The 144,179-nt window shown below is 35.0% G+C and overlaps 1 protein-coding gene across 7 annotated transcripts; it reads left to right on the top strand.

Annotated features, from left to right (window-relative positions):
* Window positions 1-30,157: 30,157 nt before the first annotated feature.
* Window positions 30,158-139,906, top strand: SCN3A (sodium voltage-gated channel alpha subunit 3). 7 transcript variants are annotated; one of them, XM_035726805.1, is made up of 29 exons: window positions 30,158-30,373; window positions 34,790-34,845; window positions 48,098-48,292; window positions 58,028-58,341; window positions 63,597-63,715; window positions 67,597-67,686; window positions 72,126-72,254; window positions 72,923-73,014; window positions 73,858-74,130; window positions 74,333-74,396; window positions 80,075-80,216; window positions 81,335-81,541; window positions 88,803-89,093; window positions 94,563-94,910; window positions 95,968-96,100; window positions 97,667-97,905; window positions 105,193-105,366; window positions 106,320-106,676; window positions 108,152-108,622; window positions 119,265-119,385; window positions 121,038-121,192; window positions 121,945-122,118; window positions 128,243-128,365; window positions 130,855-131,127; window positions 131,994-132,047; window positions 132,861-132,998; window positions 134,034-134,138; window positions 135,756-136,026; window positions 136,543-139,906. In XM_035726805.1, the coding sequence occupies exons 4-29, from the start codon at window positions 58,078-58,080 to the stop codon at window positions 137,736-137,738; spliced, it is 6,003 nt and encodes a 2,000-aa protein (XP_035582698.1). In that variant the 5' UTR covers window positions 30,158-30,373; window positions 34,790-34,845; window positions 48,098-48,292; window positions 58,028-58,077; the 3' UTR covers window positions 137,739-139,906. The 7 variants fall into 7 exon arrangements, with proteins under 7 accessions (XP_035582698.1, XP_035582697.1, XP_035582702.1 ...); XM_035726804.1 differs by lacking the exon at window positions 34,790-34,845 and having other exon boundaries at window positions 48,098-48,274; XM_035726809.1 differs by lacking the exon at window positions 34,790-34,845 and having other exon boundaries at window positions 94,563-94,763.
* Window positions 139,907-144,179: the final 4,273 nt, after the last annotated feature.

The following is a 144,179-nucleotide window of genomic DNA, read 5'->3' as shown; positions in this document are numbered from 1 at the left end:
ATACATGAATGCTGGCTGGTGGCTCCCTGCTGAGGATAACAAAAGTACAATCATGTTATCCTGACATTACTACTCAGGAGGGGCACTTTTGTCCTGGTCTAAAGTTCAACCAATATGACGCACCACTTAGATACACTGACACTCTCTGAATCCTATGACAAAATATGGTCACTTGGTGTCTACAAAAATCCTCCTGATAGAAGACTGATCATAAACTCCAAATCCTTTTTTATGGTTCTTATGGCAGCCATTTCATAGAGCCTTATTTTTCTAAGCTTATCATTATTTTTACTAATAATGGTAATTCTCTAGGTAATTCTCTAAAATAATTCTCTATTCTCTCTAAATTCTCTCTAAAATTCTCTAAAAATAATAATAAAAATAAAATAATAAAATAATAAAATAATAATAAAAATAATAAAAAATAATAAATAAAAAATTTAATTAAAAACTGCATTTCATAAATTGCTAATTTTATTTCCTGACAAATTCACCTCTGTGGGATAAATAACAGAAGATAAAGAACTACAACCACATTTCTTTTTTTAAAGAGAGTGAGAGAGTGCACATGAGCAGTGGGGGAAGGGGCAGAGGGCAAGGGAGAGAGAGAATCTCAGGCAGGCTCCACGCCCAGCACTGAGCCCAATGTGGGGCTTGATCTCATGACCTAAGATCATGACCTGAACTGAAATCAAGAGTCCAATGCTTAACCAACTGAGCCACCCAGGTGCCCCGACAACCATACTCTTAATTCAGCACAACAAATTTTAGAGAAGCTCACCAGGATGGATTATGAGATGGGATGGAGAAGTCAGAGATGATTAGAATTCTGGAGGCTGCATGGGGCAGACAGACCTGCTCCCCACCTATATGAAGTATGAAGCCTGAACTAGGGAAGAGAGTCAGGAGAAGCCTTAGTCACTAGAAGCAGCCATTTCCCTTATTGGATTTATTGCACCATAGCAAGTTCTAGGACCTAAGTCACATAAGAACATTGCAGCATGGCAAATGAGAAAAATGAACTCAAAATAAAACCCTAGAGGGATGGGGCCTGAAAGATGTTAATTGTTTTGTAAATGGAGTGGAGAAAGGAAGATAAAGTCTAAAGAAATTTCTGAGTGTCTCCAGGTTCACCTTACAGTGAGGATAAGTACTCTCTGGTAAGTTTCTGGAGATAAGAGGTGGCACTGCCCATCTTTTCCCTTAACCCATGCTCCTATTGACCTGCCAGTTACTTAAAGTCACCTCTATCATATTGCATTTCACTGGGGAGGTGCTTTCGTGAGCCAGGCAAACTACTAACTCATGGAAGATAAGGGATGTCAGGAATGGAGGGAACACCTAGAAAGGAAATATCACAGAATTAATAATTTTGCCACCTGGGCACCAAATAATGTTCCTCCAGCATCCACCATCATTGGATGATGCAAATAAACCCAGTATAGAGCCAGCTTGTTTTTCCCTTGGATTTGGATCCAGTAGGTATTTCTTTGTTCTAAAAATTAATTGGAAACAGAGGCCTCTGGATGGACAAACATTGCTTTAGGAATATAGCCAGTCACTGTGATGTCAAAGTAGAGAGGAGGACTGAAATCAGAGTAGTAGTTTAAATGTTTCCTTTGAATAAGTGAAATACCATGAGCAGAATGGTATTATCCAAGATAAATAATATAAGGACAGTGGTAGGGGAAGGGGAATAGAGGCCCTTGAATAGGCCAGTAAGGTTCTCAACAGCTGTGTAGGTATAATGTCATAACTGCTTTTGTGATCAGCTAGGATCAGTTAGTGATAGAGTCCAAGTTCAAGAAAATAATCTCAAAAGAAAATGCTCAGGCTTCAAAGGAGATTTCATTGGTTAGTTGATCTTACTATTTGAACAGGACCAGTTACCTAGAAAAACATAAATGGTATACAAATGGTATAGAGTTTTGCTGGAGGAGTAATATTCTTCTGGCATGTTGGAGTCATAATTACTTCTAAGCCAGCTTGCAGAGCAGAAGTCAACAGGATCTTTGGGTGAGGAAGTCTTCAGTTCTCCCCGAAGACTCTAGATAGGAAAATCTTTGCCTTCTTGAGATCAGTAAGTATGACAAACACTGGGAATATTAGCAGTGACCCACCATTAGTAACTACAAAGCCCTAGAAATGACAAGATACATTGATCAAATCAGGATCTCCCAGAGTGACTGCCTCATTTAACCTTGTCCACACACTTTGTGGTCATGTACACAGAAACTCCTGCATACTGCCAGAGATGACTTGAAATTTCCATTTTGATCTTTACCCTTCCACCAGTTGAGGTCTTTAGAGGACCTGGGGGAAAATGTCTGCAGATCTGGGGACATTTAACCTATCCTTTTTTTGGATAAAAGAAGAACAGGGGCTGAGCAAGGAGAAGTTTCCATATGTGGCTCTGGAATAAGAAGGGGCAAAATTGTCAGATATAGCATAGTAAACTATGTTAATAACAGAAATTAAATTTACATTACCAGATGTGAGTAGAATAAAAGATGCTGGGATACAAAATGAATCCACAAATGAGGAGGATAAAGCTGTCAGAGGATATCCAGTATTTAGCAGTGCCTTTTTATGTTCTCCAGGATTGGTGGGCAGAGTTGTTGGAGGTATGGACCAAAAGAGGAACAAACACCTGCAGATGAAAGAACCAAATGATGATATAGAGTATTTGAACAATTATGATGACATACAGTATTCGAACATTTATGAAATATAGGTGGCATGACCCACTGAAATAGTGAAGAGTGCAAAGGAGCTGTCAATAGATTCACAAGTAACTCAGGTAAAGAGAAGGCACTAAAATCTTTAAGTTCCACCTGCTTTTATCATTTTATTTTGCTCAATATAAGAGAGAACTTAATGATAGCTATATGACAATGGAAAGAGCTACCCTGCAGAAAGGAATTTCTTTGAGCTCCACCAGAGTTTGAACACCTGTTAGAAATGTTGTCAAATGGATTTTGTACTGAAGACTTCTCACTAATGTAGGAAGAGCTGGCTCCTATGATCCACTTTGCCTCTTAAATAACAAGATGCTCTGACCAAAGCAAATATCTAAATACTCTTGTTTTACAAATCAGGAAACTGATTTCATATATCCTTGAATTTATACCTCAGAAAAGGTAGGTGGCTTATGAGATAGCAGGTGAAGAAAGAGAACTAGAAGCCCTACCACCTTATCTTCCAACCAGTTTTCTTTCCAGTAAACCAAACAGTCCCTCCTATGGAAAGGATATGTAGTTTTGCCATGGGAATTACAGTAAGAGTGGTTTCATTGCTTTGCCTTGCTTTGTGTGAAAGCATTTTATGTATTTCTAAAAGAGAATGCAATTAGAAAGAGTTGAATTAAGGAAGTCTCTAACATTTTTCAAACTCCAAGGTAGAAGAGACAATGCTCTGTGTTCACCAAACCATTACATCTTCCTCTTTAATATACAACTAAGTTACAAATTCTCAGTTCCCTGGCAGTTTATTGGACTATGTGACTTATAATCAAGACAATGCATGCAAGAGTGATTCTCATCTCTTTCAGGATGGCTCTTCAATCTTTCATGTGATTCTTGGTAATCTCTTTTATTCCTCATATCCTGGCCAGGTCCAGTGCAGGATTCTGAAGAGCCATTAGATAAGATGGAATTGAGTCTTGAATCATCAATTATAGGAGTGCCAACCCAGGAGATAAAGAATAGTAAGGGAAATCATGGAGCAAGTATGCCTCAAAGCATGTGGTGTTGATTAACAAATCAGAATTAAAGAATCCTTTGTCATGGCCCAGTATTGCCTAAAGTGTGTTCCCTAAAAGTTTAGTTTTTCAAAATGTTAATGGATTTTCTACACAAAGGGGGAAGGTAGTTTCTAGAGTCAAAAATGGTTTAAAGAATGTTGAGTATAATAATAGCATAAGCTGAGATATTATAACAAAGTTATACCCTGGCTCAAAAAGGACAGAAAATTCTCTCTCCCATAATAGTCTAGATTATAAAGGCAAGCTCCTGCATAGGGACCATTCTGCTGTTCTGTTCTCTCCTAGGGAACTATCCTCATCCTCATGGTGGAGACTGGTTGACTTTCATATCCACATTCTAGCCCATGGGTAGAAGAAAGAAGGTGGAGAACAAGCAATTTCCTTCTAAGCAAATAATGCAGAAGTTGTACATGTACTCAGTTACAATCAACTGGTGAGAACTCAATTGTATTGCCATGCCTAATTTCAAGGGAAGATGTTGGGTGGCCATGTTCCCAGGTTAATCTCAATTACTATGGGAAAAAGAGAGAACATACTTCGGGGGAAAACTAGCAGTCTACCACACTGGATTAAAAATATTAAACAAATTCTTTTTTTACTGAAGGATTTCTCAAGATATTTAAATCACTAATGTGTATTACGTGTTCTATATTGTAGTGTTCTATAGAACATACCATCAGAAACATTGGCTTATCAATTTCCTCTAGTTATAAAAGTGGGAACCTATCCACCTCACCTGCCACTGAAAGAACAAAAAAGTGGCCACTGGAGGAGACCACTACTCCAATGCCCCAGCTTCACTTCTAGAGTTCTGCTGGAATAAACTAATGACGTAGAACCTAATATAGCACTTTCTATCCATAGATTCCAAAAGGGAAACAACAAAAATAAAAACAGCAGTAGAGAACTTATCTTGCTGCTCCCAAATTTGTATATGTGCTTGGAAATAAACATAAAAGGCTTTCTTCAATTGAACTTTTTGAAGGAGAAAAACACTTTATCCACACATTAAAATATTATCCACAGACTACAGTCAGTATTTTTAACACTTGTTAGTTAGGAGTCATACAGCCTTATAAGTTTAGAACAGAGTACCAGCACAGAAGGCTTAAAATATAAGAGTGGGAGTTTTGCTGTTGGGACAAATTTAATGGCAGTTGTGGTTACAAGCAACAAAACTCAGGTTTTCTGCCATGTGCCAATAATTCTAGGTCTCTCTCCTGGCTCTCTATCTCACTCTGATTGCTCTTTTGTCTTCCTCTTCTACTACCATTTCTATCTGATCAGATGCAGTATTTTAAGTATAAAAAATCTTATATTTAATCTGTTAGTAATGATAATAGGCCCATGGATGCAAATGATTACTTTAATTTGAAGTATAGTTAATAACACAATGTCACATTAGTCTCAGGTGTACAACATAGTGATTTCACAAGTCTCTATGTTATGGCTCGCTTGCCACAAGTGGTACCTATCATCTGTCACTATACAAATGTTATTACACCACTGACTATATTCCTTATGCTGTACCTTTTAAAATTATTTTTTAATATAATTTAAAGTGTATCTGAGATTATCCCTATAGTACCGTGAGTCCCACTCACTGTCATTCAGAGATACTTTCTTTAGAGGAGATGAAGGTTAGATTTACAGTTGGCAGGTTGGTGATAGCACTTTACCTTGGGTACAAATATGAAATTGGATCTCTAGCATAAAGAGCAAAAATTTTGAAGCAGAAAAATATTACATGTCTCTGTTCCAATTATTAGCAATTGTGCTTTTTACATAATTTCTACTAAGCACAGAACTAATTATGATTACCTGCTAGAAATCATTCATGGCTCACTACTGTTGAGGGATGAAGTCCCAGCCCCTTAGGATGGCAAGCAAAATCTTTGTGATGTGATTTCTGCCTGTTTTCCCTTTTCAGGTTTATCTCCTCTCCTCTACCATGTGCCATTAGCTTTCATATTACTGGATATTCCCAATCACAGCATACATTTTCATGTCTCTGTCCCCTCCTTCATATTGTTATCTCCACTGTGAACCTTCTTTCTGTTCCATCATCTGTCTGGAAATCTACTAATCTTGTAAATCTCAGGACCTGTACAGACCCTGCCAACCATCTAAAGCAGATTCATCACTCCCTTCTCCCTTATCTTGGATATGGTATTATAGCTCCCTCTACCACCCAAATTCACAAGGTTGTTACAAGGCTCAATCAAAGTTGTGAAGTTATTTCTGAAAGAACAAACTGCTACAAAATCAATTTGAAATTATAAGTAGGCAGTGACAGATAACAATCCCAAGAGAACTTTTGAGCTTCTTTGTTTTTCTCCTTTGATATTGATGTAAGATGCTGTCATACTGCAATATCATATTTATTTAACTTTTTGTCATTGCGGCCCCTCCTTCTTTTAGCCTGTCTCTGGGAACACAAAGAGCAGACTGCTAATCAGAAGAGTCCCAGCTGGAATGAAATTGACAGTGTGGGTGCTGAACAAAGTGTTATTAACACTGTGGGCAGAAGCAAAGGATCAGAGAAATGCTTTCTTCCTAGAAATAGCTCCTGGGCTCTCCTCCACCTCATTTGCACCTCTAGGTGTTAGTCACTTGGATTTAAAAAGATAGGACAAAAAAATTCAAAACTGTCCTGTCTCTTTAAATAAAGGCAATCCCAAATGTCTGAGCACATGCAGACCATTGTGTAGATTCAGTTAATGGGATAAATGTCTAATAGCAGACCCTGTGTTAGGTGTTAGGGATCCAAAGATAAACAAAGCAAAATCTCTGTGTCAAGTAGTTTACCTTCTAATAGGTAAGAAGGAAAATGAAATCAGGATTAGCACAGAGTGAGATACATTTCATAATGCAGACAAGTATAGCAGATGACAGAGCTAACAAATTTGAGGTTGGAAGCAAAGAGAAAAATCAAGAAAGGTTTCTCAGGTGAAAAAAATAACAAAAGTATTATCTACTAGTGTACTGATACAACATTCCACCCTAAACTTATTTTGTTTTTTGGCCCAGCCCTTCAGAGCATATGTTCTGTGAAGTTATCACTTGGTCAAATTCTTCTAAATTTGGGATAATATTATAATCTACATTTGGAATTACCAGTTAAAGCACTTTCCTTTCTTGCCTTCTATCCAATCTGAATTTTAAACAAAACTTGATATTTATTTAAATATAACCTTAAGTTATATTTATTACTCTGCATATTTCTTTTCTTACAAAGGAATTTTTTTATAGTCAAATATTATAAATTTTGTGGCATTAAATGTTGCAGTTGATTATTTAAAGTTAAATTTTATTTTAAGCCAATTTCACTTTTAAGTATCTTTCTATGCCCTATTACTTTCATTTATGCATTTCTGAAATTATTAACACTTTCTAGTTTTTGAACAGATTGGAGACCCAGTTATAAACACAGAGGATCGTTTTAAGTCCCACTAACATATTCAGTAAGGCCATTCCAGACAAATATTACAAGGTCAAACCTAGAACTAAACCAGTATCGTTTGAGAAAAAGGCTAATGAGTAGAAAGCAATTTTGACTAGATTTTTAAGCTTCTTATATATTTCAAGGAATCCTGAAGTGTCCTTCTTCAGAACAGAGTCAATAAAAACAATTTATATCCACTGAAACTCCATAGTAAATGCAATGGAAATAAACCTCCTGCTTACAAAAATTTTTAGAAAAAAGTGTATAGAATCCAAGTGGAAACTAAACCTCCCTGGAAAAATCTTCAAAAAGGTATAAGATGATGCTTATATTGTCGATTCCATTTGGGCAGTTGCCTTGTTGTGCACATAAGCTTATCTGATGACAAATTTCATGATTAATTTCAATATAAAAACCCTGCTTTTGTTTGAGTCTGGTCATCAGTGAAACAAAGAAAATCTCTTCTCTGGCAATGCACTGGCCCAGCTTCAACTAGTAGGAAATACGAGAAAATGTAGTATAAGGCACTGCTTTTAAAGAAGAAAGCAATGAGGCTAAAAACAGAATGAGAGCCAACAATCACAGCATGTCTCCTAGGGTGAAGAGCTAATTTAATGATGCTCTTTCACAAGTAAATAGTTTTCATTCATGCTTTAATTAATCAGATTAATGTAAGCACTATTTGGATGGAATAAATGTTTGTCTTTTCCATTCTTGTGTGTTATGATTTGCTTATTGGTATCTCAGCTCCATTTCAGATAGCTTAGAGGAATAATTCTGCTTATTCAAGCATGCTGGCAGAGCTGGTTCCAACAAGAAATATCTCTACATTCAGAGTATGGCTCAAAGGTATCTGCAGAAAAAATACCATTTCTATTCAATCAAGCAAGAACATTTGTCCCAAAGTAATGAATCAAAAAAACTAATCTCTTATAAGGCCCAGACTGCATGTTCTAAATGATTGTTTTCTTATACCATGATATTCTTTATGGTAGAACACCTCCACCATCTCTCTGTATTTCCTCGTTAGGGTTGGCTTAAGAGTCACCTCTTTCTGACCCGTCCTGACTACCTTGGCCCACATTGGCTTCCTTCTTTAAACAATGCATTTTTTTTTTTGCATTGATTCTGACAACAATAGGATGAGTATAGGGTCAACACGTTGATGTGTGCTAAGGCTAAAAAAGAATGTGGGCTTTGGAGCAAGATAGTGCTTGGATGAAATCTCAGTTCAAATATTTACTAGGTCTGTGACTCTGGACACTTTACTTAACCTTTTTAGTATCAGTTAACTCCTCTGTGATACTCATCTATAAGGTTGTAAGTAAAAAAAAAAAAATGTAGCATACCTAGAACACAATAGATATTCCATAAATGTCATTGTAGTTTCTATACAAATGACGTCATAGACTATGGCTATATATTAAATATATATATTAAATATTCCCAAATGGCCCTTCTGAAATATTAACAGATTCATTTACTTGTTTCTTGTTTAAAAAACTAATATTTGAACGCTAAAACAAAATATAGGAAAAGCAAAGTTTGCCATACCCTCACTCTTCTTTGATCCATACAATTTCACTATCATGTCCCAGCCTCTCTCTTTGCCCTCAATAGGACCACTTTCCTCATTCAGGCACTCAATCCTTTCCTCATCGTTCACTTGCTTCCTAAAGAACCAATTAAAAAGGTGGTTTCTAAGAACTCAGACTCATAGTTTGTGATAACTGAAGAACTGCTCTTCAGGTGATTTTCTTTTTAAACAGTTAAATCTTTATAGAACAGTCTGTTTCATGAATAAGGAATTTAGACACCACACAAAAAACATGGTGATATATACAGATGAGATTAAACACATACACACACACACTATATCTAGATCTAAATGTATACCTTATTAGTTCTCATTGTCCCTTAATCCTAAGTAAGGCAGAGGCAACAGAAAGGAAAGAAGAATAGAAAAGAGAGATATTAAAAACATACTGCACAGCATTTAAAAACAAGTTAAGACAAGGGTATCAAGAAAATTCATTGATCTTTTCAACAAATGGTGCTGGGTCTATTGACTATCCATGTATAAATGAATGAAGTTGGATCACTTCCTTACACCATGAAGGAAAATTAACTCAAAATATATCATAAACCTAAATTTAAGAGCTAAAATTATAAAACCCTTAGAAGAAAACACAGAAGTAAATTTTCATTACCTTGGGTTAGGCAATGATTTCTTCACTACAACACAAAAGGCACATGTAACAAAAGGAAAATTTAGGGTGCCTGGGTGGCTCAGTTGGTTAAGCGACTGCCTTCGGCTCAGGTCATGATCCTGGAGTCCCGGAATCGAGTCCCACATCGGGCTCCCTGCTCAGCAGGGAGTCTGCTTCTCCCTCTGACCCTCTTCCCTCTCGTGCTCTCTATCTCTCATTCTCTCTCTCTCACATAAATAAATAGTCTTTAAAAAAATGTTAAAAAAATAAACTATTAAAAAAAGGAAAATTTAAAAATTCAACTTCATCAAAATTAAAAACCTTTGTCTTTCAAAGAACACCATCAAGAAAATGAAAAGAAAACCCACAGAATGGAAGAAAATATTTGAAAATCATATATCTGATAAGAAACTTGTATCCAGAATATATAAAGAACTTTAACAACTTGACAATTAAAACAAAAAACAAACCAAGCAACAATAAAAAAACCTCCACTTCCAAAATGGGCACTGGGCAAAGGATTTTCACAGATATTTCTCCAATGAAAATATATAAATGGTCAATAAGTACAGGAAAAGATGTTCAACATCATTGATTATTAGGGAAATGCAAATCAAAACCATAATGAAATACCACTTCACACTCACTAGGATAGCTACAATAACAATAAAAAAAAACCCAAATAGACAAATGTTGGTGAAGATATGGAGAAATTGAAAACTTCCATGTGCTAATGGTCAGGTCAGATGGTTTTAGAAAACAATTTGGCAGTTCCTCAAAAAGTTCAAAATAGATGTACCATGATCCAGCCATTCCATTCCTAAATATACTAGAGAAAACTTTGTATACCATACAAAATCTTGTACATGAATGCTAATCACAGAATTATTCATAAGAGCCAAAAAGTGGAAACAATTCAAAAGTCCATAAACTGATGAGTGGATAGTCAAAATGTGGTAAATCTCTATAATAGACTATTACATGACAATTAAAATGAATGAAATACTAATACATGCTATACGATAGATGAATCTTGAAATCATTATGCTAAGTGAAAGAAGCCAGTCACAAAAGACCATTTAATGTGTGATTCCATTTATATGAAACATCCAGAATAAGTAAATTGATAAAGACAGAAAGTAGGTTAGCAGTTGCATAGGGCTGGAGATGTAGGGGCAGAGGACTGGGGAAAATGGAAAGTGACTGCTACTGAATACAGGGTTTCTTGTTGGGGTGGTAAAGATGTTCTAAAATTGATTGTGATGATAGTTGCACAATTCTTTGAATATAATAAAAACCATTACAATGTACATTTTAAGTGAGTGAATTGTATGGCATGCAAATTATTTCTCAATAAAGCTGTTTAAAAATCAAATCCAGTGTGCTGGGGAAGGAATACATATGAGGAATAAGTTTAGGGTGCCTCTGTTTCTGGCTTAGATGGATAAAGACCTGACACCAAAAACTACCAAGGTAGGAGAAAAGTCACTGAGATAAATGTTTTCACCAAAGACAACAGGGAGTAAAATTCTACGGAAAAAGAAGTCAAGAGTGCAAAATAACAGAAATATCAAGTAACATAAGAACAGGAATATGTCCTTACATTTGGTAATTATAAGACAATGGTGACCACAAGGAAATTGGTTTCTGAGGAGTGGTAGGGGTGAAATCAAATTGCAATAGTCAAGAATTAAACAAGGACTTGACTGGCCATTTTGCTATCTCTCCTAGACTGAGAGATCACACGTCAAACATGACACCTAGATGACACTTAATCTTCTTTCCTTCTCACCCAAACTTAGTATCTTTGTTCCTCTTCCTCTGCCACATTGCACACAGATGTCAAGAATTTAGAGGCCTTTCTTTCTATACCCTTATCCCAATATGCATTCACAATCTTCAACTTAGAACCTGATCATAAATCCTGGCTCCAAGAATTTTAGGGTGCATGCCACCCACGTCTGGCATTGGGGATGTGTAGAAGCCCTGAGCAGAGAGGACTGTGGCATAAGATGAACAAATCACTGAAGCTTCATTTTAATCCAAGTCTTAAAAGATGAGATGTTAGAGGGACAGGGAGAGGAGAATGCAGAGATTATGAGTTTACTACATGACAAACTAGACCTCAAAATATCTCAATATGCTTGGAAAATAAGTTAAACCTTACAAAAACAAAAGAAAACAGAATGGTCAATAGAGTTAAATATACAGTTTTGGTCTTGGATATAATAAAGTCTAACTTTAGCTTTAGGATGAGGTGGATTGGTTTTAATAAAATTGCATCTGAAAAAGAAAAATTTAGCATCTGGCTGCTTAGAATAAATTTTCAAACTAAAACATTATAGTGATCATTCTCTTCGGCTCTCTATATATCACTTTGTTATTATGCAAAGCAAATTTAATTTAGCTAATAAAACGAAAACTCCCAGGGGAATATTTCAGATGAAATGACAAATGGGGAAACACCCTAAGAATTGCAATTTCTACATACGAATATGTTTTTATTGCTTTTAATCAGAGGTACAGCAAGACGTAGGAAGATATTGCTTAACTGTAATAGAATGTGGCTAAAAATTTACCTGAATTTGGGCTAGGGAGAGGGACTGTCCCTTATTTGGGTCTTCAACTGCCACAAACATATTCCCTGCAAGATATCATCTTTCATAGAACTATTTCCAGGGAATGTAATTTTAGTGGCTTTTAGATGTCACCACAAGACACCCTGTCTTCAGGATGTCTTCACCATCCTCTTCCTAGACTGACCAACAGTAGAAAACTCTATAAGGGATACTTGCTGTACCTGCCACTCTGCACATATCACCTCATCTTCTTATGTCTGCACCCCAATTTTTCTGTAGAGATCTTTCCTGCCCAAATTTTTGGTACTTAGACTTTGTAAAGATCCTGTATTCTTCTGGACACCAAGCCTGGCTCAAGATTGGACATGAATATCAATCAGAGCCAGTGGATTGAAATATCAAAGTTTTGGAACTGTTTGAAGAGAGGGACACTTCCTTATTAACCGGACTAGAGTTGTTTGGATGTAAATCTGGAGCTCCTGGAGGCCATCTTGGCATAAAAGAGGAGACTATAACCTAAAGCCAACAGTGGAAAAAGAAAAGGAGAGAACTGGAACAGAGATTGGGCCCAGGCAATTTCATTTGATCCCCTGGGTACAGGCTTGCCTCAAGTCATAGCACCTTCTGGACTTTCCAATTCTCTGAGCCATAAAGTCTTTTTGCTTAAGCCAATTATGCATGTTCTCTCACTTAGAGCCAAATAATCCTGACTGAGTTTTACATCACCGCTTCTAAAATGCCTGTTTCTTGGCAGGCAAAAGAAAACTGGACAGTCTTTTTTATAGCCAGCTAAGGACCCTACATAAAAATAAATCATAAATTCAGGCTGGCTTACCAAACATCTTTTCTTTCCAAATGATATTGATTATTAATGTGATTGACTTAAATCTGTGTAAAACATATAAATGGAATAGCACAATATTAGAGAAACCTTTTTATTTGCAAGTGCTCTGGGAAAACATTATCAGATATGTGATAGCTCTCAGAAAGTAGTTTCAGTTATAGCACTTGAAATTCTTGTACTCAATTACAAATTTGGTTTATTAAATGGAAATCTCATTTTATTTGCTTTTACCATGCACTGGGCTTTGCTTTTGCTAATGCTTAGGACACAGCCTGTGAATTAAGCTTTAAGGAAAATGTCATCTATGCTTCGTTCAATCGACCTCCATATTCAAAATGGAATGAAGACTGTCCAATAGACATTATCTACATGTAATGCCTTCAACTTGTGAAAAAGACATGCCAGACAACCTTGCTTTGTCACCTCATTTATTTCCCCCAAGTTTATGACTTATAAAATGAAGTCTTTCAATGCTTTCTTTATTAGCAGCTAGCTTGCTATTCTGTAGTAACACATAGAATTGTAGGACTCAGGTTTCTAGAAGGTATTTAATATTTCTCTCTACTTAAGATTGTGTGTGTGTGTTTGTATGTGTATAATTGGAGTTTGTCTACAACTTGAATCATTAGTCTCTCTCCATGTCACCAACCCATCATAATTGGAACAGACTTTTTTCTGGAAGATCTTTTCTGTCTAGCTTATTAGGGGTGATCAAGAACTTAATTGACTTAACTGACTGTATGCTTTTAGTTCTGTCAAACTCTGGGGTTTGGAGGTGGGACTTTTGGAGATGAGAACTCTGCTTTATGAGTATGGCTGTCTTTTCCTGGTGAGTTTATCTACTTTTTGTTTAATACTCTTTACCACTCAATTACTAAAAACTATCAAGTAGTTTAAGAAGTAAAATATACTTCCTTAATCTTTATTTGTTCTTAAAGTCATTGCTAGAAGTCCAGGAATTTGTAGGACAAATTTCTAATTAGTGAAAAAAAATTGCTCATGCTACTCCATCTTAAAAAAGTGAACTGCATTATTGGCAGTTATCCTTTATGTCATGCCGCTTGTCAGTGATGATATAAACAATGCTAGGACAATTAATTTACAAGAACACTCTGCAAACAGAAGAACACAACAAGGACAGAATTATTGGAGTGTCTAATCAATTTTGCTGGTGAAAAGTTTGGTGGATTATGAAGATATTGGAAAATAAGTGAAACGCTGAGGCTTTATACAGATACAACAGCTCAATACAAAGGATTTGGAGATGAAATGGATGTGGATTAAACAGAGTAGGTGAATCAAAATGTTTAAATTGGAAATTTCAACTGAAGAAATAAATGCAATGCTATATTCCAAAGAAGGTGCCAGACATCCATATCTGAATGAAGTTTCACGACTCTTACAACCTTATACCTCAAGGAAACAAAATTTGGTCTGTGGAAATTACAGGGGATTTTTGAAGAAAATTATCTTTGAAACTCCTACTGATTAGTTTCTAAAACACCCTCTAGCAAGAGAGAAAGATGGAGGCAACCCCAAATTCACCTCAAGCATAGTTACAGGCATTTCAACATAATCAACCAAGAAGCTTGATACAAGTCCCCAGCGTTTAATCAGGCATAGTGCACAGAAAAATCTAAAATGCTGCTTTGCAAATGTTGTTCTTGCAAAGCATGAAAAGTGGTTTCTGCACTGGAATTGGAGCCTATCTACAGAAATTGTTAGAAAAAAAAAGTAAGAGTTTCCACATGGTAGAGACAGTTAATGTAGAATCAGTTTTAAACCTTTTCAATTGCTCACCTGAAAAAGCAATGAGATATGGACAAATAATCTGCATGAAGTGAGTCACCAAATAAACAGGAGTCAAGGAAGCAGCATTTTCCAGGGGAAGAAACATGCTTTGTCCTTGTGAAGGGAAGGGTAGTCAAATATTCTCAAATATTTGAGATCAAGAATCACTCTTGAAAGAAGGAACCACCTCTAACCTTTTGGCAATTCCTGAGATGATGAGATGTTGAAGCTGTCTTACAGCCTTATCAGCCAAGTAAGAACTTTCCTTCCACTTTCCATCTCTCCCATCTTTAATCAAAGAGTGGCATGCTGAAATGTCCACAATAGCCAAATTGTGGAAAAAGCCAAGATGTCCATCGACAGATGAATGGATAAAGAAGATGTGGTATATATACACAATGGAATATTATGCAGCCATCAAAAGGAATGAGATCTTGCCATTTGCAACAACGTGGATGGAACTGGAGGGTGTTATGGTGAGTGAAATAAGTCAATCAGAGAAAGACATGTATCATATGACCTCACTGATATGAGGAATTCTTAATATCAGGAAACAAACTGAGGGTTGCTGGAGTGGTGGGGGGTGGGAGGGATGGGGTGGCTGGGTGATAGACATTGGGGAGGGTATGTGCTATGGTGAGCACTGTGAATTGTACAAGACTGATGAATCACGGATCTGTACTTCTGAAACAAATAATGCAACATATGTTAAGAAAAAAAAAAGAAGAAGAAGATAGCAGGAGGGGAAGAATGAAGGGGAGTAAGTCAGAGGGGGAGACAAACCATGAGAGACGATGGACTCTGAAAAACAAACTGAGGGTTCTAGAGGGGAGGGGGGTGGGGGGATGGGTTAGCCTGGTGATGGGTATTAAAGAGGGCACGTTCTGCATGGAGCACTGGGTGTTATGCACAAACAATGAATCATGGAACACTACATCAAAAACTAATGATGTAATGTATGGTGATTAACATAACACTAAAAAATTATTTTAAAAAAATATGGCATGCTGAAGAGGAGGGGAAAAAGGACTGCATTCCTGTTTCCACCAGAGAAGGGGAAAGTTTTAAGTTTAAATCAAGTTCAAAGTGGATCTAGATACACATAGTGAATTGAGAATATGTTCATTACAAAATGACACTACAAGATTTTAAATTACTTAAAAGTGACCAAAAAAATTATTGAGCATGTCCAAGATTTGAACCATGAACAGAGGAAGAAATTCTTCCACTCTATATCTTTTTTAAAAACATTGAAGATGGGGCACCTGGGTGGCTAAGTAAGTCAGTTAAGCATCTGCCTTCAGCTCAGGTCATGATTGCAGGGTCCTGAGATAAAGCTTCACATCAGGCTCCCTGCTCAGTGGGGAGTCTGCTTCTCCCTCTCCCTCTGCTGTTCCCCATGCTTGTGCTCTCTTAATTGCATGCTCTCTCTCTCAAAATAAATAAATAAAATCTTTAAATAAATTGAAGATAAAAATGCAGCTGTCTTTGATATTATATGTTGTGAACCTTGGCTGTTCAATGTATATTTTGGCTATGAGTATTCTGTAAACATATTGACGGTCTAGTATTTACAGTGTCATTATGTATATAAACATACTTATTTCTAAAACTCCTGAATGGAAGTTGTTGCATATAATTTGTTCAGGTCTTTTAGTAGCCACCTAGCTACCAATAGAATATTCATCTCATTTCAAAGGCTTCCAAACAATGGAATAAGTAGGACTAACTTTTGGGGAATTAACAAAGAAGCAATAAAAAGCCATTGGAAGAGTCTAGAGGAATTTAGAGGGGTATGAAAAATCCAAATCTTAGTTTTCTTGATAGTATAGGAAGCTGAATTATCACATTAGATGTTGATTTTTCTAATGTTTTCTATGTGCATATAAGAGGAAGAAATAATACAGTGGAAAGAAATCTTTACATAAAGTTGAGTAAAAACAGGTGTTTGAAAAATAAAGTTTGTGAAGAAATATAGTAGTTGACAGTTTAAAAACCATACTGTCCTTCTATTTATCTTGCCAACAATCCTGTGAAAGAGGTAAGACCAGAAAAATTACTACACTTACAGATGATCTCAGGGCTGATCCTGAGATTTTCGCTGGTGCTCCTGGTAATTCATTCTCACTATTCATGAATCTGGTTGGTTATAAGGTAGGACCTGCAGGAGTACACCATGTGCAGACAGCCTGTCTAAGAAGAAAGGCAGCATAGAAGAAACTGAGTCAAAGATGGAGGGAAAGATTCCAGATACCATCATTTCAGGACATGGACCTAGATGTGCCCACAGCACCTCTAACTCCTACAATTTTTAGTTCATGACCTTGTTATTGTCCCTTTTGTCTTGAGTTCTTTTAAACAGGGGTTCTGTCACTTACAATCCACAGACCTCTAAAATGCACATGGTGGCAATATAGTCCATGATTTCCTTTGACAGAGTTTTCTAGAAGCACCCGTTAATACACTTCACAGAGATCATTCTGTGTAAGGTGACTGACTTCAGGACATTTACACATTTTAAAGCCTGCTATCCCATTTTTGAAGCCATTCCTATTTAACATAAAAAAAAGGAATGATTTTTCTCTGAACAGCAATTCCAGTCAGATGTCCCTAGCACTTGTGGATACCTCCATCTTCAGATGTGTGTGATGTTAAAACTGCTGTGCTGTCAGTCTCCCTCCCTTGTCTGCAAGCTCCTTGAGGTCAAGGCCAGGTTTTATTCTTACTCGTGTTCCACCATCAAGGAGAATGAGTGGCATATTCGGTATTCCTAAAACATCAAAATTACTGTTGCAAATAATTCCTTAAGCTTCGAAGGTGAGGTTCCCTCTCTCAAGGTACTCTTTAACAGTGATATTACATATTATATTCTTTACATAAAACACCCTGAACATGTCTTTGATCTATTATAATAATCAAATAGCACAGATGAATGACATGATTCTTATCTTGATGTTTCCATTCCTAAGAGATAGAGATAATCTGGCTCTACATTCATTATTATTTATGTTTACAAACCTACCCAGATCAAGTGACCCACAGTCTTGCTTTAACATGCTGCTACTTCCTCTGCTGTGTTCTTAAACCTGCATAAATAAATAAATAAATAAATAAATAAATAGGCTAGATGGCGTAAATTAGTAGTATCTACCTGAAGGCTGGGAAACTGACACTCTTAAAACAGTGAGAATAAATCAACAACTAATATTTATCCAAGTGCTTACAATTGTCCAGCCTAGGCAGAGCACCTGCCTTGGTGTTAACCAGCATTTAACTACTGTGTTAAGTGGCTTCCAAGCCCTACTTACTGCCAGGAATTATTTTAGAATCTAAAGTCTGTGTTTGCATTATCAGTCCTCCTATTTGGCTCCCTCCTGAGCCTCCCAGAGCCGTGCCCACCCACCCACTCAGCAAGGCTGCCTGGCACAGGAGCAAAGCACTGTGCTAAGTCCATTTATGTCCCGCAGGACAGCCCACCCTCATCCCACCTGCTCTTCTTGAGACTGAACAATCGGATCCAGGTGTGCAGTGACCCATAGCAACAGGGAGCAAAGCCAGCGCCACCTGTCTTGCTGATTAACAGAAGGAAAGATTTTTCTAGAAGACTACATATTGCCAATTTGGGTAAAATTAATGTCTCTACCTGGAGGAACACTTTGCAAGGGAAGTAAAGTTACTATTATTTTCCAGATAGAGATTTAAAAAAAACAACAACAGCTAGTGTTGCTAGACATAACCTATTGCAAGAAAAATAGGTATGCAGTTGTCCTCCAAAAAATTTTAAAACATACTTAGTGTTAGCTATCAAAGGGGAGATTAAGAATTGTTGGGATCTATCCATACAATTGAGTAGATCTATGGTAAATTACAGTTTCTCTCCACAGAACCAAACTTTGTATGCTTAAAGTTACTTCTTTGTCTTTCTGTTCTCCAGGCTTAAACACTATTAGCATAATTAACATTTCCCTACAGGATTTGTACTCTGTTAACAATTGTGTGTGCTACCCTTTTCATTTGGGTCAACCTTGAGAATCATTATACGTAAACTCTGTATCCTCCATTTTTAAATCTGTCTCCATACTTAGCAATTAAAAATTTCTGATATGAGCACTCCTGTTGTCTGTGGTTTTTAATTTTACAACTTTTTTTCCAAGGTCCTTAATTAGGTCTCAGATGAGAAATGCTGCAGCATGACAAAATGCATTACCTATTTTGTTGTCAAAGAAATAATCATTTCTTCAGAGATATCTGATTGTAATTTATGATTTTGTCCCACTCATTTCCATAATTTAAAACATAAACTGTTGTGTACAGGAGACAACATTAGAAAATTTAGAGATTACAAAGATAAGTGAGATATTTATGCTTCCATGAAACTTAAAATTTACTAGGTGATTTAGATATTTAACAATTATAATACATGCTTATACATAATAAATGCAAAAAGAGAGCAAACCAGTTCTTCTTCCAAATCCTTTACTATAAGAGTCAAAGCTCAGGGGCACCTGGGGTGGCTCAGTTGGTTAAGCATCTGACTCTTGATTTTGCCTAAGGTCATGATCTCAGGATGATGAGATGGAGCCCTGCTTCAGGCTTTTTGCTGGTGTGGAGCCTGTTTAGGATTCTCTCCCTCTCCCTCTGCCCCTCCCTTCCCTGCACACGCACACTCTCTCTCTGTCTCTCTCTCTGTCTCTCTCTCTCTCCAAAAAAAAAAAAAAAAAAGTCAACGCTGTAACTTTGACATTCTATTCCAAATTTACTAGCTGTGTAATCTTGGTCAAGTTACTTGACCTCTTGGAGCCTCAATTTCTACATCTTTAAAATTAAAATGAAGGCAACACCTACACTTACCACATAGAGTTATGAGGATTAAATGAAAATAATACATGTGAAGCACTTAACACAATACCAGTCACCGTGCCCACTAAAAATGAGCAATTTAATATTTATGGTCATGTATTTTGTACCAAAGTATCAGAGAAGTTAAAGTTCAGATAGACAAATCAATGAAAACCTAAGAAGCAAACTGATTAAATAGAAGATGAATGGCATTGGGTAAGACCTTGAAGACTTCATTTCTGTGTGATGGGGGAGGGAGACAACAAATCCTAAAAATAACAGTTTGAATTTCTTATCACTACAGTGGGATGGAGCACCAAAGTCAAAATAAAATATGTTCATAGAAGGCATGGAAATGTGGTATTTCTTGCATGCCCAGGTTGTGGACACTCAACTCAATTGGACTTACCACTTTTGGTCAAGGCTGATGCCATGGAAAGCTAACTACCTGCATTTCTGGGTTGCATCATCTATTCACTCAGCAGCCACTCAGTAAAGTAGATTCCCCTAACTTGAATATTATAGTGTTTGTTTCAAGTCCAAAGGAGGGAAACATGGTCTAGTTAGATATCAAGTAAGAGAAAGGAGAGTTGCAAGGGACTCTGAGAAAGCACACAAGGTTTACAGCAAATGCACCCCAAACTTGTCACAACTACTGAAGCTGGAAAACTTAATAGAAAATAGCAGGTTATAAAAGCACAGTGTGAAGGAACCAGGAGGCTAGTGTTTGAAAGAATGAAGACAGATTTAGAGAAGCAACTGAAAATGAGAGGTTTCAACAGAGATCCCTTGAAATGATGTGTAGATTGAGAGCAGTAGGTAATTGAGAAAGAGGAATTTGGGCCCTCTTCTCTAGTATCAGCCTGGAGAGGGATAAGACTTTAAAGTGGAATGGCTGACTTTTATTTCCAAAAGATGTAACCCAGGCACCTAGATTTCCAGCTTCATAAAATATTTTGACAAAATTTGCCAAAGACACAAGCCATTGCTTAAATGTTATCATCTTAATAAACCCTTCTGTATGATCATCCAACTTAAAATTACAACCTCCTACCCCATCGAGTATTCTAATCCCTTTCACTACATTTTAATTATTTCTTTACTCAGTACTAATCATCTCCTAACATATTATATAATTAATTTATTATGATTATCATTTATTGTCTCTATCTTCTCCACCCCTAAAAACAAGCTTCATAAAGGCAGGGATCTTTGTTTTGTTCACTGACATGTTCCAAGCACCAAAAGCAGTTCCTTACAAACAGCAGACACTCAATAATAGTTACTGAATAACTGAATTATTGCAACCTATGCAAATATATGACCAAAGATTGAACCCCTCACTTCCACCTTCATGCCCCAGTCCCATGCAAGACTCTGGAACTTTGATATGATGGGTAGAGGTGCCCTGGTAATCACTGAAGTTGAAATGATCAACATTATTATTTTTCACACACCTGAACATGGATTGAAATTCATGTATACAACATAAACTCTGTAATATCTTTCAAATCCAAATTCTTTTGTCTATCTCCACTTTCTTTTTTTAAACGATTTTATTTATTTATTTGACAGAGAGAGACACAACAAGAGAGGGAACACAAGCAGGGGGAGTGGGAGAGGGAGAAGAAGGCTCCCCGCCGAGCAGGGAGCCCGATGTGGGGCTCAATCCCAGGACCCCGGGATCATGACCTGAGCTGAAGGCAGTCGCCCAACAACTGAGTCACCCAGGCGCCCCTTGTCTATCTCCATTTTCATCAGCTCATGCATACCATTACCTTTCTCAGGTCTACAACAGTAACATTCTATGTTTCTATCTGCCTTTCCTGCTGGCCGTCTATTAGTTGGAATGTCTTGCTTCTTTTCTAGATTTTTCTTCATTAGCATCTCCCAATCTCTCCCACCCATCTCCCATCTTCATACTTTTCTTAACAACTACTCTTCCTGTCCACAGCACATTGGAAAGTTGCATTAGCCTATTTACCTTTGTAAACAACTTAAATTTTCTGAAATATGAATATATTATTTAATTCTGATTAAACTGATTAAAAAATAATTCCTTTGATTTCTTTCCTCCACTAATAAAATGAACATACAAACTGTGAGGGATTTTTTGGGCTAAATTCCTCTTTTAAAATTGATAATCTAAATAAAAGATTTCATAAAATAACGTTTTTATAGGCTTCCATAAAACAAAGCTTTTCAGAAAGTTACACTCTCTAGACTTAAAAGATACATTGTCTAAGCACAGTTTCCTATTTTTAGTTTTCTATTTTATTGAGGTAACAATAAAAAATGTTAAACAGTAAAAATTTAATGTATGGTCAAGTAAATATTTTCAAAAATGAAAGAGAGCCTACCAAATTAAAATTTTAATTCTTCCCATATTGACTTAATCATGTATAGATTTGGACATAGTTACTTGCATGCGCCAAATTTTAGAAGACAGAATGAGAGATTGTATAAATGAATTTTCTAAGTGCTTGCTTGTAATTAGTACTAGATGCTAAGAGCTCATGGAAAAAACAACACTGCATTTTTCCCTTTAGCGTAGCTGATCTGATAGTCTGACAGTGTCACACTAACAAAGTTTGTGTAGAAAAAAAAAGCCTGTTGCTTAGTCACAAAGCCCTAGAGTGGAGAGTGTGTGTGCATATGGGTAATTATCCAGTGATCTTTCCTGAGAGAAGCAGAAAAGTCTATCTCCAGTATCTGGCCTTATCTGCTTCACATCTGTCTTTTCCTAACGAAACCCCATGGTAAACAATGGGCATTTGCAAGCATCTAAGAGTATTTAGTCATTTGAATGGATGACACATTCTCACTTCCAATAATTTGATCAATAGTATGAAAGATAATACCGAAAAGTTATAATCAAGTTGATACCTTGCACTTAGGTATAGATTACCACAGTTTTACACTATTAGTGAGGTGGAATAAATTTGCTTACCTTTTAAAAGCAAAGTAAAATAAGTAAAATCTTATTCTAATTCTGGTATTAAATGACAAGGCTTTCCTCATTACTGGCTTTCTGAATAGAAGAGGTAATTAGTACACGAAGGTATGCATAGTAACACAATACCATCCTATGCATAGCAGATATTTATTGAGCACGTGCTATGTGCCAGGCATTATATTAATAAAGAAATGGATGTAAAAAGGTAAATGCTTGCTCTCAAGGACCTCATAGTCTTTTATAAGAGTGTTGAAGAGGATGACTGGAAACAGATAAGCCAACATTTACAATGCAGTATGAAAAATACTACTATACAATATGACAAAATATAACCAAATAACATAATGCTACCCATATATTCTGAAGAATGCAGATGAGGGTTTGTAAATCATTTATGGAGCAAGGAGGACAAGATATCAAGTTCATTATCTTAGCTGAGTCTTTAAGAATAAATAGCAGTTGGCCACATGCTGGAATGAAATGTGGATGGGAAGGGCAATGACAGACATTCCAAACTGAGGGAATAGCAACTTTTGGCATAGTGGCCAACATACCTTCTGAAAATTGCAATTACATAGTTGTATAGCAACAACATGGAGGGGAATCTACATTGGAAACCACTTGAAAATGGAATATTTTTTACTCTTTTATAATAAGAGTAAAATATTTTAATATTACTAAATCAAAGGATACCTTATGCGTAATATTTAGACAGTTACTGTATCTGAGATATTTGAGTCCTTGATATAAAATCACTTTGTCTACTGAGTAGACTTTAAATTGACAATTATCTTGTTTTTTAGACTGATTTTTACCACCATGTAATTTTGCTTTTCTGTACCAATTTTTACCACCTTAAAAATGTGAAAAGTGGGGTGCCTTGGTGGCTCAGTTGGTTAAGCGACTGCCTTCGGCTCAGGTCATGATCCCGGAGTTCTGGGATCGAGTCCTGCATGGGGCTCCCAGCTCAGCGGGAAGCCTGCTTCTCCCTCTCCCTTCTCATGCTGTTTCTCTCTCTCTCAAATAAATAAATTAATTAAAAATCTTTAAAAAAATGTGAAAAATATCTATACTTCTCAACTTTTAGAGATGTTATAAAGTAAAAAAAAAAGACATTATGAATGTAAAAGTATTGCATTATCTTGTATCAGAAGAAGACCATATTCCTTTTAATAATTTACAACACCTTATATATGACACACTGGCAAACATGAGTTAGTGTCAGTATTTATCAGCAGAAGATTAAGATCTAAAATGGACTATAGAAATATAAAGGTACAGAGAACATAATGTGAATTATGTTTACTTAATAATAACAAAAATAAATGCAAGCACAGTAGTAGGTAGCTTTGCTACGAAGGTGACTAAAGATAAAAGCACCGGAAGTTGAACATAAGCATGAATGAGGCCTTCTAGAAGAAGGCAGGTTCCAGAATCCCTTCAAACAGCAGAAAGGATCCATTCTAGACTCAAAAGGGAACTGAGGGATAAATGTAAATGGCATGAAGGTGTACATTTAGTGTCTTTTTAATATCTTAAATGTTTTTAAAATTACACTAATAATGCACACACATATAATTGCCCAAGGTTCAAACAGAACAGAAATATATACAGAGCAAACTCTGAAATTTCCATAGATTTCATCCTTCATTCCCTTCCTCCCATGAGAAGTGAGAACTGTTAAACCCTTAATGTGCCTTTTAAAAAAAAAACAGTATAACCCACATACAAAACAAATGTCCTAAACATAAATGTTGGACTCAATTAATGATCATGAAATGAATCCTTGTGTTACCTCCACCCAGGTGAAGAAATAAAATTATACGAGCTCCCAGATCAGCCCCATTCTCAACCTATTCTTGCCAAAGACTACCTTATCTCAAGATGATCCACTAATCTAACTTCTAGTATTAAAATTCATTTTACCAGTTTTTAAATTTAATAAGAATAATCACAGTGTCTTATTTACATGTGTCTGCCTTCTTTCTGCTCAGTGTTATATTTGTGAAATTCATCATGTTTCAGGGAGTAGTTTTAGTTCCTTCATTTTCATCTGTGTACAATATTATGGATTAAGAATATATCATAATTCTTTTATCCATTCTCCTATTGATGGAGGTTGTGATTCTATTCCTTTGAACAGTTTTCAATGATGTTGGGTACTCTAGTATTATACATTCTTATACATATGCACACATCTCTATCATGTATATACTTAAGAGTAGAACTCATTGGCTCACAGGCTACATTTAGGTTCAGCTTTAGTTGATAATACCAAACTGTTTTTCAAAGTGATTGTACTAATCTACATTCCTATGAGCAGTATGTGAGAGTTTCTGTAGCTCCAGATCCTCACCAATACTTAGTAGTATTAGCCTTTATAATTTTAGCCATTCTGGTAGGTATACAATGGTACCTCACTGATCCAACAGGATAATAGTGTTCCTTTAAACACTGTTTTGGAAATAATAGTCTAGGAAACAGGAAAGTATGGCCTGGGTCTGGGAATTTTATCGTAAAGTTTATAGATGTTATGAAAAAGCATCATTTGGCTATGAAAGCTTATGAAATTAAAACAGAGCCACTAGAGTTAGAGTTCTACCTACAAAATTTTCGAAGATCCTGAGGAACCAGAGACTGAAGGAAGAAAGAGACCAACTCAAAAGTCCTAACTGAAGGTTATTAGCTCTATTCTATTATGAATTTCTATGATTTATGCAGTATATGTTTACAAAGTGTTGTCAAATACCACTAAGGTTCCAGAAGTCCTATACTTGTAACCAATAACTATTTTACCTAAACCTCAGGACCCACTTACTGAAGACCTGAAAATCACCTGTCCTTCCATCTGCAGAAGGAAAGCATACAAGCCACAATGAAGCTAGAATCATAGCAAATTATATCACTCTTCTTTTCTCCTTTGTATTTAAAATGATAAAACCTGCTCACATAAAATGAACTTCTTTAGCAAAAAAAGATTAAAGATCTCTTTACTGACATTTATTTTTCTTTTTGCTATAAGGTATATTGGCACAATAATTATCATTTGTTTTTCTTGTCTTATTCAAACTAGTTATTAAAATGTGGCCTAGATCAGTTCAACATTCAAAAATGAATTAATGCGGGGTGCCTGGGTGGCACAGTTGGTTAAGCATCCGACTCTTGGTTTCTGCTCAGGTCATGATTTCAGGGTCATGAGATCAAGCCCCACATCGGGCTCTATGCTCAGAGCGGAGTCTGCTTGAGATTCTCTCTCCCTCTCCCGCTCGTGCGCTCTTTCCACCCCTCCAAAATAAATAAACAAATATTTAAAAAAACAAAAAAACAAAAATGAATTAATGCAATCTATCACATCAATAGATGACAAAAAGGAATTAATCATCCCATTTGTGTTTGATACAACAGATTTCCTTTGTGGATATCCTTTGTTTTCACCTTATAATGTGGAATGATTGTATTTTCAGCCTCCACAAAAATTTGATTCTGGGATAGGATGCTACTCCTCTCTAGGCAGATTCACAGATGAATTTGAATGTTTTCTGGATATCATGTCTTTGTCTTCCTTGGTTTTCTTTTCCTTCCCTTCCTTTTTTTTTTTTTTTGGTGGGGGGAGCTGGAATATATGCTCAAATGACTTTTCATAAAAGGACATAGAGAATCTAAAATTTTGTTGGTTAGATTATCTGAAATACCTTTATTTGGTTCTCATACAAGATGTGATTTTCCAGGTTGGCTGGGAACAAAACTATAAAACAATGTTCTCTACACCTTTTGATATCCTTCCTTCCTTGTTTCCTACTAATACTTATTGTTAGTAAGTCTGATGGTGATCTGATTCTTTTTTGTTTTCTTATCTTTTATCTTTTGAAATTTTATAATACATCTCAGTGTGTGTGCCTTTATATCATAAAGTGAATTCTTAGTGAGTTTTTTAATTTCTGGAAATTTTTCTTGTAATACATTTACTTTTTTTTTTTTTTTACTTTGGGGATTGATGCTCTTCTTTTTTTCTTATCATATTTTCATATCCTTGTATTTAGTTCAACTTTCTAAGAGATGTCTTTAATTTTTCCTTTCAGACTACTTATTTTTCCTCTGCTTTATGTATGGTGTATATAATTTATGAGCACTCTTTATTATACTTTATTATTCCCCCAAGATTTCCCATTTCCTCATAGATGCAATATATTTTTATTTCTCCAGGATATTGATTATAGTATTTATATATTTACCTTAGCTCCATACATTGTCTTGATTCTTCATATTTACATTTATACTATTTTTGCATTTGGACTAGACCTAGGGGACAACTGTTCCAAATTGTAAGGTAGAGATGGAAAAGAGCAGGAGATATCTAGAAAAACTTTAAAGGGAATTCCAAATTAGGTGTGGACATTGGAATAATAATTGTTACTCATTGGCAGATCTAGTGAAGCAATTAAAAATATTAGCAATGAATATATAAATCAGATGAGACTAATATTACCTGCAAATTCTATTAAATTTGGCATTATTTATGTTTTTAATTTATATTGATGTTTATTATAGTTATATAATTCTATTAAATTTCTAATAATTCTATTAAATTTGTATAATCCTACTTGTTATAGAACTGCATTGTTTTTCTTTTTCTTCCTCAAAATTTCATCCTATGATAATTCTATCTTATTGTCCTTAGAAGAGTTTAAAACACATATACACATACATACCCATACAAAAATCAGTTCCTTAGAAAACACTATCAGAGAAATCTTTTGAGTATATGCATACGTTTTTTTGAGTATATGCCCCAAATTGGTCATCAGAATGAATATACTTCTAAGCATTATTACTGGTGGAGAAATTATCATGGGGTGCTAAGGACTGGCAGAGTTAATGAACATTTAGAAAAGTAGTGGTGAGCAAGGATAATTTGGCTGTGACTAGAGAAAAAACATAAAAGTTCCTAGAAAATAGAAATATTTCATGACAGAAAACTTACATAATGAAAGATTAAAATGTCATGAATTTTCATTAAATGTGTTAGTAGCAGCGGTCTAAATTAATAAAAGCTCATTTCCTTTATGCTTCTCCAGGACTCAGTGCATATTGGTGTCATATGCGTGGTGATATATGAAGTACTAGTTAATGTCTTTTTACCTCACTCCATATTTGTTTCATCTGTAAAATATGTATAATTCTTTCTATAGGTGAGGGTTAAGTGAATATACTCAAAGTGCTTAGAAGAGTATCTGACACATAATACTGAATAAATGTTGGGTTTTGTTATTTTTGTTATTATTAATGAATTCCTTCACTACTACCTGAGGATCTTCCCTCCACCCACTCCCCCCAAATTCTGGCCAGATACCAAAGCTATTATTTCCTAAATGGAAAGAATCATCAGATTCTTGCATTTTAAATTTAAAAGGTTTTGGTCTTAAGTGTTGTAAGTTGAATTGTGTCTACCCTCCTGAAAAAAAAAAAAAAAGTATATTGGAGTCCTAATCCCCAGTGCCTCAGAAAACACCTTATTTGGAAATAGGGTTTTACAGAGATAATCAAGTTAACATAAAAATCATTAAGGTGGACTCTAATCCAAAATGACTGGTGTCCTTATAAAAAGGGAAAATTTGGACACAGAGACAGGCATACAGAGGAAAGACTATGCCAAGAGATGTAGGGAAAACAGCATGGAAAGATGGAAACAGAGACTGCAGTTATGCTGCCACAGCCCAGGAATGTCTGGGCTACCAGAAGCTGGAAGAGATAAGGACAGCCTTCCCCTACAGGTTTCAGAAGGAGCGGGGCCCTGCTGACACCTTGATTTAGGACTTCTAACCTCCAGAACTGTGAGACAATAAAATTCTGTTGGTGGGAGCCACTCTGTGTGGTATTTTGTTACAGCAGCCCTAGAAAACTAATACATTAGGTATAAGACAAAAGGATTTGAGAGGAAAACTTGTGGATCCAGTTTACTACTGGCACAGAAGGAAGAGAGATACAAACAAAATTTTGGGGGGGCTGGAAAGGAAGTTTGGGAAGAAGCAAGGGAACCCAATGGAAGAGGGTCTCTGATGGGGCCCCCTACATAGCTTGCTCACCCAGTTTTAGCTAAAAAGGTAGAGAGATGAGAAGTTGGAATATTCCAGTGTAGCAGAGATTGTGCCTCACTTGTCTGAAGTCCACAGAACACCCATGCTCCAGGAGATGGAAACAATACAGAGATGGTGGTATGGAGTACCTCAGATGTGGGACTTACATCAGTCACTTACAGCCCAGAGTGACCCTGGAAGCCTGCTAGCTGTGTTCCTTCCTTCCCCAAGGACAGGAACAAAAGTTACCTAAGAGGAAGAGCTGACAAACCTGAGGTAGCTAATGCTTATGAAGAGGGGATGCTGCCATGCTAAATTGGATGGATGGTGTTTCTGGAACCAAAGAGGAATGTGGGCACGTTGGTAGATGTCCATGTGGAGGGATTTTGGTGCCCAAAAATCATACAGGATTCTACACCTCATTGGATGCCCACATAGAAAAGCAGGAGGCTGGGAACCATACTCTGCTTTCTCCCCATATGTAAGCATTCCTGGACTTAAATCAATCCCTGTGTAAGAAAATGGAAGAGGAAAACTGTACATTGGTTTAGTATAAACTTGAAATCATGGGGAACAGCGTCAAGTGACTCAGTCTACCTCTAACTGACTAGATTTATTTTCTGCCATTAGGCAAATGTGGCTGGAATTAAAAACTAAGTAAATAACACACCTTGAGCACATAGCTTGAAAATATGGTACCTGCTATATTTGTCTCTCCATTATACATAAGCTCTTTGATGTCAGGCACCATATATTTTTATCTTTGTCTTTTCAAAGCTAATATAGCACTTAACATATATTAAGGTGCTCCATCAATATGAATATATTTTAATTAATGATTAATAAAATTATAGTTGTTTGCTCTAAAGTAAATATAAAAAGTCAAATAAAATGAATAGCGGTTTCATGACAAATCTCTTTTAATAAACTGATAAAAATCATTTTCATTTTGCTTACGTATTGCATGCTTCAATGTTCTTATAAACAATGTTTTCTCAAGTATTTTAAAGACATAGATATAATTGATTTGAATTATCTCATGTAAGGTGAATTTAACTGTTCCTCATGTCATATACACACACCAAAATAATCCACAGATCTAACTTAGCTAGACCTTGCTAAAGTTTAGAATACCTTTCTACATTCAGATATTGTTTCTTGTAAATGTTTTACCAAAAGCAACACAAAAGACTATCAGTAATTGTGTATTACACTGTTCTTTAAGGAGTCAGATTACTCACTTGGAAAATAATCCATCCCGTGAGAAGAAAAAGTTTTCAGAAGACCAGCACAGACCACAAGAGAGATTCTTGCAAAACTCTACCTGCAGGGTGTAAGGTAATCTAAAAATGTAATTTTCAAACAGATATTTGTAGTTTTTATGTTTATTGTGGTAGTTTATGAGTGAATAAACTTTGTAAACTTATAAAATATTGGTGAGGTACAAATAAGTGAGTACGGGAAAGAGTCTCTTTGTACATACTCATATGCAGGGAGATGTTACATTTTACCTTAAAAAGAGTAATGAGGATGTTTTTCCTTTTGTTCAATTTTGTGTATCTGCCAGTAGATGGCGGTACCATGTTGAGAGCTGTCAGCCTTCCCCCCCCCCCAAAGCTGTTTTCTGATATATGTTGGGTACCATAGAGTGAATCTCAGAACAGGAAGCGGAGGCATAAGCAGAGAGGATTCTGGAAAGGTCTCTTTGTTTTCTTGTCCACAGAGAAAGCAAAGAAAAAAACACTGTAATTAATCTGTAAATCTCTGTGGCCAAAAATCTGAACAACTGCAGAGAAAGGCACCTTATACTCTATAACCATCTTGGATACCGGGCTTTGTTATGCTGTGATCTGTCAAGCTCTGTTTTATCAGGTAAGCTGGCAAAACATTTAATTATCTGCACCACAGAATCTAGCCACCAGATCATTTTTCTTATTTTAAAATCATCTTCATGCTGCTATTTTTAACCTAATGCTGTTTTAATGTAAATTCCGGGAACCAAAGTCATCATTTGATGTGTAAACTGCTTACTATTCCTTTATCTCTCAAAGGAAATAGAGCCTCTGTCTAGAAATGGTGACTTATGGTAGAGACTAGGCATCACTGATCTCATGTTTTTGAGACATGCAGATTGTTATGATTCATTGTATTCAAGGAAAATATTTTTTATTGCACAAAGCTGACCTAATGGATTTCGTGGCTGTACATCACCTATTTGAATGTCCAGTGTGCCCAGTATTTTTTAAACATAAATGTATAGTGAAATTGGAACTATCATTCTTGTGCTTTAGTCTTTTACTTAACAGCTTTGGAGGGGCCATGTGTCTAGGGAGTGATAACAATATAGAGGTGTAATAATCTATTTTCATGGAGGGAAGAAGATAACCAATACTAACCATTAAAAAGAGATTTAGCCTTTTAATAATAAAATGATCCCTATATGTTCCACAATGTATTATTTAGTTTATATGTTAATATGTTCATTTTTATATTAAATATTTATCTTTAAATTTATTGACTTAAAGGGTATTATATTTTCTTGATGAATTATCTCAGAAGCTTGATATATTTCTGTTTATTTTTTTCTGTGAGATTTAACAACTAGTTATTATTATTAATTACCAGGGAGAGCCACTTGCGCCAAAAATAATTACTTACTTTATCTATAATATATATTTTCTGTAGTTTTCTTTAAAATATTTTATAGCATAACCACAAATGTTGCATTCAATTAGCAATCACATACTTGGAATAAGAAATTATTGGCAGAAAATCTGTAGGTATTAATTGAAAGAAGGGTTTTAAATATCATAAAGTTGTTATTTTTTAATACAACAGGTGGTGTAATGTAGCATATGAGGACAAAGATAAAAGCATAAGTGCTTGTAGGAATTTGCATGGAAAAATTTCAACACAAGCACTTCACGTACTGTGTGTCCTATGTGAAATAAAGACCTCTGATTTTAACCTGGGTTTCCAGTCAGTACTGGTCAAAATGGCCTAAGGATAGAATTTGAGTATTTAAAAGCAATTGTAATTTCTAATGATATGGCAAAATACTGATTTCTCAGTATTTTACACTGAGTATCAATAATACTCCCCCTAAAAACATAAAGTAGTGATTGCCTCAGAGAAAAGCCCTGAATCTTGTGTATTTCAGAAGAACTCCTACTATAGGATATGAAGAAAATTGTTTCTTTGAAAAGGGTTCCCAGAAATGGATGTTAATTGGCTTCAGTGTATTGTATACTTCATGCTTCTCTACAGGGGACTGAATTTGAGTAACTTTGTTCTATGTAAACACAAGAGCTGGTCTTGACTGAACTTGTTTTACATTTATGAATGGATGCTTATATTTCAGCCCTCGATATCAGCAATTTTTTCAGTATAGTTGCAATAATCTCTTATTTGTCTATATACGTAGTCATGATGTGAAGAGCATATGTACACAGAGTTCTTCACAAAACTGGCTTTTTGAAAAATTTTGGAAATCAAACCTGTTTTGATTAAGTTTGGGTATCTTACTCTTTAAAAGAATTAACAGTGACTTCATTCATAAGAAAAATACTGTAATTTTTTAAAAGATTTATTTATTTATTTTAGAGAGAGCACAAACAGGAGGGGCAGAGGGAAAAGGAGAAAGAAGCTCAAGCCGACTCTGTGCTGGAGGCCAACGGGGGGCTCGATCTCACTACCCTGAGATCACGACCTGAGCCAAAACCCAAGAGTTGGATGCTTAACTGACTGAGCCACTCAGGCGCCCCAAATAATACTGTAATTTAATGGTGTACTACAGATAAATAGGTTGAGCACTGAGCTGGAAGTCTCAGTTTCTGATTCAAGTTTTACTAATGAGCTTTATCACCTCAGAAAAGACACCATGTATCACTGAAGTACATTTTCTTTGCTGTATGGTTATTAGAATAAAAAATATATAAGGACACTTCTCATTTTAAAATTTTATGATTCTAATTTACCTGGATTTTCACCAATTGATCTCTCAGCTTAACTGTGATATGATACATCTTTAACTCTTGTATATTGTATATTTATATTACCACTTATTGTTGTATATTACCACTAATGGTGCACTAAACGTGATGATAGAAAAATAGAGGACTAGAGATGTTTTAAAAGTCCTTGGCCAGTTCCTTCTGTGGTGGAAATGACTGGGAAGCAATATGGAGAAGTGAAGAAGAGCAGGGCTGACAGACTGAATCCTAGCTTCACTATTAAATGACAAAGTATTTAAATTTTCTAAGCCTCTATTACCTCATCTATAAAATAGGAATGATAGCACCTAATGCTGCAGGATTGTGTAAATAAATAATGTCTGTTCAGTGTTTATTACATATCCTGGGACATGACTGGATGGCCACCCTCCCCTCTTCCCTTGCCCCCCAATATTAGTGATGGTGATATAATATCTTCCACCACAACAGGAAGGACAGAATGAAACTGCCAAGAAATTCTGTAGCTGAAAAATGATAATTCTCATCCTGGAAGAATGCCCTCGCTGAAACAACAACAACAACAACAAATGTGCTCCCTATAATAATACCGATTAGTGCTAACATCCTAGGCATTTCCTGAGAGTTTAAAGAACTCTCATAATACCTTCTAAAAAACCATTCTTTGGCCCAACGATACATTATCATGGACTCCACTTCAAAGCCTTTCTTCTTTTTAACAAATTAGGGGCAAGGAGCTTTATTTCACTTGTGCCTTAACAGATATACTTATCAGACAAAAGTCTTTGAAGATTCACAAAGAAAATTTAGGTCTCACCAAGAACATTTAAGTACCCCAAAATTTCTACTATGGCCATCAAATTACAGAGCCTAAATCCCAGAAATGACCACATGTGTTGGCTATGTGATCAACTCTCAAACTCTCCTGCTTAAGTCCTATTAATGATACAATAAAAGGTGGAAAGGCAAATTGTGCCTGATGAAATTGTGGATATACTGCAAAATCCCTACTTCCCTCCAAATGTTTTCTCTACGTGCAGTTTTGTGCTCTTGACAGTTCTGTGCTCCTGGGATCTTTGGGAGCTACAGCTGGGATGGCCATTCAGCACCCCAGGCCTCCTAATCCTGCCCTTCAACCACCCTGGGCCTCTTTACACAGACTCAAGTAACTACACTGGCATTTTCATCTTCATGGTAGCCAAGATGACTTAATGGGCTCACGACTACACAGATGTGAGAAGGCTGAGACTTTGGGAGGCTTAAAGACATGAGGGGAAGATTTCTCAATTACACTGTGCTCTGCCTGGAATTTGTTGGTTAGTCCGTCTTCCTTGATTCTAGGTAACTCCAGCTTTTGTGGTTCCTTATTTTTAGGGTTGAAATTAACTGAATGCACTCATAAATATAAGGATATGAAGACAAAGGTGCTTTTTTTCCCACTAAAGAATGAACATGTGACTAGATAGTGAAATTTCTTTGCATGAGTGGCTGTACAGATTACTTTTTCTTATTATCATTCATGTATAGGAACATTGTGAACACACTGAAGGTTGGGAATTAGTGTTTTGTTTGGCATCTAAAAATATATTATTCACTCTACTTTAATACTGATGGTTGTTTTACAAATTTTCCAAATTATGAAGATGAATTACCTACCTGCCCCTGAAATGTAATTTAAGATATTAACAGTACACTTCTGCACTTTCAGGATCTTTTTTAGAATTTTGATTAATTTCAATTCTAAATTATCTTTGCTTCCACTTGAATTTTACCCCACAAACAACTTTAATGGCAATTCAACATAGAACCTGGTATCTGAACTATTACTTTTTGAGGTAGATTGTTGTTTGAGGTAGCTATAAAATTTGGGAAAGAGAAAAGCCAATTGGATTATTGCTTGTGTTGCAAGATCATATATTTATCTTTGATTAGGAAGCTACTTTTTAGTTCAGTTTTCCCTGATGATATTTTTCACCCAGAGGCAACGTTAACACATTCTTCAGATACATTTTAATGGAATATTAACAAGCGTAGATACCTATTTCAGAGCAGAATAATGTTAATTTTCTTTTACTTGATAATACGGTAATAAAGAAAATCTGGCTCTCCTATTATGCAAAGACACGCTTTGTTCTATGAACTGCCTGACAAGTATCAACTCTTTGGGTACCTAAAATTTGAATCTACACCCAGATATATAATTAGCCACAGTAGAAGAATTCTTTAAAATCTACATGAATGCCTACTGGATACCACAAGTTTTAATGTGCCCTATTTATTGATTGATTGTTTTTTATACTTTGCCTCTTTTCTTCAGGATTTGAAGTGCTAAAGGACCTTATAGAAAGAATTCTAAAGACGTTTCATCCCAAGGTATATGAATAGAGAACAACTGCAAAGTAACTTATAAGCAGGTTTACAATGTTAAATATATACATTCTGTACGAATACAGTGCATATAAACATATGCCAGGTGGTGGTTTGGGTAAGGGAATTCTCAGGGGTTGTTTCAGTTCAGAGGAACCTTTTAAAAGTCTGGAGTTATTTCTGTAATAATTCAATTAGGTTTTCATCCTTTTGGAGACTGCATATAGGGAGCCCTTCATGTGATTAAGCTCTGTGCTGGAGCAAAGTGAAAGAAATGATGGTCCTTAAATTATTAAACAGTGCTTGAATATTGTTTTATTCAAAGGGTGAATTCAAAGATGGGAAGTCACTCTTTAAATAACTTTGGCCATTTTCTGCCAAGAAGCTCACTTTGGGGAATTGTAATCTCCTAATATTTAGAATATTCTTACTCAGGTTGTACAGAACATCGTGTCCTTCTCCTTTCCCAAGAGCTCTGACTGGAATAATTCACTAAATCCCAGCTATTACTGCTAAGTGACCCTGTGCTTCTGATCTAGAACCCAAAATATTCTTGCATAGGGCTTAACAGCACACAGTTTAAGGGCTTACGCCTCTAGTTAAGAACCAGTCATCTGTTAGTTTGTCTCCCCAGAGTTTTTGTTTTTTTTTTAAAGATTTTATTTATTTATTATGTCAGAGAGAGAGAAAGAGCACAAGCAGGGGAAACGGCAAGCAGAGGGAGAAGCAGGTTCCCTGCTGAGCAGGGAGCCCGATGTGGGACTCGATCCCAGGACCCTGGGATCATTACCTGAGCCGAAGGCAGACGCTTAACGACTGAGCCACCCAGGTGTCCCTCCCCGGTGTTTTTGCTTGTGACATTTATTTTTCTCTTTGTAAATTATTTTTGTTTTACCTAATGAAATGTTGAGCACTTTCTTTTCGTGGAACTTATATCATGGTTGGAAATTACCTTGTAAATAAATTCTTAGGGAAACAACTCCAAATTCCAAATGGGCAGAGTGGGTAAGAAAAAGAGTGAAGCCAGCAAGGCTGAGACTATAGAACTGGACATCCATAAACAACCATATCCTTTCCAAGGAGGGAAAGCTCCATCTTAGGGCTAGGAGACTGAGAAATCAATTTTTCCAAAGAAGCTAAAAATCCAGATTTTTATTAGAAACCTCCCTCTTGTGAAATGCTGTCATCTATTTCAAATTATTCACAATACTGGATAAATCCAACAAAACATACCTACAGGCAGGATACAGCCATGGGAGTTTGGCCAGGTGTTTTTTTTTTTTTTTCCTTTTGCCAATCCAACCAGTATTTTCACCAGTGAGGAAAAATAAATCTGATGGAAAGGAAATGGCTTGACTGCATTTCGAGGCACAGCCACAATAACATTCATATTTCTTATCTACTACTCCAGGCCTCAACCAACTGCCTGTGATTTTCCTATTACATTCATTTCAAACCCTTGAATATTTTATGCATTACCTCCCATATTTCTGTTTTTCCTGCTGATATTTAAGTCACCAAATTTTAATTATCATCATAGATCCTTTTTACCCCAGTTTTGTTGCTATTAGTGCTTCCCTTGCTGTCATTATCATGTTACTGATATGATAGTTGATATAATATGTAATATTCCCACTTCTGCCCTGTTCTGAAACTACTGAAATCTGTCTTTAAATTAAAATTCAAAAATCGATCCTTTAATGATATTTACCTGTTCTTGAGTCCCATATAGCCTCAAAGTTCTCAAATATCATATTAAATGATCTTTAATCATAGCCAACAATGATTACAGTTCAAGTAAATCCATTCTTATTGTTAGCTTTCAACCACTGTGTTGGGCTCCACTATCAATCTTATGAAAATTAAAGTATATTATTATATCAGCATTGGAAGGACAGACAAAAGTATAATTCACAATCATATTGCATTCTCTTTCATTGACATAAAAATTTGGTAGTATTAGATAAGAATACAAAATAGATCCATGTGCCTGGAATGAGAACTTCTTGGCCAGTAAATGGAAAATCAGAAAAAAAAAAGAAAAGAGAAATGACGAAAATTAGATTTTTAAAACCTCACTAATAAAAATAACAGAAGAAAAGAACAGTTGAAGGGAAATAGATATGCAAACATTCTGAGAGAAAAGAGAAGAAGGTACAACATGATAAGCTTTGGCAGCACGCTGTATTCACCTGGGAAGCTTAAAAAAGAGCATTGCTGGCTCCACGTTAGACCAATTCAATTATACTCTCTGGGGCTGAGTCTGGGGATCAGTGTTTGTTTAAGGGCTCTGCTAGTATAGTTCAAATATGGGGCCAGGATCGAAAACGAGCTGACTGAAGGAAGGCAGCGAAAAATGAGAGAAGCTAATGAAAGGTTGGCTAGTGAAGTAAAAGAGCTGAGAAATGACTTTCAAAATAATTTTTAAAATTCTAGTAAGTGGGTGTGTGTTAGGTAAAGAGACTATGCAAATACTTAGGAAAATAGCAAAAAATACATTCGTGTCCTATGTCTTCCTTGGTTAGAAAGGCTGGTATTTATACTATATGTTTAAGCAGTTTTATATTTCAAATCACCAATTTCCTACCCTTACCTCTATCTGAAAGTTGACCCAGCTGCTGGCTATGGTATATTTTGCAGACTAACAATACAAACAGTTGTGCATGCTCAGAAATAAGCATCGTGAACTGCAATTTGTACAACCAGAGATTCACTCTCTTTTTATTCTGTACCTCATAAATTGCTTCTTTGAAAATTAAGTCTTAAATAATCAATTAAGAGTTTCTATTGAAAGATACTCTTTGAATGTCCAGGTCATCCTACTGGAAACAAAACACTGATTTCTAATTTCTGAAACTGCAACTGTGGCAGATTGAGAGGAAAGGCAGATCTGTAAACCAACAAATTTCTTCAAGTCAAAATGCATTTAAAAGTGTATTTTCAGAAAGTGATATTTATAAGAAAGAAATGAGTTAACCTAATAGCTAAGTGGAATTAATAATTAATTGCATTTCTTAAAAGGAATTCCATTACTAAGGTGAGTCAGCTTTTTCAACTCTTTAAGAAGACATTTGCAGGGTTAACACCCCAGTTGCTTTTTTATGTTGGCTTCTTGCGGCGCAGTCCTTTCCACAGCTGGGAGGAGACTGCAAGTAGCCTTTAATAAAACAATCTTCTATGTCCTCCAGGGCAAATTATATCCTAAGTCTTTCCTCTAGATAAACATCATTTAATATCTACTACTTAACTCTGCTTTCTTCACAACCTCTACCATTCTGTCAACCTGGTCAGTAAAATTACCCCATGGAGAAAAGATCTGTTAAATCTCAAGATGAGAATATCCATATTTTAAGTCGGGAGGCTGGTGTTTCTACAGTAAACAGAAGAAATACAATATTATGTTTGAGGCTAGATTTATGATGGATGTCTGTGAAACAGTGCCTGGGTTCGTAAACTGGGATCGGATCATTTACTTAAAAATAATTGACATCTTATCTTTATATACAAAGTGCTTGGGTACAAAACAATGAAAATATAAAAAACAAACCAGTGAAATGTTAATAAGAATTAAAGCAGAGAAGAAATGTTTTTCAAAGAAGGCTCACCTTAAATTATTCAGTGAGTATAGAAAGTAAAAAATTTATTGTTGATACAAACATTCCTTCCACCAACATGGTGATTCTTTGGGGAAAAGCATCTCAACTTGTCATTCAAAATCATTTAGTACAATTGAAAAGGGAAAGCGTAATGCTTAGGAGTAAATAAAAACTGGCAGAACACATCCAAATCATGGTGCAGATCTTTATGCAAATTAACACAAAGGAGTTAAACCACACCACCAAAGCCACAAAAGTGAGCTTTCTCTTAGACCTTTGTTAGACACATTGTTTACTAGGTGTCTTAAAATTATTCGGAGTCACTGTAAGGCACGTTTCTTTTAAACATCCATTAAAGGCACAATAGTAATGATACGTCTCAGACAACAATCTATGAGATCAATTTAATCATAAAATAATACACGTTTTTTCAACTATCCATATCTCTCAGGAAAGCTAAATTTAGAGAATCTTATGCCTGAGAAAATACTTTCATTTATTCTCTTAAATTCTTCCCGAAAAAAATGTTTCAGGGCTAAATATTTAAAGCATAAAAAGGCACACTTAGTGTGGGGACTCTGTACCTTCACAACCAGTTTTTTTGTAAACCTAGAATGGCTCTAAAAAAAGAGATTCTATTAATTTTTTTAAAAATGGGGGGTCACTTGAAGAATTAGTGAATTCAATGCCCAATATTGCAGAAGCAATTTTATCAGAATCCTGAATGACCCATGTCTTTGAGGAGATAATTCAGGGGACACACCTGGAACACTGCAGGAACATCACAGATTCCGGTTCTGTCCTTTCTAGCATCTTCTCCCTTTAGCTTTTACATTTCTCCTCATGATTGTCGCCCTTTCTAGCCAGGGTCTTACTTGCTAGATCTTCCAACCTGGGTAGAACCAGGATGGACAGGCTACACCCATCTTGGCTCTCATGAGCAGTTTGGTTGCTGCAAATCCTTGCCTGAAATACAAGTTTGCATCACATGTAATTTTTTCTTACCTGTGGCATTCTGGTTATCTTTAGCCTCAACAGGATTGATCATTGAACAGCATCCTTCCTGCCTTCACATGCAGAGACCTTCCACTGTGTGTTCCTGCTGCAGTAAAGTGGCATCATTGACACCTAAATCAGGGCAGTGCACACAGGCCCTTGCTCTAATTTTGGTGCCAATGATGTGCTCAGTGGCTGGGGGGGAAAAAAAACACACTGACTTTTTGGGACCTGAGTTCAGATCCTATAAAAATATTTTCAGCTTCTCTTTACTTCAAAAGCCCCTATTTTGGCGGGGTTGGAAGGGAATTTAACCAAGTGACTTGTCATATTCACTGAAAATTAGACAAAGCTTTGTGAGTTTTTTTTTAAAAACTTCTATTTGTATAAATTTCTCATCTAGGAAGAAATTACACGTATAAGAATTACATGAAGAAATCATGTATACAGAATTGGATATCTATAGAGTTGAAAGGATGTGAGGGATATTTCTTTTCAGCAACCAACCGCCCAGCTATGCTGTACTCAAGGCATTCATAATATTTGTTCATCAAAAACATGGTTTTAATCTGAGCAAGCTCATAGTTCATCAGAGTATTCTGAAATGAAGATAGCCTCTAATATGTATAGCGCAGCCTAGCTCAGTTACATGATTAGTCCAGTATTCAATAGTCCTTGTTCAGAGTACAGGACTATTGTTGTACCTATCATTCTCTCCCAGAGGGATGGATGTTGGAGTGTATCTGGTACAGAGCCCCAGAGTCTGAACACTGGAACTAGAGTTTTAGAAACAAAAGAGGCACTACCGCAGCCTAGCTCAGTTACATGATTAGTCCAGTATTCAATAGTCCTTGTTCAGAGTACAGGACTATTGTTGTACCTATCATTCTCTCCCAGAGGGATGGATGTTGGAGTGTATCTGGTACAGAGTCCCAGAGTCTGAACACTGGAACTAGAGTTTTAGAAACAAAAGAGGCACTACAAATGAGCTAGTCAATTTTCCTCCTCTCCCTCTCTTTTGTAGATGTGGACAATGAACACCTAAGCTATTGAGTGTTCAATATGTCACAGCAAATGATGGCAAACACAAGTCTAGAATACAGGTTACCTGAATGGCAGCTTCCATTCCCCTCCTGTTTTCCTCCCTCTCTTCCTTACCTTTTCATTAAATCTTGTTTCTAAAATGATTGAGCACATCAAACTTTTCCATTCCGCTGCACTGTCTTCTGTGGCACCATCTGAGAGTGATCAGAGTGTATGGCATTATAATTATCTATTCGTGGGGCATGGGTAATAGAGAAGGTCCCTCAAATGGTTGGGTTCTGACAGATGAAGAATCACATGACAGCCGAAACTCAGCCCCACCTAAATCAACCTGTGCTCCAGTGGAGTTTACCAGTAGAAGTGATCTGAAGGCAGTGATTACAACCCTTCTGCTCCAGGCTAGATAAATCTCAATCCTCTGTATTTTAAACCTCAAAGGAATGCAGGTAACATGTAGAAAAGTGAGCACCACCATCTTGAATGAACGCAAGTTGTACCTCAAGATACTCGTTCTAAAGTTCCCTCAGGTTGCCAAGTGAAAAAGGCAATCAACTCTTAACACTCAGTTGTGAAAACAGTGTGCTGTCGTTTTGATTACAGTCAGTAAACAGTCTGTGGTTGCCTGGAAAGAAGCTGCCTAAAGCACACGGCACCGGCAAGCAGTAGGAGAAACGTGGCTGAGGGCAACTCAGAGGCCTCTCTGTTACGGCTGAAGAGGCACTGATGTTACCCTGATGTTATAGATCAAGGATTTATTACTGGTCTGAGAATGCTGTTTGCTTTCTGTTTGCCATGATGCCAGTTTATTTCAAAATAGAAAGCTTTCTATAATTTTGCTAGATTCATATTGAAATGTGGTTTCCTCTCCAGAAACACATGTGCTTCAGGCACACATCCACACAAAATGTTTGCTTATGGACAAAGTAACTTTTTCACTATAGTGTTTCTTGGTCCCAAATCCTATGACTTAAGGACAAAAACAACAAGCTGACCAAGTAAAATAGAAAAATTATCCATCCAGAGACAGCCTGCCACCCTTTTTGAGCATCAGAATAGGGGATTGCCTCCCTTTTTAACTTATGTGTTTGTTGATGGGTTTCATCACTTGGAGGAGGATTGGGGGGTGGGTAGGAGAAAGGGATGTATCAGATCAGCACTATTCAATAGAAATATAATGAGACCCAGAACGTACTTGGAAATTTTCTAGGTGCTGAAAAACAAGACGAAATAAACAAGTGAAATTAAGGTTATTGATGCTATGTTTTATGTAAGCCAACATGCCCAAATACTATCATTTCAAGATTTGGCACTAGCCACATTTCAAGTGCTCAACTCCTGCATCTGGCCAGTGGCTACCACAGTGGACAGGGCATTTCTAAAATTTGTAACTTCTTGCTTACTGTAGTAGCTAGTCAATAAAATCCTTATTGACTCAAGGAATTTAACAGTAATGTAGAAATATAGTAATCCTTATTCCTCAAGGAATTTAACAGTAGATGTAGAAGCAATAAGGTACATCCTTAAGAACAACAGAAGATAGAATATTGTAATTATAATATGAATTTTAAAGACAATATATGTGTGCTCTGGGAGTTTAGAGGAATGCAGAATCACTTCTGACTTTGGAGTGAAGGTAGGATTTTAACAGGCAATGACTGGTGGTGAATGGTATTTCAGTCAGAAGGAATGTTTTTGAAAGGCCAAGGCCAAAGACTGGGAATTTTCAGGGAATGGCAAATAGATGAGTTTGACTAGAGAAGAGCATATATATAGGAAAGTATGTAAGATGAAACTGCAGAGACAGATGGTAAAGTATTTTTAGAGAGAGAGAGAGACTTTGATTACTTTTTCTAAAGAAAAACAACACTGGATTTGGTAGTACCATTTATTAGCCATGTAATCTTGGACAAGTTACTAATCCTCTCTGGACCTTATAGCTCCTTTATCTGTAAAATGAGGGCAATAGTCACATTTAGCTCATAGGGTTACTGTGAAGATTAAATGAGCTAACCAGTGCCTATAGTACAGTAAGTGTTTAATGTCCTTTATTATCATTATTGTTACTTCTCGAAGATATTTTGGAGTGGGGAATTCTTTGAGTGAAGCATTCAGTCTTCATTTTGCTTTGTTTTAAAGACAGTCTAGTAAGCTTAGCCTATTTATACAATTATCTTTGAGGTAAACAAGATTTCAATGCATGTATTTTGATCTAGATTAAATAGGACTACATAATTAAGAAATATAGTATCCATAGAGAATTTGGCTTTCATTGCTGTTTTTATTTTTTTGTTTTATCGTGTTAACGGTTGTGTGATACAAAACTAAGTTACTTTATTTACTTGACCAATCCCCTATTAGCAGTCATTTCAGTTTTTTCTAGGCTTTGTTATTATAAAAATAATACTGCCATAAGTAGAATACTAGTCTTTCTAAAGAGTACTTGTAGGTTGAAATAAAAATTACTAAATATTGGGGGTAAACCAAAATTAAAAATCTGTTTATTCAAAAAATGTCTGCTGAGCACCTACTATGTGTCATACACTGTTCTAAGCACTTGGGATTCATTGGTGAACAAAATAGACCAAAAAGGGCAAATATTCCAGCCCCTGCAAGGCTTATTATGTTCTACCCAGGGGAGACAGAACATGAATAATAAACATTACAAATACATAAATTATGTAGCACATAATAAGGTGAGAGTGCTTTAGAAACCAATAGAATGGGGTAAGAAGCTGGAGGGGAAGCATAGTAGGTCTCTTTGAGAAGGTAAACATTTGGCCAAAACCTGAGAGAGATGAGCGAGTTAGGCATTCATCTACCTAAAGAAAGAACATTCCTGAGAGAGGGAACAGTGTATCTGTGCCTGGCAGGTGCAGAGGACAGACAGAAGCCAAGCAGGCTAAGCGGCAGTGAGGGAGGGGGAGAGCAGGAGGAGATGAGTTCAGCTAGGTAACTGTAAGCCCATATCATAAGGTCTGATAGGCAACTGTAAGGAGTTTGGCCTTTTCTCTGGGTAACTCCTGAAGGCTTCTGGTCAGAGGAATGACATGATTTGATTTCCATTTTGCCCAAATTGCTCTGCCTGCTGGTGAGAATAGGCCAGGAGAAGGGAGACAGGAAGCTATTGCAGGCTTTTGTGAAATACTGCCATAAATCATTCCAAGGTTCTGGGTTCAGAGGAATTATACCACAAGACATTAAATGAATGAACAAATGAAACTGCAGAAACTATGACTGTCATCTCTGAGAGATCCTAAAAATGAGAGCAATATTAATGGCACATATATTTCTAACTTAAAAAAACGTAAAATAAAATTATGGTTTCTGTAAGCCAGTCATTGTCAATGTGTGATTCCTGGGGCAGAAGCACCAGCATCATCTGTGTACTTGTTAGAAATGCAAAATTAGGGGCCTCACTCCCATCTATAGAATCAGCTGCTCTGGGGTGAGGCCTAGCAAGCTGTGTTTAAACAAAAAGCATTCTAGGTAACTCTGATGCTAACTATGAAGAACCACTACTATAATCTTAACTGGTGAAAATAGATGGACTGACAGATCCTTTTCAATTTTAGCATAGTGGGTTTCCCAGTTCAATTTTTAACAATTATTTTCATAATAAAATTAAGTATATTCCTTGAGAAAAATAATTCATTTGTAAGAAGCACAGACTCATGCTTACGAACAAATAAATCTTTTAAATCATGGAGAAAATTTTGACATTTATTATATCCCATCTCTTTATAAAAGTATGATGGGAAGTGGTATATTATTTTTTAAATCCATGTGCAATAGGAAGTTGAAGACAAGGCAAACGGAAAAATGGAGGTGATAAACCTGTCAAGACTGTGGATCAATGAAGTTACTCTTTTGGAATGTACATTTAGCTCTGGGCCTCCTGGACTCAACATTTTTAGCGTGAAGGCAAGAATGAATTTTATAGAGCTCAGAGAAACAATTACCAGATTGTAGGTTAATGTGAATCACCATGAAGCCTTCTGACGGTCAAATCTGATCTGGGAGAATCTCTGGAGCACCCAGAGGACTGTATGGTTTACTTTCTAGACAAACTTCCTATGTTTCATTTCATAATATCTTGGTGATTTGGCCATTTGGAATTGTCCCCTTGATAACGGCCTCAAGTCTTAAAACCAAATGATCAGCTGGAAGGGTAGGATGATTACAGACACTGGAGAGCAAACCAGCATTCCCACCCAGATGGAAGGCTGCCCCTTCCCTGTGGGGAAATGCTGCCAGAGACCAGCTGGCAAAGTGTGTGAGTTCCTCAATAAGAGGCTTTGGATCTGCTTCAGCCTTTGCACAAAGAGCTAACTACATCCCCAGAGTTTTACAGCTAATGCATGACAGAAATGGTTTTAGTCTGGAAAATTCTAAAGCAGGTACATCATATTATGAGTATAAAATAAGATGGATGTATTGAAAGAAAACAGCATAAACGGCCAAAAACAGTGAAAAGATAAAGAGGAAAGATGATGGTTAAAAACAATGCACAGGGAGTAAGACAAACATTTTTAAAAAACACTGGGACTCAGTCTTAAAGAATAAATAGTCAGGATAAACTAAAATACCACAAAAAGGAATATAAACAATTAAACTCATCTCTATAAAATTCAATTGTTGACGTAAACATTACAATTAATAACATTAATATAAATGGATTAAGAAAATTAAAAGCACAGCAACTTTGTCCAAGGTTCCTCAGCTGGTGACACCTCCCTTTTCAGGGTAAAGCCTTATCATGTTCTTTGAGCTATCATTTCTTCATTTGTGGCATGAAGAACTTTCCCTTAATTTCCAAAATGCTGAAATTCTATGAAGATAATTTCAAAATTTGGGAGGGATCTCCTGGTCCAATACTTGTATTAGATAATCTGAAAGTAAAGTTTTGAACCATCCTATTTCATCATCTTCTTAATGGAATTCACCGAGTTCAACTAATTTTAGCCATTAGTAGAAGACTTAGTTGATTTAACCTTGTTTGGATCTTTTGCGCAATTACATTCAGGACATCTGATAAGCATATTACCTAGTGTCCCTTATGTTACGTCCTAAGCAAAATTTTTTTTCCCTGTTTAGTTCTTGGAGAAAGTTTGTCTTTTTATACACAGCTTTTAGGAATTGTTTTTGTTTTTTCCTAAATCCAGTGTGCTTCCACTTTTTCTTACTTACTGGCAACATTAGAGCTGAATCTAGCCTTGACTGTGTAAAGTACCCATCTCAAATTTCTAGTAACCTCTATTCATTTCCTTCAGAGCAGCCTTCTCAAATTGTAATCCACGTGCCACCTGCACCAAATTCATTTAGGGAGCTTGCTTAAAATGCAGATCTCTGGGCCATGCCCCAAACCAACTTTTTCAGAATTTCCAGAGACTGAACCCAGAAAGCTGCATCTTTGACAAGTAGCCCAAATGATTCCTATGTTAACTGAAGTTCAGAACTACTTTAAAGAATCCTCATTCTCTAAATAACTCAATGAAGCCAATTTTATATTAGTTAACCTGTAAGCCATGGTCTGCTTGACTGAGACAGAGATCTTAATAAGACACAATGCAACTTGAAGTATGAGGCCTAAATTGAAGCATGAGGCCATATACAGAAATCACTACTATTTCCCACATATATTTGGGGTTGGCAAATCTCCATTTGGATCCCAAGCCATAGGTTATATCTTTTCTGATCCATGAATCAGTGATTTTCACAATAGGGAGAGGAGAGAGAACTCAAGAAAATCAGAACTTTTGGGGATGCTTTCTCAAACTACTTTCCTGCTCCTCCTTAACTTCTTAGTTTCCTTGGATATTCACCCCACCCCCCACCTTATACCTCTCCCTGTTCCCAGACTAAAGATGACAAAATATTTTGGAAATACATCTAAATGGACATTTTGGTTTTTCAACATCATGTTCATTATATGTCAGGCTGGAGATTAAGGCATTCAAACCTTACTTCTTACTTGTGTTCTGGGGAGGAGAAGCAGCATTTATTAAGCTTGTGGCTGTAAAGTAGCGGGAACATTTACTGAAGGGCTATACATTTATTTAACAAATCGGTATTTCAAGGTCTGAGGTATGGGTCTGTCTGATGGGTATAATTAGTAGTGTAGTAATAACTAAGACTATTATTACTATTCTTCCTACTTCTAATACTACTAAAACCTCCAGCTTTTATGGAAAACCTACTTTATGCCACCTCTTGTATGAGTGACTTATAAGTGTGTGTGTGTGTGCACGTGTGTGCATGTGTGCGTGTGTGTGTAATACATATATCACTTAGTTCAAACAACAGCCCTGTTTCACTAGGTATTGTAATCTCCATTAAATGATGGGAAACTAAAAATTGGATTGGCTAGGTAGCATGTTCAATGTGACGTAGCTAGTGATGACAGAGCTAGATCTGTGCTATTACCAAATGAAAGGTAAGAGAGGAGAGGCAGAGGGAAGGTCATAAAGGTGCCTGCATACTTTGCTAAAGTGACTATGAGTCACTGAAGGCCACTGACAATTTTTAATAAGGGTAGGATATGTGTTTTAGAAAGATCACTTTGATGACAGTAAAGACAAGATTAGTGGCCTAGGAGTGAGTTTTCATTGGGAGACAAAGATTTTAAAAGACGATGTATAAAAGAAAAAGGTGAGATTTAATGGTTTTGTTTGTTTGTTTGTCTCAGTAAATTGTAAAGGGAGATTTATTGGTGAGAATCCATGACCAGTTTGGCTTATGAGCTCTGAATAAGTGAACTGAGGTAAACATTGTTTTAAATATCAATTGCTGGGGGTGCCTGGGTGGCTCAGTCGTTAAGCATCTGACTTTGGCTCAGGTCATGATCCCAGGGTCCTGGGATCAAGCCCCGCATCCGGCTCCCTGCTCCGCGGGAAGCCTGCTTCTCCCTCTCCCACTCCCCCTGCTTGTGTTCCCTCTCTCACTGTGCCTCTCTCTGTCAAATAAATAAAATCTTAAAAAAAATAAATATCAATTGCTGATTTAAAAATTACATATATTGTCTGTCCTTTGAAATAATGACTGGTTTAACTGGGCTAAGTTATTGCTAATGGTTATAGCTGAAAGGAATATGACATTGGATTGTTATACTTAGGTTAATATTATGCCTTGGTTTAGCATGCTAGTTTTTCATCTCTGCTTGTCTAAATTTACTCTTAGAAGCCATTGAATAAGGCTTATTGGTCTTGTCTTAGTCAGCCAATCAGATGGGGTTTTAGGTGGAGAAGAAAAAGAGATGAAAACAAACTAGAATAATGACCCACAATACCAATGTGGACCACACGTTCCATTGGTCTACTTCTTTGGTGTTTTGAAGAGAAGAAAGAAAGGGGGAGAAAAGAGGGGAGAGGGAGGAAAAGAAGTAGGAAGTAAAGAACAGGAAGATGCTCTGGAGCTCTGGCATGTCTTCAGAAAGAGTAATTAAATCAAGGCTGCCAAAGAAAAAAGAGCCCCACCCCCACCCCAGGATCCTGGCAGTGGTTCCTGGCCCCATCCTTCCTTGAGCACATCAGGGCACACAGACCCAGACCCAGACCCAGAGCACCCATTTCAATCCAAATGCCAAAGATGCTGGACTAACTTCACCTGTTTCCCTTTCTACACAGATTATGGAGCAAGAAAGCTGACACCAAGCCACATCAGAGTTCATCAGGGATGAGATATCTGTCAAGGATTTGTGGCAGAGTGGCTTACGGGAATAAAAATACAGAATCTCTTCTAGGGATAGTATAAGAACAAATGAAATAATTCCCAGAAGTGGCCTGAAGCTTTTCCAGAAAAAGGTGCTGTAACTATCTAAGGTATCTAAACTACCAGTAGGTATAAATTTGTGTTTGTGGAAGGTAAACTAAAATCTCTACTAGCTAACAAAGTCAGCTGTATCGGGAGAAAAAAAAAAAAAAGAAGGCAAAAGAGTGATTACTTCCTTGATAGTTTGTTCCTCCAAAGAGGCAAACACTTAGAAACACGGCAGAGATGACCTGCAGGAGTGGAATGATGCCAAAGGCCATTGATGTAAGAAAGATAAACCAACCCAGCTTTTTATTTCTTTTTCTTTTAAAAGAGACATTCATTCCGTGTGTTTAGTGAACTAACCAGGATTGTAATTACTTGAATTTTATTATATTTATTCAGTAACTGGATAATATATAGCTCACCTGTTTGAATTGGGGTAAAGGACATACAAATATGTGGTTAGTATTTGGTTGTAAGCTGGCTTCTGAACTGGCCAAGTTTTTGAACTGACCAAGGAGTATTTACTTGTCTGGTGTCTCATCTGCAACTAACTAGAAAAACTGTCTAAAACTGTCTTAGTCAAGAAAGATGTTTATTGAATATAACAAGTAGTGCAGAGGCTGTTTGGGTCCAAGAGCTGAGCGATCTGTCAAGAGCCCAAGGGTAGATTTCTGTGATCTGCAACTCTCAGTGTGTCAGCTTTGCCCTCAGAATGGCATCCCTTCTGGTTGTAAGCTGACTGAAGTAGTGCCATGTATCATACCTCAATGCAATAAGGTCCAGGGGACAGGGAATTCTGTCTCCTCCTTGGTCTCTTTATTAGGAGTGAAGAAACTTTTCATAGACACTCACTTAGCAGGCTTCCCCTCACCTTCTGTTGGCCAGAAATGGACCACAAACCTATTCCTGAGCCAATGATTGGCAAGGGGCTTGAAGAAGGTGTCTGGAGTAGAATGGATGTTGGGGAGTTGAACACAAAATTGTCTTCAGTATGAAAACATACAGTAGAAAAATTGAAGACCTAATAAAACCAACAATTTGTCTATTACAATGTTGGCTTAATTATTATTATTTAGCAGTTGTCTCTCTGAGCTTATAGCTGTCTGATAAGGACAAAGTCACTGGGAACATCAACTCCTAGAAACTAATTATTATTTCCAAGATAGAAATTGTTCTGATGACAGAAATGAGTTCGTGCTTTCCTACTCAGCTATTTTTTTCAGAGGTATGCCATTGAGTCCAGGTAGACAAAGAGGGAAATAGATTCTCTTATTAAAAAGTTAGCAAATCAATAAATAACATTTATGCGTGGACAATCATGAGTTTAGCTAACAGGAAGGGAACAATGGCAGAGAAAGTCTCAATTTCATTTGTATTTGGCCATGTCATAGCGATATCCTTGCTATACAGTTACTTTCTTGGTAGGTTTATTCAGACCAATAGGATTGCATAATTCCTTGACACCACAGTGAGAGCAAGAGGTAATGATAGATAAAAAGCTAGCCTAGGCTTTTAATTTATCTTCAAATAACTCTAAAGTACTTAAAATATATGTCAATGTGTATCCATTAGATGTGGGTTTTATGTTTGTTATTAATCCATTCCTGTTTATCTTCTACATTAAAAACAAAGGTGATGACTATACTGCTCTGTTTCTTAGATTTCACCACTCCATTCTTAACATGGGGCTGTATGCATAGTAACCTCCCAGTGAGGTAGTGAACTTATCCTAATTCCATTTCAGAACACATGAACTAAAAATCTCATTTCATAGGTTTGGAGCCCAGGCTATTTCCTGAGCTATATGGGTTTAAATCTTGTCTTCTTGACTTACTACTTTTGTAACTTGGACAAGTTATCCAACCTATCTCTACCTAGCTTTTTTTGATCTCTAAAATGGGAATAATAAGGTTAAATACGATTAAATGATTAAACCTCATAAGATTGAGTTAATGTATATAAATTACATGACAGAGTATCTGAGACATAGCAACAGTGTAACAGAGTTTTATCTATTACTATTGTTTAATTCTCAAAGCCACCTAGTTAGGTAAGCACACCAACCAGATGTTATTCCAAAAATCTTCTGAAATACGGAAAATAATGTTTAATTCTGCCTTGGAGAGTGTCCAGTGGTTATCATTATAATGTGCCAAATGCTCTGTATATGCCTTTAATAAATTATTATTCTCTTTCTCACATATGCTACTTGAAAATATGGTAAATACCAGAGGCGCCTGGGTGGCTCAGTCGTTAAGCGTCTGCCTTCGGCTCAGGTCATGGTCCCAGGATCCTGGGATCGAGCCCCACATCGAGCACCTCATCGGGCTCCCTGCTCCACGGGAGGCCTGCTTCTCCCTCTCCCACTCCCCTCTCTCTCTATCTCTCTCTCTGTCAAATAAATAAACAAAATCTTTAAAAAGAAAAGAAAAGAAAAGAAAATATAGTAAATATCAGATAATCATTAACCCAAAATGAAAACCCCTTTAGAAAATATTAATAACTTTATTCAAAGGAAGGGTAGTTAGTCAGTCCATTTTGTCTTTTAGATTATGTCCTTCCTATAATAGTCGCTCATTGATACCAAGAAAACACAGGATCCTTTCCTCAGCAATGGACCCAATCTTTCCCAACAATTTGCTCTCTTATCATCAAGGACATAAAAATACATTGTGGGAATTTTTTTTCTGATCTCTCAAATTGTATGACACAGAGCAGCTTTCCATCCTTGAAGATGGCAAATTTACAGCCTCTGACATAATTTTGTCTCCAAGGGAACAGACCAGAACTAATTGATTTTTGTCTGTAACATAATCATAAAGATCCCTACAAAGGGAGAGAGAAACTATTGATATTAACAGGTTATAGACCAATGCAATTTTCCAAATTGTCTGCTATTCTGGAAATTAGGCAAGATGAGAACTCACAGGCTAGATGAGTAATGGGAAAAATAATACTTTTGCCCTTGCCATGTAATGCCCTGGCATATTCCAAATGTTTACCATGCCCTTTTTTTTCAGATTCTGATTCATTAACAAATATTAGCTTTGGATTTGTATTTGTTGTTTCATATAGTTTTAGAAACTTATGTTAGTGTCAAAGCATACAGATATGTGTGCCTGGAAAACTGAATTGAACTATATAAATCTATTTTTCTGTAGTTATTTATATAAAGCTTAGATCTTTAAAATCAAATCACACAATAGTAAGATTCAAGATAAAAATGTCAACTATAATAGGAAAAGTCAGTCAAGAATAGAATGTGTGGAAAATGTTTTGCCTCAGAGCAACAATTTGTGTTGTCAGTAGACGTTTCAGTGAAGGTTACTTAGCTTCTCTGTGCCTGTTCTTCATTTATTTTAAATGCAGGGAGTTGACTAATTGTCAAATCCAATATATGCCTTTTAATTAGCATCTTCAAAATTCCTCTTTTGGCATCTATGTAACTGTTCTGACTTCATTGTCTAATTTTCCTTTCCTTAAAAACTGGTAGTCACAGGAGTCCAGCCTTTTCATCGTTCCAGTTTTTTCCTAGACAGTGTAATGCATATTCTTATCTTCAGTTTCAACCAGTGACTCTTTAATCAACATTTTCCCACCCAGACGGCTTTCTGATTCTCAGATCCATATTTTTATTACATACCCAGCTGTCTCACAGGCATCTCAAACTAAATAAATCCCAAACAGAATTTATTATCATGCCCTACAAATCCTCTCCACTTCTCTGTTGGGTTAATGACAACTTGTGGCTTAAACCAATCTGAGATTGAGCCTTACCTCATATGTCTTCATCAAGCCACATATCAAGGCATCACAAAATCTCGTTGATTTTCTCTCTTCTAATTTTGCATTGAATACAGTTCTCTGGCTATGGTTTGTCTTCTCTCTAACTTATTGGTGCCCTACTCTCTTCCAGGCACTGTGTTCACCTTCTAGGACGATTTTTTCATCTAAGGTCACATTAACTCTATGAAGTATGTGCTATCATTGCTAACATTATCCTTATTATGCAGATAGGGAAACTGAAGATTATGAAGGATAAAAAAATTGCCCAAGGTCACACTGCTAGGGAGTAGCAGAGCAAGGGCTTGAATGCAGTTCTGATTGCCATGTCTAGGCCCTTAAATAATACAGCTATAGTCACATTCCCTCGCCTTCTCCTTTAGACTCCTGCTGTCCGTCTGTTTCCTTCTAGGGCGGTTCTCAAAGGGTGGTTTGCGGACAACTGGGGATTCCTGAATCCCTTTCAGGGGGAAGTGAGGTCTAAACTATTTTTCCTAATACTAATACCAAGATGACCTTTGCCTTTTTCACTGATAGGGCAAAGTCGTGGAGTGAAACAGCTCATGCCTTAGTAGGAAGCAAGGGAGCAGCGTCAAACTGTAGGACGAATCCTTGTTTTCTTCACCACCACGTACTTTCAGTAAGAAAAAAGTGCCAGTTCACATAAGAATGTCTTTGATGAGGCAGTAAATATTATTCATTTTATTAAATCTTGACCTAAGGAACATGTGTTTTTAATATTCTGTATGATGAAATTGGAAAAATACACGAAGCATTTCGGCTGCATGTTGCAGTGCCATGGCTGTCTCAAGGAAAAGCACTTGTGTGACTGTGTGAGTCAGGAGGTGAATAAGCCACTTTTTCTTTTTTTCATGGAGCACCATTTTCACTTGAAAGAAGAACTGACAAACTATGGTTATTCAGACTCAGATATTTAGCAGATATTTTCTAAAAAATGAACAAAGGAAAAGCCTGTCACTTCAGGAAAAGCAAATGACAGCATTCGTTGTCAACGTTAAAACTGGAGCTTTCAAGTGGAAATCGGAATTTTGGAAAACTTTTACCTGCCGCTGGGAACTAGACAGCCTCCCAATATATTATGACTTTTCTCATGAGATTAATGGTGATATTACCAAATGTGATTTTTGAATGTTAATGAAATTTGTCAAATTTGGGGAAATCTGCAAAACACTGTGCCAATATTTTCCAAATGATCCATGCATGAAGGTACAAAATCCATCCAAAAGGCAAAATCAGTAAAAAGTTCCTGATACAGTTTCAGAATCCACATTGAAACTAATTCAGGAAATCATCATTTGCAGAGTTTTGGTGTGTATCAAAGAATATTCACAAGTGCCTGAAAAGACAAGTAAAATACTCCTTCCTTTTCCAGCTACAGATATATATATATAGGATTTTCTTCATGTACTTCAATCAAAACAACATATCTCAACAGATTGAACTTGGAAGTAGATAAGACACTCTGGCTGTATTCCATTATGCCAGACAGTAAAGAGATTTGCCCAAATTTAAAAAAAATTCTTTCTTCTCAAGGCATTTTTTTAAATTTGTGATAATATAGTTATTTGTGTTAAAATATATTTTATATGTAGACATACAAAGGCTTATTATTATTATGTTAATAAAAGTTATAAAATCTTCTAATTTTTAATATGGTAAATATGAATAGATAAGTTCCCCATAAACAAAAGCTCTTTGACATTGTCAGTAATTTTAAGAGTATAAAAGGATCCTGAAACCAAAAGGTTTGAAAATCATTGCTCTAGGATCAGCCCACCTGTCTACCCTTCATACTGCCACCATTTTTCTAATCTTCAAATTGATCCCATCACTCCCCACCCATGGCTTCTTAAGTGTGCTGTACAAGACCTTTGGTGAGTATATCCTGCCAGTGTTTCAGTCCTTGCTCTTACCACTCCCTTTTGAGCAGGTTGGTCTCCACCCATAATGAACTTCTTAGTTCTTCCCAGGCCCTCCTTGCTTTTCCCCATGCATATACTGTGTCCCAGTCTAACATGTCTCTACTGATGTGTCTTCCTACCAACTTTGTCCCAACTACTGTCACCACGAGGGTTGGTCAAATCCCAACTAGTCTAATAAAACTTCCTCAGGGAAACGTCCCTGAACTTCCCTCCCCACCCTTAACCTGGGCAGAACAAACTGCTCCCATTTATGGAGCTCAGACAATAACCAGCTGTATTATAATTATTTGTGTCCACATCTCTCACACTGGACTGTCAGCTCCTTAAGAGCAGGGACCATGGGTGTTAATCCAAACACAGAGTTGATACATAGTAGTCCTCAATAAATATTTCTTGAATAAATGATCCTAATCCTTCCAGGTTTAAAATTCTGTGGTCCATCTTATAATAGGATTTTTTGAACTACAGTATTTTTATTAATTAACAGAGGGATGCATTTCCTCTACCCATGCACATTCACACACACACCTTGGTTTTTAATCAAAGAGATCATCTCCTTAGGTCCTTTTTTATCTTTTTTGTCCTTGCAAGGACAGTTCTGGAGAAAATTTGGCATATTAAATCTGATATATTTTAATAAATAATAATGCACATATATTCATTAATAATATATATCTCACACCAAGGCATCAGTAGGAATTAATTTTTAAAACTCTGCTCTAATAGGAATATAAAATTATGTAAGAGGTCTATATAATAGGCTCACAAAGAACAAGAAGGAAGAAGAAGAAAAAATTAAAATAGAACTGCCATGGAACTATGAGATGTTTCTAAAAAGCAAACTTGCAGGAAAAGCCATGAGAAGCTCCCCTCACTGTGATTTTTAATGTCTCAACCTATCCAAATATTGGGCAAACCTTAGCTCACCTTGGAGGAAAAGCCAAGAGTCTGGAACTGGCCTATCTCCTCAGAATTTAGAGACAATAGTGTGGCAGTTTCAGAGACTTCTTTACTTCTTTTTGACCAAGACTCAAATTCTTTGTTCTAATCCTTGATAAGTAAACAGGAAGGTAAAAAATTATTTCTGTATAAATATGTTTTTATAATTTTGTGATACCTTGTTCCATGTCATCTCAGAGAAATAATCTATACAGATTATTAAAAATATCTTCACTTTAGATATTTTTAACCTAATTTCATTTTAAAACTTAGGAATCAAGAAAGTCCAGTTAAACGAGTATAATTGGATATTTCTTTAGGGCAATGTGTTGCCACAAATCTGATAAGGTATTTGAATGACACTGAGGTTGAGGAAAGTTAAATGTCATAAGCAAACTGTTAATGACAGGCTCAATATGAACCCAGAACTCAGAATCTGATTGCTGCATGTTTTTCATTCCATTGTTAATAAAGAAACAAAAATTAGTCTAACTAAATGCTCAAATACAAAAGTAACCTTTCTTCTCCCGTGAGAAAGCAACCATGTTTCATAGAAATGTCTTAAGATAGCTTTGTCATACTGTTTCATTTTCATTTAGCATTTGGTAAGAACCTTATCCATTCAGTTCATGAAAGGTGATGAGAGACAGGCAGATTACATGTCTCTGGGTATCTAAGGCTCACAGTTAATATGCAAACTCCTTCCACATTCAAAAATATAAATGTGATTTTTCCATACAGCCTAGTGTCAGGCTATGTGGACATCAAAATGGACATAAAATGGCTAAAAACTTTAATTCTAGTTTGTGCCATTTGCCATGAATTTAGAAGGCACAAAATAAATAGTTGAATTAGAAGGTTTGAGAATATTCTATTTTTATTAAAAAAGAACCGATTTTTTATTTTGTGCCTTCTAAATTCACCTGATGGAGTACAAACAAAACAAAACAAAAAAACAGAAAAGCCCCATCCCACCACAAATCAGAAATCCTTTTTCAGAGCTAGTGCCAAAAATGGCACAGCTTTTTGACATCTGATATTTTATAACTTACTTATACCTTCATAGTAGCAGAAAATATAACAATGTCATATTACAAATATTAATTCAATGAAAAGACACAGCTATTAAAAATACTTTAGTCATCGGAATAGACCAGGGAACTAGTAATTCAGATATAAACTCAAAAAACATATATAATGATCTACAATCATTTTTAGTCTATATCATTTTTCTTGTGTTGCTGTAAGATCTAGAGTTTCCTATTGTCTGTAAGCTTAGTATATCCATGCACTAAACAGTTAAGAATTAAAAAGCCATTTAGGGATAAACTACTATGGAGACCAGAATAAGTGTGGGGGCAGAGATGGGGTGGGTGGTTGGGATAGGGAAGATGTCACAGGTGACTTTGATGATTACCCTGATGTCATGGTTGTAGACTGTTCTATAAGAGAGTGATGTATTCACTGTATTTTGTTGTTATTGTTTCTATTTTCTATCCTGATTTTTTAAATGTGATTTTTGGCACAATGCAAAATAAAATAACCATTAACTTATATTTCAAAATACAAGAAAATACAAGAAACCAGCCTGGGTTTCTTGTATTTTTGACAGTTCTGTCACATGTCTAGCAGAATTTTTTTTACCTTTCCTGGAGAATTGAGCAGGTGTCTGACTTACTTCCTTTCTAATCCCAGACAGTTGCTTGGCATGCATGAATATGCCCCTGTACTTGGTACTTCCTAGCCCACTCCCAGAATTCCATGGTCAGCTGTGGTTCCACCAGGTCAGGGCCTTACTTAAAGGAGAGTGGCTTGAATTTTGAGAATGCCTGAAACCACAACAGAGGAAATAGTTGAAGGAACGAAAAATAATTAGATGATGATAGCTGACACCAACACAGTGCTTATTAATTCCAAAACTATTCTAGACACTTAATGTAAATTAATTCATTTATTCCTTATGATAATCTGGGAGGTCAGTTCTCATAGCATCCCCATTTTATAAATGGAGACTGAAGTACTAAGGGGTTAACTTTTGCAAAGTCATACAGCTCATAAATGACAGAGCCAGGGTTAAGAACAGAGAGAGTCTAGCTCCACAGTCCATACTTCCAACCACTACACCAAATGGAAGATTCAGAAAGAATATCAAAAGTGTCTTGGAATAGTTGAATAACAACAGACTGGAAAAGGAAATACATTCTGCATTGCCTCAGAAGATGCTTCAGAAGGATCCAGGGTGAAAAGCTGAAAGAAAATAGTTTTGGGGGGCACCTAGGTGGCTCAGTTGTTTAAGCTTCTGCCTTTGGCTCAGGTCATGATCTCAGGGTCCTGGAATTGAGCCCCACGTCAGGCTCCCCGCTCAGCAGGAGTCTGCTGCTCCCTCTCCACTGCCCCTCCCCCCTGCTCCTGCTCTCTCTCTCTCTCTGTCTCTCTCTCTCTCTCAAATAAACAAATAAAGTCTTTGGATAAAAAAAGAAAAGAAAAAAATAGTTTTGACTTCTCTGTCACTGCTGATGGTCAGACTTTGTTTGGAGAACCAGTGGTCAATGATGATGATGCTGATGACCAGAACAGTGGTTAGATTAGGCAAAACTTCTTTTCCTATTCTAAGATTTTTATGAGACAGGCATATATGACTGTATTTCTTTATTTGAAGAGCTAGTAAGATGTAATAAAAGGAGTGGCGGGGGGAATGATGGGTCCTTAAGTAATTTCACCGACAAGTATTGCTGACATTACTCTTTTTACCAAAGTATACTATAATATGTTTTGGCTCAGAGGTCTCAGACCAGACTTTGATAGACTTATAAAATTGATTTATTGAAAATTAGATTGGATAATGATGCTCCCAGGTTAAAATCTGTAGTGCAGCACTAAAATGTTTATATTTTTAAAGTTACTAGATGAATCCCCAAAGGAACATTGTAAAATGTTTTTACTGTGCACTGAGAAAGAAAAGATGTCTATGCATTGAAGAAGAAACCATTTTTTTCACCAAAAATAAATATTCATTTGTTAATATACTAGCAAAGAAATTACCAGAAGAAACATTAAATGACATCTTGGCTGATTTTCTTAATCCCTCTCACTCACTTGCTTTCCTAACTCTCATGCATTTTTTTTTCTTGGTAGGCAATTCTTATGCAAGAAGCTAAACGTAATTAAATGTGCAGGATGAAAAGATGGCACAGGCACTGCTGGTACCCCCGGGGCCTGAAAGCTTCCGCCTTTTTACTAGAGAATCTCTTGCTGCTATCGAAAAACGTGCTGCAGAAGAGAAAGCCAAAAAGCCCAAGAGAGAACAAGACAATGATGACGAGAACAAACCAAAGCCAAATAGTGACTTGGAAGCTGGGAAGAACCTTCCATTTATTTATGGAGACATTCCTCCAGAGATGGTGTCAGAGCCCTTGGAGGACCTGGACCCATACTATATCAATAAGAAAGTGAGTGTTGATTTTATACTTTGAAAAGTTAAGTTATATTTCCAAATTTAAGTCCTTAATTGAACACTAATATACTTTTCTCTGGCTCATATACATACTGCATCGTAAGTTTTCTACGGTTAAAGATTTTATACTTTTTATTTCCACTTTTAAACACAGTATAATAAACAGAAACATTTATAAGAAATGATGTCAAGATTTGGCTACAGGGAAGAGATATAAGAGATAAACAATTTCTTCAATTTCACAGTAACTGAGATAGTCAAAATTAAAATTGACACCTACAAAGTAAAATATCTATTATTACTGACATGTTTAAGCACATGGTAGACAACAGAAGAACATGCAAAAGAAGATTTATGGGCATATGTACTTCTTATTTTTTAGTTCTTAACTGGCTTGAGGTTTCCTCACAATAGATTTGTACTCTAGAGGGTAATAATCTTACTTAACATCCTCCTATAGGAAGATAATACATTGACAAGCACAGTCACACCTACTTATTGTTAAAACATCACTCTGCAAAAAAAACCTCAAGAACAAAAGACAAAAAAACCCTCTTTTCTCTATCTACATATGATTTGAATCAAGTTATGACTATGCCTTCCTAATGCTATAATAACCACAGAATTCTGTCAGAATTAACTAGTTTTTTGAAGTTAAACCGGCTGTGCAGAGTTTTATAGTAAATATTTTTTTAAATGGATGATAGATTCTGAATCATCTAATTGGGTATTTTCGCATTTTATAACCACAATTTATATTTCACATTCATAAGCATAAAAACAGGTCTATGTAGAAACTAAAGATAAATAAATCTCACCATGAATTGATGGTATGTAGTTTAAAGAAGATATTGAATACCTTTATTAATCAGAACCAGTCCTTTTATAAAGAATGGTTAAGGAAATTGCACTCTCTAAGCAGTGCGCAATTTAATCTTCTAAGATCAGTGAGGGGTAAAGAACCTGATAGTTAACCATCCAGAGGTGGAACCAGCCCTACTGCCCTAAAGGAGGGCTTCTCAAACTTGCATGTGTATACACAGCACCTACGGATCTTGTTAAGATCCAGATTCAGATTCCAGAGGTCTGGGTGGGGCTAGAGATCCTGCATCTCTAACAAGTCCTCGAGCGAGACTCCTGCTGCTATAATACACGGGCCACACTTGGAATAGCAAGTTTTAAAATGCTTTCTAGAAGGCATAATACCAATTTAAATAGTTAAACAGGCCCTTTCTTTTTCCTCTGAAACTAGTGTCATGAAGGTGGCACTTAATATAGATTCACATATTTTTAAAAGTAATTTATTCCAGTACTCCACTATAGAAGTGATAAGGAAAAATTCAAAATTTAGTTACTGTATTATTACACATGATGCTGACAGTGAGACATCCCCCAAGAAACTAGAATAAAATTCTCCTTAAAATTGCTGATTCAAAGTATGTATTTGCAAAGATGTCTTTAAGAGACAGGGGTATGCTTACTCTGACATGCTTAGAAGTATTAGCTACTTAAAGAAAGGAAGTATCCTTAAGAAAGGAAATTGGTAAGATTAAGGGGTGAGGAGAATAACAGAAACAAACACCAGCATTTTCCAAGGGAAACAGATCTTTAGTAGTAGCACTGAAAGCATTTTCCTCCGCAAATCAAAGCCATTTCATTGGAGAGGGGCTACACTGGGCTACCTAACAGAGGTGTCATTAAACATTGTGCAGCATTTGATTAGGTCAGCTCGTTTGGACTCCACCCTCAGCAAAGAACCTTATTATAATTTGTCCCCCCACAAGATCTGCTTGAAAGGAAAGAATATGCTGGTTTTGCCACTGCAATTATTTCAGTCCATGTGACAGTAATACATCTCGTTGTAAATAAGCAGATTGGCATTCTGATTTTGTATGTCAGGCTTTCAGGCTTGGTTAATGTGCGTCTGCTGCTAAGAAACAGACTTGTTCTATGTGTGCTAACAAAGTCAGTTTTTATCACCTCCCTGTCTGAGAACCAGACTTGGACCTTGATTTATTCCTTGTGGCCATGGTCCATCTTGGGAGACATCTAGACTATTTACTTTTTACTGTTGGCGCATTGCTTTTCTTTGTGAAGTATCTATAAACATGAAGACTGAGGTGCTACTGAAGAAAAAGGTAGTTTGTGATTGTTAGGATTGAAGGAGCTAAGCTAAGAAGCTACTGGAAAAGTTCTGCAATTTAAAAACATGGTATGAAGTTTATGTTAATTATATGAATAATGCAGGTGAAAGGCGCTTCAAAACTGTAAAGCATTATGTAACAGTATGCTGCCATTAATTATGATACATTTTACATACCTAATTTAATCAGATAATCAGATGAGCCACATCACAATGTATTTCAATAGTGTTTAAATTGACCAGGTAATAGCTGAAGAATAGTGACAGTGATAATCATAATAGCTAACGTTTGTTGTGCTCCTACTTTGTCGGGCACTGTTTCAGTGCTTTAAGTGGCATAATTCATTTAATATTCCAAGAACCAGTCAAGCAGGTACTATGTTAGCCTCATTTTACACATGGGGATGTCAAACCCAGAGAGGTTAGGTAACTTGCCCAAGTCACACTCCATAAGTGGTAAATTCAGGGATTGAACCCAGGCAGTCAGAGCTCTTATTTACTAAGCAAAACTATATATGGCATTAATAAAATAAAACATTAAAAAATTGGTTGTATACTTTTTTGAATTCTCTGCTTGATATGGTCCTATTCAGAGATGTGAATCTTACTCTTGCCTTGAGTAGTAAAAATTTTAGTGAACCTATAAGATGTATATTTATCTGGGAATAAGCAAGCAGCATTCCAGAGTGAACCACAACCAGTTTGCCATACTTTCAGCTATAACTTTCATCACCTTAGTATCAATATGTAGTAATTTTTTTAAGTCACATCATTATTTATCATTACTTGGAGACCAGATTTTGGAGTTGACACTATTTATCCCTCCTCCAATTATCTGTCACTCTCTCCAATAATTTTCAGTTTAGGTACATCTCTCAATAACCTCAGAGTCCCAAATTTCAAGTGTCTTCCTTCTAATTCTTTCACTGTACAGAATATTAGTATTTTATTCCTCATTTCTCAGAACTCAAGGTTTTGTGTTTGGTGGTGTTCCCCAGAAAAAAACTGAAATTGTGTTCTTAAGGCCTGCTGTGTTCCAGAACCTGCAAATTCAATGAATATGCCCTTGGCATGTCATTTTTAATCCCATTAGCAAGAAGGCTAATCTTTCGGGAGAGCAGAGGATTCCATGTTTAAAGGGACAGTTCATTCCTGTCACGCTGTTATTGGAGATTTTTCAAAATAAATTCCTCTCCTAATGTTACAAGTGGTAACTGCTTTTTCAGGGAAATTGCCTTACAAAAGCATGAGTAAATGCACTTTAAATTATTGTGAACTTTACGTCATTGAATGCCTAAATGGATCTAGACTGTTTGTAATATTAAATGATCTAATCCTGTGAATTTAAGAAAATCCTTTAATGCATTTGTACTTCAAGGGCAGTTTTCCCAATATCCACTGCCCCTTATGGATGATCTATCTCAATGCTAGTAAAAATGTTTACTTGCCCTCCTTATAGAATTGTTCAAATTTATAGATTGCAGTTCATGGAAAACGGTTGGCTAGGTAATGCTTGGCTCCATGGTCTTGAATACGAAAGGGCCATGTACGGAGAAATTGTTTTCTCTGTCCTTTATACTCAAAATATAAATATTTCTGTCTACCTATTCAAACATTACCATGTTGTCAGTGAACATGATTGTATGGGATACAGCCCTTAGTTTAAGAGTAAAAACATATTATTAAGCAAATGATATATTGACGTCTTAAAGGTAAATGGCATTTTAAAGGTAAGCCTGCACTTAATTAAAACAAGTATTTATTTACAAACCACACTGTTAAATACTGTGAAAAAAAATGAAGAAAAAGTAGATTACAGGCTTTTATGCTCAATAATTTATAACAACTTCTAACCTAGTCTTCAGTGGAATGAACCCTACATGTAAATTGCTACTTGACTGTAATTACAAGCAACATGCCAATGTGTGCAAATTAATACACTAAGACTTACTGGTAAAGGGAAACAATTAGGGAGTGAGCAGAAGGCAGTGATTTATCTGGAAAGACATGATGGAGGAGGTGATTTTGATAGCTGAGGACATTTTCTGAGAGTAGGGCTTTTCAACCCTGGCTGCATATTAGAATTACCTAAGGAAATTTTTAAAATAATACCCATGTCTGTGCCCATCCTCCAGAAATTCTGATTCAATTGGTTTTGAGTAGGACCCAAATATTGGCAATTTTAAAATCACCTCAAGAGATTCTAATATGCAGAGAGGACTAATAACCTTTGATATAATAGTTGGTGGGACTTCATTGTCAGGCCCGGTATAGAACTGAAATGGGGGGAGTTTATATTAGATGACCTCTCAGTTACCTCCTTCCTCTAGGATTTTATGACACATTTTCAGAATCAGAGGGGGAAGCTAACAGGTTATGAGTGGAATTGAGAAGTGGACTGAATTGGTTGGACCAGAGATACCTTAGTGAGCAAAACTAAAAGATGATCCTAGAGAGATGTGGTGGGTAATCACCGGGTAGCATGGCTTAAATGCTAAATTGATTATAGGTTTCAATTCATAGAATTTTAGCCACAAAATGCCCTTTGAAATGATGTATTTAATCCTAATTCTCAATGCAGCCGTCCCTTCTCAGTATTACCAGCAGATATATAGAATCAGCAAAACCAGGTTATTCAGCTTGTTTGAACATTTTAAAGTAGGACAACTACCATAGGGAAAATAGGCTTCATAAACTTTAGGGTTCAAAGACTTGAAATAATTAAAATAAAAAAAGATTATTTTAGTAGCAATATGTACAGAATAATCTGAAAAAGTTTCCAAAGCTGGAGACAGATGGTAAGCTTTAATAAAATTGGAGTCTGTAAAGTTACAATTTGATAAAAAATTTTGTGTAGGATCATCAGTTTGTATCAGAAAGTTGGAACTCTAGAGACAAATTAGATAATAGTAAATCAAATGTTTATTTGTAGCTATATGTTAATTTAGGGGAGAAACATCTAACATGTTTATAGTTACAATATACCACTTGTTTAAACAAACAAGTTTGAATAAACAAATCAGGTGAAAAGTTCTTCATGTGTTTCAGCTCTTCAAGTAAGCCACATGTCTGATCTAGTAATTTTTTTTTCATATTTTCTTTTTCAGACTTTTATAGTATTGAATAAAGGGAAGGCAATTTTCCGATTCAGTGCCACCTCTGCCTTGTATATTTTAACTCCACTAAATCCTGTTAGGAAAATTGCTATTAAGATTTTGGTACATTCATATCCTTTTCATGTGACTGAATGCTGGTACTTGATTTTATAGAAAATGTCATTCTTCTATATATATTTTTGTATATTTATATTTTACATATACTGTTTTATATATTATATATAATTTCTTTGAGATTAATGGTGACATTATTTAATCTGTTCTTTGATTCTTCTGCCATTCATAAAAAGATTAGCATAGAATAACTATTATGATTCTAAAAGTAAAAATGAACTATGTTAGTGAACATGTAAATGAAACATACCATGTAGAAGGAACAACAACAAATCTACTTCACACTTTTATTATCCTCTAGACCATACATAACTATTGCTAAAGAAATGAAGCCTATTGTGGTTAGTATTATTATCTATGTTACCAAATGTTCACACTTTTATGCCTTAATTGGTTCTATATCTTCAGCACATGGGTCTGTTTTTCCTTCCTTCCTTTACTATTTTTTAAACTATATATGTGCCTATATATCTGATAATATATATTCAAAAATCACTGAACTTAAGACTACTTACAACGATAGTCAAAAACCATACAAAGACAGAATGGGTATGGATTTCAAGAAAATTCTCCAACAATGATAAAATAGAAAGGTATTCAGAGGCTGTGTTTAACAATGGGCATTTTTTTTGTTTTTATTTAATTAAATTCCTATTAACATAAAGTGTAATATTAGTATCAAGTGTACAATTTAGTAATTCAACACTTCCATACAACACACAGTGCTCATCACAAATGCACTCCTTAATCCATCTCCCACCCACCTCCCCTCTGGTAACCATCAGTTTGTTCTCTGTAGGTAAGAGTCTATTTCTTGGTTTGCCTCTTTTTCCTCCTATGATCATTTGTTTTGTTTCTTAAATTCCACACATGAGTGAAATCATATGGTATTTGTCCTTCTCTGACTTATTTCACTTAGCATTATATCCTCTAGCTCCATCCATGTTGTTGCAAATGGCAAGATTTCAATCTTTTTTATGGCTAATATTCGTGTGTGTGTGTGTGTGTGTGTGTGTGTGTGTGTGTGTACACACCACATCTTCTTTATTCATTCATCAGTTGATGGACATTTGGGCTCTTTCCATAATTTGACTATTGTAGATAATGCTGTTATAAACATTGGGGTGCATGTATCCCTTTGAATTAGTATTTTTGTATTCTTTGGATAAATACCTAGTAGTACAATTGCTGAACTGTAGGGTAGTCCTATTTTTAATCTTTTGAGACGCCTCCATATTGTCTTTCAGAGCAGCTGTACCAGTTTGCATTCCCACCAACAGTGTAAAAGGGTTCCCCTTTCTCCACATCCTTGCCGACACCATTTGTTTCTTGTGATATGTTATCATTTTTTTTCTTTTTCAAATTTTTATTTAAATTCTAGTTAGTTAACATATAGTGTAATACTGGTTTCAGGAGTAGAATTTAGGGATTCATCACTTACATATAACACCCAGTGCTCAACACAAGTGCCCTCCTTAATACCCATCACCCATCTAGCCCATTCTCCACCCACCTCCCTTCCATCAGTCCTATAGTTAGGAGTCTCTTATGGTTTCCTTCCCTCTTTTGTCCCCCTTCCCCTATGTTCATCTGTCTTGTTTCTTAAGTTCCACAAATGAGTGAAATCATGTGGTATTTGTCTTTCTCTGAATTATTTCGATTAGCATAATACACCCTAGCTCCATCCACACCATTGCAAATGGCAAGATTTCTTTCTTTTGATGGCTGAGTAATATTCCAGTGTGTGTGTGTGTGTGTGTGTGTGTGTGTGTGTGTGTGTGTGTGTGTACCTACCAATCTTCTTTATCCATTCATCGGTTGATGGACATTTGGGCTCTTTCAATAATTTGGTTATTGTTGATAATGCTGCTATAAACATCAGGGTGCATGTGCCCCTTTGAATCAGTATTTTTTTATCCTTTGGGTAAATACCTAGTAGCGCAACTGCTGGGTCCTAGGGCAGTTCTAGTTGTAACTTTTTGAGGAACCTCCATACTGTTTTCCAGAGTGGCTGCCCCAGTTTGCATTCTCATCAAGAGTGTAAGAGGGTTCCCCTTTCTCCACATCCTCAACAACAACTGTTTTTTCCTGTGTTGTTAATTTTAGCCATTCTGACAGGTGTGAGGTGATATCTCATTGTAGTTTTGATTTGTTTTTCCTTGATGATGAGTGATGTCAAACACCTTTTCATGTGTCTGTTGGCCATCTGTATGTCATCTTTGGAAAAATGTCTATTCATATCTTCTGTCCATTTTTAATTGGATTATTTGTTTTTTTAGGTGTTGAGTTTTGTAAGTTCTTTATACACTTTTTTCTTTTTGTTGTTGTTGTTTTTGTTTTTTATTATGTTATGTTAATCACCATACATTACATCATTAGTTTTTGATGTAGTGTTCCATGATTCATTGTTTGCATATAACACCCAGTGCTCCATTCAGTGCATGCCCTCTTTAATACCCATCACCAGGCTAGCCCATCCCCCACCCCCCTCCCCTCTAGAACCCTCAGTTTGTTTCTCAGAGTGCATAGTCTCTCATGGTTGTCTCCCCCTCCGATTTCCCCCTCTTCATTTTTCCTTTCCTATTATCTTCTTTTTTTTTTAACATATAATGTATTATTTGTTTCTGTGACCTGTACCTCTTTATACATTTTAGATACAAATCCTTTATCAGATATGTCATTTGCAAATAATCTCCCATTCTGTAGTTTGCCTTTTAGTTTTGTTGATTGTCTCCTTTGCTGTGCAAAAGCTTTTTATTCTGATAAAGACCCAATAGTTTATTATTGCTTTTGTTTCCCTTGCCTCAGGAGACATTATCTAGTAAGAAGTTGCTATGGCTGATGTCAAGGAGATTACTGCCTGTGTTCTCCTCTAGATTTTAATGGTTTCCTGTCTCACATTTAGGTCTTTAATCAAGAATGGGAATTTTATATAGATAGATTAAAAAAGCCTTATAAAAACTAAAAGAGAGAAAAAAGACTGGTTAACCTAGAGATACAGCAAATAGGACTGAACTTTTTGAGGTTCATTTGAATTCTTTTCATTCTGTGGTTTGATATAAGCAAACATTTACATTTTTAAATAAAAATTCACCCTAAAATAATCATAATCTTCCTTAGAGTGAAGTCTGATTGAGATCCTAAGAGAACTTAATTACAGCTAATTCTCAGGAAGTTTACAAAATAGCATTTATCTGTTAGGTATGGTGTGGACTAGGTACAGAAGGATATCTAGATGGCCCACTAAGTTCCCCCATAGTCTAAAGTAAAAATAAAAAGTTAGAAAACAATATTAACTTATCAGCAAAAAATTCTCTCTCCCTTTACTCTTCTTTTATCAACACTAAAAGAATGAGTCACATCACAATAAGACTATTAAGAGTACCTAATTACAGTAGAATTCTCATTCAATGTAATCCTTGAATATACTGGGGTATACATTCTCAGGGTTTTTATATTGTATTCATTAACATTTTGTCAGCCAGTGCTGATTTTAAATCATCTGAAGTACAACTTCAGATATAATTACATTTATATTTTTTACAATTTACACTTATATTGTGAACTTACTAAAGAATGGTCATTTCCCCTCACAGTGTTATTTCACATAACTGATTGGAATGCAAAATTCCCACTGCTTAAAATAGAGATCTCTTTCCATTAAATTCAATTCTGTGAAATTTTACATTTCATGTAAAATGAAAAAGAGTAGACCAAGAACATATGATAGGCTTTGAAGTTTCTTATTACTTTTGCCATTGTTTTAAAACATGTAAGACAAATTTCACAGGTAACTTTGATGATTTTTTTTTGGCATTGGATTGTTTGTAAATGGCCATGATAATACACTAGCATTTATTCCTTAACTATAATCTACTTTATTCAGCATGCTTATCATGTGCACTATTTTGACCAACTGCGTATTTATGACCTTGAGTAACCCTCCAGACTGGACGAAGAATGTAGAGTAAGTAGGAATGACTTCTTTGAATGAGAAATGCACACTCAAATTCTCTAGCAATCGCCTTATGGTTACGGTCTGACAAGTTTTATACTTTTTGGAGTCAGGCTAAAAACTTCTAAGAAAAAGTTCTTTCCATAACACGAAAGAAGATAAGGGAAGTTCTTTGGGGGAGTTTCTCTTCTATGAGGTAAGTATTCTTTCCAACAAATTCATGATAGTATCTGTTTAAGAAAGGTTATAAATAGTATATACACTAGCTGGTAAACTAAACCAATCATTTAGCTTGATTCAAGTTTTTAGTTTGATTTAGTATTTAGTTTGATAAAAGTTAAGATTCAATCATAGTTATGCATTTTAGATAAAAAAAAAATGACCATTTTGTGCACCTGGGTGGCTTAGTTGGTTAAGCACCTGGCTCTTGATTTCGTCTCAAGTCATGATCTCAGGGAGCCTATGCTCTGCGCTCAGCAGGAAGTCTGCTTGAGGATTCTCTCTCTCAAATAAATAAATAAATCTAAAAAAAAAAAACAATGACCATTTGAGTAATGTGATGAATAAAATTATCTTTTTCTAATATATTACTATTATTGTCATATTCTTATAAAACAGATTTAGATGTTTAGCACAATATTATTATATTAGGTATTTTGGTTATATGTTATATCATTATATTCAGGAAAACACATTTAGGTGTTTAAGTAACTTAGATATTTAGTTATATTTAGATATGTAGTTTATTTAGACACAGCATGTGTGCTCAAACACCACAGATGTGTTCCATAAAAGAAATAAAACCTCTCTACAAAATCATAGCTCAAAAAATAACAGGGCTTAAAGGGAAACATGATTAAGAGCAGATCACTCAAAACTTATGAAACTTTGTAAGTAGAACACTAATAAAAACCATAACAATCCCAATAAAAAGATACTGGCCTAGTGAAAGCTCTACAGACATTTGTACCTAAAATCACAGCCAGAGACTCCTTTGGAGTCTCAGACTCCAGGCCTTGCTTGTCCTTTCTCACTTAAGATGAAGACCTGGGGACATTTCTATCATGTCATCAAAATAATACACTTATTTATTATTTTAATACAAAGGAAATGGTCTAAGCACAATAGTTCTTGGGCATGTTAATCTAGCTCCTGCTTCCACTAAAAAAGGCTCTTATATGTCAATTCTCTTCATTATCACTAAGGTCTTCCTTTAACACTAAGGATGTTTTATTTAAGTGTGAGGAAAAAGATGCCACTAATTGATTCAGAACATTAATGTTCTGGGGAAATATTTGCATTAAGTAACATAATTTCTGCATTATAACAACACTATTCCTTAAGTTATCAGTTACATATGAGGCTATTCATGACAAAGAAACATTATTTAGTGAAACAGAAGGTGTTTAGGTTATGTAGGCTATTTATGTATTGTATAATACAATGATAAGGTTTAGTGAAAAAAAGTTTCTAGCACGTTCTTTTTATTGTCATATTTTTTAAAAGTAATATCCAATAGGAGATAAGTTATGACAAATATTGCCACTTCTAATTCTGTTTTTATAGGCCTCTATGAGGATTTAATGCACTATCCTAAGCCATCATTTGTCAGTTTCACACATTAAAGATTTTTTTTTATAGTAGCTGGGAAATGCTCCTTAGAAATCATTTTAGTAGAGAATCTAGTTCTTATGTTGAGGCAAGCAATTTAACAGAATTCTTAATTATCATTTACGATTTGTGGATTAACAAATGGACATATAAAACCATTCTATATGTACTCTTCCTAGAAGAAATTACTGCAGCATTTAACCATATACAAATCTCATTTCTATAACATTATTAAAAGATAGGTAAAGAGGACGTTTGCATATTATTACTTGAATATGCAGGTCTCTCTCCTTTCTTAGAGATAGAGAGAGAGAGAGAGTTGGGGGGGCAAAGAAGAGAGAATCTTAAGCAGGCTCCACATCCAGCACAGAGCCCAACGTGGGGTTTAATCACACGATACTGAGATCGTGGCCTGAGCCGAAATCAAGAGTTGGATGCTTAACCTACTGAGCCACCCAGGCCCCCCCAGCAGGTCTCTCTTTTTAAAGTCATTTTCAGAGATAACTACATCCATTATGAAAATGTTCTTACCCTACAAAAGGTTTTTGACTTCATTCAGTGGGAAAACTTTGCACAGGTTTCCTGATCATTTATGAGGATCATTTATCACTTGACAGCAAAGTAGCAGGAAAATAAGCAAAATTAGTGGTTACAGCCAATAAGCCAAACCAAATAAACAAGAGTGCAAAGAAAAAAGAACTCAGTTCTGACATGAAAACAGGTCATTGACAGCATAAACAGTCCTGGTACAAAGAGGTGATATGCACAGAATAGGCTGAGGACCATATGGTATAGTGAGGGTCATGTTATGAAAGGCAGGCAGATCTACAGGCATCATAATTACAGGGAAAAAAAACCTGAGTGACATGAACAGAATCAAAAGTATGATTAGGGGCCTAGTGGGGCAGAGCTAAGAAAGATCAAGTTCCCTTGATTCTCACTTACCTGTTCAATCTAGTTTGCTAATAAGCACTTATGAACACCTGTCCTGGGCAAAGCTCTGTCTCACATGTTAAGCTCCAGGACACTCTTCTTTGGATAGCTATTAACGAAAACAGGGATAGCAGTAGGGACTTTAATCTTAGATAACTCAGAATTGCCTAAGCTTAGACCATAGGGAATTAACCATTAATGTGATAAATAAAACGTACACTGAGCTGTCTCTTACGGCTTTTCATAAGGTAGCTATCTCTGAACAGAAATGTCATGGTGATTATGTGTAATGTGCAAAGGTCCACACTAAAACACAAGTAAATATAAGCTTGGCATTGTAAATTATATCTTTTCCTAAAGAGGTCAGCTACTTCATAATAAGTAAAGATAGCAATTATATTTATTTCTCAAAAAGTCAACTGAATTCTTTTAAAAAGGAGGAGGAATGTTCTTAGGAAAACTTCACTTGATCTTAGCCAAAAGGCCGAGAACTTGATGTGAAGATTGCTGCATAGATTTTCTTCTTATTTCTTTGTTCCCCCATATGAGAGAAATTTCTGCAGAGAACAATGCAGAAATAACTCTCCTAACTTTATTCACATATAAAATACGAGTAGGTGGGAAATATAATTAATTTTAATACGAGTAAATCAAATCTTTGTGGCCTGGGTGAAATAATCTGAAGGATAATCTTAAATTGCACTCTTTAAAAGAACACAATGTTGAAAAACAAGTACTCTTTCTCAACTATTTTTGGAAGAAACAGAAATAATATTGTCGACACTCAAAGGAGAGAGGGCTAGAAATGCACTATATATCAAACAGTAAATGGAAAAGCTTTTCACCATTTTGGAGGTTGAAATTTGAACGTAACCATGTTTAAATGATTTGGCTCAATTGTATAGAAATGGTAGCTGATGCAGGTAAGAATCAGAAATTTGGTTTTGCTATGAGTTTTGGTAATTGTGTGAATGCACACACATAAAATACTAATAAATTACAATTTTTCTTGTGTAGATATATACGAGATAAGCAGTTTTAAAACTCTATGCCTGACTCTTAAAGATAAAAAGGGGAAGCATATTTTCTAGACTAGACATGGGAAATATGCCTAAAAATAATTCTAATCATTAATAAATTTGAATGAAATATTTTATTATAAATAAATAAATCCAAGAAATTTCACCTCTAGAGCTATATTGTCTAATAAGGGAGACACTAGCCACATGTGAAATCTGAAATTTGGCTAGTCTTAGTTGTTGAAATAATAATATTTTTGATACATTGGTTTAAATAAAATATAATGTGACAAATTAACTTGTTTTTCATTTTTTATTTGGCTACTGAAAATTTGAAAACTACATATTTAGCTTGTATTATATATATATTTTTTAAAGACTGCATTTTATTTATTTGACAGAGAGAGAGAAAACGCAAGAGAGGGAACACAGCAGGGGGAGTGGGAGAGGGAGAAGAAGACTTTCTGTGGAGCAGGGAGCCTGATGTGGGACTCAATCCCAGGACCCTGAGATCATGACCTGAGCCAAAGGCAGACGCTTAACGACTGAGCCACCCAGGCACCCTAGCTTGTGTTATATTTTAATCAAACAGTGTTGCTCTAGAGGGTCAAGCTTGATCATTATCCATAAAACATATGCAACTATTATTCTAGAGTCTAAATAGTTAAACAAGATCAGATTCTTTGGGGAAGATACTATCTCTTCAGTTTAACCTTTTACTTAGGCTTATAAGATTAATTAGACAAGTCAAGTCTTTGTAAATGGAAATATGAAATAAGATTTTAGCAAATTAAAAAACCACAAAAGGATAAGATTTGCCATATTTGAAACCATGTATATTAACAGCTCAAATTAAAATGTTAATTTTTATTTGGATGCTTTTCCTAGGTACACATTCACTGGAATCTACACCTTTGAGTCACTTATAAAAATCTTGGCAAGAGGGTTTTGCTTAGAAGATTTTACATTCCTTCGTGATCCATGGAACTGGTTGGATTTCAGTGTCATTGTGATGGCGTGAGTATTTTTGAAAAGTTGTTAAGCTCAAAGGAATGAAAATAGTTGTAGCACAAACCAGGTGGTTGTGACATATTTTAAATGCAGAGTTTGCTTATTAGCCAAATTAACCATATGCCTCATATATTTTGAGAATACACATTAGAATACATATAGTAAGGTAAATCTATCTGGTAAGTGAGCACTAAACAATTACTCTCATGTCATTTAGTCTTCCATTTCATCAAAATGAAGTTATTCATTGAGCATAATACCTCCAACTGTACTTTGATTTCTTACAAACAAACTTGTTCATACTAGTGAAAATTACACTGAAATAAGACAACAAAATTTTATTCCTTAAAAGCAGTTTTCAACATATGGCATCCTGAGGTCTATAGCAATTCCATTTGTTAAACTCAAGGGGCTCTATACGCCAAACCCAACTTTCATTCTTTATTTAGTATAAACTTTGCCAAAACTATCAGTAACTCTGATTTAATTCTACAGGTATGTAACAGAATTTGTAAGCCTAGGCAATGTTTCAGGCCTTCGAACTTTCAGAGTCTTGAGAGCTCTGAAAACTATTTCTGTAATTCCAGGTAAGAAACTGGTGTAAGATGATAGGCTCCTTGTACCTCCAACTTTTCTTGTGTATTATTGTGTTGTGTGTGAACTCCCTATTACAGATACGTGACAGAGTTTGTCGACCTGGGCAATGTCTCAGCGCTGAGAACATTCAGAGTTCTCCGAGCACTGAAAACAATTTCAGTCATTCCAGGTGAGAGCTAGGTTAAACACTGGGGCTGAATTTAAATACACTGTAATAATAGTTAGGTTGAAATCACACTTAGGTCATTAGACTTGTTGTTTATTATTCTTGTTTGTCAACTTCAAGAATGTCAAATGATGTTTCAAAGCAGTTCGGTTCCTAAAAGTTTAGAAATTACATACTTATTTATAAAGTCAGCCTTTGAGTTTAACAGAGAATTGCATGAGTTGTCTATAAAAATACTAGTTTTGTGCACGTGTGTGCACTCTCTCTCTCTCATGCTTTCTCTCTCTTTTTGCATTTATGATGTAAAGTTTTCTCTTTTACAATCTGGAAAAAGCTTTACTACCATGCCTTTACTAACTTACTTGGGTTTCCCATTCACTGCAGATCTATTATGAAAATAGATCTCCTTTTATAAAGGAGAAAAGATTATTCTTGAACAGCATGGCATAGGATATTTAATATTTTAAAATTCTTTTCTCCTCTGAATTATTGTTACTTAGAGGCTGGTGTAAAGAATGGGTTGGAGGGAGATGCCTCATGAAACACAATCTGATGTGAAAAATAACTGCAAGTTCTTCTTTAGATGTTCATGACAACACATAAAACCACACACACAAAAAAGCTTCCTGCCTAGATATTTACACTTTCATTTTAAACCTCCAGAAAACATACTATTCATAAATAAAATCTGCTTTTCATCCATTTCCCAAACCATCTGGCTATCCATAAAGCTTTGTGTCTAAATAGCCAGGCAACCATTTATGGGAAAAGAGAATGTGTATGACTAAGAAGACATTACGGATTATGACACTCTTCCTTGGATGACCTATTGCTGTCTCTCTTCAGGTTTAAAGACCATTGTAGGGGCCCTAATCCAGTCCGTGAAGAAGCTTTCTGATGTCATGATCTTGACTGTGTTCTGTCTGAGCGTGTTTGCTCTAATTGGTCTGCAGCTGTTCATGGGCAACCTGCGGAATAAATGCTTGCAATGGCCCCCAAGCGATTCTGCTTTTGAAACCAACACCACATCCTACTTTAATGGCACAATGGATTCAAATGGGATATTTGTTAATATAACAATGAGTACATTTAACTGGAAGGATTATATTGAAGATGACAGTAAGAAATATTGCTACATTGTTAACCTTAGTGTTGCTGAATTTTCAACTATAAATAGTTGAGGCTGTGGGCTTGAAACCATTTTTGTAAATATACCTCATTGTGTCCACTTTGGAAATAACTGAGACAGTCAAGCTCTCATTTATTCCCAAAGTCAGTAGGACAGATATGAAATGAAATAGTTTATTCTTTATATTAACAGGTCACTTTTATGTTTTGGATGGACAAAAGGACCCTCTACTCTGTGGAAATGGCTCAGATGCAGGGTAAGAAGCACAATTTAAAAAAATCTAGAACAGTTTGGGAAAAAGCAGATAGGAAAAAAATACAAGGGTATTCTTACATGTATATAATAGTGATGCTACCTACGTAGGAAGTACCTTCTTTGTTAGAGGACTGTATCAGTTCTAAACTCATGGTCATTAAAACCACCCCTCTGGGTGAAGACCTTTTCTCCAGAATTTCATAGTTTAGATGTACCTGATTATAACCCCCAAGTGTGAAGACCCATAGTCTGTCTTTTTTGTAAACCCATCAGAGCTGTTTAATAAATACAGGGAACATTTTGATTGATGTGGGTATGTGTTGATGTGATAAGTTTTGCTGTGGCTGGAAAAGATCCAGAATATAACATGATCTTCAGCAGTTGGGAAACTGCTTTGAGAGAGTTGGGTATTCTTGAAATAGCATGAAAACCCCATGTGCAAAAGAGCCAAGGGACAGATATATGTCAAAGGCTTGTCTAGGTCTATATGCCTAATAGTTCTTTTTGGTCACATTCTACAATAAGAGACACTTTAATATCTTAGTCATCCTGCTGGTCACTCATACTTAACATATTTTCCCAAGAGTATTTTAAATTGATTTTAGGTCAGGGTGTAGAGTAATTTTTTAGAAGCCAAGGATGGCAAGAGTTAGTGACTCTTAAACCACAGAATTTACACAGAAGTATTTTGAGTCATCCTAGAAAATGGGAAATTCATGTGGCCATAAAGATCTATTGTATTATTGAAAATGTATAACAGTTCTGGATATGGTGTTTGGGGTATTATTTTCCTGATATTTTTCCTAACTTTTGTTAGGAGAATGTAGTGAATAAGAGTATGAATTCTAGAGTTCATATATATCTGGATTCAAACCCTAACTCCACCATTTACAAACTCTGACTTTGGAAAAGTGTTCTAAGCTCTCTGTATCTGATTTTATTTATTTCTAAAATGTGGAGAGTAATATTGTCTCTTAGGGTTGTTTTGGTGATTAATTACTTAATACACATAAAGTCCTTGTTTTAGCACCTGGTCCATCATAAGTGTTTATTGCATTTTAGGTATTATTTTTATTATTATGATTAATGTAAAGGCCTAGATAAAATTTTGGATAAGGCTGGATGATGAATACTTTATCACTATTAAACCATAAGAATCACTTCTCTTTATTGAGTACTTAGTAAGGGTTAGGTGATTTACATGGTAAAATTGATAGCCACTCTTGTTAAATATCAAATAAAATTCTAAAGAAACTACCTAACTTCAAGACTTCTTATAAGAATACAGTAATGAAGACAGTATGGTATGGGGAAGGAATAGATAAATAGTATCAATGAAACAGAACAGACACCCCCCCCAAAAAAAATAGACCTACACAAATGTAATCAACTAATTTTTGACAGAGGAAAATTCAATTCAATGGCGACAGGAAAGTTTTTCGAACAAATCGGGCTGAAGCAATTGGAAATCCATATGCAAAGAAATGAACCTAGATACAGATCTCACGCCTTACACAAGAACTAATTCAAAATCGTGGCTGGGTGATAGACATTGGGGAGGGTATGTGCTATGGTGAGCGCTGTGAATTGTGTAAGACTGCTGAATCACAGACCTGTACCTCTGAAACAAATAATACATTAGATGTTAAAAAAGAAGAAGAAGAAGAAGAAGAAGAAGAAGAAGAAGAAGAAGAAGAGGAAGAAGATAGCAGGAAGGGAAGAATGAAGGGGGGGAAATCGGAGGGGGAGACAACCATGAGAGACTATGGACTCTGAGAAACAAACTGAGGGTTCTAGGGGGAGGGGATGGGGGATGGGTTAGCCTGGTGATGAGTATTAAAGAGGGCACGTTCTGCATGGAGCACTGGGTGCTATAGACAACAATGAATAGTGGAACACTACATCAAAAACTAATGATGTAATGTATGGTGATTAACATAATAAAAATAAATAAATAAATAAACACCAGAAAAGAAAAATCAACCACAGACCTAAATTTAAAATACAAAAGCATAAAACTTCTTTAAGAAAGCAGAGAATAAAATTTACATGACTTCAGATTTAGTGATAAGTTTTAAACACCAATAACCCAATCCAGGAAAGAAAAAATCTTAATTAAAATTAAAAACTTCTGCTTTGCAGAGACACTATAAAGGGAATGAGAAAACAAGCCATAATTGGGAGAAAATGTTTGCAAAAAATTTATCTGAAAAAAAGACTTGTATCCAAACTATACAAAGCACTCTTAAAACTCAACAAAAAGAAAACAAATAACTCAATTTAAAAATAGGCAAAAATCTGGACACCCTACAAAAGAATATATACAGATGGCTAATAAAGATATATAAAGATGCTAAACATCATTTGTCATTAGGGAATTGAAAATTAAAACAGCAATGAGTTACTACTATATACCTATTAGAATGGCTAAAATCCAAAAAAACTGGTAATACCAACTGCTGGTGAGGATGCAGAACAACAGGAATTCTCATTCATTGCTGGAGGCAATGCAAAATAGTGCAACAATTTTGTAAGACAATTTGGCAGTTTCTTACAAAATAAACACAGTCTAACCATATGATCCAGCAATTTCCCTACTAGATATTTAGCCAATTAACTTGAACATACATGTGAGTATTTATAACAGTTGTATTCATAATCACAAGAACTGGAAACAATCAAGATGTCCCACAACAGGTGAATGGATAACTGTGATGTATTTATCCCAGTGAATGGATATTATTCAGTAATAAAAAGAAAATGAGGGATGCATGGGTGGCTCAGTTGGTTAAGCATCTGCCTTCGGCTCAGGTCATGATCCCGGGATCCTGGGATCGAGTCCCACATCGGGCTCCCTGCTCGGCGGGGAGCCTGCTTCTCCCTCTGCCTACCGCTCCCCATGCTTGTGTGCTCTCTCTCTCTCTCTGACAAATAAATAAATAAAATCTTTTTTTAAAAAAGAAAGAAAATGAGCTATCAAGCACAAAAAGACATTGATGAACCTTAAATACATATTAATACATGAAAAGAAGCCCATCTGAAAAACCTGTATTTGTCTGATTCGAATTACATGACATTCTGAAAAAGATAAACAATAGAAATGATAAAAAAAAAATCAGTGTTTTTCAAGGGTTCAGCGTAGGGGGTTGACTGGGTGACACATGGGGGATTCTTTAGGGTGGAAAAACTTTGTATGATTCTGTAATGGTGAGCATTAAGCATTTGTCAAAACTCATAGAACTTAACAGTACAAAGAGTTAACAGTGTATGCAAATAAAAAAAAGCATTTGTATGGTTGGGGTATCCCCAGTTGAAAAACAGAATGTAACAAAGGGATACAAATACATTTATAATGTATAAAATAACCTCACTGAAGGAGTAGGAGAATAAGTGTTGATCTAAACAACTTTGGAAGTGGAGTGTGTAAGGCAAAGACAAAAAAAAAAACTGTACTCTAGTTGATAAAGTTGTTTCCCATGCTAGTATGGATTAGCAATCCTGAAACAACTATCCATGTATACTAGTATTGAACAATTAAGCATATAGATAGTAGATGATAGAAGCCAGCCACTTTTGGAATGAGAAGTTATAGATACGCAAAGGTAGGAGTCTAGAATGATATCATGAGGTGATGAAATAGGGTTGGAGACAGTATTACCTCCTGTTTAGCTTAATAGAGGTATAGATGTTTACATACACGTAGACACATATGTGTTATTAGAAGCCAGATCTGGGTGCTATGTTTATTGCTAAGGCAGTGTCGTTGCTTCTAGTTCCTCAGTTGACAAAGCAAGGAGATATATGTGTACACACACACACACACACACACACACACACACACACACACACTTGTCCTGGGTTCTAATACTGTTCTCCAATAAAAGAACAAGGACTTTTTGGAGAAATCGCCGATTCTAGAGTAGGAAATATAAAAGATAAGTCTGAAGCATCTTGTAGTGCCACAAAGTAAGAAAGTGCTAAAAAACAAACAAAAACAAAACACACAGAACCATAGGGTTACATCAAAGAGATACAGGAGTCAATGGAAAAGCTCCCAATGGCTAAAACTGGAACAATTTTAGCAACAAAATAAATAAAACAATTAAACTAGAATTCAAAGTATGAAATGAATATCATGAGTACCTACTCATATAAAGAAATAATTGAAAAGGAAATAAATAAATAAATGAGAGATAATAGACAAATCCCCCATGCAAAAGAATTCCAAATAATCTCTGTAAATGCTCTACTCTTAAGAAGGCGGATCCTAATGTGTGGGCTGCACATAGTGACTTTTATCCAAAGAATGCAGTATGGGGGGAAAAAAGAGTAAATGTAGAGTGGAGAAACCTGACAAACATTACCTCCAATTAGGTGACAAAAGTTAGTATCAACAGTGATAAGTCATATGGATCATATGTACCCTTCATATGATGTGACAATAATGATATTTTACCTCCCTAAAAATCCATCCCCAATCTAATCATGAGAAAAATGTCAGACAAATTCCAATTGAAAGACATTCTTCAAAATACCTGAAAGTATTCCTAAAACTATCAAGATAATCAAAAACAAGGAAAGTCTGAGAAACTTTATCAGGAGGATCCTAAAATGACATGGTGACTAAATGTAATATAGTATCCTGAATGGGATCCTGAAACATAAAACGATATTAGGGTTTGCTGGAGTGGTGGGGGGCGGGAGGGATGGGGTGGCTGGGTGATAGATACTGGGGAGGGTATGTGCTATGGTGAGCGTTGTGAATTGTGTAAGACTGTTGAATCACAGTCCTGTACCCCTGAAACAAATAATACATTATATGTGAAAAAAAAAAAAGAAGATAGTAGGAAGGGAAAAATGAAGGGGGGAAATTGGAGAGGGAAACGAACCATGAGAGACTATCGGGGGAGGGGGGTGGGGGATGGGTTAGCCTGGTGATGGGTAGTAAAGAGGGCACGTGTTGAATGGAGCACTGGGTGTTATAGGCAAACAATGAATCATGGAACACTACACCAAAAACTAATGATGTATGGTGATTAACATAATAAAATAAAAAAAATTAGAACAATTGAAGAACATAAAAAAAGGATATTAGGGAAAAACTGAGGAAATCTGAATGAAGTATGGACTTTGGTTAATAATAATGTATCAATATTGATTGAAATGTACCATACTAACATATTAACAATAGAGGGAATTGAGCATGGAAATGGGGCATTTATTCTGGGCTCTCTTTGTAACTTTTCTGTAAATCTCAAATATTCTAAAATATAAGCTTTATTTTATAAAGTTCTACAGAAGCGCCTACTGAAGTAGCTCATTAAGTGATTCCCTACCCTTTGTTTTCTGGCCTTTCATTTTTAATTATTGATTCTTCCCACTTTGTAAAGAGCAAGACAGTGATGAAGTCAGAGGCAAAAGTGTGTGGTTGCTGCCCCTTTGCCATTCTAAATGTCTGCAAATCTGACTCGTTGCATCCCAGTTTTCTATTGGTTTTCCCAATAAATTTCATCTAATAACAGTATCACTGTAAGCAATTACCTAAAGTGCTCTGGAAATGAAGGCAAGAAAATCCATCATAGACAGCAACCCTGGGTTTTGACAATTCCTTTACATCAACATCAATTGAAATGGCAATAATTGCCAACCTGCCGCTAGCACCATTTCTCTCTCTTACAGCCAGTGTCCAGAAGGATACATCTGTGTGAAGGCTGGTCGAAACCCCAACTATGGATACACAAGCTTTGATACCTTTAGTTGGGCTTTCTTGTCTCTATTTCGGCTCATGACTCAAGACTACTGGGAGAACCTTTACCAGTTGGTAAGTGTCTTAATCCATTAGGGCTGCTACAACAATATACCACAGCCTGGATAGCTTATAAATTACAGAAGTGTATGGCTTATAGTTCTGGAGACTGGGAAGTTTAAGATCAAGATGCCAGCATGGCTTCATTCTGGCAAAAGCCCCTAATATTGGTTCATGAGCTAACATCTTCTTGCTGTGTCATCATCTGCTTAGAAGGGGCTAGGGATCTCTCTGGAGGTTCTTTTTATAAGTCACTAATCCCATTCATGACAGCTCCACCTTCACCATCTAATCACCTCCCAAAGGGCCCATCTTCTAATACTAGTACATTGGGCACTAGATTTTCAACTTAGGAATTTTGGGGAGACACAAGCATTCAGACCACAGCAGTAAGGTTCAAATTAACATGTGTGAGATTTAATTTTATGAACATATATGAACTGACAAGTATTGATACTTGTTAATAAGACTCTAGAATACAGAGGAGGGTCCAGTACAAAGCAAGTATGCCTAGAATCCCAACTGTTCATTCAGTCAGTACATGTACAGTAAAAACTTCTTATATGAAGGATATTCTGCTAGGAACTATGGAAGATGGAAAGAATGTTCATGGCTTTGAGTTCATAATCTAATTGTAGATATAAAAAGAACATGTGAAAATACTTAAAAATCAATTACATAAAAAATTTCAAGTTAAACCCATGGTTAGGGGCTAGAAAAAGAGAAAGAAAGATGTTATCTTTAGATGGTGTAGTATAGGCTGCCATGGAAGTAGAACTTCATTGAAAGGAATTAAAGGTAGTGTTCTTATTTGTTAATAGTGCCCCCCATTATGGACTCTAAGATTTTCATAGGGTTTTGTATATATATCCAATATATACTAATTTGAAATGTGTGTTTGTATCAAATGACACTACAGTCAAGGTTCAGATTAATTTAAATGTTATTTATGTGTGTGTGCACATGTATGCATGCACTTACACATGTGTTCATTTTAACAGCAAACAAATCTTGGTCAAAATACACTGGATCCTAAAAAGTATTCATCTCCTCACTACCTAGTTATGGAAATCAAATCTTTATTTGGGGACATTATATAAAATACTGATGAAATTATCCTTTGTTTCCCCTAGACATTACGTGCTGCTGGAAAAACATACATGATATTTTTTGTCCTGGTGATTTTCTTGGGATCTTTCTATTTGGTGAATTTGATCCTGGCTGTGGTGGCCATGGCCTATGAGGAACAGAATCAGGCCACCTTGGAAGAGGCAGAACAGAAAGAGGCTGAATTTCAGCAAATGCTGGAACAGCTTAAAAAGCAACAGGAAGAAGCTCAGGTACTGAGTGATAATAAGCAAAGTTTTATTATTATTGTTACTGTTATTATTACTGTAAGTTTTAAGTAGGAATAGTGCTGTAGCATAGAGGTCAAGCCAGCTTTTCATTTGGTATATAGGCATTATCATTAGAAATAAAGAGAAAGCTATTCAAACCTAAAATTATTTCTGAAGTTGAGATCAAAGGAACTTTTTGACATTATATATAAACAAATTACTTTGGGGTAGAAAACACATTCAAGATAAAGTAAACTATGAAAGTGTCTCATGAAACCTGAGGGGAGAATCTGACATTCAGTTTAATGTGAAAAGATGCATAACTGATATTTCCAACGATTCATGTTTCTCCCCTAATTATAACATTTAAGGTTTTATTCTGAAGTTAATTGATCTCAAATGTTAACAAGAAAACTTTATGTATACCTACTCTTAACCATTCTTTGGGGTTTCTGTAGCATAAAAGGTGTTTGCTACAGCCCCTATCAGGATATCAGGAAAGCATCTGCATTAGATGACAACTTTAAATTCTCATTAATATTGAAAGGCTATTTGAGCTCAGGGCATAGTGAATGGGGCATTCAAGTCTTGAGGGAAGAGACAGAACAGTATTTGCTTAAAAGGAAAAAAAAACACATAAATTGAAGGTGAAAATCATGGGAAGACAGTAAAATCTGACTCATGGTAGTAAGAGTTCCTCTACATCTTTATCCATACTCGGTATTGTCAGTCTTATTAGCCATTCTACTAAGTGCCTCATTGTTTTATTCTGCATTTTCTTAATGACCAATGATGTTGAGCAGATTTTCATGTTATTTTCTATCTGTGTAGCTCCTATTGTGAAGCAGATGTTTAAATCTTTTGCCCATTTTGTTTTCTTGAGTTTCGAGTAGTCGTTATATATCCTCCTTTAGTCCTTGATGATATATATGCTTTGCAGATATTTTCTCCTAATCTGTAACTTGTCATCTCATTCTCCTAATAGTATTTTCAGATAAAAATTAAATTTGGACAAAGTATACTTTATCAGTTTTGTTTGTTTGTTTGGTCATGCTTTTGGTGTTGTATTTATTTTTGCCAAATCAACATCATAAAGATTTCCTATTTTTATTCCTAAAAGCTTTATAGTTTCATGTTTTATATTTAGGTCAATGACCCATCTTCGGTTAATTTTTGTGTAAGGTGTAATTTATATGTTGAAATTTTTTTTGCATATGGATATCAAATTACTACATTACCATTTGTTTTTGTTGTTTTTCTTTTTTAAATTTAAATTCAATTAATTAACATATAATGTATTACTGGTTTCAGAGGTACAGGTCAGTTATTCATCAGTCTTATATAACACCCAGTGCTCATTACATCACATGCCCTCCTTAATGTCTGTCACCCAGTTACCCCATCTGTCTACCCCCCTCCCTGCCAGCAACCTTCAGTTTGTTTCCTATGATTAAGAGCCTCTTATGGTTTGTCTCCCTCTCTGATTTCATCTTGTTTTATTTTTTCCTCTCTTTCCCCTATGATCCTCTGTTTTGTTTCTTACGTTCCACATATCAGTGAGATTATAGGATAACTGTCTTTCTCTGATTGGTTTTTTATGCTTAGCATAATACCCTCTAGTTCCACCCACCTGCAAATGGCAAGATTTCTTTTTTTTTTCTTTTTTTGATGGCTGAGTAGTATTGCATTATATATGTATATATATATTCTTTATCCATTCATCTGTCGATAGACATCTGGGCTCTTTCTATAGTTTGGCTACTGTGGACAGTGCTACTATAAACATTGGGGTGCAGGTGCCCCTTCAGATCACTACATTTATATCTTTAAGGTAAATACCTAGTAATGCAATTGCTGGGTTGTAGAGTAGCTCTATTTTCAACTTTTTGAGGAACCTCCATACTGTTTTCCAGAGTGACTGCACCAGCTTGCACTCCCACCAACAGTATAAGAGGGTTCCCCTTTCTCTGCATCCTCGCCAACATCCGTCATTTCCTGACTTGTTAATTTTAGCCATTCTGACTGGGGCAGCACCATTTGTTTAACAAAATATTCTTTCTCCACTAAATTGCCTTTGAACCTTGTCAAAAATCAGTTGTCCAGATGTGAATGGGATTTGTTTTTTCTGTTCTGTTCAATTGATTTGTTTCTCTTTACAGCAATACACATTCTCTTTATTACTGTAGCTGTTTAATAAATCTTGAAATCAGATAGTTATAGCTCTCCATTTTTTTTTCCAAAGCTGTTCTAACCATTCTAAGTCCCTTCCAGCTTCATAGGACTTTTAGAATTACCTTGTCAATTTCCGTTCCATTAGTTTCTGTTGCTATGTCTTCAAGTTTATCATCTTTTCTTCTGTAATGTCTGCTAAACTATTAATCCTATCCAGTGCATTTTTCATCTCAGTTTTTGTAGTTTTCATCTCTAAAACCTTGATCTGAGTCTCTTTTATATTTCCCATGTCTCTAGCATTTTGAACATACACAATATTGTTATAGTAACTAAAGTCCTTTCCTTCTAATTCTAATGTCTGTGTCAGATCTTGATCAGTTTTAATTAAATTTTTTCCTAATTACTGGCCATATATTTCTGATTTTTTTTTTCATTCTTGACAATTTTCAATTGAATTCAAGACACTGTTAATTTTACCTTTTGCAGTGCTGGATATGTTTGTATTCCTATAAAAATCCTTGATCCTTATTTGGGGACATTAGTTACATTACTTATAAACAGCTTGATACTTTTCCATCTCAAAACCTTTGAAGATTTGTTAGGTAGAACTAGCAGAGCATCTAGTCTAGGGCTAACTATTCCCTACCACCGAGTGAAGATCCTTTTGAACACTCTACCCAATGTGCCATTAATGCAGTGTCTTCAAAACCAGTGTTACATGTATTTTGTCTGTTTTAGTGGTTCTTTCAGGAGGGACAGCGAATCCCTGTTACTATATCTTTTAGCCAGGAGCAGTAGTCCAAACAGCTTTTGTACATAGTGACTTTTTGATACATAGTGGGTTTTTTTTTTTCAGATGGACAGTTCCAGATATTTAAAGCATTATTTGAATGACAGATTTATAGATTCAATGGGTAGAGTCAAAATTTAAGTTTTTAATAATTCTGAGTTAATTTGAAGATGCACAACATATAGCATTAAGTCCTTTTCTTTGAGGCATTTTTTGGTGAGACAGGGATTTGACAATGAACTGTTTAGCTGGTTACCCAGCCCAACCACATTCTTAGCATTTGTTAAACATGCTAGCTTTGCTATTTTCCTCTTACCATTGGGTACATAGCAGTATCATGGCTATATTTTAGTGATTTAATAAGGAAAGCTTTAAATAAGTTTGGTGATACTTAAAATATACCTCATGCTTGGCAGAAAGTTCTACTACATTTCAAGTACTTAAGAGTTTATTTCAGATCACTATAAATAAAACATTTATAAGATAATGAAATATGTTATCTATTTACAGGGCAAATTATTTATTTCAAAGTTTTAAATGAATATGGGAAATAATATTTGTAGATTGTACATAAATGTATTTTATAGCATTGGATTATTCTATTATCATTTATAAAAACAGACAAAGCAATGTGCTTGAAAATACTATATAGATATATAGTACAGAAGTAAGAGTATATTCTGAAATTCAGCCACTTTAGGGTAAAATATAGCATCAATTAAAAGAGTAGAATCTTTCAAATTTATAAGTAAAAGTGCACTATGTCTATTAGAAGTTTAAAGAATCTAATTATCTACATCCTAATTAGGTCAACTAAAAAAATGTGCATTCTTTTCACTTAAAAGTCTGTTACTGAATTCCAGTGATCAAGTCATGATTTGCCTCAGCTTTAGCTTCATATGTACAAAAATTTAAACTGATCCTAGGGTAAATGATCCCAGTGTTTTAATTTGGACTGGGATGACACAGTACCAATCCAATTTTACCTCCTTATTGAGAACACAGGTAACAATGCCCAGTAAATAGCCAATACTGAAACAGAAGAAGGTGTTGGAAGCAGACAGAGAGGGAGACATAGTCTACCCATGAGATCATTGGTGCTCCACCCACTGTAACTTATGTCTTGCTAACCACCTGTCACTCTTCAAAGGTATCATCTAGCCAATGACTTCATGAGGCCTAGCATCTCTTCCATTTTCATTAGTATCTGTTGAAGGACCTCCTAAAGCTAGTCATTGTTTAGACATGAAAAAGTAACAGTAAGCTCAGTGAACTCACAAATCAAGTGTAACTTTAAAGGATGATTGAAGACAAAACCCAACCAAAAAAAAAAAAAATGTTTTACACTGAATCATCATAACTGTGCTTGGCATTTAATTTGTGATCTTTAAATGCCTAATGGTGCCCAAGACAGCATATCCCATAGCAGTGTATACAACTCTGATAGGAAAAATTTAATAGGAAGCTTTGGGACAAAATTAGAAATATTGGCATTTAAGAGAGCCAATGTAATTAGAGGTAAAATTGAAACAGGTATTATAGTTAATGTCTTGTGATTCTGAATGGGTTTTTTAAACTGGATTTATGTTTTAAAGTGAAGTGTAATTACAAGCAGTCACGCAGCTTCATTTCTTAAGGACACATAAATACCGTGAGTTATAGAGCTTACATTGAATCACACAGAAATGTTATAAGAAGAACGAAATGTTACTCCTTGAGTAAATATTAAGCATATATTTGTTATTTGTTACAAGAGGAATTGAGCCCCATATCAGGCTCCCTGCTCAGCAGGGAGTCTGCTTCTCCCTCCCCTTCTGCTGCTCCCCCTGCTTGTGCACTTGCTCTTTCTCTCTCTCTCTTTTACATAAATAATTTTTTTAAAAAAAAGAGGAATTCATCAAGCCAGTGAAAGCAATACTCTTAGTCTAAGTAAGCAGGACATTGGTCTTATCACAGAGATGGGTAGAAACAGGTACAAAGACATAAGAGGTGACAGGAAACATCTGCCTTTGAGGGAATCGGCAAATCACTGGCAGTGGAACAATGACAGATTGAGTTGATGAGTGACACAGAAAATGTGTTGTGTCGGGAGGTTACCACTGTTGCCTTATAAATGCTTTAGTTTTGAGTTATTCGTACAGTTATCCAGAATAGGTAGGGAAATTATGTCTTATGCAAAACAAATTCCGGAAGTGATTTAAATGAACATGAGTTTCAGGATTATGGCAAAGGAATATTACCACCACTTCATTTCTAACTACAAACAAGTCAATAAATGATTAACGCTATGTGTTGCACTGTGTTACTGTGTATACAAAGTGGAAAGAATAATTAAGGGCTTTATCTGGATAAAAATAAATATATGTATATTCATTCTTTCAACACGTGCTCTACATTATGTATCTTCTATGTATCAAGCACTAAGCAACTGTATTTAACTTGCTACAAATAAGTGCCTCGTTTATTCACTTTATTTTATATATATTTACATTAGCCTCATTCATCTTTACAAAAGGCCTTTAATATTTCTCATCTTCTACTACTTACATTAAATGTGATACTAATAATCAAGAATTAAATACAAAATCTGGTTATACGACTGTATGTAATTCCATAAATACCCAAATTCTGAATTACTGTTCCATTTAATTGCTAGGCATTGTCTTATACTGAGTCTTAAATTGAATATAGTATTCAATATAAACAAATATCTGTTTTACATTTTATGTACATTTTACATTGCTTAGCCCAACACATATTTAATACTATATGTAGTACTATGGTTCCCATCCCTGGGATCATGACAATCCTAGAGAATTTGTATTTATAGCACCTTTAATTTTAAACCTTTTTTTTTCTTTGTAATGTGTTGAGATGAGATTCAGAAATGGAAGCTACTGTGAAGGGTTTGCTTCTCCTCAGGAAGAAAAAAACAAAAAGCACATGTTGTCATACTCATTATAAATTTTATCTTCTTTCCTAAAATGTTTCTGTTATACAGACCATTCTGACACATAGTTTTTTACAATATCTTGAAAATTCAAGTCTATATATGTCTTATTCTTCACCCACCCCAGTGTCTGAGACAATTGACAGAATGCCTTTTTCATCTTTATTCACCAAACACTTACTGGACACTTTTTATGTCAGGTGACATACTAGGCAATGTGTACAAATGCATTTGACAAAATTCCCACCTACCGTATATCTAGTAGAGAAAATAAAACAAAACGGGTATATAAATTAGAGTTATTTGTATTTAGTAATGACATATGTAAAGAATTGAACCAGTATTCTCATAATTTAATCATTTCCACTTCCGTGATCATATTTAAAAACAGGAATATAGTTAGTGAGAACTCAGCTTTGATAGGAACTATATCACTGTTTCACATCCTCTAGTCATGGTTAGATCACTTCCAGTCTAAAAATACTATTCACTACAAAACAATTTGCCATGCTTTACCTTAGAGCTGGTTGTTTCTTTAGTATATGCAGAAATTCAAAATGATTAAATATACTTAGTGCTGAAACATAAAAAAAAATATTTAAAGAAGATCTTATAATCCCTTAAATGATTATTTCAGGTACTTATTGATTGATATGTTAATCAGTTGTTATTATTTATAATAGATAATTTATAAACATTAAAAAATTTAAAGCTAAAAGTGCTATGTAATAAATTAATCATGTTAACTCTGGAATTAACATAACCCCATGTGAACTATAGTAATAAGTGTAATTCAAATGGAGGAAGAGGTCAAACTAGCCAATATATTCCCACTACTTCTATCTAGTGGTAAAATAATAGATACTTTAAATTCTTTGAGTTCACAAAAAGGGAAAAGAAGAAGTTTTAGACCTAGATTTAGAAGGAAAAAATAACACTCGGTTGTTCACAATCACATGTGGGGAAGAACAAGCCTGTGGATGGAATTGGAATAGTAATCAGACCAGCAACCACCACTAAGAGAACATTTGCTTTTAAAATGTAGAAGATATTTTTAAGAGAGAAATTTTCCTTGAAAATGAAGCTAATCTCAAAAGAGTTGTGTTTTTTTTTTTAAAGACTCCCCAAGAGATGTGTCAAACCAGATTTTTCCTGCCTTAATGCATAGGTTAGCATATTGCTTTATACTGTTTTAAACTGTCATTATTAAGTAAACTCTCTAAGACACAATGAAATGACCAGAAGACACAATGTTTACCTATAGTTAGTAGTCTTAATGGCAACATCTGTACCATAGTCAACTGTTTCCAAAATTACTTGTTGTAAGCAGTGCCTGGCTTTGTCTTAAACAGGCAGTTGCTGCAGCATCAGCTGCTTCAAGAGATTTCAGTGGAATAGGTGGGTTAGGAGAGCTCCTGGAAAGTTCTTCAGAGGCATCAAAGTTAAGTTCTAAAAGCGCTAAGGAGTGGAGGAACCGGAGGAAGAAAAGAAGACAAAGGGAGCATCTTGAAGGAAACAACAAAGGAGAGGGAGACAGGTTTCCCAAATCTGAATCTGAGGACAGTGTCAAAAGGAGAAGCTTCCTTTTCTCCATGGATGGAAACAGACTGACTAGTGACAAGAAATTCTACTCCCCTCATCAGGTATGGTTTTCTATGAAGTGCTCCAGTTTGTTCTGTCATTGCTATTGCTTTGTAATTACTGTATTTTGTTTTGGTATATTTTTGTAATATCTGATATAAATGAGGGACAAGGAACTAACATTTAACATGATTATTTAATTTGTATCATACGCTGTCTTTAAAAGAGACTTTTATTAAACCATAATAACTTTTAAGGCAATCAGCTTTAAACATACTCTATTTTGAGGCCATGTTTCTTCATTTTCTGTTTTTTGGGGGGTAAGGAGGGTAAAACTTACCTATCAGACTTCTCTCTTCAGTGAGAGTTCGCAATCTCTTGTTTACCTTTTTCATTTTGAGACCTCAAATGAACTTATTATCTTTGCATATGGGTATCTGCCTTTATTATCTGAGGTTGTAATTGCCACATATGCATGAATTTTGAAAAGAAATGTCTCTGGATTTTGCCTTGATCTTTTGATATGTGAACCATGGGCTGTCATAAGTCTCCATTATGCTGACATGGTGTCATGCTATGAGACATTAGAATGAAATGATGACCTAAATGCTCTTGGAAGAGACCTAAATTGAAGACAGTCTATTTTTGCTCTGACTTAATGCCAACTACAGAGTTCTTCGGCATATTTTCAAGTCAAAGAGGGAAAGTAGTTTTAACTCTGTTTGTTAATACAGTTTATGGGTTGCATAATGTAAAGAGTAAATAATTATGAAATCTGTGATAAGTACAGTTATGACTTTGAACACTGGTTCCAATAGAATTTCATGTGCCATGAATTATTAACTCTCTAATCATATTAATCTGGGTCAGAATTATACCCTAAAAATATGCTTTGAGGGACACTATATAATTAAGATAAAGCAAAATCTATATATCAACCAAGAGGTATGATATCCTTCTTATAAAGAACAAAAACTTTTTTAAAAATTGGAGTGATAAGCACAAATTCAGCATAGTGTTCAGCTCTTGGTTGGGAGGAAAGAGCATATGAAAGTTATCAATGGGTGTTTCTTTTATCATTTGTATTGAATATGTAACTAAAATTTTAAAAAAATAAATAAACTCCATATTAATAACTTGAATTCTCACAGTGGGAAAAAATGGATGTGCACACATGAGAAGTTAAAAGATAAAAACCATTTTCCTCCAGATAATGCCAATATCAAGAGATCTAATTATTATCTTGCATAAAACAAATATAAAGTATGGTTTAAATAAGTACCACACATTTGGGATTAACTGGAAGCTCTACTGGGCAAGTTAGTTTCCCTGACCAGATTCTTTTGGCTTAAACTGTTACCTTGATATTTTAGCATTATTAGGTCTATTAGGAGTCATTAGGATTAGGTGTATTTGACACTATACCATAATGACTGAGGTCACAGAAGCTTGTGTTCATATCTCAACTCCCAAGTGAGTTCTGTTACCCTACTCAAGTGACTTGTATTTTTGTAAGATTTCTGTAAAAGGGGGTAATAATGTCTACCTTAAAGAGTTGTCAGAGATTAAGCAATATATAGAAACCTTATGTGACAAATAGTAAAGTTCTTAAGTTAAAATTGGTGAATGATTCCAAATGAGGGAAACTAAAAACTTCTGAGTAGTTGCAATTATCACATAGGTGTTTGCACAGTAGCAATATTTACATGAGCATATTTATATGTTTTTGAAAAAAGTATTGTTTCCATCACTGTTTCATCACTGTGCTCTAATAGAAACTGGATTTAGCCAATCAACGAATATTTATTGACCACCTACTATGTGGCAGAAATAGTTCCAGAAAATGAAAACACTTTTTGACATCATGGAAATTTACACTAAAGAAGAAGCCAGACAATAAACAAGATAAATAAGTTACAGACTATGTTAGAAGGTGATGAGTGCTATGGGAAAATATAAGCAAATCATGAAAAGGGGATCAGGAGCACTAAGTGGATGTAAAAATTTTAAATAGGGTGGTTTGGGAAGTCCTCACTGTAAAGGAGACATTTAAGCAAAGATTTTTCAGGAGGCAAAGGAAGAGACTATCTCATTGAAGAGCATCCCAGACTCACGGAAGAGCCAAGTGTAAAGCCCTGCCACGGCAGTATGCCTGGAATGCTCAAGGAGCAGCTGGGAGGCTTGTGTTGAGTGAACCACAGAGAGGCTAGAGCAGAGAGAAATTAGGTGGCAGCCAGAGTTTTAACACTAAAAACAGAATCAGTATATACGTATGTTATATGTAGTTCATTTTATAGTATTTGTAGATAGATAGTAGGTAGGTAGATAAATGGACAGACAGATGGGAGATATTTCAAAAGTAAAAGAACGATCCTATTAACACTGATATTTACAAATCCCAGTAAAAACAGGCAGGGAGCATTAACACAACTCATAAACAAAAATATACCAGAAGCTGTTTACAATTTCTGGTTGTATAAACAAAAAAGGGCTCTGTGATAGTAAAGAGAATCAGCAAAGGTAGTAGGAATAGGAAGCAGAAGATGGACATGGCATGAGTTCAAAACAAATTTATCTTCTGAAAATGTCAAGGCAGGGAAGCCACCAATTATGGGTACCCAGCCCTCTACTAATATAAATTTTTAAATGTTATTTTACATTTATTACATTACTTTATCTTCAAATAGATAAACCATGTTCATAGTACAACATGAAAAGGTACTTAAGGGTGTACAATGGGAAGTGAATCCCCTCCAAAGATTTTAGCTATGTTGTTTGAACACACCGAGACAATTTCTTTTAAACCAGGTTTGTTGCTATAACCAAGTATAGTTGTTGATTTATTGAAAACACTGATAGGTCCACACAGTTAACTTGAAATGCTATTGAGTATTTCCAATACTCACTTTACATTTTTCCACGAGAACATCTTTATATTCTCTGCATCATCTGCCATCTGGACTTTTCCCAGTTGACTTCAAGTTCAATCCCTACCTGCAGGATTGTGTTTTACAGACCTAATTTCTTCTATTTTCCCTTTTGTTAACAAAAATTATAAGAGAGAAAGTTCATATTTACCTTCTTGGAATAAGGCAAAAAAATAAAGATACCTGGGATTCATGTTTTGTCATGCCTGAAGCAAAGAAAAATGGCCTTGAGGTCCTTAAAGCATAAAAGCTTGTTTTCCTTAGAGAAAGGACTGCCACAGCTGTGGGTATTCCCTCCACTTTGCTGCATCTTCTAGTGTGTTATTTTTGGTTTATTTTCTCTGAACACTATTTTTGGTATCTTCTTTTTCAGTCTCTGTTGCTTTGAAAGCTGTGCTCACACCCATTATTATACTTTCCAAAGAGTGTACAGAAGTTTCAAATAAAAGTCAAAATTCTGGAATGCCTTTGAAAACACCCCAACATAAAAACATTCAAATTAAAGGCATGTACCAGATACATTATAAACATGCACACATACCATATACTCTCAACCAATATAGTACAGACTGATTCTCAGTTTCCAAAGACAGTCGCTGAACATAGGTATATTAAGATGATTACAATGAACCATCCTAGGGGTTAATGCAAGACAAAGTTAGTATTCTTCTGGTACCTGCATTAGAATCACCTGGAATGTGTGTTGAATATTCAGATTCCAGAGTCCTATTCCCTACTTACTGAATCCCAAGTCAAATAAAAAACAAAACAAAACAAACAAACAAACAAAAAAACTGGGACCTAAAAATACACACTAAAGTTTTGAAACACAAGTCTGATAATGACCAGTATTATATTGAGAATTAAAATTGAGTCTAAGGAAATTAAAACACTAACATTCTTTATTACTGGGGGTTGAGTTTAAGTCTTCATGATACCTGATTTCTTGATCACTTTGATTAACTAGAAAATCAGTCTACCTACTGTCTGACATTGGGTAGCCAACTGTGTGCAAGCTAAGTGTCACAAAAGCACAGTCTTGGGTTGGACAAGCTGGATAGTCTAACTATGTCCAAAGCAACAGCACATTTCTTAATGAATACTATCTTTCCAGAACATCACTATGACAGAGGGCAACATGATTATTCTGGTGCTTTGCAGTCTGGGAAAAGCCATAAAAATAAAGCTAAAAATGGGGCCTAAGAAAATGAGCATGACCTAATTAGGCAGAGGATCCAAAAATAAATTTGATGGAGTCTGCCTTTCCTATGTTTTTTCCCACTAAAATTATTTTATTTGGCTTTACACTGAAGTTTGGAAGAAGAATGGAAAGGTACAGGAATGTTTGTTGTGGCCACATGGATATGTATGCATATGTGTGTGTACGTATATATACATATGTAGGTATATATACATATAAACATGCACGTATACATATATATATATAACCCTGGCTATGAAGACAGGTAGGAGAGGTCACAAGAGTCCAAGCAGAGGGGAGCAATGGAGAACGTCATTGTTAACGATGAGGAGAGTAAACAAAGATTCCACAGACTGAATAGAGATGTTTTTGAAAACTATGACCAAGGCTAGAATAGACATATTTGGTGCCGCTAGTTTAAAATTCATTCAAAAGGTGAAAGAATGGATTTCATGCTAAATCTTCATTTTCTAGTACCAGAAACCATTTACTCAATTTATTTGTGAATATATGTAATAAAAAAGTTTTGAATCATCCAGTTACTTTTAATAAAATTAAAGTGAGATCTGAAGAATAAGCTGTTTTCTGCATCACCCTCTTCGGTAAAGTCATGTACATATGTCTTGCTTTTTTAATCCAGTGTTGAATTTTAAGTAATAGCAATTTATATGGCACTTTAGGAATTCTCTCTGTTGTGTTTGTTATGACATATATTCTCTTAAGGTGAATCACTAGTAGCTATTTGGGAAACTATTAGCAATTATGGAAGACAGCATCACAGGTAAGTTTCATGACTTTTATTCCCACGTGGACAGAGATAAACAGATCCAGAAAAAGAGTAAACTAATTTCCTTTTAGAATTCAAAAGAAGAGAACAGAGAGATAATAGTTTTGTTTTTAAGTCATTATCTAGAAGTAATGCATTTGGTACAGATATTTTAAATTTGAGCCAACAATCTCTCTTGAGCCATAATTTATTTTCCAAGTTGCATGCCCTTCAGATCATAGCATTTCGGAGTAAAGGCCATCTACTATTTGTTTAACCACCACTTCTCCAAAAAGAATTATTTGTCCTTTCTAGCATCACGTTCCACACCTATAACATTATAACAAAATCCACCTCACAGTATTAGAGTTAAGATCAAATGAAATGGTTGTGCACTTAGCAAATTGCAAATTAGGATTCCTAATCAGAAAAAAACACTCTTTTACTTAAATTTGCATTGTGGTCTTTAATAAAAATATCAAAATATATGTGTTATCTATAAACTTGATTACCTGTGTTTAAGAGCAAGACTATTCTAATCCAAATGCAAACAGATTCTGCAATATTAAGACTTCTGTTACGTAACTGTGTTTCCCCGCCCCCCTCCCAATTCCTTTCTTCCTTGCTCTCTCCTCAGTCTCTGTTAAGTATCCGTGGCTCCTTGTTTTCCCCACGACGCAATAGCAAAACAAGCATTTTCAGCTTCAGAGGTCGAGCAAAGGACGTCGGTTCTGAAAATGACTTTGCTGATGATGAGCACAGTACATTTGAAGACAGCGAGAGCAGGAGAGACTCACTGTTTGTGCCGCACAGACACGGAGAGCGACGCAACAGTAACGTTAGTCAGGCCAGTATGTCATCCAGGATGGTGCCAGGGCTTCCAGCAAATGGGAAGATGCACAGCACTGTGGATTGCAATGGTGTGGTTTCCTTGGTGGGTGGACCGTCAGCTCTAACCTCACCTACTGGACAACTTCTGCCAGAGGTGATAATAGATAAGTTAGCTACTACTGACATTATACACCAATTTGAAATAATCGAAGCCTGGGCAGTTTAGCCTGTTACACCATCCTGCTTCCCCAAAATGAAATGCCTCAGAAATAATATATGATTTATTGAATGAAAAATAATAAATCTTTAGAACCAATTGAATTGTTTGGGACCATTAGCTTTCAAATGCCTTAGAGTTTTTAGAGTCCAAGAGAAAACATATCTGCAAATTCAGTAGACCTACCAACACAAAATAATGGGCACTGTGACAACCAAATTGTTATTATAAATGTGTGCTCACACCAAATTATATAATTTTTTATTCAAATTCTGGAAATTTAATATACTTAAAATTAAGTATTATCATGACCAATATATTGATAATATATATTGATATATTGACAATATATATTGATAATAGGCAGTTTCCATACATATATCGATATTACAGGGATGCTAAAATGTTTTGATGTGTATTAAAATGACTCTAAAATGTTTTGATTTCTTATAGGATGGCATATAGAAATAATCAAAGAAATCTCAGGAAAGCACACACATTTCATTGTACATCTGTGTTTGTGCATGGAAAAAAATTGGCCCATATATGTCAATATTGTCAATACAGCTTCAAAGAAAACAATTCAGCTTCGCAACATTATAATCCTATTATTTTGGGGGGAGAAGACTGATCTGATTATTAATCATTGAGATAAGCTGAAAATAATCTGCATTTGAGTGAAATGGAACAATATATGACTTTAGCATGCTTACGAAAACTTCTCTGAAAATTCCAACAGGTTAATTAAAACATTCCTGCAACAAAATTGCCCTATACAGTTGCATCTAACTGGTGAATTCTTGTTAAACACTATCACCTGTGACAATTTTTTTTAAAAAGTGTTTATAACTTAATAATAAGCTCAGTATTTTATTATTACTTGAAAGTTATTACCTGGAGAAACTGCATGTAGCATGACCATCCAAAGAAATGCTATGTGGTGTTGTATTATTCATTGAAAGGGTGGTTTGAACCATCAGTATTTGGTTTGCAGGGCACCACCACTGAAACGGAAGTCAGAAAGAGAAGGCTAAGTTCTTACCAGATTTCAATGGAGATGCTGGAGGATTCCTCTGGAAGGCAAAGAGCCATGAGCATAGCTAGCATCCTGACCAACACAATGGAGGGTAAGAAGCAGGACATGGGATAGTCAGCTTTACACGGTTATATGCTTTTTGGGACTATTTCTTCTCATAGAATTACCAAAGTCAATTACCCAAGATCAGAACTGTCTAAGTAGATGATATATAAAATACAGTATTATCACACTGGTTACAAAAACTAATACTGTTCCTTTTCTTTTTAACTCCTTATCTTGTCTGCAGAGTGATATTTCCCCACTCCATATTATGTCAGTGAGTTTTTATCATTATGTTACATTATCCCTAAACAATTAGAATATACACCTCCCTTCTTAAGTCTTGGTCTGTAAAAGCACGAGGAAACATCTCTTTCAAGCTTTAGTCTGTTCTCCAGGCAGGGAGGCAGTGATGTGGTTGGGGGAGGCATGTGAATGAACTGAACAAATGAAAACCTGTGTTCAACACTGACCCTAAAAAATGATCTCTTCATCTTCCACACACACAGAAACCATTACATTACTCCAAAGGAGAGCTTACACAAATGCTTGCTGATTTTGACCCATGGGAACGGGCAGCAACTAATACTCCCCTATTCATTCATTAAATAATTCTCCACTTCATGAAGTTTGGAGGAATATTACATTAGTTCTGTAATTTTATAAGTCTTTTATATAAATAGATTTAACATGTGTAACATGTGTTCTTTAGAAAATATCAGATATATTTTGTATCTTGTCCTGTTGGCATGTATGATATCTGAACAGTCACATAATAATTACAACAGGTTTCACCCATTAAAATTACTAGCAACTTTGAAAAATATTTTATGTTAAAATTCTGAAAGATATGAGTAAATATGAATAACAAAAGTAGATATGGGTTTGAATCTATACTAAAAAGAACATACTACATTCTCATTGTGTGCAAGATTAATGCTAATGTGAAGACATCAGAAGACAGAATTGGTCGCACACATTAATAAGGATCATAGCTTTAGACAGTTTTCTTAAATAGATACTTTCAAAAGAAATAATAAGTGTTTGATACATTTAATATTTCTGTAAAGCTTATTTAAAAATTGTTTTGGAGCATCTGGGTGGCTCAGTCAGTTAAGCATCTGCTTTCAGCTCAGGTCATGATTTCAGGATCCTGGGATCTAGCCCAGCATCCAGCTCCCTGCTCAGCAGGGAGTCTGCTTCTCCCTCTCTCTGCTCATGCTCTCCCGTCTCTCTCAAAGAAATAAATAAAATCTAAAAAAATAAATAAGATAAAATAAAAATTGTTTTGATAAAAAGAATATGGCAATATAATCAATAATTACCTAGTTATTAGGTAATAAAGTTAGTTAATTTGAAGCAAAATATTAAATGAAGGTGTTTATTTTCTATATTTAATTAAAGGAGAAAGATGTTTATATGTTTATATGAAATTTTTAATGAATATTTTGTGAAAATATTTAATGGGATTGTCTTCTCAAGTTTGTTAAGCTAAGTAATATGAACTTCCATCCCCAGGTAGAAGCATTGATTGTATAAAATAATGTATAATCTATAGCAACAATAATTCATTTTTATTGTTCTTTACTACTCTCCCTTTTTATTATCCCCCTAGAACTTGAAGAATCTAGACAGAAATGTCCACCATGCTGGTACAGATTTGCCAATGTGTTTTTGATCTGGGACTGCTGTGATGCATGGTTAAAAGTAAAGCATCTTGTGAATTTAATTGTTATGGATCCATTTGTTGATCTTGCCATCACTATTTGCATTGTCTTAAATACCCTCTTTATGGCCATGGAGCACTACCCAATGACTGGTCAATTCAGTAGTGTATTGACTGTAGGAAACTTGGTAAGTTCATTTGAAGTTTACTTATTTCCTTTGGTAGGGGTGGGAGATATAGACCAAAGAAAAAATCCATTTGTGCTGTGTAGGCAATAAGATCTAAAATTCAACTGGTATGAATGCTGATTGTTCAGACCAATGTCCTTGCTAATTGACCATGGTGTCTTACCAGTTGTAGGCTCATTAAAATTTTTACTGTCATTCTTGCTGAAATATAGGTCCAGAAAAACCATAATATCTAATTCTGGTTCCACAAAAATACAGTTTTAATATACACAGCCTCTGAAGAAATCGTGTCGATTAAAGGAAATATATAAAGATTTATTTCTGTATAAAAGAGGACATAGCTGTTTCAAATTGAATTACCTAATAAAATGCTTCAGTAGTATTCACACAAGAGAAGAAATAGTTGGTGAAATGGCATTTGTAATTTAGCCATACTTTTGGTTCAAATTATTTGAGCAGACATCTATGTATGTGTATGCTGACATGTACATTTCCTCCTTTATATGAGAAAATTGAAATGTATAAACAAGTAAAAAAAGGATTAATCAAGAGAGCTTCCTTTTTGGCACAAAACGGAAACAAACTCAAACTAACTTAAGGGGAAAATAAAAATAAAAAAAAATTGACTCCTAGAATGGAAAGAAAAAGATGAACTACCAAACCATATAAAGGGTAATTTTGCAGTTGGGCTTCAGGAAATGCTTTAACCAAGAGCTTGGATGTAGGCCAAATGTTCACTTCATCTTTTGTCTCTGGGTCAGGAAACATGCTCAGCCATAGCTCACTGGTTTTAGATCTTGTAACCTCTACACCAGAAAAAAAAAAACTCTATCTCTTTTTCAGTTCTAGTTTAAAGACTCAGGATAGGACTCTCGTTTGGCATAGCTTAAGTCAGATGCTCACCTCTGGTTTAATCAGAGGCAGAAGGTGGAGCCATGTGAAAACATGACAGACCTGAGGAATCAAACAGGTGGAGGAGCAATTCCCAGCAAAAGTTGAAAAGGGAATACTTGGCAGACAATTACATAAATGTCTACCCCATAAGTGACCTCAACTTTACTCCATTATTTGACTTAGTAGAACACCTACCAGATTCTTGAGATTTTCTTCATCTTTGGCACCTATAAATGGATTTTTTTTTTTAATGATTATTCCTTGATCTTTCCAATCACTCCTTCTTTTCTGGACTTCTTATGTCTACTAAGGCTATGTTTTCCACTCAATGTTTCTATGTACTCAATAACTATAGGAATTATCTACTCTTGTGGTATAAGCTGTGCCCTGGTCCTGTATTTCCAACTGTTACAGAACGTTAAGGATAACTTTAAACATAATATGTGACAGCTGAAAGATCATCTTTCTCACAGCTTATTGAAAGTCCTAACTATCTCAGTTCAGTCTTATGTTACCTCTAGTAGTAGCCTCCCAGCTTCAAAGAGCCTTCCAACTTCAAAGATAGAAATCTGATAGCCATTTTTACTTACTTTTCCTTTATTTTTTATATATAAGCTGATACGAAGATCCATTAATTCTTCTTTCAAGGTACCTCATTTTTAATCTTATAACTATGATTAAAATAATATTTTTAACCTTCTGCATTCAGTATGTTTGCACTTTGGTAAAGTATCTATCATCTGTATTTATGGTTCAACAGTCTTATCTGATTTTCAAGACTCCCCATCTGATCCTATCCTTCCTATACGATCTTATTGTCCATAATCAGCCACTATTGGCCCATCAGAACAGCCATGTCACCGTACCACACAAACACCACATGTTTATACAATTACATATGGGAAAATATTTCACTGTTTCCTACATTCACATTTAGAGTGTTCTGACTCAAATCACCTCGTCTCAATTCTTCATATTCTTCAAGGTTATGTCCCATTTTTCCTTTGTATCTCCTATAATGATTACATGGTTGTAGTTCAATAAATAACCAACTGGTTGTTTCCTACCCAAATGGGCTGTTTAAAGTAGCATGTTTTCATGAAAGAATATGGGCTTTGGAGTTGGGTGGAACTGGGTTTGGCCTCGTTGTCAATGCTTACTAATAATGTAGCATCTGGACAAGTCTGATAAAAAATCTGAGTCCTTGTTTTCTATTTTGACATGGATATAATGATACCCATCTCCCGGAGTTGTTGTGAAGGCCGAATGAGGAAATATGAAAACAATACTGAGCCTGGCATCTAGCATGTGCTCAATAAACAATTTCCTTCCTCTAATCTATGCTATTAACCTTTCTCTGAAATACTGATGGAAAATAGTTTTGCTCTAGCTCCTGTATTTTTCCCAAGATACTGAACAGTCGGGGAAGTTGAAGAGTTAGGAAGAAATTTTGGAAATTTGCCAGAGTGAAGCAGGAAATTCAGGTTTTATAGAATTCCAATGTTGAAGCACTAGAGTTTGGAAGCACAGGATAAGAGAGGTTGGATTATAGGATGATCAAATGGAAAAGCACTAGACTAAAGCGCCAAATCTGGTTTCAAGTCCAAAAGTCCATGCTAAATAACTGGGTGCTCTTGAAAAAAACATTTAAATATTTAGGTCTCTTTTCTAATGAGTAGAATGTATTAAACTAGATGATTTTTCAAGTCCCTTCCAGTTCCAAAATTCTGTAACTTAATGTGTAGCAATGGAGATAATGAGGTACAGAAGAAGGGTGGAAGACTGATGACTGACAGATTGCGGAAAAATCATTGATAAGCTGAGGTTAGCAATGGGGATACAACGCTCATCAAGACAGAGAGTGCACATGATAGGAAACAGACCTGAGTTAACTATTTCTAACCGTAAGAGTAGGAAAATGTGTAAACTATTTCTATTAGCTGAGAGCTCCTGTTATTAATAATAATATCATATGTATAAGGCATTTCATAGTTTCCCATATCTTATTTTATACCCATAACAAGCTTTATAATATTTATGTATAGAAAATTATATGTTTATATGTAAATAATATGTAAAAAAATCAATATATAGAGAGACAGACATAGAGAGAAAGAGAAAAAGAAAAAGAGAGGAAGAGGAAGAGGGAGAGAATATATTTCTTATAACATGGGTACTTAGCTGACTTTGGACTATACTATACACCATGGACGGTTGCATTGCATATTTTGTGGAGTTTATAGTTTGCTCTTTTAAATAAATTTACTTTCTATGGAGTAGTTATTACTACTCAAATGATTACATAATACCTTATAAATAGGACATCTAGGTTTGGGTTGAATTGTTAACAAAGGAACATCCTGTAAAAGACTTCTGGAACTTTCAGGTTTACTTAGATCAATGTGCCCCATTTGTATCCTGTTTCTGGAGCACATAAAAATTACATCACTTCTCTACTAATTGGATTGACTGATCAAATTTGAGTATCAGAAGACCTCAAACATCTGTTGAGTTTCTCTAAGATGCTCTTTTTTGTTTTTGTTTTAACCATTATAAAACCCATGCACCCACCTTAGAGATTTTATTTTTTTTAAAGATTTTTTATTTATTTATTTGAGAGAGAGAGAGAATGAAAGAGAGAGAGCACGAGAGGGAAGAGGGCCAGAGGGAGAAGCAGACTCCCTGCTGAGCAGGGAGCCCGATGTGGGACTCGATCCCGGAACTCCAGGATCATGACCTGAGCCGAAGGCAGTCACTTAACCAACTGAGCCACCCAGGCGCCCCCACCTTAGAGATTTTATAAGCAAGAAATCTTCCATCAATCATGGTAGGTTAGACAACCTCTCTATCATACAAACATTCCCAACTAACTGGTAACTCTTTCTTCAGGGAATACAGATAGAGGTTTGTAGCTCCTACACTGATTACTTTTCTTACTATAATTCTCATTGTAACCAGTGATTAAGAGTCCATGATATACCCTTATTCTGCTGGACCCTGAAGGGAATTCAGAATATGGTACCTGTACTAAGGATCTTATAGGTCATTTGCAAATAAAAGCCTAAAGAAACACAACTAGGGAAATTATTTCAATTAAATGGTGTGGTACAGGGTATGAACTTAAAATCTCAGGAAAGGGACATGATAACTCTTTGAAGGAAAAAAAATAACTCTTGTTTATTGACGGATAAAACACTTAGGAGCTGAATCCTAAAATTCACCTGGAGGCATTCTGCATCAATGAAAGAGTGCTATCTATCCATCGAATTCCTTTCCTACTATCATATAAAGCTATCTTGTCTCCAAACTAACAATTTATAATGAGGGTCTTGTGTAATTGTGTGTATACAAGTATTGCTGAATAAAATTTGGTAGGCAATACAATGTCAACAGAAATCCAAGAATTTTAGATGCAGACCTTATGAGTCATCTCAATGAATATCCCCATTTGACAGATGAGAGAAAAGAACACCATAAATGTTAAATTATTTCCCATGATTTTTCTTTAAGTATATTTCAATTTCACCTTCCCCACCCAATCAACAACAACAACAAAAAATATTTAAAGATGTATATCCAAAAGGCATGGGAATAATAAAACTAAAACCATTAAAACAAGAAGCTAATAATAATACAGCAAAAGTAGACTACAGTTACATCAAATTCACTACAAAAAAAATAGATCATCAATCTGGGCAAGTAGAGGTTCTGTAGAGCAAACTGACCAATATTCAGCCTTTAGAATGAACATTTCTCCTTTTAATGTACATCAACAGAACTTTCCTAAGTAAATACTCAACAGGAAAACCTTCCCATTCCTGAAATAAGACCTTATTCCTCAATATTTGATCATCCTAAGTGTTGTGCCCCCCAAAACAACTCAAAATGCTCCGAATTTCTTTATTCTTGGTCCAGACTCCCAGGCTGATTCTCATCTCCATCCTTAGCACTTACACTTTTGCTATTTATCATGTGTCATCATGTACAATAGGTTAGGAACTTTTCACTGAACTTATCTCCTCACTAAAGAAGCTGGCTTAGGAAGCCTATAAATTCATTGTCCATAAGAAATTTATCAGGCTAAATGAACTAGGTTTATGCAGTCTCAGGTTTGTATATCTTAATTACTACTATATTTTCAAAGACCAGCAAAATGTCTTCCATTTAGGTGTTCAGCAGTTTTTTCCCAAATGAATGAGTGGCTACAGAAGCATATAACCCAAAGTTTCAAAAGACAAAAAGCTTCTTCAAGAAAACAAGACAGAATTAGGCTAAATCCAAACAATAAACATTTGATATGTTTTTTATTGTCTTGAATCTTAAAAATTCTTTGTTATAGAAAATTCAAAGGCAGCTGAATGTATGTTTATAAACCACACATTAGCACTTTTATAAACCATACATGGGATTTACATAATCTGATACAAATCCAGAGGTTGCCAGTTCTTTTTGTTCTTAGAATTTTTGATGGAATTTAAAACTCATATAAACAAAGGCATTAAATCAGTATGTTGGACTGACTTTTGCTAGAATGAGAAGGAATTTTTAAAAAACTCGCAATCACTGACATTGCAGTTTAAACTAGACTAAAATGTACCAAAAAACAATACCAATGATTTTTAGGGCCTAAATTGAAAATATTTAAAGATATAAATAAATATAATTTTAAATGCAAATTATAATTAAAATATTATTTTTAAAAAGGAGTTTCATGTTGGGATTACATTTTAGATGAAAGAATGTACATTTAAGGTATAGGTTTTTATAATGTAGGAGATCGGGTCATTTCAGAAGAGCTGAAAAGACCACCCTATGATATTTCTCTAGAAAGGAATATTTATAGATGATTTACCTGGATAGTTTCTACCTCGGTTTAATGTAACCCTATGATCAGGTTGCTAATTCAAACAGCTGCTTCTGAGACTTAGTATAAGAAATAAAATTTCTCTAAATCAGAATTTATTTTAAATTCACCAGGGAAAAAAATCCTATGGTGAGTCATTCTATAAAATAAAAAAGAAATAATTTTCAGTGTGTATTCCACCATATATCCGGATTTTCATGCACTAGGATTACTTGAAAAACATTTTATTTCTACTTGAGTGAATGAATGATGAACTGAAGTTGAGCTATTTTTTCTGGGATGGGTATTTCCCTAAGGTCTTTCTATATTGATGAAAATAATACATTACTGCATTTATTTCTTCTTTAAGTTTATGTATTTGAGAGAGAGAGAGAGAGAGAGCGTGCGTGGGGGAAGGGGTAGAGGGAGAGAAATCCTCAAGCCGACTCCCTGCTGAGCTCGGAGTCGGAGGGGTGGGGGGTTCTGCCTCTACCAGGACCCTGAGATCATGACGTGAGCTGTCGGGTGCTTAACTGACTGAACCACCCAGACGCCCCTATGTTAGCGGCATTTATACATTTTTAAGAGTAGATAATGATTTCTTTTAATTAACATGATATTTTAGGAAAATTAAATAACTTTGATACCGTTATTTTGACAGAGTTCCTTCAAGGTAAAGGCTGATTTACCTTGTAAATGGTAAGCTTGACTTTATAGTTATAAAATGCAGCTTTTACTTATTGTTAATTAGGATATTTGCTTTAAAAGATTTTTTGCAAGAGTAATTTCATAACTCTTCATGCCCTTGGGTCTCTTCGCCTGTGGTTCTGAGTTAAAAAACAAATTTTGAATTTGTTTCATTTTATTTCTATTGTGAAACAGACATTCATCCTACCATTCAAATAATTTATTAATTTTAATTATGGGTGTATGCATACTGAACATGTTCTCCTGCTGCTTTCAATTAAATCTGCAGCTCCTTGCTCTATCAGTCCATTAACCTTAATTGTGAGGCATGCATCCAGAGAATATTATCATAAAACATTTGTGGCAAACTCACTCTTATTTCAGGAATATTTATAAAATTACAGAAATAAGATGGTGTCCCTTTAAAAACCCACAAAGATCAAGAATAAAATATGGTTTTTACCAAATTTAAAATAAATTTAGAGTAACTTCAATTAACATGTAGATTCATTCCTAATGCAATAATACTAAAACCAAAATTCACTGTGATTATGAGAGAAGGCTGGTGTACCAAAAAGAGCAGTAATTCAGTGGTTACTACTCACTATGAGATTTTTTATTTATTTATGTGAATGAGGAAATGTTTTAAAATCAGCATTTTCTTGAAATATCAAGCATATTTGTTAAATAAAACAAATCCACTTAAAATACTCTCCTGGAAAAAAAATGTTAAACTTATATCAATTTGTCACATTTCTCCATTTCCAATGTTAAATATTTTTACTCAGGACTATTTAATATTCTTTACAGATTCTTGCAGTGTCAAAAGTTTTTCAGTGTTTGTGATCTCTATTTTACTTTAGGTTTTCACTGGGATCTTCACAGCAGAAATGGTTCTCAAGATCATTGCCATGGATCCATATTATTATTTCCAAGAAGGCTGGAATATATTTGATGGGATTATTGTCAGCCTTAGTTTGATGGAGCTTGGCCTGGCAAATGTGGAGGGATTGTCTGTACTGAGATCATTCAGACTGGTATCTACTTAGACTATGTTTATATTCTATCAGTGGCATAAAATTTATTTTGAAAATGCATCAATGTGTAGCTTACATTTACTATTAATATTTTAAATCTACACCAATACACATGATACTCTAGGAAGATATATAAACATTCTCTTTAAAGCTAAGTGTGACTATTTTCTAAGAATGATAAAAATGGTTGAAACACTTCATAATGATTAGCTATCTAGGGCATATTTAAAAATACACATGTGCCTCAGATTATGTTTTAAATTCACTCAAAAATTTTTTTTGCTTCAACTCTATAAAGAAATGCAAATAACAATTTTAGGCCTCAATTAACCTTAGCTTTTTTCAACCTTACTTATATTAGTGGGAACTACTTTAAAGGAACATGTAGGGAAATATTTGATACCATTAGCATTTTAAACAATGGTCTAACAAACTTTTTTAAATTTGACAAAAAAATTTATTTAAAAATATATAAAATTTTATTGGAAATTAAGTAAAATGTATATTTTTTCAAATTGAAAGGAAGCCTTTATGTAAGTTATTTTTTATCAAATTTTTTATTTTAGTTTTATTTTATATATATCTGTTAAAATATGTAACTCATACTTTTAATATTTTTTACTCTAAAATATAGGCTGAGGGTGACATTAGTTTGCTAAAATCAATTCAATTTAAATGTCGCTAATCAAAATATTAATTTGTTTTCAGGGATATATCTGTTGATGAATCAGAAATGTTTTATTTATCCTGACCTATTTTATTTTTGCATTTAATGATTTGATTTATAATTTGTGTATTATTAACTATTTTTTTATTTGAATTTTAGTATGGTTTGAGATTTTATATCCCTCAGAGGTAGGTCTACATTATGGTATAATAATAAAACAATGTCTAACTAACTTCCAAAATTATACTGTGATTACTACTGAGAGTATCTTTTCACTTAATTACAGCTTCGAGTTTTCAAGCTGGCAAAATCCTGGCCCACACTGAATATGCTGATAAAGATCATTGGCAATTCTGTGGGGGCTTTAGGTAACCTCACCTTGGTGTTGGCCATCATCGTCTTCATTTTTGCTGTGGTCGGCATGCAGCTATTTGGTAAGAGCTACAAAGAATGTGTCTGCAAGATCTCCAGTGATTGTGAGCTCCCACGCTGGCACATGCATGACTTCTTCCACTCCTTCCTGATTGTGTTCCGCGTGCTGTGTGGAGAGTGGATAGAGACCATGTGGGACTGTATGGAGGTCGCTGGCCAAACCATGTGCCTTATTGTTTTCATGTTGGTCATGGTCATTGGAAACCTTGTGGTACGTATATATTACAAATGCTCATAATTAAGAACAAGATCAGACAGTAGGTAGGAAGGTTGCCTGATGCAATAAATAGCTCTGGTTTTATCATCAGTAACCCAGACTTAAATCCCAGGACTAGCACTCTGAGTTTGGGCAAGTTACTTAACTTCTGAGTCTGAAGTTTCCCAACTATGAAAGTTGAATAACAAAGCTGAAATCTTATGGTTGGTGTGAGGATTAACTGAAGTGTATTTGTGAAAGTTTGGGAGCAAAAATATTAGTTTTTCTTTGTTTTTTGAGGAAATGTTTTTATGAAGAGTAATTTTATCCCTGTACTACCGTTATGGCGTGAATTATTTTTTATCCTATTATTACTTTGAGAAGAAAATGATCTCCAGTAAATCTAAAAATATAACTGTCTATTCTATATTGAGATTGCTCTTTACACCTTCATAGTTCATGTTGGCTTACTCAGAAGCATAAGCTTCATTTTACCAAATTTTGAAGATCAATTTCAATAAATTTTAGGGTATTATATTGTAGCCATGTATTATAATTATTCAAATGACTTGGAAGGGGACAAAATATATCCTTCTCTGAATTTGCTTTATTAAAAGAAAATAAATTACTGCAGTTTAAGTTATTTACATGTATGGACACTGACCAGATTTAAGAAGCTTACTTTTAGTTCTGACTTAAAAGCACTAATGTATAAGTACAATTTGTATATTTATGTGTTTTAATGCTTACATTTCTCAATTATGTGTGTATGTAGTGGTCTTCGTGCCATCAAACTTAACCTTTCCTTTGAGGTACATTTCAAGTAAGACTGATTTAAAGAATGTTTGTGGGATAACTGTAGACATGCATTTTTTCAGAAAGGTAAATTAGGAAGCTCTAGATTCTGACCAAAATCTGATACAGAAATAAGGAAACAAACTAGGGCTCTTGCTTTGATGGGAAATGTGTTAACCTTACATAATTTGCATTTTAAAATTTCGGCTGTTATAAATTTGTGGCCACTGTACAAAGGAATTTATATTAAAAGTATACTGTTTTAACACATATTGCCAGGCTATCAAATAAATAAATTCATTATTTATACACATGAAGCTAGACATTCTCTAGACAAACTGATAACATGAAGTAAAATGACTAGAATTTTTTCTCATTGGCCAAAACCATCAAAATGGGATTTTTGTCTCTTCACTGGCAACCTTGAGTAGACAATTTTAAGTCTTAGAAGTTCTGGTTTCCTGTTGTCCTTCTTGGTATGAAAGAACAGGCACTTGTTTTATCATATTGCCCTTACAGCAGGTAGAAGGTGTCAGGTCCTTTAAATAGTGTGTGATTCAGACACATGTCTGAAAAACAGTAAGCATTCAAGAAGCATTTGTTGAATTAATTTCAGCAAAGATCTATGAGTTACCTGTTTATTATTTTATGTATACTTCATATTAATGTAGCAAATTTTCTTTTTTTTCATTTAGGTTCTGAACCTCTTTCTGGCCTTATTGTTGAGCTCATTTAGCTCAGACAATCTTGCTGCTACCGATGATGATAATGAAATGAACAATCTCCAGATTGCAGTAGGAAGGATGCAAAAGGGAATTGATTATGTGAAAAATAAGATACGGGAGTGTTTCAGAAAAACATTTTTTAGAAAGTCAAAAGTTATAGAGATCCATGAAGGCAACAAAATAGACAGCTGCATATCCAATAATACTGGAATAGAAATAAGCAAAGAACTTAATTATCTTAAAGATGGGAATGGAACCACCAGTGGTGTAGGTACCGGAAGCAGTGTTGAAAAATATGTAATCGATGAAAATGATTATATGTCATTCATAAACAACCCCAGCCTCACTGTAACAGTGCCAATTGCTGTTGGAGAGTCTGACTTTGAAAACTTAAATACTGAGGAGTTTAGCAGTGAGTCAGAACTAGAAGAAAGCAAAGAGGTAAGAATGCTTTTAAAGTTTTTGTTGCATTTCCTATGATAACCATGCATTATGGTTATTTAGTATTTTTATTGTGTTTACATGCATTATTAAAAAGTATATTGAAAGTCATATATATATAGCAGTGTTGGAAAATTATGAGATATTCTTTATTGGGAAATCCATTCATAGAAATTCCAACTTTCCAAAGGAAATCATCATTCTGAATAATTTGTATATTCATCTTCTTGATAGTTTGAAAATCTAGCTAAAAATGTGGCCTGCCAAAAAAAGCCATATTTAATACATTCTATTCTATACACTGCATTATGCTCTTTAGACATATCAATGAACCATATTTTATTGATCGTTGTGAAAGTGTCTTCTCTTTACTGTCTATATTAGGTTTTGCTCTCATTTTTTAATGTGAAACTTTTACGTAGTTTTTGTTCACCTCTGAAAGTTTTACTGACTCTGATAGAGTGTTATTCATTTATGAAAGTGTTACACATATTTGGAATGTGCAAGTAGCACTGATTACATTTTGCCCAGTCAAGGATGAACAAATCCACAGTGTTCCAGATTAACTTGAAAATGCTAAAACCTACTTAGAAAAGCTCCACTTGAGGATTACAGTTAAGAGGTAAAAGTTGAAAAGCTGCTCTTACATATATTACTAGTTGTTCAAAATAAAACAAAGAAGAAATGGAATTGTTCTTACTGTATGATTAGAATTCATAGAATCCCATAATAGCAGCTTAATGTATTAATTCTGCATTATGAACAGGATTAAAATTTTTTACTATTACTTATTTTTGGACTTCTAATATACCAGTGGGAAGTAAGTCTAGCACAGAGTTATAAAAGTTTAGCTTGAGGGTATGATATTAGCACCACAGGAATCAGACCGATGGTGTCTGATATTATGAGCATATTTAAAAAATTTCTCTTTTTAAGAATGGTATCCATAGAATTTGTATAAGTAATAAGTAGTTGACAATGTCATAACTCATAGCTCTTGATCCTTTCTTTCTGGCATTTCAGCACTGCTGAGATATAATAGTAAATTTGAAATATTTTTTAAAGGTAAAAACATATACAAAATGAGATAGTATTCTTGGAATTCCACTCAAAGTCCACTTAGTGAGCTCAAACCTAGTTTATATATTGCTCACTCTGATAAAATAAAAATTCAATCTAATTTTATTTTTCATCAACTAACATAGATTTATTTAAGAAAAAACATCAACTAATTAATGAGCAATTATTGAGCAGTTTTTGTGAACTTCAGTACTCTGCTGAATACTAAGAGTAAGAAAGAGTTAAAGGAGAGCTCTATAATATAACTCCCTTTGGGAAATCTCACCATCTTTGAGGAAGCTCAAAAATCATTAGAGACCTATTAAAAAGTTTTATCCTGCCAGACTGAACATAAAATTATAGGTATTAAAAACAGCAAGAACACAGAAAGTTGCTAAATAGAAGAGATAAAATTAAAATAGGCCTCCAAGTTTGGGTCAAATGTATGATCAAAAAGTCAAAGCAAAACCCTACCAAAGGAAAGCCACAGTTGAGAATGAGCTTGGTATCAAGGTGCAGCAGTGGAACAATCAGCATGAATAAAGTCCTGGTTGAGAAGATAGTGGAAAACTTGTTTGGGTGAGTCAGGTATTTTCAGATTGTAAAGTCTTTGAAGTAAGTAGAAAAATTTTGAATGGCCTGCATAGTCAATACAGAGCTATTTGTTCTGAAGCAGGGGAAAGCCAAAAAGAAAGTGATGTTTAAGGAAAGTGTATTTGATAACAATGAGTAAAACAGTTTAGAGTGAGGGGTGAAGGGGTTTATCTTGAGGAATGTGGTAGCAATCATTTGATAGCAATGAGGTGATGAAATTCTGGGCTAAGGTAAGGTAATATGTATGGGCATTGAGACCTTCGGGCAATTTGACAAACTAGTGAAGACTAGGAAATTGGAAAAACGGTAAGTCCACTCTCTGAAATGGCCTTTTAGGAAGGTTACTAGGTTTAAGTGGGAAAAGGGAAGAATTCAATTGGAATATACTGAATTAGAAGTGACAGTGTTGGGGGTGCGAGGCTGGATGAGAAATCAGGGTTTAAACACAGATGGGATAATTATCTGATTTCTTGAAAATAGAGGAGCTTACCAAAGAAGTAATTATAAAGAGAAAATAAGGGAAGATTAGGGACAAGACTAGCACAGGGTCAAGAAGAGGCAGAAAAACCAAAGAGGTACAGAAATTCTGTTACATTAGTATCATAGGTTTTATCACATTGGATTTATGGAAATTAAATATCTTAATTACTTTCTCCCAAAAAGGTGGTTTCCAGAGTATTTCAAAAATTCTGTAATGCCTACAGATATTTCAAATGACTGCTTAGAAAAATACCACCTCATTGTCATGCCTTTTTAATGGCTAGACGATCATAAATTTGGTATACGGAGACACAATGTCTAGAAAACATTTTATCATCTGAGCCAAAATTCCTTTTTGGGTGACTCTTTCTATAACCATTCTATCCTCCTCCAAGCTAAATTTTGGATTCATGGAATCCAAGTATAGAGTGTAATGAAATTGTTGAAATATGCAGATATATTAGTCTGAAAATTTATCAAACTAAATATAAAATTAAATACTTTTATAAATCTAGGATAAAATTTCAAATTATTTCACATGGCAGAAATGAATTCAACAATAAATTTTATATGGATGATTTTTAAAATTAGTACCAAAAAAAAAAAAAACCCTGAAAAAGTAACAGGGCAATTCTCATATATGCTCACACAAAGATAAGAAGTACAATGTTTTTAAAAATAAAAAACAAAAAATCAGCATGTTCTAACATTATACAGTAGGCTTAGATAAATTCCAGGAAAGGTCAGTTTTAACCTGAAATTTCTGAAAACTGCTGGCACTGAACATAGGTCATGTTTCAGATGCATATTTATGTAGGCTGGATTATTCTTTTTTTTTTTTAAAGATTTTATTTATTTATTTGACAGAGAGAGACACAGAGAGAGAGGGAACACAAGCAGGGGGAGCAGGAGAGGGAGAAGCAGGCTTCCCGCAGAGCAGGGAGCCTGTTGCGGGGCTCGATCCCAGGACCCTGGGATCACGAAGGCAGACGCCCAACGACTGAGCCACCCAGGCGCCCCTGGGTTATTCTTTTTTAATAACTATTCCACACACACATACACACAAGTGAAAAATAACATAACCATAAAGTAACATTTTGGTTCATGCTTCTTTTTTGACCGTAAGTAGAAAAAGAACATTGAGCTATATTTTGAGGCGCAAGAATATCCTTTATTTTTGCTGACAAAGTAAAAAATCATACAAACTAAACCAACAGGATGATACATTTCTCACTAAAAAATTAATAAGTAATTTAAAAAACTTGTAATACATTCTGCTTTAAGAAGAGGCAGTAAGTTAATCATTAACTTAGATGGTATTTGAAAACTCTAGTCACTCTACTCCTTACATTCATTTTCATAATACTATATATCTAGCTATAGTGCAATTGGGGAGATGACCCCTAAAAGTTGTTAGAGATAAAGTATGCTGTTGGTATTTTTATAATATATGTGTTATATGGATCGCTAACATAAACAGACTGGTATGAAAACAAATACAAAGCTTTGCATGAAAAAATGTAAGAGAATTAAAGGTATGAATTACAAAATAGTGATCTTTTTATCTTGGGAAAACTTGGAATTATACAAATCTTGTGACAAGATATAAAGTAGAATTTTGTTTGTTTTTATATTTCTAAAGTTCACGTTATCATGATTTCTTGGAATATTTATAGAACTATGAATTTTTACAGTTTAGTTTTTTAAAAGGTTTCATTGTCTTCCTAGGTGAGGATTTGGAATAAATGTTCTTAAGAATCGTATCTGAAGTTGAATTCCAAAGCACAACCTAGCAATATCATACTGTGACCTTCACTGCTTACCGTTCTTACTTCTCACAGGGGTAAAATCAAGCTGGAGCCATCAAGAGTGCAGCTCTGGTGTTTTTTAACCAGCCAGAGGCTCGTGCCACCACTTTTACCCAGGTTACCCAAGCAAGTTGTACATGTACAATCACTTTCGAAGTGAATTTTGACTGGCCTGCATGCTACTCAGCTGTTCCTTCCCCTGCCATGGCAAGGAAGTGCTGGATGTGCCCAGCCGCTCTCTGCTGAATTGTGTGACACACCATAGCATGGTCAGGCGAGATGGGCAGTCCCACATCATATTTGATTCTGCTAATGAGTTTTCCAGTTTAGTCTTTTAAACTTTGAAAAGCAAGAATTGCATGCTCTATAGGATTTATATCTATTTTGAAACATGATAGGAATGTTTAAAGTTCAATATAGTCAAGAATTTAAGAGAGCATGCACTTTTTTTTTATTTCTCTGCTTTTATTTCATTAAAATGAGACCACAATTTTTTGTTGTTGTTGATTCAGCCCTTATAAGTAAATTGTATTACCAAAATGAGCCTCATGGGATTTTTTTGATAGTGCCATTTTCAGATCATTATATTCAGATTCATGAATATAATTTTCAACCCTTATAATTCATTTGTTCCAGATGGAAATGTGTGCTTTCATGGTTTTTTCTTTTTTTGAAAGGCTCTATAAAAAATAAAAGCAGGGTGATCATAAGTTTTTGGATATGAAGGGCCATAGTCTGTATGTATTTGGGCACCACATATCTTGGATTTTCATGTAGTTTAGGAAAGTTTTTAAGCCATATGTCTGTAAAACCTTAAGTGTTCACTGCAAAGTAATCAAAAGAAGGAAAGCATCTTGATATGGGATAGTTCACTGCATCCTGATCATTAAGTAATTGGTCCAGTGTACCCACTTCCTTAAAAATTTCCCTAATCTACATTAATCTTCCCTAAATTTTCTACCAAAAAACTGAGCAGGTAAAAAAGAGACATAGAAAAATGTCTTGTTTTTTAGAATTACAGTTTTATGAGGAGTAAAGGGCATCTCCCAAGATTACTATAGGGTTGTGGATTAACTAAGCCTTTAGTTTATTCTCTTGACTCAATCTTCTCTTGTTGCTATCAGTGCTTACTGGAATCTTAGCCAGAGTGGGGGTTCTGGGAGGGAAATTATAAAGGTAGAAGAAAGTTCCTGAGTATTGACAATTTCAATGCTTTTGGTGAAAAAGAATATCTAACTAGAGTCTGGGGTTGTCTCTAGGTTTAATTCATACCTACTCTCTTCTTCCTTAGGGATAACTGAGAATTAGCTGGAGAATGCAACAAATTGAGAAATAAAATTATTAATGAAATGTAGAAAAAAATATATAGGTCCCTGATTTATGCATTTTTACTCAGCATTTACTGTTAGTTTGGGGGTGTAAACCAGCATTGGCCAGTGAAAAAAATCTAATTTATTCTTTCTTCACAAGCAGAACAGAATTAAATGGTACTGGAAAATTATCTTCTACATCATGTTTATAACAGTATTCTCTCCTTTTCAAAGCCTTCATGGAAACTGAAAATAGATACTTGATTAAGATCCCAAGCACGTGCCCTTCTGGAAAAGGCACTGTGTTCTTTTTTCAGAATCTGGAGAGCAGTGGAAGTACCTCTGGGCTTTCTCTGTCTTGCTCTCAGTGTCTTCCAAACACACTCTCTGTGAAACTGAATGTGAGTCAACTCTTCCAGAGGCACAGATGAGTATGTGAATACCATTTTAAACCCATCTTGACCTTCAGAGAACGGTTTTGGTGCTTTCATGTACTTCTGTTGAAATAAAACCTAATTAAGGCTAGTTTAGATGGAAATTTTATCTTCTCAAGATAAACCAGCTTTTTCTTTTGGCTTCTTGATGCCCTTTTACCTTACTCTTCAACTACCACACAATTATTTGCACTTTCAAAAATCGTGTTGTTATTAAGGCCATTTTTTAAAATTAAAGAAGCACCAGGGCTGTTGCACATTTAAAATATGTTGAGGCAAAACCACATACAGGTGGTTTATACTTTGAACCATTCAATAAGTGGTCTAGAAAAGAGAGCTATCGGTTTTAATCTTGTTCTTCCTGCCTTGGACAAGCAGCCCAATGGCCTCCTGGTGTGGCTACTTGTTCTTTAAGTGAAATATCATAAGTCAAGATATGGATATGCATATCCAAAAGATCAGACTAAGGCCCTGATAGTATGTGTGACCAAAAGATTTTCCTCCTCTACTTGTAAAACAAAACTCAGAAGTTGTGAGAGAAATGGCTAGATTTTAAAGGCAATCTGTAATGGCTGAATCTTTTATTTTTGCCTCTTGAATCATACAGCAATTTGTGAGAGTCAAACATTTGATAGCTGATTGAAAATAAATGAAATGTAAGCGCATTTCAGTGGAAGTAGGCCAGTTGCTAACATTCTCTTCTATCTCTGAAAGTTAAATTTCATTCTTTAATTGGATAAAAAATCAAGAGCAATATTCATCACAAAGGGGAATTTCTATGTAAGTTCATGTTATTAGAGGGGAAAATGCTCTCATGGCCTTTATGGGTGCTGATTCTGTCATTTCTTATGAATGGTATTTGCAGTTAATCTTCTTGAAAACTTCATATTCAGGTACCATGTCTTTGAGAACATGGTTCTTGGATAAGCGTGCGGCTTCCACAGTATTGCGCCAGGCTTCTGCTATAGCCAGGCATGTTTTCTGTGGCTGAATTAGGCCTGGAGAATGTTGCATCTTAAAACCTGCTTTCCAGTGTGCATTTGTAGAGCATAAGCCATCATCCCTCTGTAGACTCAGTACTTTCTACAAGGGATGGAAGAATCAAACCTTAAGTGCCATAAAATATTGGAGGGGTAAGGAGAAAATAGTACAAGAACACAAGTTTGAACTTGTACTATACGGTTTTATATGGAAGCTTTCTATAGTTATGCCTACATAACTAATTATATTTTTCTAACTACTTCTGAACAAGTATTAATTTAGTTATTTAGTATAGTATTGAGTTCCTTAATATGGAAAATCTCATTTCAGGTTTCTTTGCTTTTTTTTTTTATACCATTGTTGTATCACAGCTATGGCAATATAAAGAAAGTAAGTTATTCTTTGTATTTATCGTCAGTCACTTGCTTTTAAGTCAGTTACATGCTTTTAATAAATTTGGAAGTCATTTTGGTATGGCTATGATAAGATGTATCACAAATTATACTCTACCAGAGTATGACTGCCAAAGAATTGAAATTAATTAGGAAATGTTTAGATTACATAGATGGTATTATATCAACACACAGGATTTTAAATGTTTAAGTAGTTTCTAGGGCAGAAACTAATTATTTAAAAAGACAGTAGTAAAATTCCTTACATATTCTATGACTAAAGCTTATCAAGCAGTATATCATAATTGGTAAACTGTTATACATTAATAAGAACACACTCTAAGCTTTACTTTATAAAAATGTAAATGAATTCACGACTTTTGAAATTTTATGTGGTTGACGCAAGATTTTTGTAACTTCATAGAATAAAATGTATGTACTTTCCTATGACAAAAAAAAATGTGGCCTATGAAGGTTACAACATGAATGAGCCTGATTCTCCAAGTTAAGAAGAATTAACTTTATGTCAACCTCCATAGGGAAAGGAGCCCCCCACAAAACACTTCTTAGTGAAGTGAACCCTAGCCTACCAACTATCTTTTAAGCTTTGGTGCATGAGGGTCTAAAAGACTCTGAACATTCCTTAAGAAGCTTTCCAGAGTATAAGTTTAAAAAAAGCTTATCCCTATTATCAGAAAAACTCCTGAATAACAGTGAAGCAATTCTCCATGTAAAATGGGTTCTGCTCATTTGAAAGAGCAGAATACGTGTGGAGTTTTGGCAGGGGGTGGGGGTGTCTGTTAACAACACATGTTATGCCTCATAATACCATGCAGACAGAGGCAAACAAACTCACTACTGACCCTCTACTTTACAATCTTTACAATATATAAATACATAACCTCCATAGCTATTTAGAAAATTGAAAGTATTTATATCCAAACATGTTAACCACATTCACAAAAATATTTATATCTAAAGACAGTACTAATAACAAAAATACATCCAGAGGTCAGTACTTGGTAAAGAGTAGATTCAGTTGTCATTCAGATTAGTGGCTACTATCACTTGTGCCATTTGGGTTTAAGTATTTGTATTTAAATATAAGACACCTGTAGACTATATGGCAGACAACTATAACACAAAAAATTGAACATTTCACATTATATTAACAGTGGTAAAATGAGAACAGCATGTTTTCTAGAGTTTTCAAATGGAAAAGTATACATTTATTTGTGTGTATATACACATATACCGATTATTTTCTTCCCCCATATTTCTTTATTGAATGTCTGCCAATATTTTAGAAAAACATTTTGGAAATACCATGTGTTTTTATCGCTAAAATATTATTAACTAAATAATTCCTATTCATTAAAAATGTATTTTCTAATACAACTAAATAAACTTCTGTCAAGGCCATTATTGAGTTATACAACAAAGTAGAGAGATGAAATTATCTAAACATTATAATTCTCTCTATAAAAGTAATTCAAAAATGCAATCAATCATTTATTGGCTCTCTATAAATTTGATATAACTAGTGTCTATTCTGTACTTGGGTCTTTTGGCATTTGTATGTGTGTGTGTATTTTTGGTATATATGTTTATGTTTATGTACATATATAATTTATACCTATGTATAATTTTATGTACATATATAATTTATAAATACTCATGAGAATATCTGATCAAACAAAACAAGTATAATGGCCTAACATTCTATAAAATTTAGCATGGAGAAATCATGCAAGAAAGAAAGGCTTCATGGAGGAGGTGGACCGTGACTAGGCTCAGAAGAAATTATCCAACTTGGTTTGACCAACAGGAAGAAGAAAACATGAAACTTTTTATAACTAACCTCAAAATAATTTGGTTTCTTACTGGATTTATTTATGCAGTGGATATTATTGCTGCCACTTATCAAATGCCATAGTGTTCAACCTATCAACCACCAGTGAAATTGGAAAGGAAGAGTTAATTGCTGAGTTCAAACAGCTATTCGGTTTTTTCTTCATTATATCAGAAGCTGTCACAGTTCTATCCAGTGGTAGCTTTCCTGGGCTTTTCTTAAAAGAATAAAGATATTCTGATTATAAGAACCAGAAAAATCCTGGGGGAAGTATGTCTTGGCCTTTCTCACCTCTCCAAAAAGTAGAGGAATTTAATGGTAAAACTCTTGCACTATAATGATCCTAAGACCCATCAGCCAAAAATGATGGCCTAGCTTCTCTTAGTAGCATACTCCAGACTAGGAGTATTTTATTATAGAATTATATTTTGACTTAGAGTATTTTTTCATAATATATTTAATTTTCATAATATACTTAGTTGGACATGATTAAGCTCACCTTCAAAGTAACATCACAGAAAATATCATCTGGATAGTACTTTCAATTAGTTCACATTATAAAATATTAAACTACATTTGCATATGATTTCAGTAAATCAGGAATCTTGAGCCAAATTTCCTCCAATATGACCAATGTTTAGGGAGTCATTTGGGGATTTTTCAGCAACACATTAACTCTTTCAGAAGGCTAGGGCAGAGTGACACCTACCACTTAGCTACTAAAGTTAAGGGGGCTTAGAAACCATTACCATGTCCATGTGCTGTTTTTTTATCCTAAAAGCTTTACATTGGTCAGGCTGTGTTGTACGTCATGTCTTTGCATCCATTTTCATAAAATACTGCAAATCCATAATGTCTTCCCAAGTGATCTCAAAGTACTTATATATTTATTCTTGTAACATTAAAGTGGCTCTTCCTAAACATGTGACCTGTCACAATGATTTATTTAAAGGAAAAATTCACAGCCTGATAACTATGTTGAATTCAGCATGTGCTCCTAATAAAAGTCTATACAGATTCTCCCCAGTGCGATATATGAAGAAATTTCCATTTCATTTAGAATTCTTTGGCAAGTATTGAATTCATTTAAGCAGTTCAAAAAGAGAGACAGAGAGAGAGAGATCCATCATTTTTCTGCTAGTAAAGTAAGAAGATTATGTAAGCCAGAGGAAAAATATAGCTCAAAGTTGAAATATAATGACTGTGACTAAAGTTAATGTGCTGTTCTTCCTTTCTAAAATTACAGAAACATGGACAGTAGTTAGAATCAACTGGTAATGGTCTTTGCTCTGAAAAATTCCATCATAAGAAGTGGAAATTACAATTTAATTTGATGCATTTTAATATAATCAGTAGTGAATGTCAGCATACCAAACTTTTACCAAACTATTTTTGATTTGGCCTGAGAATTAATTTTTAAACTATTTCATATGGCATCCATATATAAATAGAGATCATAAAACAAATTAACCAGTACAATTCATCCTTTCCAAATCACCCACATTGAATGCTGTCTAACCTTTTTCTGTCTGAATCAGGTCAGTAGTTATTACATTGTTTTAAATACTAGGACTTGAATTATGTTAAATTATTAGTACATAATTTATCAGCAATGTTAATAGTGTCAAATGTGATCACTATCATTTTTTCACACAATGACAAAGAGTTTCCAAATTTGCTGAATAAAAGGGGAGAAAAAAAATCACAATTTGCAATGGGGTTTTGTTTCTAGAAATTAAATGCAACCAGCTCATCTGAAGGAAGCACAGTTGATGTTGCTCCACCCCGAGAAGGTGAACAAGCTGAAACTGAACCTGAGGAAGACCTTAAACCGGAAGCTTGCTTTACTGAAGGTAAACAAGCTCTAATATGATTAAAATGCAATCTCCCCTCTTTTCTTACAGCGACTGAAAATACCTCACTTGAGGGAACTATTTCAAAGAAATGGTAAAGGCATGTTTATCTTTGTTTTTCTCTTTTCTTCTGAAAAGTTAATTTACCTATATTTCCAGATTATATCAGTGACTGTACCTGGACAATTCAGATGATCTGACGTGTCTTTTTTGTTGTTGTTTTCTTTATCCTCCAGAGTGTGGAGAAGCTAACCCTATGAGATAAATGGCATTCTGGAATGTCATCTCATTGATACAGACTGCAGTCCCTTCAGACCTCATTGGCAGTGTTGTGATTTGATTTATAGATGCTGCAGTAATTACACCCCATCCCTCACAGTTTCAAATGTGGTTAATTTGTGCTGTGATCAGAGCTGTTTGGGGATGCAGATGTACTGTAGAGCCTTGACAGGCAAAACAGTAGTTGTTCTCACGGTGATCAGTACAATCTCTTGCACACAAATCAATAAAGATTTGCTGATTCAATGTGACTGGATTTAATCCAATGAGTAGTAGCTCAGAGAGTTAGAGCAAAGAATGATGGAAATGAGAAATAAAATGAAAACTAGGAGGGGGAGGACAAAGGAACAGCGATACTGACTAACAAGATGAGTCATAGGTGTAACTAAGAAAAGCACTGAGGCTGAAAATAAATTAGCTTGGGAAAACTGACAGTGGCTGATACCTAGGAAGACAGGGGGCTTTTCTGTGCATGAAAAGAAGGAAGTGAAAAATTCAGGATCACATCAAAAAATTAATAAACAATTTGAACATGCAGCTTTTCCCCAAACCTGAGAGGTGTTCTTAGACCCTATTTCCACCAACGGCCTTGAGGCAAAAAGAGATTCTAACTAGTGTTAAAAATGAATATTTAGGGGCACCTGGGTGGCTCAGTCGGTTAAGTGACTGCCTTCAGCTCAGGTCATGATCTCGGGGTCCTGGGATCGAGCCCCACATCGGGCTCCCTGCTCGGCAGGAGGCCTGCTTCTCCCTCTCCCACTCCCCCTGCTTATGCTCCCTCTCTTGCTGTCTCTCTCTCTGTCAAATAAATAAATAAAATCTTAAAAAAAAGGTTTATCACCAAAAAAACAAGAGTTAAAAAAAAAAGAAAGAAACTATTTATACTCATGCAACTCTTGATAAAGTTATTCCTTGAATTTTAGGTGCTTGGCTAAATATATACCTCTGAGACTGATTCACTGTATAGGAAGGATGCTGAAGATAACTGAGGAATGAAGTAGCCAGTTACCCTGTAAATGATGAGCTGAGATTGGCATGGGAGAAAGCAACAAAGTTTATTTTTTCCTATCTAAGATTAGAATATATTTTCTAGGAAAGGTGGAGGTGGGTGGGAAAGCAAAGAAGGTGGGTAGGGTGATGGGCAAAATAGATAAAGGGGATTAATAAGTACAAACTTCCAGTTTTAAGATAAGTCATGGAGATGAAAAGTATAGCAAAGAGAATACAGTCAGTAATACTGTAATAACTTTGTATGTGACAAATGGTGACTACACTTACTATGGTGAGCACTTAGTATGTATGCGATTGTTGAATCCATATGTTGTACAAAATATATTTTTTTCTAATTTCTTATATTTAATGTTATATTTTAGGATGTATTAAAAAGTTTCCATTCTGTCAAGTAAGTATAGAAGAGGGCAAAGGAAAGGTCTGGTGGAATCTTCGGAAAACCTGCTACAGCATTGTTGAACACAACTGGTTTGAGACTTTCATTGTCTTCATGATTCTTCTCAGCAGTGGTGCTTTGGTAAGTGAAATGCAAAGTGGTAAGAGTCAGGTTCTAGTGAAATAACTTATTTTCTGAAAATATCACAAAGAGACAATGAGTTTAAGATGCAAAAGAGGAGGTATATCTATGCCGGGCAGAGCATGGCACCCAGGGTTTAACTGCAAAATTCAGTACATAATAAATCAGAACTATGAACAGCCAGATGGAATTTCTCATCTGGTGTTTATCTAATAGATGTTTCCCTCACTGAGACAACCATTTACAGAGACATTCTGTAACGATGTTAACTTCCATGTCAAATACCATCCAGTTCGCCCTAATAATTATATTAACATTTATGGACTAAAACTGTATTTTGTTTTCTTTATGTATAATCAATTTACTCTTTCAAAATAAGCCAGATCAGTCAGGGCATCATTGAAAGTAATATCGCAATAGGCCAAGTCTATCCCCCATTAACAGAACTTCTAGTTATTTCCTGAGTTCATATTACTTCTCTAAAAGCATGTCTTTATAGCAGTTAATTGAGATAGAGGTTCTGGGGTGAGAGGCAGGAAAGAAAGAACATACTAAATCAGTAAAGATATGGACATTTCCTTGCCAACATTTTCTGTTAGTTTTAGTCTTCAGCTTTTGTCTGGTGTTTGTCAGATATTAGCCAATATTTATCAAATTACTGCTTTGTATCCAATATTATACTAAGCAATTTTATCAAGTATTTGGGGAAGGCCAGCCATTCAAGTAAAATAAAAGCATTTCTTGATTTGCAGGCTTTTGAAGATATATACATTGAACAGCGAAAGACTATCAAAACCATACTAGAATATGCTGACAAGGTCTTCACTTACATATTCATTCTGGAAATGCTCCTCAAATGGGTAGCTTATGGATTTCAAACATATTTCACCAATGCCTGGTGCTGGCTAGATTTCTTGATTGTTGATGTAAGTATCCTGAGTGATTTTTATGAAATTATTTTTTAAAGAGGCAAGTTTGAGATTTCATATATTCCTGATTAAAACCTTGATTTTGAGAACCTAGCTTCACCAATGCTGACACAACTATGCAGCTTAAAAAAAAAAACTACAATAAACATAAAAATTAGGAAAGTTTCATGGGAAATGGTAGAAGAGGTCCTAAAAACATGGACAGTGGTAAGGAAAACACAGAGTGTTCTATGCCACAAGCAGACAGTTCTTTTCCTGAAAGTTAAGGATCTCAAGGTAGGGAATAGCTAAAAATCTGTTGACAGATCTAAGCACTTAGCTATTAACAGTTACATTTAAAAAAAAAACAACTCCAGGAGATAAAATCAAGACAGATTTGGGGCTCCTGGGTGGCTCAGTTGGTTAAGCATCTGCCTTCGGCTCAGGTCGTGATCCCGAGGTCCTCGGATTGAGTCCTGCATCAGGCTCCCTGCTCAGTGGGAAGCCTGCTTCTCCCTCTCCCCACTTGTGCTCTCTCTTGCTCTGTTGATATCTCTCAAATAAATAAATAAGTAAATAAAATCTTCTGAAAAAAAAAAAAAAGACAGATTTGGGCCCAGGAATTGCAAGATTGCATTTTAATCCCTTACTAGAGTACCTGTTACTAAATAATGTTAAAATAACCCATTTACTGTATTCATTCGGTCACATACCCAGAGAGACAATAAAATACATTTCCATTCTTAAATCAGTAGTTAGATATCCCAGTAGCTATTCAGAAATTTACCATGCAAAGAGTTAGGTGTAGGAGCCCTACTCTGAATCTGATTACCCTGGGGTGAGTAGTCATAAAAACATTACCAATTATAGGATCTGTCTGACTTGCATCTTATTTTCTTATTCCAAGCAATGAAAAAGCACTGGGGCAAAATGACAGTCATCTGGTTCTTTGTAGTCTGTGATATTCCATTGCACAAGGTTTCACAGCCTCCCAATAAAACCAGGTACTTTAAGCACTATCTCTAGCCATTCCCTAGCAATCATAAAGCACTTTATTTTTAGCTCTAACACTTACCAATAAGAATCACTAATTGCTGTATGTGTACATTCATTCTTTTTATCATTTTGACAAGTACGGGCCTATCTAAATTCTACTCCCCTTTCTCACACACATACACACTTAGAGTGCTATAACCAAAAATGTGTTTAACCCTTTGAGTTGATAAGAAATCCGCTACCAAGTCACTTTAATAGACCAGAAATGATTTCCAATTTCCATGGTTGGCTTTTAATGGATAATAGAGGTCAATTTTGATGTTACCCTGAAAAGCTATCCATTAAGGGAAGTTTAATACTCTTATAATCTGAAGCTGGAATGAGCTTCAAAGAATATCTAAGGCTTTATTCTAGACATTAGGGAAACTGAAGCCTCAGTTTAAATAATTTTCCTAAGATAACACAACTACGTAGTAACAAAGCTGAGATTAGTGTCCAAATTTCCTAATTCTCAATTCAGTTCTTCTTTACTCCAGGGGTTTCCTATCTAACTGTTATAAATGTAATACTCTATTTTCAGACTGGCTTTGGGATTCAGCATTTATAATCTCCAGCTTTTCCTTGAAATAATGGAACATTGAATATATTAATAATCCTTTTGGGTTCAGAAAGATTTTGTCATACATGAAGATCATTTACAAATGTGATAGAACTTCTCCAGAAAATTCTGAAATTTACTGAAATATTTACATTTACTAAAAATTTTACATTTACTGAAATACTACACTGTACTTCAAGTATTTCCATATATTTGGCCCATATAGAAAATATGAGTAAGATGCAAAAATCTCTCAAGAGCAGGGGTTTTGTAGCCTATTTGTATCCTCAGATACACCTAATATAGATTCTTAAGTATCTATTGAATAATATCTAAATGAATAGATTTAATTTCAAAGAATGTGCCAAAAAAATTACTTCCTTTTTAGTGAGTCTCAATTAGTAGACTGAAACTAGGTAATTAAAGCCTTCTACTTTGGGACAAGTTACGTTACCTTAAATGAGTCTATTCTTCTTTACAAAGCCAGGGCGAAATATGTGGATTAATATAACCTCAGTAAATGTAGAGATAAAACTGTTTTTGAAAGTACAAGTAAAACATACTTAAAAGAGCTTCACCAGTCCATCAGGTATATTGATGTAAAAAAAACTAAAAAGCTACCAAAAGCTTACCAAGGGGGAAAAAATCTGAGGTATAAGTGAAGTACTTCAAACCAGAAGGAATATGCTTCAAACCTTGAAAAATTTATCTGTGTAAAATACATAATCTCTTCAATTCCTTACCTAAAAGTAAAAGTAGACTGCAATGGGATATCTATCCAACCTCCTAACATTCATTCATTTGTTTGATAAATGTGTTGAGCACCTAAAAAGGGCCATATGCCATTTTAAACAAAAGAGGTATGAACATGAACAGGCCAAGCCCTGTTAGGGCTTACACCTTGTGGGAGGAAGGAACAAACAGTAAAGAGGTAAACAAGTAATATTTAAAAATAAGTTATTTTGTCACAGATTATATGATTGTTTTTCCTATTTGGGTTTCTGTTTCTTTGTTTTTTGTCATGAAGAAATGTTTCACGTTGATTTGGTCAAATTTATCAGTCACATTTTTTTCCCCTTCTTGGTTTGTTCATGCTTCTGAAGACCCTTTCATATCAAGATTATTAAAACATTTTTCCAGGTTTTTCCCCAGTTTTACAGTTTGAGTTTTGTTTGTGTTTCTTCATCCATTTTTATTTTACATTTTAATTTTTTATCAGTCCAAAATTTATTTTGGTGTAAAGTGTGAGGTTAGGATCCAATATTATTTTCCTCAAAATGGTTTCTCATTTATTTTTTTCACTTCTCATTTGAAATGCTGCCTTTATCTACATGCTAAATCTTAGCATGTCTTAGGCCTAATTTGGACTTTGTGTACTAACTTCTTTGTCTACTAATATGAGAGCTTTAATTATTGCAGATTTATAATTGGCTTTAATATCTGGTGGGGTCAGTCCTCTCTGTTCTTCTTAAAATAATATTTTAAGTTATACTTTTTCATGTTAATATTTTAAAATTTATGTAGTTCCAAAAGACTCCTACACAACTTTTTAAAAAATATATGAAAAAAATTATTGGTTACCACCTAAAATAATTACAGTATTGCTTATAGTAGTATTTCACTTTATTCCTTTCTTGAGGTCAACAATAATATATCTGCAAATATTGAATTCTTCTACTTTTCAAATCCATATAGCTCTTATTTCTTTTTCCAGAAAATGTTAAAAAAATAACACTGGTAGTGGGCATAGTCTTTTAGCCCACTTTAATGAGAATGCTTCTAGATTTTGCCATCAAAATTTATGCAAGTGTTTGGATTGAAATGTATCACTGGAATGCATGGAAATGATTACATGGTTTTTATTTCAACTTGCTCATACTGAACTTTAAAAAAATTATCTTTAGCCATTTTAAAGAGAAATACATTCATATTATGTGGTTCATTAAGCAATCAAAGAACTCCTAGGGTCTTCTTCAGAACCATCAAATCCTGCCTGCATTATTTCTCTTTCTCAGTCTCACTGCCATAAGAATGCAGAAAGGTGTGGATGACAACTAAACCATCCCCCTGAAACTTCTAACACAGAGAGTTTTATATGTTTGCTATATTGTGAGGCACCTAGATTCATATAAATTTATACTAAAAATTCGGTCTTTGTCAAAGGACTTCTGTTACACTTGCACACATTAGCAAGAGTGCCTTTTATGTTTCGCACATAAGATATAAGGATAAAAATACTATATATTGAAAGGTTGGGGACATGTTTGCTGAGGTGGAAAACACACTGGACTAGAAAACAGAAGACATAAATTCTTGTTATGGTCTTGCCCCTTGCTACCTTCTCCTAGACTAGTCATTTAACGACTCTCAGACAGAAATAATAAATAAAAACACTACCAATATGTGTTGGTATCTTCAAATTTTAAGTACATTGCAAATCTTTAAAATTACTTATTTCAAAATTGCCTTTAAGGTATATTGTTTTTTGCATTAGTTAACTCAATAAATGAGTTTTCATCCTACACAAAACAGAATGAGGTCTATTAAAAGAAGCTCAGTTCACTAAGGCCCCACTTCTCTAGGCACTCACAGAGTCACCCACTGAGGAGTGGTTATATGCAAGTGGGTCTCCCAGCCTTTGAATCCCGAATTTCCTATCCATCTGATTTTGGCCATTGCCTTTCTTTTCTTTTCAAACCATAAACTTCCTTACTTCAGGTTGTGAGGAATTTGCAGCCACTTCCCTTTAAATGCCCAGTTCTCAAATAAAGGACTTGGGAGAGCATGAGAGAAAAAGATCTTCCTTCCAAAAGGAGGTCCAGAAGCCTAAAGAAGATGTTAATGTTTCTGAGGCAAAGGAGCCCAAAACATAGAAGCCTGCATGTTCTCGAATAACCTTTCCCATCTTTCCAGTCTTCTGCAGCAGCGAACAGAAGACAGAAATGACTAGCTCAATAAATTATCCTGCCACTAGTCATTTATTTTTCTGTTAAATTATCTGAGATGGGGGCGCCTGGGTGGCTCAGTAGTTAAGCGTCTGCCTTCGGCTCAGGTCTGGTTCCCAGGGTCCTGGGATAGAGCCCTGCATTGGCCTCCCTGCTCTGCGGGAAGCCTGCTTCTCCCTCTCCCACTCCCCCTGCTTGTGTTCCCTCTCTCGCTGTGTCTCTCTCTGTCAAGTAAATAAATCTTCTAAAAAAATTTCTCTGAGATGTATGCTAAATTAAACAATGAGGAAAGAGTGGCTCCATTTGCCTTTAAAGCTTCAGTTCTAGTTTTTATGTCACCCTTTAAACCATGTGTTCTTGGACAGATCAGTCTCTATCCTACCATCACAAGGATTCATTTAGATCCATTTTCAACAGCCCTTATTGCAAAAAATTAAGCCCCAGTGCCTTTAAACCATCCAGTGGATATAATGAATTAACTCCTCCTTATGCATCAAGGAAAGTACTACCTTTGTACAATCCTTGCAAGAACTGAAAAGATAGTCACTTAAACCATTTTCTGTGTTTTGTGGTTCAGATGAGGAACAAATTTTTGATAATGTATGCAAACGGTTAAGATATGGTTTTGAAGTCAGATCACTTGGGTTCAAGATCCACCCAATTTCACCTCTTATTACCATCCACCCCTTTTCTTGGGGGTGGGATGAGGGGGACCCAACTCCCTCACCAGTGAAGAGGCAATAGTAATGGTATCTACCTCTTAACATTTATATGCATAAGGCACTTAGAACAGAACCCTGCATAGTAAATGTTCAATAAATGTTATATTGAAAGAAAATCTAAGCAAATAAAGTCTCTTCCTCTCAAAAAAGGGCATGTCTTCTTTAACCTTTCATATATTTAAGTAAAATTTAGTATATGGGTAAATATCAGAAGATGTATTATCACTTTGAATTATAAGTCCAGAAGTTTGGATAAACATTTCTTCATTATTATGAAACTACAACATGGTCTGATAACATTTTTTTCAGGTAAAATTATTCCATTATTTATTGATCCAACACATATTAACTAAAGCATATTTAACCAGACACTGTTAGGCACAGTAAGAGAAGAATGTTTCATCCCAGCCCATAAAAAGTTTATGTGATCAGGAAGGGGAAAGAAGATATCTAATCAATTGATTCTATTAAATGGGAAATGCCTCCAGTACACATAACCAAGATACTACATAAGTTCAGGAGAGAAACCTGATTTCCAATCAATGATATTAATAGATCCATGGAGGATCTGGCTATTGAACCAAATCCTGACTCATCAGTGATATATGCACAGGTTGAAAGGGATTCCATGGGGTGAAATATCTAACTGGAATGGTTTACATGTTTATAAAAATGGGCAAAGATTGTTTTCATTGGTAAGAAGAGCAATAACATGAAATGAGGCCAGCAATATAAGATGAACTCACTACGTGGAAGATGAAGGCTGAGCCAAGATATGTCTGAATTTCATTTAGTTGGTACTAAAGAGTAGACACCACATCCTATGCCTTTAGTAGACAGTTTATTTCTAGGTGAACTATTCATATCTTTTCTTTTTGCAGGTTTCTTTGGTTAGCTTGGTAGCCAATGCTCTCGGCTACTCAGAACTTGGTGCCATTAAATCCCTACGGACATTAAGAGCTTTAAGACCTCTAAGAGCTTTATCCCGGTTTGAAGGCATGAGGGTAAGAAGAACAAAAGCTCTCTGATTCGTATCAGAATTAAATGTAGGTAATGATTTAGATACAGAGGGGTACCATACTCCTCTGATATTTACTTCATAGAATTACAGAATTTCAGAGCAGGAATCTTAGATATCACTAAGGCCAGCGGCCTGAAATTGAGGTTTATTTCAACGGGTCCTCAGAAATTGTTTGTGGCAGAAGTAGGACTGGAATCCAAGTCTTCTGATGATAGTTAAAGATGTTTCCACAACATCCAAAAAAACATGTACTGCCATTTATTTCTTTTCATTGCTTATACATATTTAAATGATTTTTTACTACTGACATTCATCCTAGTAGGGGTTTTTCTTCCTCCCATTAGGAGGTTTGATTCCTCAAAAATCACTGGTAATGAATGAAAGGTAAATGATTTTTGCGTGCTTTACTTCTTCAGTTGATATCCGTAAAAAAAATACTTGTACAAGAAAACAACTCTAAATTGTAGCCTCTGATAAAATCTATACATCCTAAGCAACCAAAATAAGGGGTTAGAATAATTAACCAGGCATTTCAGGAAACCCCTGGGGTTTGTTTTAAAGATCGCCCTTTCAAGCGAGCATTCTGAATGAGTTTCACTTTTTCCATAGCATGTGTATTTTCATCTTTATTTTCCAGCTCTTCTTTAGTGTATACTTTATGCATCTACACATAAAGTACACACTTATTTAGATACACAACCACTTGTCACATCCCTCAAAATACTATTTAGCAAAGGCCAGGTTTGGGGCACCTGGGTGGCTCAGTTGGTTAAGCAACTGCCTTCGGCTCAGGTCATGATCCAGGAGTCCCTGGATCAAGTCCCGCATTGGGCTCCCTGCTTGGCAGAGAGTCTGCTTCTCCCTCTGACCCTCCCCCCTCTCAAGTGCTCTCTCTCTCTCTCAAATAAATAAATAAAATCTTAAAAAAAAAAAAAAGGCCAGGTTTGTTTAATACAGCATGCAAATGCACATGGATATTGAATTTCTCCCTGGCCATAAGGCTTTTATGTTAGGTTTGTTTAGAGCAATAAAAACACTTCAGCCTTGACTTAGAGATTCACTCATCAGGGAGAATGAAACAACTCTCCAGACTCTCCAGAAGCATTGTAAGCAAAGAAATATTTGGTTTTACATTCTAATTTCATTTCAGTGCCACTTGATGAAAAAAAGTCACAAGATAAAATTCATAAAAATTATTATACAATTTCAAGTTCTATTCGACCAATCTTTGCCATTACTGACACTACATAAGCCCTCATTTGCTTGCATGGTTTCACGTTAACAATTCATTTTTGAGGGAGGATAGCAATGAACAAAATAAGAAACTTTTAAATAAATTTGCTGTCATCTGAAAAAATATTGTTTGGCATTTTTAATTCAATCCTATGACAGAGTTAATGTTCCAGCTATGAAATACAGTAAAATGTATCATGAAGTCATTTGATAAGAAAATTTGTAGAGGTCATTTTACACAGATTTTAGTAACAAAGAAATATGGCAAGTATAATATATATAACTTAATTTCTAAAAGAAATAAAATTCAAGTAGCATATGAAATTTTTACGTTTTTGGATTTCAGGATTTGATGTCAATTTAAAAATTTTGGGTGTTGATTTCTAACATAACATTTACATCATTTTAAAATAAAACAATAGTTTCATTTAACATAAATGCTTAACAAAAGAGTCCAATATGAATCAGATTAAATTAGATAAGAAAAGATACTGTCAACTTCCCTAGGGATTTCAAAACACATCTTAAGCTTTTGAATTTAATAAGAGGATAGGTAACTTAATTTCTCCTTCATGAAACAGGTCAGCTTAGGTTGATGAAGTAACATGTACCCCAAAGTGAACATTTGAGAGATTTAGAATAATAATGAGGACATATTTGGTATTTTTATGTCCAGAGATAAATTCATTTCATTTAATATACTTTTTTAAATTGGGATTTACCAAAAGAGAAAAAAAGAATCTTGTAAATTCTTAGCCCTATTCTTTATGGTTATAAAAAGTTGACTTGATCTGAGAAGGCAGATTTAAGGCATTATTAATACTTTTTTTGCAAAGGGTTTGTTTAACCGTGTTTTCAAATCATCAATCATTAACACTCTTGAAAACTAAAATGTATTGCTGAATGACGATTATTTCTTCTGTTGGTATTTAATGCATTTTTTTTCTTTTCTCCCCAGCATACAAACATTTTCTGACTCCATCTTTACTATATCAGGTTTTTATTTCTTTTCACACTTTGGCATATTTTGCTTTCCTTAAATCCTTTAGCTCTCTAGTTGTGTCACTGTTTGTTTTCCCTCATCAAATATGTCCTAGAAAACATTGCGAGAAACAACTTATCCACCTAGATTTTTATTTAACTCTTTTCAAGCCCATTTTAGTATTAAAAAAATAAATGAAAGGAATGGTTTTCATTTTAGCGATTTGTAAGCGGCCTTATCCTCATTTTCTCTTCCAGGTTGTTGTGAATGCTCTTGTTGGAGCAATTCCCTCTATCATGAATGTACTCTTGGTGTGTCTCATCTTCTGGCTGATCTTTAGCATCATGGGTGTGAATTTGTTTGCTGGCAAGTTCTACCACTGTGTTAACACGACAACGGGTAACATGTTTGAAGTTAGTGAAGTCAACAATCTGAGCGACTGTCAGGCTCTTGGCAAGCAAGCTCGATGGAAAAACGTCAAAGTAAACTTTGATAATGTTGGCGCTGGCTATCTTGCATTGCTTCAAGTGGTAAGTTGCCACTGTATGAGTTCTGGAAACATTTTCAAAATGTTTTACAAAAGATCATTTCTTTGATGTTCTTTGTTTGAATAATTAATATCTGACAGTACAAAAGTAGTTGATGATTAACACTTATATTATTAGCTTAACTTGACTTTAAGATGTTTTGCAGTTATTTCAATATGTATTTCCCCAGTTGTTCAGCTTTTAGTGTGTTTTAATATGGCCTTATATTCCTGCTTCCTGGTTTTTTTCTTATTATATTATTGAGTGCTACTACACTGTTTTTTGTTTTTCTTAGCAATCATTGCCAAAGGAGCAATTTTATATGTTAAAATAACAATGTACATATTTTAGTGATGAATTAAATGTATACATTATTAGTCAGAAAATTTACTGTACTAACATTTAAGGGGTATGGTTCTACCATTTGCAGAAATATGAATCTTATGGAGATTTCAAAATGTATGATGTTTAATAATTTTGACTTAATTGACCACATATTAACTAATCAGTAATTCACTAATAAAAACAATTGAGTTGTGTTTAAACACACTATAGGTTTGAATCACAGAGCTTATATTTTGGTATAGAAAGGATTTGAGACTGAGATGGGTATTTTATGAATCAATCCTCTGGTTAAATTTTTGTGCAGAAAAAAATTAATATCTTCCAAGAGAAACAAAGAAAATGAATTCCAGACTCTAAATACAATCATATTCTACTTCAATTCAATTCCTTTCAATCTCTTGATAGAGAATTATATTATATCATACAAAAACTTACTTGTAGTAACACTTATCAGATTTTCATATGGTAAAATGGCATTCTTGGATTAGGTTTTCATGCAGAATTCAAATATATATTGTTCACAGGCCACATTTAAAGGCTGGATGGATATTATGTATGCAGCTGTTGATTCACGAGATGTAAGTATCACTCAAATACTATTTATAGTTACAAGATTTTCCATAGTGAACATTTGTAATAATTTAAGTGAATGACCAGGAATTTTATACTAGATGCAATCAGGACATTTATAATTGCATACAAAAATGATCCTCTTAAGTTAATGCATTTCAATAAAGATGATATTTTGATTAATATATGTCTGATATGCATATCTAATATGTATCAGATGCATGGATCAGAAGACATCAAACTGGTTCATAAATGAGACTCAAGATCGAGAACATTGGTCATGAGAAAGTAACTTGCCTCTCCCTATTCCTGGAGAGTATGATAAATCAGAGTTTGTGAAGTAACTTCCAAAAATACCATGAAAAAAGCAAGCAAGTTTCAGGGAAACTCAATTTTGAAAATAGAAATTAAAAAAAAATTCCTCAGAACATATATGCATTCCTCTTAGAAGCTGATATTCTATTAGTAAAGCCTTATCTTCAAGAACCAACATCTCCAGACCCAAATTTAAAATGTTGCAAAAAAAAAATTAGAAAACTAATAATAGGTTCAAAACATTTCTTGTTATACCCCTGTTATTTACTCTAAAGAAAATGTACAGGTAAACCACAATGGAAAAATAGATTCAAGAACAAGCATAAAAATTATAAACTTTGCATTATCCTAGATCATACTAGTTTGAAAAAAGAACTTTTTTGCAGAACAGTATCTCAGGGAAAGGCAAAAATAACTCTAGATTAACAACACTCACCAAATTGTTAACTTAGTTTAAGTATTTATTATGTTTTTAAATATTATTAAATATTTTCAATACTATTTAGGTAAAACTTCAGCCTGTATATGAAGAAAATCTATATATGTATTTATACTTCGTCATCTTTATCATCTTTGGGTCATTCTTCACTCTGAATCTATTCATTGGTGTAATCATAGATAACTTCAACCAACAGAAAAAGAAGATAAGTATTCCTCAGCTCTCAACTTTCCCCATTCTGAGGTTCTGTCTGTTGTACTGCCAAATATTCAGGATACTCATAGTCAAGACAGACTTAGATCACTTTTATATTCTTTTCAGTTCACTATGAGGTCAGTTCAGCTGCAGAGTTTCCAGTCTCTAGTTGGTGGCTCCTCTCTAGGTTCATCCTCTGCAGAGCTGCTATAGTGTCTTTGTGACAAAAAATGTGACCACTGCTTCAAAGCATCCAGTGGGTCTCCCCTAATGCTTCACCCTTGCTTATGGAGAATTTCAGGAATTATTTCCACCCAGTTTTCTAGCTTCATTTTCTCTCACAACACATCTCTGTATCTACTTCCCTACTCCTCAGTCAATATCTGCCATCACCACTATCACACGTTACACACACAGCTACATGGATTTTTTTGTCCTTTCTGTACAAGCCACGCTCTTGTACCTCCATGACTTTACAGAGGGTATTTTCTTTTCCTGGAATGCTTTGCCTAGCATACCTCTAATCATGTTAAGGCCTAGCTTAAGGGTATCGTCCTATATAAAGCCTGTTTCTGAGTCTTCAGGGTTTATTTTGATCTGCAATACTTTTTTATATATCCTTATACATTTTCTACCTGTTTTCATTTTCCTACTCCACATGACAACAAGATATTGGTGTCTCATATATCTATTTAATTTTGATAACAGTTATATTTTCTAGCACATGGAAAATACTTAAAATTATTGAATAAAGAAGGAAAACAGTGAAATGGGCTAAGAAAACATTTTTTCTTTCACAAAAATATATTTGAGATGCCTGAGCCTCTTTCTAAACATAATGTAATCAAATTAGGATCCTGTACTAATCAGAGATTTATGTGATTATAGGTTTTACATAATAGTAAAGTCCTCAGAATTTCACATATATATATGGGATAATATCCATTTAAAAATTGAGAAAAGACTAAAGACTCAGAAATATTTTTGTACACGTGCTGTTGTAACACATGTTGAGATTATAACAAGTTTTATACCATATCTTTACTTTGGAGGTCAAGACATCTTTATGACAGAGGAACAGAAAAAATACTATAATGCAATGAAGAAACTTGGATCCAAGAAACCTCAGAAGCCCATACCTCGACCAGCAGTAAGAATTACTCATCTTCTTTAATATTCTAAACTTAATTTCCATATGATGAAATTGGCAGTGCTCTGGATGAGAACATACTGAGTGATATCACCACTGTATAATATGCCCTAATTGTAAAGTTCATATTGTTTAACACCATTCACAACTGCCACACTCAATAAGAATTACTAAGTTCTTAAAAAGGAAGTAATGCTCTTTACAGTTTGTCAATTGAAAACATCCAACTTGAGGTTCCCAATAACTGCTTCCAAGGCAGCCTTCAAATTCCTGCTGCCACCTACTGCTTCCAAGAATGTACCCAATCTTGTTACATGGCATTCTCTTGCCATTTAAATAGATGGAGTCTGGAAAACTCCCATCCTACCCCATCACTTCCCTCTGTACTATTTGCTCTCTCCATTTGTATGACTAGAAAATACTCTTAACCTTCTTAGGAAGGAAAAGGGCATCATCAAAATAGTTTGTTTCATCAAATACAGAAAAAAGAAAAAGGCTTAATCAGAATGCATACTATGTAGAGCTTCATAATATATGAAAAGCCATAATAACGATGGGTTACGTTCATAGAGCTGTACTCTAACTTATCTATCTTAGATGGGTGAGGAATAAGGAAACTGAGGCCCCCCAAAAATCGTACCCAAAGTCATAAAGCCTGTAATTGCCAGAACTGGGACTCAACAAGCCCTCATGAATCCTATCAATGACTTCAGTTTACCATATTTTTAAGAGTTTTGGAATTGAGGTTGGAAGCGACCAAGGAGGGAGGTAGGGCAGGATACACAAAAGACCATAAATCTGCTTTACTTAAGGTCATTTAAATATATTTAAAAGAAGGAAACGGTCAATTCATGAAACATCTTCAGTAAGCTATGAAATTTTATTTTTTATTTTTATTCTAAATTATTAAAAAGTTATTTCCCTAATAGAACTATATTTAGTGACCATAAGTGTATGTGACTCCTGAGATGATTGCTAATAAGACAAAAAAAAAATGTCATGCATTTTTGTTGAAGCATAGAGAAAGAACAGATGAAGAAAGATAGATAAATAACAAATACACAGACACACATAGTTAGAAGAAGTAGAATAGATAATGACTGACATATTTTGAAAGAGGGAGAGATGGAAAAAATATATAATATATAATATACATATATATGATATATAATATATATAATATATAAACCAAAATTCCTAAAGTATTGATAAATGAATTAGGGTAGTCATCCATCTAAAAGTCTGTCTGTATCAACCTACTTTGTAAATCTTCATTATGTTTTCATAATTTTTGTAAAACTTGTAAAAATTATAATTTTTTTTAAATCAAGCAAAGCCCATGCATATTAATAGCCAATTGCCACCAATTTATGTCTTACTGAGTTTTGTCTTCCCAGGAAACTTAAATATATCAAATATGTTTTGTTCTTATCATATGACTTTTTTCATTTCCTTCTCGTATTTTAATGTGAAGAGACATGGAGCACAAAGAACTGTTTGGACTACTGTGAAAAGGGTGTATATCTCATGGCCATATATGAAGGACTTCACCTGCAGTTTTACTAGATCATTATTTATGAAATATGCATATTAACCTTCTCTCTCCTCTCTTTCCAGAACAAATTCCAAGGAATGGTCTTTGATTTTGTAACCAGACAAGTCTTTGATATCAGCATCATGATCCTCATCTGCCTCAACATGGTCACCATGATGGTGGAAACTGATGACCAGAGCAAATATATGACTCTAGTTTTGTCCCGGATCAACCTTGTGTTCATTATCCTGTTCACTGGAGAATTTGTGCTAAAGCTCATTTCTCTCAGATACTACTACTTCACCATCGGCTGGAACATATTTGATTTTGTGGTGGTGATTCTCTCCATTGTAGGTAAGAATAGTTTAATTACAGAGAGGTACCATTGTAGGTAAAGCTCCCCAAAGCCTGACAGCTGTGCAACACGGAAATGAGATCTGAGAATGTTAATGTGTAATTCTAAAGTTTACCACTACTGCTCATTTTCCTCTAACTGAAGAATGTAGGTATTCAAAAATAGCAAACAATATATTTAGAGATTTCAGAAATAATCTTTGTAATCAGCACATTTCGTGTGTGGGGATAACTTTCCATAGTAAATGAGTGTATATAATCTTAAATTGCCATGACACTCTGAGATTATTTAATTTGTTGGCTTTTCCAAAAATCTATATTGGGTTTATAACGTTATAGAATCATTTAGTAAAATTCTGTAATCTTTAATTACTAATATTAAGGAGTGGACCCAAATATTTAGTAAAAGTTTATACTCATAACAATCTTGCTGTTATCATTAAACCTTGCAAAGATAAAGCATTCATATAAACATAAAATATTCACTGTTTAGCTGATTTCTATATTTTTCTATAGGTATGTTTCTGGCTGAGCTGATAGAAAAATACTTTGTGTCCCCTACCCTGTTCCGAGTGATCCGGCTCGCCAGGATTGGTCGAATCTTGCGTCTGATCAAAGGGGCCAAGGGAATCCGCACGCTGCTCTTTGCTCTGATGATGTCCCTTCCTGCCTTGTTTAACATCGGCCTCCTGCTCTTCCTGGTCATGTTCATCTACGCCATCTTCGGAATGTCCAACTTTGCCTATGTTAAAAAGGAAGCTGGAATTGATGACATGTTCAACTTTGAGACCTTCGGCAACAGCATGATCTGCCTGTTCCAAATTACCACCTCTGCTGGCTGGGACGGATTGCTAGCACCTATTCTCAACAGTGCACCGCCTGACTGTGATCCTGATACAATTCACCCTGGAAGTTCAGTTAAGGGAGACTGTGGGAACCCATCTGTCGGGATTTTCTTTTTTGTCAGTTACATCATCATATCATTTCTGGTTGTGGTGAACATGTACATCGCTGTCATCCTGGAGAACTTCAGTGTTGCTACTGAAGAAAGTGCCGAGCCCCTGAGTGAGGATGACTTTGAGATGTTCTACGAGGTTTGGGAAAAGTTTGATCCCGACGCCACCCAGTTTATAGAGTTCTCCAAGCTCTCTGATTTTGCAGCTGCCCTGGATCCTCCTCTTCTCATAGCAAAACCAAACAAAGTCCAGCTCATCGCCATGGACCTGCCCATGGTCAGTGGGGACCGGATCCACTGCCTCGACATTTTATTTGCCTTTACAAAGCGTGTTTTGGGTGAGAGTGGAGAGATGGATGCCCTTCGAATACAGATGGAAGACCGGTTCATGGCATCGAACCCCTCCAAAGTCTCCTATGAACCCATCACAACCACTTTAAAACGCAAACAAGAGGAGGTGTCTGCTGCTATCATTCAGCGTAATTTCAGATGTTATCTTTTAAGACAAAGGTTAAAAAAGGTATCAAGTGAATATAACAAAGAGGCAATTAAAGGAAGGATTGACTTACCTATCAAAGAAGACATGATTATTGACAAATTAAATGGAAACTCCACCCCAGAGAAAACAGATGGAAGTTCCTCTACCACATCTCCTCCTTCCTATGATAGTGTAACAAAGCCAGACAAAGAAAAGTTTGAGAAAGACAAACCAGAAAAAGAAAGCAAAGGGAAAGAGGTCAGGGAAAATCAAAAGTAAAAAAGAAACAAAGAATTATCTTTGTGATCAATTGTTTACAGCCTACGATGGTAAAGTCTATGTGTCAACTGGACTCCCAGAGGAGGTCTATGCCAAACTGACTGTTTTAATAAATACTCATGGTCAGTGCCTATAACAAGACAGTGACCTCTCCATCACTACAACTCTGTGAGTCAGGGTATCAACAAGATTGACAAGAGGTTGCTGTTTTCATTACCAGCTGACACTGCTGAAGAGAAACTCAATGGCTATCTAGACTGTAGGGATAATTGTGCAAAGTGATCGCTGTAACTACACCAAACACCTTTAGTACAGTACTTGCATCCACTCTATTTTTAACTTCCATATCTGCCATATTTTTACAAAATTTGTTCTAGTGGATTTCCTTGCTCCCTAATTCATAGTTTATTCATAATACTTATGTCACTATTTTTGTAAATGCAAGTTGAGAAAAAAGCATATAAGAGCCCTGTGTTCCTACTCCATAAGTCTCTCGAATAATTAGCAAAAGTGTTTTGAGAGATAAAATTCGTGCTCAAAACCAGAAAAAAATATTCTAAGATCAATAATTTCAGGTACTTCCATTTTCTAGATGGCTTTAATTTTGAAAGTGTTTTAGTCTGTTACATTTGTTTATATCTGAACAGTTATGTGCCTGTAAAGTCCCCTGTAATTTTTAAAGGATTATTTTTATGCAAATATTGTTTCCAAAAGTGCAAATTTTATTCTAAGTTCCAGAGCTCTATATTTAATTTGGTTAAATGCTTTCCAAAAACAAAATGAAAAAAATCTAGAAAAAATATATCTAAAGTGTCACTTTAGAATAGTTGTCCCACTTTCTGCTGCAGTATTGCTTTGCCATCTTCTACTCTCAGCAAAGCTGATATTTTATGTCAATTCAACACACCCTGTTATGTAAATAGTTATTTTATCCAGTGGTGCATGTTTGGGCAGGAATATATATATATAATATATATTATATATATATATTCTGCTAAACAACATCTATTAAATCAAATATGTACCACAGTGTATGTGTCTTTTGCAAGCTTCCAACAGGGATGTATCCTGTACCATTCATTAAACATAAATAGTTCGTAGACTATCACTAATGCATGTTAATATTGCCTATGCTGCTCTATTTTACTCAACACATTCTTCACAAGCCTTGGTTAGAAGTCACATGTTGGTAGAGTGAATTCAAACAGCTCTATCCAGTATGTCAAGCAGAATAGCTTGCAGTTACTTAAAAGTACCTTTACTTTTGCATTTTTAATTCAACTTGAGTGTCACATGGTGTCTCTCTATATTTCAAAGAAACACACTGAGTACTGCCTATTGTCAAAACCTATACTTCATATTTTGCTAAAAATATGTCCAAAACTTGTTTAAATATAAATAATGTAAAAATATGATCAATTTTATTTGTTGCATTTTGTACATAAGAAAATTATTTTCAGGTTGATGACATGGCAATTTATTTTACTTTATGCTTTTGCTTTTTATTTTTAATCACAACTCCAAACTTTTGAATCCATAAGACTTTTCAATGAATAATTTCCTAAAATAAAAGTTAGACAATGGGTTTTGTGGATTTCTTTGTTATAATATATTTTCTACCATTCCAATAGGAGATACATTGGTCAATATTCAAACTTAGATCATTTTTTACCAACTATGGTTGCCTCAATATTACCCATTATTCATGGAAATTTTTTTTTACTCAAACTTTTGTAGTATTTGCTTATGCAGACTAGTCTTATTTTTTTAATTCTTGCTACACTAGAGCTATTAGAGGAATAACATGGGCTCTGTCCTTTTTAGCCATGAACAAAGTGGCAAAGTTGTGCAATTACCTAACATGATATAAATTTTTGTTTTTTGCACAAACCAAAAGTTTAATGTTAACCTTTTACAAAACTATTTACTTGTAGTGTACTAATGAACTGCATGCAGGGAATTGCTATTACTAAAAAGAATGGTGAGCTACGTCATTATTGAGCCAAAAGAATAAATATTTCATTTTTTATTATATTTAACTTCTTGGCCTCTGTTTTTTTTTTATTGATGGATGTTTAAAATATACATAATTAATGACACCTGTACTTGATATGACATTTGTATACATAAAAGTTCACATAGATTTTATAACAACTTAATATATGATCCACCAAGAAGTACTACAGAATAAAAGCTATGAAAAGCAGTTTTTGTGAACTTTTTTGTGTGCAAAGGATCAAATCCACATGTTCCAACTTGCAGTTTCAATAACAGTAGCCATTGACAATGGCTGTCAATACCAATTACTTCCCTTGGCTGTACGCATTTTAACCTCAACTCCTCTCAGTGTTATTGATGCCATTGCCAAACTTCTTGGTAGGTAGCAAAGGTTATAAACTGTTATTTAAATGTGTTTTATGAACTCCTATTTACATATAAAGTATTAATGATAATGATGCAGTGATTGAAAATTTATGTTAACATTTTTTTTCAGGGCCCTTGGATTTATGTCATTCTCAAAACAAAATGTTTACTCTCAGTGGAAAACCCCGTTGTTAAGGCGAAGTAGATCTAAATATGCATTTCATAATTTCCTTAATGTAAATGATATAAACTGACTTCAGAGGAATTCATTGGCTTCTTTCTGCTAAAGTCAATTTTCAGATCTCACCAACACCACAGAGAAGCCAAGTGTAACTTTGTAAAACCCTTAGCCGTTTTAGGCATCCCATTGTATAATCTTAGCCAAGTATTCTATTAATTGATATGCATTATAGCTAAATGATTATCTTCTAAAATAATCACAAGAGCCTTCAGCTGAAAAAAAAATGCTTTAAAAAATATACCTATCTAGCTAACAGATAATCTGAAAATACTGTTCAGATATAGAGCTGTTAATATAGTTTAATAGATTTTTTAAATAACTAATTCCACAAGAAAAATCCTTCAATTATTGAACTTCATGACAAAATTCTGTTTAAAATAACATACTAGAAAAAAAATTTAAAAATAACATACTAGAAATAATCAACTTAGACAGAGAAATAATAATACTAAGAAATTAAGGTAACTTAAACTCACCAATAAGTGATACTGAATGGCTGCCCTTTAGTGAGGGAAGAACATTTGTATGGAGGAAGAAAATGGGTATTCCAGTTTTTAAATATTCTAGCGAAAAGATAATGGCTATATAAATTTATATGTTTACTAATTTCCAAATAACTAGAATACAATAAAATAACATGAAAATCACTCTTGTGCATTTCAAAACATTCAGTAGTAATCATAAAGAAAGTTCTTGCTGATCATTTTTGCAGAAATGGAAAATACCAAAAAGACTGAACCAAGAGTTCCAACACTTGTCTTTCAATATCAGTTCTGGCATCAAATTAGCAATGTTAATTCAGACAAATCAAATTCTGGCCCCTCAGATTCCTCCTCTGTTGAATGAGGCTATTGGCTCTAGTAGGTCTTTAATTCTAAAATCCTATGTTCAAAGTCAACTTGTCTATTCAAAGGGATTAATCTTCTCTATACGGGTAATACTTAAGGAAAAAAATATGAATTGTCAATAAACCTTTTAAAATATTATTCAGATAAGTTAAATAGAAACACAAGGCTTTCACTTTAGCCCTATTAAGAAAAAAGTTTTCTTGTCCTCAAAGATTTTATGCCACAAAGTGAAGGATGCGTTAAATAAATGAAAGAACGGCTATCATTTCTTCTTTATGGTGTTACAGATTTTTAAAAGACAACACCTGATATATAACAAAAATGAGGGGCACCTGGATGGCTCAGTCAGTTAAGCGTCTGCCTTTGACTTGGGTCATGATCTCAGGGTCCTGGGATGGAGCCCTGCATGGAGCTCCCTGCTCAGTGGGGAGTCTACTTCTCCCTCTCCCTCTGCCACTCCCCCTGCTTGTGTTCTCTCACTCTCTCTCTCATATAAAGATATAAATAAAATCTTTATATATATATATATGTATATATATATAACAAAAGCGATTAAAACAAAGCCACTAAAAAATTTACAACTTTGCTTGTAAAATTGTCTAGAACCACAAGTGTATTTGCTTCTTCTTCGTCATTAACATTTGCCACAAAACTTCAAGATGGGCTTAAGTCTTATATTCCCTAGAGTACTGTTTTTATTACAAAAAAGTAAAAGACACACATCATTTTCTTATACTAACATCTAAAACATCTTTTTTTTTCAAAAACTTTTGTTGTTACTGAGTCCTATGGATCCTTTTGTCAGCAGAATTTCTCCCCTCCTCTTTGCAGAATCTCTCTGTTCTCCATAATTTAGCCAGATGACATACTGAAGTACATATCTGAAATCTTCTAAACCTGACAGCACCTCATTGCTCAGAAAATCAATTTCCCCTTCCATTATGGAGTGAAAACAAACAAACAAATCTTGGCCACCACTCAACAACTCATGCCTCCTACCCCTCAGAATCACACACTCTCAAGTTACATAATGTTTTGACATCTCTCCTGTCTTGGACATCTGTCTACTGTCTTTGCCTGAAATGTCCTACCCTCTCTTTTTTCCCCCTGGCAAATCATTGCTTATCTTTCAAGAACTGGCTCAAGTATCATCATCATTTAGGAAGCTTCCTCAAGAGTTCCCCAAGTAGAAATAAATCATTTCTCCTCAGACTTCCTAATGTGATCATACTGTGCTGTATTACCTCCTTTGCATTTATCTCTTCTTAATAGATTGTAGCACATCCAATGTATGGGACACATGTCATTAATTTCGTCACCGTTCTTTCCTTTAGGACTAGCAGAATATGTGACTATCAATGTTCAGATATATTGCTAGTATAATTGATTCTTGCAGAAACACACAAATATATTTAAGTGCCAAACAAGAAATACTAATAAGCTTTTTCAGGCCTTACGGAGGACAATTCTCAAATTCAGTAACATGTAAATTCAGACAATCCACCTTTATAATCAGCTAAATATATACAAATATCTTGGAAATACCGTACACCTAGTAACTATGTTTACAAGTAATGTTTTTACCTAACAAAAACTACTGAAACAAAAACTCTATCAGTGAAATAATTAACTCTATCAGTGAAATAATCTTATTGAGTTATCTTCAATAGATACATATTGCATAGATAAAAAGAGACTCAGGTTTTATCTCACTATCTTGTAGATAATCTTAACTTTAATAATTCATGAGTACACTGGTAATACACTAATAACTTCAGGAATTTGCTGGATATATGTCTATTTCACCATATAATGGGACAACTATCCTAACCTCCCCCCATCATAAAATATCTAAAAAACGAGGGTAAAATATTGTTAAAAGACCATTTTTAATGTACAGTTGGGCTTACAAGAAACCAAGGGAAATTCCCTGGGGCTAATGGAGAAAGGCAAGCAAACACTGAAGTCAGATGATACTTGGTGGGCTTCTATTGATCCCAGTGACCTACAGCTTGGTTTAAATTGCCTATGTACAAGAAACAGAACACAAAGATTTGGCTCCAGTATGGATTAGAGAGCCTGAATAAATTCAAGGCACATAAAAGCTACATGCTTTTTTTTCCCAAAAGCTACACACTTAATAAAAGTATTTTCGAAAATCAATATTGCAAAAGCAGACAGGAAGGCAACTTGGCAAGCAAATTTTTCTGTCTTGTCTTAGCTCTGAGTTTATGCAGAAAAACCTCTCTTCAGACTCGTAGCTATTGGTCCAGAATCCACCTCGGTTTATGGCCCAAATTTATATTATCTGCCTAGTACAGAATACTACAAGCCAAAAATTCAAGTTGCTAGTGGTTCCAGGCTTCTGTGAGAAACTAACTGAAATCCTTTCTGAAAGACCACACCTCTGCCCAGGCCTCAAAGATTTCCCACAAAGAAAGTTCGAGAAACATGAAATCACAGTAAGAGAAATAACCAAACAATGAGAAAACAGAGCTGCCAGATGAGAGAGGAGAACTTATCAACAAATTCTTCAGATATAGGATGTAAGTATATTTAATAACATTTTTAAAAGAGGAATTAGGGGCGCCTGGGTGGCTCAGTTAAGCGTCTGCCTTAGGCTCAGGTCATGATCCCAGGGTCGTGGGATCGAGCCCCACGTCAGGCTCCCTACTCAGCATGGAGCCTGCTTCTTCCTCTTCCTCTGCCTGCTGCTCTGCCTACTTGTGCTCTCTATCTCTCTATCAAATAAATAAATAAAATCTTTAAAAATAATAATAATAAATAAAAAGAGGGATTAAAGTATGAATAATGGTGAGAAATAAAATTTATAAAACATACTTGAATATTATGCCATTTCTAGAAATAAAGAAAGTAAAACCATCTGTAAGACTTAAATACCGGGTTACATGGAACTGAAGAGAGAAATCATTAATTAGAATCTGAAAAACTTACAAGCAAAACAGCAGAGGCAAAAAGGTAAAATGT

The sequence above is a fragment of the Zalophus californianus genome, chromosome 3, assembly GCF_009762305.2.
Source record: "Zalophus californianus isolate mZalCal1 chromosome 3, mZalCal1.pri.v2, whole genome shotgun sequence".
Classification (NCBI taxonomy): Eukaryota; Metazoa; Chordata; class Mammalia; order Carnivora; family Otariidae; genus Zalophus; species Zalophus californianus.
Note: the sequence above shows the minus strand (reverse complement) of the source record. Positions and strands in the feature narration are given on the sequence as shown.

What these genes read in the sequence shown, in the direction of transcription:
- SCN3A (XM_035726804.1), top strand. Translation starts at nt 58,078, where the DNA reads ATGGCACAGGCACTGCTGGTACCCCCGGGGCCTGAAAGCTTCCGCCTT. An exon ending in TACTGAGATCATTCAGACTG is followed by an intron (nt 105,367 to 106,319) that starts GTATCTACTTAG and finishes ACTTAATTACAG; the next exon opens with CTTCGAGTTTTCAAGCTGGC. An exon ending in GGAAGCTTGCTTTACTGAAG is followed by an intron (nt 119,386 to 121,037) that starts GTAAACAAGCTC and finishes GTTATATTTTAG; the next exon opens with GATGTATTAAAAAGTTTCCA.